Genomic DNA, 143,878 nt, shown 5'->3' with positions numbered 1-143,878 from the left:
CTTTGTTCTGTTGAGACAACTTTTGTTTTTTTCATGATATTTGCCACTTCATAGACCTCTGCTCAAAGAATGACTCATTTTTTCACTTGTATTTGGGTACCCCTCACTCTGTAGATCATCCCAGCCTCTCATTTTGTGAATCAAGAGAGGAATCAACATCAGCTATGATTGTCCAAAACAAAAACAAAAAAAAACCTTTTGCGACTTACAGAAGTTGCACAGAGTTCTGGATTTGGTCAGTCTTTGCCCCATCTCAAAAAAAACTACTGTTCCACCTCTCTCCCTTGCCCCTGTATTTCAGTGCCTCATTCTTCTCTTGCTGATACACGAAAGTGTTTTTAATGAGGCAGCAGTTCTCACTTTACAAACCTGAATGATTATTAGAGAGATCATTTGATGTACAGAATGAAACAGGATTCCTGTGGAAAAAGTACACACGCTACTGCCATCATGGAGGCTGTCAAGTGCACAACTCTTTCTCAGATTTACATGTCCTTAATATTTGACTTTGCAGCTTTTAGAGGAGGGGAAAAAAGTGTTAATATTTTCCATATGCAGTTCTTTAGTGTACTAGGCCAGAAAAAATCATGTAGCAACGCTTAGTCCTGTTGCATGATCTTCTGCCTCTTAAAATAGGGAGGGAACTTGCAACAGTTGTATTCTATGGTAGAGAAAAAGGGGTTCACGTGTTGGACAGTAAAGGTTGAGACTTGGACTCAAATTTGAGTTCTAGAGGAAAGTTTGTTCAGGGTGTCATAGAACCTTTGGCCTTATTTTCTCTGCAGCCTACCTCCTAGTAAAATTCTTTTTTGCAACTTGGAATAAAAAATATTTCTTGAAAATGAAAATAAATTGCATGATGATTTGAAGTCATTGAGAAATTACATAGCTGTAAAATTATTCATGGGGCATTTTTCTTGAATGTAATCTAGGATCATATTCTGCTTTAAATAGTGTATATCTTAGTTAAATATTGTTAGTTAAATATTGGCAGTTACTTGCCAAAAAAAAAAAAAAAGTAGCTAAGTATCTGGAGATTTTTTCCACTTATGCAGTTTTACTAGTGTTTGCTAAAGAAAACATATGCCAGGTTTTTTTCTTTCTTCAAGGAAATCTTCTATCTGGAAAACCAGAAGGAGTATGAAAACAAAAAGGCTGCTAAGAAGAGGAGAATACAAGTTCTAGGAAAGAAAATGAAAAAAGCCATTAAAGGGCTCAACCTGCAAGAATACGATGATGCGTCTCGAGAGACTTTTGCTAGTGACACAAATGAGGCTCTGGCTTCTCTGGATGATTTACAGGAAGGACATCATGAAGCAAAGATGGAACCAGAAGATGTTATTGAGATTGATAATGCTCATGATTTAGAGATCTTTTAGCTCTCAATGTACTTGATAACAAAGTCTTTGTAAAATATATTAAATCAACCTTTTATTATAATTCCATGACTACTTGTTTTCATAAGTTGCAGAAATAGGGGAAATACTTGATGCTAAAGAAGATGACATAATTCTTCACTAAATTTAACAGTGTGAAGGATGTTGTTTGTCCTGTTTTGTTTGCTGTGTCCTCTAAAATTGTTAAAGTTTTCTAGAAAACAGCTCTGTTTCACTGTGTTTGTTCCTTAGGAACTTTTTTTAGCCACATTAAGTTTAGGAATTAAGGCATATTAAGGCTGTGTTCTAACCAAATACATCATATTTAATCTGTTGAAGCTAGCAAAGTCATAAAAAGTAATAATCAAGTGGGGACTGTTCATAATTGCAGTTGAGCAGAAACTTAACTGTATTAAGTCTTGACATAAAAGATCCTGTGTTCTTGATATGGCAGTGTATTGACAGGAATAGCAGTGTTTGTAGGAGTAAGACCTGTACAAGCAGGTTGGTTTCTGGAACAGTCTAAGTTTTAATAGTGAATGACCTTTGCATAACAGCCCTACAAATAAGCATTATTGAGCCATGTATGTTGTAAATTTCTACAGCAGGTTTTACTCCTTCATTTTATAACAGTGGTTTGAGCTTCCTACCTGTTTTTGTGTAAGCTTTTTCCATAATTAACACACGCAACTTGAACAGATCTTTTTGTTCTGAAACAATCATAATGCAACTCTTTCTGCGTAATTAGACTGTACTAATTTGCATTCCCCCTCAGGGGTATATTGCTCAAGACCTTATATGGAGGTATAAACACTTTACCTTGCAATTCTTGTTTCCGTGCTTCTTCCTCTCATGTATGCGGTAGAAGTAGCGTAAAAACTCATGGACATACTGAAGTTTTTAACTTTGACTGTTATGAAAACAACAGGGAGATAATGCAAGAGGGAGATAATTTTTACTTGATGCGGAAGACTGTTGCGTAGTTTGTAAGTTTTGAAGATATCTGTTTTATGTTGAACATTATGTTGAACTTTGTTTTGGGAGTATAACAGAAGAATATATATGATGCCTAAAATACTATATCCCTAATAAGTTGTGTTTTCTGTGAATTATATGTGCTTTATTTTCCAGTATAAAATATTTCTGAAATACTAATGAATGAATTCACTTTCTAACCTGACAACACACTTCTGCACATAAAAGTTTTGCTCACCTGGGAGTTATTGGATTTCAGAAGAGAAGCATTTCCCTAGAAACACTTAATGCAATTACAATACTGAACAGTTTCAGTGCTCTCAACAGCTTGTATTTACTAAGACATCTGGAGAAAGAGTTCTTAAACGTATAGCGTATTCCATTATATGCTTTACTAAATTCAGTTTACTTAAGAGTTTTGACCTTTCTGCATCTTTTTATTGATGTGTCTGAATTCCCTGTTATTAAGAAGTTTGACAGCTGTGAAGCGTCCATTTGCTGGTAGTATTTCCTGCCACTGAAGGCTTTGATCTGATTGTTAGCTTTGCTAGGAAAGGTATGGTGATCAGCATACTGAGCTGATTCTCCTATAAAAAGGAGGCAACGTTTTTTGCACCATTTGGTTTGGGACTGTAGCATTTGATACGGGTTTTAGGAACTCCTTGGAAATCTCTTAAAACTTTTCTAGATATTGTCAGCAAATGTTAATGGTGGTTTAATTATTTTTTTGGTCACATAATTTGCTAGTAATTAGGACTATATTTATTGTAATTATTTTTAGTGTTGATTTCCCAGGTAAGGGTTACTGGAACAGTGTGTAAAGTCTTCCTCTAACAAAAGGAGGATGATAGTGCTAATTCTTTCCTGTCAGTGTCTGACTGACTAATCTTTGACTGAGTATTTTCTCTCAATTCTTTTGGCTTTCAACATAGTCCTTGCAAAAGGAAGCATTTTCAAAATAGTAATTGAATGAGCAGAATTCATTGCACTTGCACAAGGTTTTGCTGCTGTTATTGAAGAGACTGCATTAAGCAGCAACCCTTTCTATGTAGTGCTATGGCCAAGCTTTGGTTTGCTCGTGGAGTTGCAGGGCTGAGTCTCCCTTCTGCGCAGCCTAGCGCAGGCATCAGTACCAGTCTTTGGGCCGGGTGTTGCCGCGCTGGAATGCGTCGGTGTTGGCCTGGCAGCGCTTGTGTCACAAAGCCGCGTATAGGGTAGTCCTGGAGCTGAAGAGCCCAAGGCCTTGGAGCCTAGTGCTGCAGCCACCATGGCTTCCAAAGGGACGGATGCAGAGGCACAAGGGTGAGCAAGAAAACTTGGTTTCTTGTATTCCTGTATTGCCATAGACCTGACTGTAACTGACTGAGCTTGCTGGAAGGTGTTAATAGGGACACACTGGTGGTGATAATCTCCATGGATCAACTTTGATTTCTTCCCTCTGTTTTCTTTCCCCCAGACCACCCCAGGAATAAGAAGCAGGGGGAGCAGCAGAGATTTTGCTCTCTCAGCTCCTGCATGTGTTGGACCTGCTAAGTCTCTCCTGAGCTGGTACTGACAAGAGATAGCAGCCCTGTGGTGTTGCCATCTCTGGCTTTTGACCAGAGATTGTATGGGATTGTGTGGGCTGTGCTCTGCCTGGGAACTGGTATTCCTGGCTGTTGGATTTTAGTAGTTGATGTTTTACACACTAAAGTGTAAACAAGGTATTCTTTTTGTTCCTAAGAACCTCTGGTGAGCAGACATGGCCGAAGCATCAAAATTACTACAACTACAGGCTCTATACTGCCAGGACAAATACCACTTTCGATCTCTTAAGCTACAAGTGTGCAAAGCCAGCTGTATCGAGCCTGAAGCAGATAGTCCAAATAACAGAAGTATGCTTTAATTTGAAAACACAAAGCTTGTTTGTGAGCAGTATCGTTTTTCTTCCTTATATCCTAAATTCTGAAAAGAAAATGATGCTTTTTGGTATCATGGGGAGATTGAGGGTATTTTATTTATACGATTCAGTTTTGCAATGGATCACGAAAGGATTGTTGCTTTAAGTATAATCACAATATTAAAGATTCTTCTTCCCCTTCCAAGAACACTTGAGTCTTATATGGCAACTAGTTTTCTTCTCAAACTTTATCGGATGATGTCACTAAAACGTTGTTATATCCTCCAGGCTTGTTAACTGCCACGTGCCAAAATTCTCACGCAAGCACGGAATGATCCCAGAGCTTTATGTGATGCCGTGGAAAGAAGATATGAAGAACAGGAAGTTAATTTTAAAGGTAGTGAAACCAGAAAGTGTTTTCCTGCTGTATGCAGCTTAATGGTTGTCTCGTTCTTCAAGGAGTTGAGTATCCGCAGTAACTCCTACGGAGTTCAGTTCTTGAAATTATGCCAGACAGTGATGTTTTGCTATTCTCTGTAGCATCTTGATGCTATTGGCAGGACATTCTATTCTGAAGCTCACAGTGTCTAAAACATGTCTAAATCTTTTATTCTGTTTCTCTTAGTTTTGACTGTATAATAGTGTAAAAAAAAAAAAAATCCAAACTAAGGCAGTTACCAGCATCTCTTAAATAACTTTTTCCTTTGTATTGTATCACTTTGCAAAGCATTAGTGTTTACTTAATCCTGTCTTTCTGGGGGAGGAGGGGGGGTTGTATTTTGTTGTCGTTGCTGACTTATTCAGGAAAGCATTAACAAACAAGTTGATTAGAGAGCAAGGGGGTAGGGTACAATTTGAACTGGTTTCTGGAATGAAGGGAGAGAGTGGAACAGTTAGAAATGATGCAACTTTTGTTTCTGCTTTTGAGAAAAGTAGTCAGCATAAGACCAATGTTTTAGAAATACTGAACTATTCAGAAAGTTTTAGGGAATATCTTGCAGTAAAGGTGAAGGGAGGTAAAGAAGAACTGAGCAGAAGCGTTAGGTATTCAAGCAATATTGGGAAGGTCTGAATCTCAGTTTTGGATAAAGGAGTCTCGAAAGAAATGGTAATGCCGGAGTTGTGGATCGTCGGGGTAAATGTGAAATCTGACATGGGAGAATAGGTGGAGGAGATGAAGATGTTTTCAGTGTGTTTCTGTTCAAGCTGTTCTTCTCGATTTCTTATCGAGAAAGCCAAGCAGCTGCAAGGTTAGCGTGGACCAACTTCTGTGATAGGCTTGAGAGAGTGTGCACCTATTAATACTTGTTAGTTTCTTACTGAGAAGGAAATAGCCTGAGTGGGAGAAGAGGGTCAAAATTAAGCTAGTAGAAGGTTCTTTGTAGCCCATAATTAGAGGTAGAAAGAGAAAAATAATGGAGAAAAAAGAATTGGGAATTTCTATCAAGACACTCCAGGAACGTGGGAATCAATACAATATCAAGTCTGATACTGAGATCAAGGAGAGTGGACAAGATAGAATCCAAAATTAGCAGAACGATTTTGAGTTTTGTTAAATGAAAAGGTTTCTGTAACATTGGCAAAGAAACAACAGGAAAATATTCTTATTTAAGAAATCAGAAAAAAAAAATTGAGAAAAAAGCTCTTTCAAACGTTTTCAATAATATGTATGTTTAGCAAATAAACAATCAATGAACTATTATTTACTGAGCTCAAGGACCCTTGAAATCCTCTGAGTAAAAAGTGATAACAATCTTTCATGCTTTCTTTTCCATGCTTCAGATTGCATGTTTTTCAGGACAAAAGGACATCTGCAAAAATCCTTACCCCCAATGTAACTGAAAAAAAATCCTCTAAACATTTTTAATTATTACGGTTTTATTATATATATACGTGTGTGTGTGTATGTATATGTATGTGTGTGTATATATTTTATATATATATATATATATATATATAGGTATATACACTCACACAGAATTGTTTTTCTGTGCAAAATTGCTCCTAGCAGAATTTATTAAACAGTTGTGAAAGCAATAATCTCTGGCAGAGCAGTGAAAGCTGAAGTTGTTAACTTCCTGCACTGTTTCAGTAAATTCCTCTAGGCCTTATTGGACTGTGACTCCTTTGTTATGAGAAACAGCTAGATACAGAAGTGTCCAACCTCCTGAGAGAGAGGGAGGTAGTTGGTCCCACATGCAGAGATATTCATATACAGATTTGTTGAATATGCAGAGGTACTCCTATACAAATTTGTTGAGGACTGGGTAGCATCAAGATCTGGGAGCTGAAGAGGGGGAGAGGAAGGGGAAAAGGGCGATGGTGAGATATAAAGATGATGGAGATGGTGAAGGAAAAGAAGACTGCGTTAATTATGGCACTCACTGTTATGGAGGAGTTGAATTCCTTTTACTTTGTCAGAGTAAAACAAGAGGCATGGAGGAGTCAGTTGGGCAACTGAGAAAATAACACTCTTCAGAAAATAGTTTGTTACAATCTATCATGATACTTGGCTATGACATCTCTTATTACTTATCCCCTTAACTTCTGATGTCCTTTATGCTGCTCTTGCTCTGACGCGTAAAAAAAATTTGCTTTTCCTTTCACTCTTGGTTTTTCCGTGTCTGGAAGAGTTTACCAGAGACACTTCTTTAAAGCTCAAAATCTCTTAGTGCAAGGAGGAGAAGCGTATTCATGGCTCCAGCAAATATGGACGTATTGGGTACCCTTCTCTTATTCCTAATTCCTATTTGTCAGCAACAGTTCAAAGATATAGGCCTATACCTGAACTACTGTGGTACTTCAGCGATTCTGAAAATACCCGGTCTTAGAACTTTTGCATCGTTGTTCAGTTAAGGGATTCGGCAAACTGGCAGGGAGAGGCAACGCTTGCCTTTTTCTAGGACCATCTCCTTGATTCGGTAGGCAGCTGGTAAGCATTTTGCATATGGTGAGAACCGTTGCAGGAACTATGGCCTCGTGATAATTTGGGTTTATTGCATTCTACCTCATCTGTGACCTGCCAGCCCTGGGACATATTTGCAAAACAATGCTTCCCAGTTTGCAGAAAGGACATATTTGAAGCTTTCCCACTATCTGCAATGCTGGTAGATGACGCTTTTTCAAAAATGTGGAAGGAAGAGGGAAGACACAGCTACGATGGGTTTAATATGGCCTAGCCAAAAACACTTCCAGAAAAAGAAATATCTAGGTCTAAATACTGATGACCAATGCAAATGAAAAAAACATACCTGAAGTCATATAAAGGGACCTTAAACGAGTAGTTATTCAAGACACTTCCTTTGAGATCAAAGTTGGTCATTATCAGTTTCAGCCTAGAGATTAATTTTTCACATTAAAAAAAAAAAAAAAAAAGGCAGACCAACAACTTTCTGTCATTAAATAGACAGGGGAAAAAATGTTTCTGACCTTGAAGACTTCAGAGTGCTTATTTGTGTTTGGCTATATCAGCATTCTTGTCTAAAACATACCTATGTTAGCTCTTATTCAGGAGAGAATTCTTTGCATATAAATAAATTAAACACTATCCAAATTCATACTTTGATTAGTCTTCTGTAACTGAGGCCAAAATTCTGTCAGTATTTTATAAGTATGTGATTTCAGTTGCTGCTCCCACCAATAAAGTGGTCCCAACGTTGTGTAGTTTTACCTAGGGACCTAATAACTACTACAATTAAGCTAGATATGCAAAGCACACGGAAGTAAAATCTGTTTACTTAATTAGATTATCTGACTCCGTACATATTTATGAACGTTAGATTTGCATACTTCAAAAGGTATACAGTTCAGCTGATGCTAAATTCCCATTTCTCTAAAGGAAATAACAGGTTGTGTCTGCAGTTGCAGGGTGTATGCTCTTTAAGTGCTGAATATACATTTGCTAGCATATCTGTTAATGGAGGATCCTTTGAAAGACGATATCAAAATTTTTTTCCAGAAGTTGCTCTTTTTTTTTGGTAATTAGTGTCTTAAATTTGCATGTATTCTTTTTTTTTCCCCAAGCAATAGTACAGTTTTTATAATTATTATTTTACCTTTATTGTTTAGTTAGGCTAGATGAGTTTTTCACTGACAGCCTTTAACCACTGGAATTTCTTTATTCAGAATGCAGAACTTGCAGGAATATATGCTGGAGCTCCAGAAGATAGTCTGTTTCTGGAGCACCGTGAAAGACTTTGCCATGGAGAAGAAAGAAAAAGCCTTCAAGAAAAAATGCCTCTGAAGATGTTAGTTGCTGATATCCCTATACATTCTCATTTATCCAGATACCAGAAATCTGTGATTGCTCTTGCCTGCAGGAGAAAACTCTGACCTGCTTTTTCCTCTTAGGCTTATAGTCAGGTTTGAACTGTATACACTGTAAGTTTTAAATTGCATACAAAACTGAATCAAATCACTGTGTGGATTCTTCTGTTTTTTTCTTTTTAGAGAGTAGTCCAAAAAATCGCCTTAAAATTTGGCCTGCTGTAATTGGTAAAGGATACGAGAACCTGAAATATTTTGGACCCGAGGTTATGGTTGGAAAGCAGAAAGTAGATGTAGATAGGTATGTTTCTGAAGTAGGTCCAAAGCTTGGGATCTTTTTCAGCTCCTTTTCAGTTTACCAGAAATCAGTAGCAGCACAATCACTTATGGTCTCCTATCTCCTTTGAAAGTGCTTTCCCCCACCCTGCCCTCCTTGTCCTTCTGGAGATGTTTTTCTGACCCACCTTACCTCATTCACTTTTTAAAGCAGTACATCTCTTCTCTAAGTCAAACATAAATAACACATTTTTGAAACATAGGCAGGAAATGTACAATTCTGCAGCACCAGTTTCTGGAAATTGTCCAACTCCTATTGTTTAGCTCTTTATTTGTCTCTAACGCCTCTGTAGTTGGACTAAATTGCTCCCAAGTGTACTATAGTGAAGTAAGATTTCTTGATTGTTGGTGGAAGGAAGAATTTCTGCTCTGCAGTCACTGACATCCTGTAAAAAGAAAGGAAAGGAGACAAATGTGGAAAGATTCTCAAGGGCTATCAGGAAAAATATGAAGAAATGAAGAATCAGCTGAAGTAATCTGGGTATAAAATAATATAAACTCCACAAATGACAGCAGCTGGTTGCAGCCATGCAAGTACCTTCACTGTGGAGCGATTCAGTCCAACACAGGCACATTTAAGAGGAGATGTAATTTAATTTTGCATTGCAGATCTCTTCCCCAATTCCTCGCTTGTGGAAATGCCTCAATTTCAGACTGGAGAGTGGAAAGTGGCACATTTAAAGAAAGCAAAAATCTTTAGTGTTGGTTTGTAAGGTGTTGACTTTTTTTTAATAAATGTTGTGGGATATTTAAAAAAAAAAAAAAAAAAACTCAGAAAACACTTTCTGGATGCCGGGTTTTATTTCTTTCACATCTACCTTATGTGAGATAATAAAGTTTGTCTACTGTAAACATATTCTCTAGATACTTTATTATTGTTATCTTTTAAAATATAATATGCTAAAGTTTTAGGTTATTCTCCTCCAAAAGTTATTTTATATCAAGTTATTCTGTCTGCATATTCTGGTTTGTAGCAGACTTTCTCCATTAAATCGAACAGATAAAGCTGGCTTCAAAGTTGTAAGTACTTATTAATAGAAAAACAAAATTACCATGGAAACAAATGAGCAGAAGGGCTCTGAAGACATTCTCTTCATAATTGCTATCCGTTTAGTGTTGTGTGCCTAGAAATATTAACACCCCAAGCAGTGGTTTTTTTCCTTAAAAGGTCTCAAATCTAAAATAGTTGCATTTATATTTCTTTAGAAAAGTAGGTAGTATATATTTTGCATCTTAATATCTTTTCCCTGCAGAACTCCTGTCATGGGTGCATAAAAATCTGTGATTGTGATTGATACAATTTTCTTTTATACAAAAGGCAATACAAATGAGCTAATGTATCACTGCTGTTACTGCTAGGTAAGTTGTTCTCCCTGCTCTGAAAACATGTCAGTCATATATCATGTCCTATTTTTATTTGATCTGGAGTGTCATGCTATTCCTCTGAGCTTATTTTCTGCTAACTGCTTAATTTCTTACCTTATTTAGATTTTCCCCAGTGAAAGGCATTCAAGAGTAGTTTCTCTGTGAGAGCATCTGCAGTACTTCTCACACGGCTCTCTGATGCTTCAGTGAAGTCATTCGTTATTTTTGACAAAACCTTCAGAGGTAAATTGAACCTTTTGTGTGATCAAGTTGTCATTTTCCAGTGCTTTATTGGTTGTAGTGTTTTCAGTTTGTATGCTTACTTCTAGAGAAATCAAAATATGTTCAGATGGAAGAGGAATAGCAGTGTCACACTTTTTAAAGGATTAATTATAGCTATTCTTATTGGCAAGACATTTGTTGCTGAGAGAAACAGAACTTTACAGAGTACATTTGGGAAATTTCCCACAACGGGCCTTGCGTCCAACAGTGTGCAATACTCTGCTTAATTTAACATCTCAGTCTCTTTCCTCTGTGGGTTACAGATTGAACATGTTCTTGGCTTCCCTAGACTTAGGATGCAGTTGCCCGCTTGTATTCTCTCAATTTAGCCAAGAGAGCATAGAGCAAATGAATACGTGAGCGCTACAGCTGTAAAGCTGTAATCTTCTTTGCGCTTGAAGGAATGAATGAAAACAAGTAGATGCCGAGCAAGAAAAGCGGGGGCTTTAGGATTCCCTACGCTTGATAGCCAGGTGACTGAATAGAGTGATTTTTTTTTTTTTTCCTCCTTGCATTGCTCTTTACACCCTGGCAGCCTGCCTCAGCTGTCGAGTATTTTCTGTGCTCAGCAGCTCTCTCTGGCAGTGTGAACACCCCAGTGAGTTTCCTGCAGATAGACATAAAAGCATATATTGGGTAGGCAGTAGGCCAGTTTGCCTGGTCCCTCTGCGGACCATTTCCCTTCCTCCCTTCCTTCCTCCCTGTTCCACCTTTGTTTACTTTTTCCACCAGCTCACAGGCGTGTGAATCCTTAGCAGAGAAATGATTTCAGAGGTAGTAGGGAGCCACAAGCCCGTTGCAGTCTCCTCTGTAAAGCAACCCGCCTAGGGAACAGAGGAGCGTGTATGTGAGACGAGCTTGAGAGTAACACCCAAGTGCGAGTTAACCTTAACAACTGTGTGGGGAGTTACGCAGATGAGATCACAGCAGATATGAAGGAGTTCGTTCATGTAGTTCATATAGCCCTCTGCTGATGTCTGAGAAATCATAGCCTCTGCCCGACAAATTTCTGAGAGTGAAGTTGATAGGCTATTCCAGCGAGCCTCTTGAAAAGAAGGCCTTTCTGGAGCTGTCAATTTAGTCCGGGAATCTACGGCTCCCAGTTGTGAACTAGAGCTAATAGTACTGCTTAACCATCTCAGTAAAATGACTTGAGATGCAAGCCTAAAAAGATTTTAAGTATCTTATTTTTCTGAGAAAATGAGTTTATAAGGGCAATAGCAGAAGATTTCTCCTGAAAGGCGTAATTACATGCAATTTCAAAACTGCCAAATTCTCAGGAGTGGTAACAGCTACTTCAGAAACACTTAAAAATAACTAGATCAGTGTGTCTCGACCTTTTGGATCAAGAGAACGTAACTAAACATTTGACAGTTCACCACACAATGTTATTAGCCTTTTAATTAAACGCGCTGTGCAGTGTGGTTCAGCAAACCTCTTTCAAGAGCCAGTAGAGCATCTACAGTGTGCCAACCACAGTTTGCAAGGGAATAGGTACGGGGGCCTGAGGGAAAATGCCCATTGCTGTGTATGTACCTCATTATAGGAGACAGACTGCACGACTGCTTTCGTGTGCTTATCAGCCTTTGACCTTGCACCAGGAGGAGGAGAGAGAAATATTTGCAGTGAAGGAAAATTAGACGATGCATTCAAAACAGTGAGCTTTAAAGAGTTGGAGTTAAAGCAGTGGATTGATGTAGAAAGAGGAGGAGGGATCATAATGCTTTTCTCCAAATATTTCCTGTTGGCTTCCTCAGTAATAGTAATAGCAAGAGCAGTGACATAAGCTAATGGCCAGTGGTTTACGTGCTGTGTTTTCTCTTCTTATTCAGACAACTTCTGGCGTTAAAAACATTGCTCTAACACACGTTTGTGCAGTTGTAGTGAGGCTGCTCAAGAAAGCTACTTTCAGGAAAAAAAAAAAAACAGGTTTTTTTCATTCTATAAAGTAATCAACCTTCCTTATCTATAAAGTTGTGTTGGGAAAAGTGATTTCACCAGTATTTTGAGGGATTTTTTTTTTTTTTTAAGAGCGATATGTGAGAAAACGTCACCCATATGTTCCTGTTGCATTTGTATGGCTGTTCCCGCGTTCCTCCATATTCACGTCTGTCTCCAGAATCTCGCTATTCACGCGGCGGTGCAGCCGTCTGTTATCCTCATTTCCAACACGGGGACAACTAAATGCTTGACCTAACCCTCTCTAAAGGTGGTCAGGCTTCAGCTGGAGAACGCAGACCCCTCGGACGTTTTGTTTCTACTCAGTCAAAGGCAGTAATTTCTGTCCTGTTTATTGTAGAGCGTTTTGAAGGGAGAGTTTGAGCTTCAGGTGGCTGCAGCCGGGCCTCACTTGGAGGGGTAGGCTTACTCCATGTTGCTTTAAAAAAAAAAAAAAAAAAAAAGGAAAAACATTAAGGGGCACAAGGCTAGGAGCTAGGCTGTGGTGTTTGAAAGCTGTCCGAGGTCTTTTGCGAGACCTGAGAGAAAATGTCTGTGTTTTTTTTAAAAGAGTGGGAGGACACTTAGGAAAGATTTAAGTTCAGTGACTCTCCAGAGCTTCCAGGTTGAAGAGCTGAGAAAGAGGCCAAACTGAGCAGTTTCATCCCGGAAGGAAATTCTCTTCAGATGCCAGATAACGTCTCCTGATCAAGAGTGCGAGGCAGCTAGAAAGCCTGCTGAGAAATCTGGATCTGGCCTGTGGTGGGAGGCTAAATTTCCCCAGAGGAAGAGTTATTGGGAAAACAGCTGGTGTCACAAATCTGGTTTCCTGTGCAAGAAGGAAGTGTCAGCAGCAGGAGCTGGCGCCAGACTCGGTAAGCCCTATTTAAAAGTGACGTGGGGGGGGGGGGGTCATTCGAGTGGAGGCACCCACCATACCCTTGGCTTGTCATCAGCAGGAAAATGGAGGAAAAAAAAGACAAGCCTGATAAGGAAATGCTTAGCAGCAAGTGTTTCATCTCTTCCCTCCTCTAAGTGTCGCTCTTGCCCGAAGCGTTTCTTAGGGAAGCAAAGGCATGGAAACAGCTTTTTGCAAAAGGAGCTACCTGTGGGATTAAGTTCATGTAGGCTGGGTGTGCTTATTGGAGAGGAAGAGTGATCCTATTTATAAATAAATGTTCACAAAAGTGGCACATGTTAGTGTAACTCTGTGATTTGGAAGAAGCTTTATGGTTTTTGCTGTGGGGCTGTATTTTGAAAATGTGGGTTATGTGGAAGTCTTTAAAAAAAAAAATCGTGTGGCATTTGGCTGTTGTGGCTATTCACAGAAGTATTTTTGTTACTTGCTTTTTAATTTTTTTTTACTACAAAATGATAATACTCATTAAAGTCCTATTCTCTTACTTTCTCGTTTTACCCACTGTCCTGTTAGCTTTCACAATGACGATTTTTGTGCTCTTTATTACTGCTAATCAAACTAACAAACTGCATATGACAGTAAGAAGACGGAGGATCAACTCTAGCAGGATCTAAGAGAAAGTGAAGGGAGATGGTCTGGGACTAGTCGGGACATCACAGCGCCCATCACAGATGGGAAAGGCGCTTCTCTGCTAGACCGCCTTTTCCATCTCTCTACAAATCGCTCTCTTTCCACATCCTTGAATTGCCTCAGTACTGTAATTACAAGTAATTACTCGAACACTTCTGGAAACACTGGGACTGCTCTTCGTTCTCCTGAATTAGTCTGTGATTTACTAGTATTCAGCCTATGCTGGAGGTTACCCTTAGTTTCAGCAGTTAATAGCTGCAACACTTAAAGCATCTAATGTAGGCGAGGGAGGCACGCTCTGAATTAACGTGGCCTAACGCTTACCCCCCGCCCCCCCCCAGTTTGCAGCGGTGGATAACAACGTTATACTTAAATTACCGGCACTAGTTCTTAAAGCGTGCAGTAAATTACGGTGGCTTGAAAGGTCAGGGAGACTTGAAGGCAGAAGTATAGCGCAAAACATCGCCAAGCTGGCTGGAGACCTTCTGACTAAAATTTAAAATGCCTTTTTGCAGTGCCAAAAATGTTTCGCTCAAAACGCTTTTAAGGCTGAGGACCTGTAAAGATGGTTTGCTTGAAATGTAGTGGAAGTCCAAATTCCCAGCCTGGCTATTCACACTGCTGGTCTGTGTCTCTGGGAAAACTGACTGGTAGATCTGTCCCAGAGCCAGCTTGAGGGAGATATATATGGTAAATCTATCCAACGGCAACAGTTGCTGGAAACTGCAGAAGGGCAGCTGTATGTAACAGCAGCTCTGTGTTTTTGAAGTTCATTATGCTTCTTTACCTTTCACAGTTAACCTGTGGAGTCCCCAGATAGAGCCCTTTCTACGTAAGGGAGAAACTGGCTCAGGGAGGTAACTATTTCTGTGGTGAGATATTACAAATATACCAAAACAAACTAATAAAGAAAAAAGCCCAGTGACCCCACATGGAAACAACCCCTACTTTTAAAAATATATTTCCCTACAGGCAAGAGGAGGAATCAAATCATAAAACAGTTTCTTTACTTACGCTTCTAAATGATTTTTTTTTGAGTCCCTAGATCTAATACTTTATTCAAAAAGTGCTTTTGCTAGACTTTATCCCAGGCTCGACTCCCTTGTGCTTTCCTGCTCTCTTGGCTTCCTGCTTCTTTTCTGTACTTATTTCTGTACTCTTGCTGCTTCCTTTCCACACATGGATGCCATGCTCCCTCCAGTCCTTGAATTTGTCTGAATACAGTGAAATGCCGTTGAATCACATAACTAACTTCTCCTATGCCAGCTTCGTTTAATGTCCAGCAATCAATAGTTTCAGCTATTTATTCAGTGAAGGAGTTGAAGAAATTTCAGTATCTAGAGTAAAGGATATTTGTCGTTCCTACTAAACTCAGTGAGATTTAATCCAACATATATCATCAATTCTATTTTTTTCTTAAAAAAAAGAAGCTTGTGCTGCATAGAAGCCTATAAAGCCGAAAAGTGATTTATAAAACAGAAGGATTGAAGGTACTTTGTAAACTGTGACCCTTCTAGGTAAAGGGCTTAATGGTGTCACAGATTTAAAAAATGTGGAGGAAAAAAAAGTGATACCATTAATAAAGATTCTAAATGTGGTTCATGTTTTACTGATGTGAATCATGAAGTCAAAGCAGATGAGGTGCAACTATAGGAAGGGTTTTTTTTTAAGCTGGTTTCTTCACAGAAGCACATCAAACTTGTTTCAAAAATATTGTGTTGTAGAACTCTAAATGTACATTAATCTATAATAATAGGTAATAGGACTGAATTTGATAGACGTCCATTTATGACAAAGTGTTCTCCAGACAAACATCCCACTTTTCTTACACTGCACATTCAAAAGTTTGAGAGTGCACTTTTAGGCACAAAAATTACCCCAGTCACTTTTGGAGAGGACTATCTGAGTGCAAAGACAGAGGTGAATACAACTTGCAATTATTTGAACAGCATGGGCACAAACAAGAATCTGGTCTAATTGGAACAGTGTCGGTGGGTAGCTATAGTTTGGTGGTGTTTTGGTCGGTCTCTATATCCGAAACTACTGGAGAGCCCGACTTTCTAAAACATCTGCCTCCTTATACTCAAAGAGCTTGATGTAACAGTAGATGAAAAAGAGCACATGATAATACATCTAGCTTCCATCCTGAGCTCCCATTTTTTTCATTTGGATACACAGCCATAGCAGTTTGTGTTTATTGCTCGGACAGTCTTCCCAAGTAAATTTTGATTAAATGTCCCTTTCCTACCAAACTAATACTCAGGATGTTTTCTTTTTTCCCCCTTTGTAAAGGACTCGAGCTTATGTACCATTCTTTTGAGCACTTCCCTTACGTGGACGGCACTCACGTTTTTTTCCTCTAAGTCTGTGATATTTAGCAGATTACTTTTTCAAACGTTGCTCTTAGGTAATTGTGAGAATTGCCATGGGAGGTGGGCAGATACTGAGTTTTCTCTTCTAATGAATGCAGATGATGCTTTAAAGTGTAAAGATTCAAAGACAAACAAAAAAAGCTAATATATATAATTTGTGAGGTTTATGATGCAGAGGGTTTTTATAGGGGCTTTCTATTCTGAGGCTAGGCGGTTCATGGAAAGTGAAGCCTAGTTTTTATACTGGCATCCTGAACCCAAAAAAAAAAAAAAAAGACGACTTCCTCAGTCACTGTTAGTTGCTCCTATACAGCATATTTCTCTCCTGTGATGTTGTTAGATAGTAGCATACAGAGGAGGAAAAGGTGTTTTGCCACAGCATATTTAATGAGATTCGTGGACAAGAAAAAAAAGAAATATGGAATTTTGTTCCATTAGGTCATTAGCCCAGAAAAGCTTTGGAAAGGATATCTTTCAGGTTATCTATTGTCTGGCTGTATGCATGTTTTCAGAATTAAGTCATCTCTGTAAGATGTTACGCAATTTTTGGCGCAAAGCCCAAAAGAGTTATTCAGATGTTCTTGAATTTTTTTTGAACCAGTTGAGCAACTATTTGAGCCTTCAAGGAAGTTGGAAGATGAACAGATTCTTAGAGTTTGCAAATGTAGTTCTGGATAAGCAGAGGAGGGTTTTTTTGCAGCCAGCATATCATTATCTTAGCAATTACCTTATTTGCACTACACTGCTTTCTTTATAACAACCTGGTAGAAGTAGGTTATTTAAAAGAATGCATTGTTACCAGAAACTGTTTCTTTTCCCATTTGCAGGCTATAACAAAGCGGAGTACCCATAGTACCTTTTATTCCTGAGATAAGGTTTCTGTCGACTAACTCTAAAGCGTGCTTTATCAGTAAGAGAGTTTTAACCCGAGTCCTTATTTGGTACTCTTGTCCTCTTTGCAGTGTTTAACATTGTTTGCTGTTTGAATAATGCTTCAAGAGGAGTATACAGTATTTGCTTTTGCCAATCAATGCAAAATCAAATAAGAGCCTTTTATCAAATCCTGCCCTCTGCTGAGCAAAGCAGATCCTATTAAAGTCAGTATGGATGAGCAGTCATTTATCCCTGGATAGAATTTGGCCCTTTGTGAAATGCCATTTGGAATTAATACCCAAATCTCTTAAACCGTGAGGAACTAAGCTTTAGGATTCCAAAAATTCTTCATGTGCCTGGCAACCGATGATGAATGTAAAATAATTTTACAAGGATCCAAGTGAAACTATTGCCCAAGAGAAGATTAACCGAGTGCCTGAGATGTGACTAAAAATGCTGATTCCTTGCCCATCCTGCTGAGGGAAATTTCTAAATGCCAAGCAATTCGAAATGTAATTTGGAGTGGGTAAGCACAACGCACTGCAGGATATAGCCCCCGAGAGGGATGCACGTGGGCACAGAAAGATCGAATTTGTATTGTTGATTCTTGGCTTATGTGGTCTTAATTGCTCGTTCACGCTGCGCTGCGGTAATGAGCTGACTTTTGAGAGAACTTGCTTGCTGGATCCTGGAGGCAAGAGCAAAACATGGTTTCAGTCCCTGAAGCCAAAAGGGAGTAAACCATCTTTCGTTTTCTGTAGGTAACTTTTGACGTTCTTGCATCGTTTAGCGTGCGTGTGAAGGGAAAACAGCTAGCAGGCTTTTTAAAATTTGCCTTGCTTTACGAGCATCATTATGATGATCTGTTGTTCCGCGAAAGGCCATGGTAGCGTCAAGTCACTTTTACCGGAGTGCAGAGGATCTGTACAATAAAATCCTATATGCTAGCATAGTCGACATCCTTGTTACTGAATGTTTTGCCCTGTACCTATCAACACCAAGAAAAGTGCCTGTTGTTGTAGGGAGGTTCATCAGGAAGTCAGGGCTGGTAAGAGACTCCTCATGGCCTCCTACTTTGTGCTGCTACATAAAAGAATGATGCTTATGATAATGTTACTGGTAATTTAAAAGGTGAGAACCTGCTTGTAATTTCTGTACCTAATTCAAATTCTATTTTTATGTCTTCTCAGTGTGTGAAATAACTCTTACTGCATAGTGAATTGTTGACCAGAAAGATGCATCATCTGTGTACTCCTCAGTATTGATTTGGTCAGCCAGAAAAAATGATATACCCTCATATATAATAGTGATTACGTATTGCAAAACGCTTTCTGCAGTGTGAATCTTTGCCTGCGTGTGGTGGTAAATGTACACAGGCGGTCGGTGGCTGCTGAAATTTCTACTCTGTTGACTCACAATTATGATTTCAGAACGGCAGGACCTAAGTGGGCTCTGCTCCTGAGCTGCGAGGAAGGTTGCCTCTTACCTCTGTTTAAATACAGCGAATAAAAAGCAGTCTGAATGGCTCAGTACCCCAGTAAGGCACAGTGCTGCTATGGCATTTATAACGCCCAACGCTGGGTGAATTGAAGGGTGTTCTGAATTGCCAAGTTTGGCTTTGGTTTTTCGGGAATAGAAATCCTGCTTTCCAAGTAATCTGCTTGTGTGTGTGCATGTTATTTTCACCGTTCAGATTTCTACATGCAGATTAGCTGAGTGATGCAAGATAAACAACCATCTACATCGCTCCTCTGCTACCCTTTATCCTTTCTCTGCATGCGGTTTGAGGTTTTTATTACTGCATAGCTCTGCCTATTAATTATGACGATGAGGAGGGTGAAATGAAATACTGCAAGTACTGGCAGAGCCGGTTTAGTAGATACAAGATTTTACTTTTAAAGAGTAATAAGTAATGAAGTAGTAAAATAGTAAAATCTATGAACATTTGCATCTGAATTGCTTTCAGGAAGCAGGAGGAAGCACACCACAATGAAATACAGCTACAGTATAAAAACAATAAGATGTGGTAGAGACTGTACAACAATGTGCCGTAAATATCTTTTCTATTTTACCTGTGGAGCTGAAAATCTTTTATGTTCACTTCTAGTTACTGTGGTATTCATAGAGTCCAAGAACTGAAATCTTAGCAAAGAAAAAAAAAGTTCTTGCAACTACCTACTGAAGTTTTGGTGAATTTTCTCAAAATATTTTAAAAAAAAAAGGACAGCTGCATGAGTGGTCATATGGCTTTCTTGCTGTTCGTAATCCCTCTACCTCACAGTTCAGGGCTACAAGTAGCTGAGCTGGGAAGAGACTGCTATGACAATTTTGAAGACTGCAACTTTTTGCTCTGTGGAGCAAGTGGAATTGATTTCACAGATTAGGCTAAAGCAACGCTTAATATTGGAACAAGTTATTACTATTAACTTATGACTTTGAAGCAAGCCTGCCTGTTTCTTGAATTCTATTTTCAGTGGAAAAAAAGCAGCAGAAAAGACATTGAATTTCTGTTAGAAAGAGCATTCTGTTAGAAATAGTCTCTGGACTATTACACAGCTGAGAAATGATGTTTATTCTGAATTGTCAGCTACAGTTATGCCAGTGCAAGAAGTCATAACTAACAGGTCCTGTTGCTGTTGCTGGATATTTGTTTACGCATGAATCTCAAAGCGGTATATTTATCTATCAATATCAGATAAGAAATTCGTAGTACTTCTTTGCACTTCCATACCTCCTAAAAATATAGGACTTAAGATCATTTTTGATATTGCATCTTTTATGCTATATTTTAAATAAATGATTTTGTGAGTATAAGACGACAGTTTTAATACTGTGACTTGCTGTCCTATTAGTTGCAATATTTTTATTATACTTTTGTCTGCTACGAAGTTTTAATGGTCTGCCAAACTAACCGACGAATCACACCTACCTTCTTCTGGCCTTATGAGAAAAATAAACATAGATAATGATCTTTGTTCCTATTTTAATTATAACACTATTGCAATCCACCTATTAACTTCTGTTAATACCAGTTAAATTGAGATTATATTAACAAGTTAGTCACTCAAAGACTAATAAAGCAAATACTAAAACGTTTCTGTGACAAGACTGTGATGTACCAATGCACTCTTTTTGTTATCCTGCTGGTAGGCTGGATCCTCCTGCAATTGAATATAGCGCCTTCGGGTGAAGCAGAATTAGGCCCTGGGAAAGAAGGAACTTATCTGATTTTATTTTCAGTGAGGATCAAGGATTTTTTTTTGCCTTACGGAAAAATGCTTAGGAAGAAGGCTAGTCTTAAACTGCTTTGTAATAGTGCTGCAGTTTACAGTATCTTGTGCGTAAATACTAATATCTGACTATCGTTGCTTACGCCAGTACTCCATATTGGAAATCCCTTGAAGCGTTGAGGTAATCATAGCTCCTAACTCTGAAATATAGTACAGTTTTTGTAAGACTGCTTTAAGAATAACACTGTGAAAGAACCTTACAGTCAAGATGCTAAGCTTTAAAATCATAACGACTGTCTTGCTAATTTATTTTAAAAAACATAAGGTATTCACATGCCTCTAACTCCTTGAACATATGAAGTGAAAACTGGCATTTCCAACCCCTGCATGGAAGCTGCAACACCCTTAGAACAAACGCTGACACTCCTTATCTTCCCAGCCACATAAAAGAGGCTATTGGTATAAAACAAAATGTAAGGGCATGTCTACACCTGAAACTTGCTACAGGTTTCTTGTATTTGCCTTGTCACTCACAGCAGCATCAGCAGGAGCAGACAGACTCTGCCCGTATTCCAGGATGTCTATATTTTCATCGCAGGTCTCAAAAAGCATGCTTTTTTCTTTTTCTTTTTTTTTTTTGAGAGAAAGCTCCGATTTGGTACGCTATGATGCATTACATGGCTGTTACCCTGTATGCTTACTGAACTTTTAAAGCCTCCTGGAGCTAGGTTTTTGCTGGAAGCAAAGAAATGCTAATACTGTGCATCAACCTGAGTTACTTACTCTTTGCTGCATCCCATCATCAGTGTGCATGGCTTGTAATGTTTGGTTTTGTTTTTTTTTTGTTGTTGTTGTGAGCTAGTGCTATTTTTCTTATGCTCTGCCAGCATGGAGAAGCCAGTCTGGTGAGCGCTGTGATTCATGGTGTTAAATATAGTTGGATCTTTCTCCCATGGTTTTTCCACGTGTTTATTCCCATGTGTAAAATCACTGGTGAGAGAGCAGCATACGTGAGTGACCAACAGGGTATCAAAATCCAGCTTCTTGAAACTCTGTGCTAAACTTGCTCAGAGATGTGGAGCAGATCAGCTATATGAGAGCTCGTCTTAGTGTAGAGAAATCTGGAAACTTGCTATGCCTGGTATTACCTGTCAGATACTGGGTTTGAGTTAGAACAAGTTTTTAACTGTTTAATGAAAGATGTTTGCTTTTGTAGTGAATCAGACTTTCGATTTTTTTTTCCCTAGTGCTAAAAGGACAAGACTCCGCTCACTAAAACTTTGAGTTGTGATTAATCAGAGAAATTTAGGTAATTAGTCTTTGAAAAATACCCAGTTGTAAAACTCCTTAAAAATCATAAGAATTGGCAACAACTGATGTGATGTCTAAATCGTTGTCCGTACAAAGTGAATCGGAGTTACTCTGTCGCCAGCTACAGCAAAGCAATCTCCTGTAGTAGTGTGGTTAATACCTCTGTAATTTGTCTGCAAAAAGTCCTTTTTCCAAAAACTCCAACTTTTTTATACCCATGAGGCGTCTGTGCTAACGTATTATAAGCAAGGAGGTTCTCTATTTGGAATTTGCTTTATAGCTGATTGCCTATTCTGCAGAAGCGTAACATCTTTCTAGTTCTGCATAATGTTTTGTTGTTGTTGTTTTGTTTTTTAGCGTGCTCAGCAGATCTTCATGTGGAGCTACACGTATAATTATCAGTTCCTGTTTCTCCTTTACCATCTGTAGTTTCTTTTTCTCCCGTTTGGGGTTTTGCAGTCACTGTGGGAAGTGACTTAACTCACCTCGGCAGGACAGGTAGACTATTCCCTGGACATTATCTCAGCCAAAATCAACGAGCGCTCTGTGTGTATTCCTTTAAACGTGCATCCCGAAATGGCTTTCTCTGCCTTATAACAACTGGAAACTCTGGGACTTGCTTGAATAAGGCAATTTGAACAGTGATAGTTTCAGTAATGAATGCTGAGGAGCACTACAGTTCTTGTGGTGGTGACTGTGGTGAGAATATATATATATTTTTTTATTGTTATTATTTATTTATTTATTTTTGGCTTCTCCTTTCTTAGCTGAACTGCTACTACAGGCTACGTTTGCTTCCCCTCTCCCGGCTCTCTTAGCCCTTCAAGAGTATAATAGGCATACAGTAATGAGACATTGGCAAGGGTGTATCCCAGTTCCTTTTATTTATCCAATCTTGACTCCTCCTGGAGGAGGAGATCCCCCAAAACATTAAAGAAAACTTTTTAATGTGAGAGACTCTACAGAAATTAAAAACTGATCTTTCCATTGTATCTTAAACAGCAATGGAAGAACTGCAGAATCTATTTTTGTTTCATTTACATGGAGGAAATACTGACAACTTTGTTTGAACTTTGGTCAGCTACAGTGTAAAATTAATATTTTAAGGAATATTTCATAGGCAAGTCTTAAAGTTGCCCATGAGGGGACCTATTAAAAGTAATGCAGTCATACATGAGCAATAGGGAGCAGCAATTAGAAACACAAGGACCGTGCAGCACTTAGTTGTCTGACTGGCATAATTTTTGCGCTATTGGAGCCAAAAAAAGAGGGAGGAGTATTACCATTATCCCATCTGTTGATGTGAGGAGTCTCCAGATTTTGCTGCCTTTGTGAACAGCTGCAAACACCGCTGTCCCCCCACTCTGCGCTCTGCAACATGCCAAGGGGAAAATACGAGGTTCTGCTTCATAGCTGCTGTGCCCCCAAAAGTGCTCTCCAGTCCTCACTAGATAAGTAAGAAAGTTAACCTGTTGGTTAACTCGCCAGAATTAGGTACTGTAGGACTATCAGATCAGATGAGGGGGGAAATCGACTGAAAGGGACCTTTCTCAGCGCTGGGCTGTGAACTTAATTGGACTTTGGAACCTGCCTAGATGTGGTGTCATGTGTGTACAAGTCGATTTTGTGCTCTGATGTTATAAAAATACTAGATCAGTGACGTTACGCTTAACATGGAACATAGCGGAGAGGAACGTCAGTCCTGCTACGTATTTTGTTAACTATTTCTATTACAGTGATACTTCTTTTTGTCGTTTTGTTCTGCTTCTTTAAAGCTCAGACTGCAGCATTTACTCTGTTGGACTCTTCTTTAGCGGACATTCCCTAAGTGGAAACAAACAGACAGTGTTTCACTGATAAATACTGATATTAGATTAGGTAACATGCAATTTAAAATATTTGTCCGTGTCTTCTTTAGAAGAATCATATATGAATCCCTGCAGTAACGTTTACCTTCAGAGTACTGACACATTTGCACATTGTATTTACCATGACTTTTGGCTACTCTAATGGTAAAGTCTAGCTAAAAATGATGATTATATATAAAAATTTCTATTTTAATAATAAAAACTTGGCAACAGTAAAAATGACTCATGTACTAGGAATCATGGAATCTACATTAATCTTCGGCAAACTTGTTCGGATTGTAGAAGTCTGTTTATTTAAATCGGCATGCACACCAAACCTTTGCCGTTAAACGGTGCGTGCTGCAACGCCTAGGCTCCTCTTTAAAAATGAGAAGAATGAATGCGGTATTGTCCTGGTGAAAAATCGTAGAAGTGTAGTGGAGTCCGAACGTAGTAGAGCCTGCTGGGTCTGCAACATGTATGCATGCCTGAAACGGACAATTTATGTTAAGTGTATTAAACTGTAGATGAGGTGGCACTTAGAAATTGTATTAAAGTCCCTGTGAGGTATTTTAGCTATCGGTTCGAAGAGGTATAAAACATATCGAAGCCTCACTTTTAATAAGTTGAAAATGTTTGAGTCGAGCTGTAAGCCGTGAGGGTAAACATCACATTCCTTGGCTTTTCTTTGAGGTAGGGAAAACATTTCTGATCCCCTTGGGCAGCAGTCTGGAGGAGTCATGGGAGTGTCAACGCTCAGCCCCTTATGGTTGCCTTGTGCTGCTGAGCAGTGACCCCTCTGGCTGATTTAATAATGGCACTTTCAGGCTTGCTTATGCAAAGGAAGTATATCATATACGTGGTGTGCATCAGGCCTAAGCTGCCAAGAGCAAAGAGGAACAGTGTTGATACTCAGTTTCACAAGTGTCTGACTCGTTTAAAGGCTGAAAACACAGTTTAAAGGCTGAACTTTTCAGTTTTTCTTCAGCCTCCTTGAACAAGATGAAATCAGTCACGCTAACATCAGAAAGAAATCTCAGAGGTAAGCAAATGGCAAGGAAATCGGAAGGTGTGATTATTGATGGTTAACTTGCTTCAGTATAGAAGCTAATGCAGTAATTGAAGCCATAAAAAAAGATGACATTTGAAAAGAATAAGATTTCAATAGACTCTACTATTAGCTTTTTAAAGTGTATATAGGAAATGCTACAGTGCTTTTTTTTTTTTTTTTTTTTTTTTTTTTTTAGATTGAGCCAAAAACCTAAAATACAGTCAGGTAGAAAGTAAACATGGGCTTGGCAAGAAAAATCTTTTGTTCTTTTACTGTGTCATTATAATAAGGAAACTGATGACTAGCCACTACTACTACATTTGTTTCCATCTAATTTGTCCAGAACTAGACAATCTGGTCTGCTGAGTAAGCCCCATCTAATTTCATCTCCGGTGCTAGGCTGCTGAGTTAAACGCAATAGCTTCAGCAGCAAAAAGTTAAAGCTTGAGACTCCTGAGGAGAAAAGGAAGGCCTCCTTAAGAAGTACAGTTTGGATTTTAAATATATCCTTTTAAAAGGGAGGTGAAATGAAAAGAATCCCACTCATAACTCTTTGGGGAAAAACAATATGTTTCTTTTCAGGCATACTAACTGCAAAACAAATAATGGGGAGGGGAGCATGGAAATAATACGCCTTTTTGTCATTAAATGAAAGTTTGATGATTTAAAACCCAGTGCTAAATTAAATCTCAGAAGCAGAGAGAATCAGAGTCAGCATTAAAAACCTGCAGAGGGCTCAGCTTGTACTACAATAAAATATCTTAAATTTTATTTGGCTCTTGTGCTGCCTGTGAATACTGATCCTTTCACTCTAGTGCCAGCTGCAGTGTAAAACTACCTTGGGCTATAATCCTACTTTGTTGACAATTTTATGTTGCAGCAGGTGCTACAGAGATGAAATGCCTTTTTTTCCAGCTGCTATTGCTCTTTTTAGCCAGCTTTGCTATTTTCCGGAGGGCTGGATAAGATAGAGCTGGAATGGCAGAGAAGGAGAAAGGGATAGACGATGTTTTGTGTCAACAGAGGCGGTATGGGGTGGGGGGGGGAGTGGGAACTCCCCACTACAGCTAAATTACCTTTAGTTATAGGTGCCTTTGCGATTAGAAAGCATTAAAAAAAAAATGTTTTTGAGAGGATGTCACTTAACAATGGAAATTTGCAAAGACGACAAAAAAGAACAACAAACGTGCTGGAACTAACAGTGGTACCGAGCTTCCATACAGGCAATCTCATGTCCCGGGCAAAACTGCCAGGTTTCTAGGATATAGTCATGGATTAGCGTAGAGGAAAACCTTATTAAATGATTTTGAGGAAGCGGCAGTAGGAGAAAATCATAGCGTTTTCCTCCCGACAAGCCGTTCCTATGGGGATTTCTGTGAAGAGGACAATGGGGTTTAGGATCCGAGCCTTTGACTTGTTTGCTGTTCTCCTCTTTCCAGTTGTTACTTTCTAGTATCCAGCTACTGGGGGAGTTATCTGTCAAAATTGTCAATTGCTGTTTTTGCTACAGGACCCGCAGCCTGCTGAGGGCGGTTCACAGCGTTTGGCTGCGGTGGAATGCTGTGCTCAGGGCGCCGAAGGGCTCCTGCTTTTCCTTTGGACTGAGGCCGTGGCAACTCACTCGCGATAAACCTTCAGGAGCCAGACTAGCACCAGCTAGGGACTATTCAAAGGCTAGCGCTGAAACCTGGGGCGAGCCAGGCGAGCAGAATAATGACACTTTGAATACTGAAGTGGGAGTACTCGGCTGAGGGAACTTAACGCCTGGTCCTGCAAACACCTAATTTTAAGTGTTGTTTGCCGCTTGCAGGGAAAGGTTGGGAACAGGGAACGCCGGACGCGGCACCGTCCTTTCTTTCCCCGTCTCTTTAACAGCGTTTTCTGCAGGCGAGTGCGCGGCCCCCGGGGCTGCTGGCAGCCGGGGACGCCGGCCTCGCCCCGGACGGGAGGTGCAGGGACATCCGCGACAGACAGCGCGGCAGGTTGTTTTCACCCGCGTTCAAGCAGCTCGTCTCCCCCAAGCCTCGGCCAGGCCGGGGTGCGGAGCCTAACCAGCGCCATTTGCGGGCCCCCCCCCTCCCCCGAGCTTGGCTGCTCAAGCGACGGGCGGAGAGCCGCGGTTCACGGCAGCGACGCCGCCATTCCCCAGGCATCCGGTGGGGCCCGGGGCCGGGCCCCGGGAGGGGGGGGCTCGGTCTCCGTGGGGCCGCTTCCCTTTGTGCGGCGGCTCCGGCGGGGGCGGGGGGGAAGGCGGCAACAAAGGAGGCCCCGGGCCGGGGGCGGTTGGGGAGGGCGGGGCGGCCGCGCGGCCGGCCGGGGCCGCGCCCGCCGCCTCACGCGCCCGCTGACAGTTGCAGGCGGCGGCGGGTTTTGAATTTAGTCTCCCGTCCGCAGGGAAGAGCGGCGCCCGGCCCGCCTCGGCGCGCGATTGGCCGCGCGCCGGCCACGTGGGCGGCGGCTCGCGGAGGGTCGGGGGCGCGGGCCGGCGGCGCTGGGCGGGTGCCGGCCATATTGGATCGCGGCGCGGAGCCCGCCGGTGCCGCGCTGGTGGCTGCGCGGGCGGCGGCGCGGAGCCGGCTCCTTTCTCCTCCTGCTCCTGCCGCTTCGGCCCCCGCCATCCCGGCTTGCTTTTTCGGGGCAGCGGCTCTCCCGAGCTGCCTTTATCCCTGCTCGGCGCCCGCCGAGCCAATCGGCAGCGGCCGCGGCCGAAGCGCCTCCTAATTGGTTTCCCTCCTTTTTTTCCTCGCTCCGGCTCGCCGCTTCTTTCGGCTCGCTCCTGGCCCTGCAGCCGCCGCCGCCCGCCCGGGGGTTTTAGCTATTTATTCCGCTTTTTTTTTTTGTTTGTTTTCGTTTTAGGCTTTTTGCCGCTGCTGCGCTGGCCGCGGGGCCCCGGATTGAAGGAGGCGCGGACGGCGACGACGGCCCCCCGCGCGCTCTCCCCAGCCCCCCCGCAGCCGCCCGGGGGCACCGGGGCTTTTAGCTCTTTTTAGCTTCCCTTCCCCCCCTCCCCCCGCCGCCGCCTCCCGCCATGGCGGCCGCCACGCCGCTGGGGCCGCGGGGCCGGGGCAGCGCGCCCGCCACGCCGCTGAGCCCCACGCGCATCTCGCGGCTGCAGGAGAAGGAGGAGCTGCGGCAGCTCAACGACCGCCTGGCCGTCTACATCGACAAGGTGCGGAGCCTGGAGACGGAGAACAGCGCCCTGCAGCTGCAGGTCACCGAGCGCGAGGAGGTGCGCGGCCGCGAGGTCACCGGCCTTAAGGCGCTCTACGAGGCCGAGCTGGCCGACGCCCGCCGGGCGCTGGACGACACGGCGCGGGAGCGGGCCAAGCTGCAGATCGAGCTGGGCAAGATCCGCGCCGAGCACGAGCAGCTGCTGGGCAGGTCAGCGGGGGCCGAGGGACTGCGTGTGTCTGTGTGTGTGTGGGGGGGGGGGGCGCCGTCTGACAGGCCGGGCCCGCCTTTTACATCTGCCTCCTCCCGCGACCTGCTTATCTCTCGCCTGGAGGCGGGGAGCGGGGGGGGGGGTGCGCTGGCGCTTGCTGGCTGGGCTCCCCGCAGGTTCCCCCGCCGTGGCGGCGTTGGCCCGCCCGCGGAGAGAGGTGGGCGCCCGGGAGCGCGCGTCTCCATCTCCCTGTTCCCCCCGCTTCCTCCTCTTCGCCCGCCGCTGCCATGTGCCGCCGCCGGGCTAAGCGTTTGAATGAATGAGTGAGCGAGTCAGCCCCGCTCCGCCCCGCCTCGGCCGGCCCCCGCGGCGGGAGGCGGCGGGCAGGGCCCCGCGGCGGGTCCGCCCCGTCCCGCCGCGCCGCGCTGCCCCAGCGCCGCCGCTGGCAGGTGCCCCATGGGGCGCCCCAGCACCCCTCCCTCCCCCCGGGGCCCTGCAGACACGGCGTCTTTCCCCCGTGTTCGTATCGCAGCGTGAAACGCTTCGGCTACAGCGGCAATGGAAGCTGCCTTGAAACTTCGCCTGAATACGTCTTGAAATAATTAGTGCTTGAGGGCTCCAGGTTTTGAGTGAGGAAGACCTTCTTCTCCCCTTCCCCGATCCAGCGTACGCTTAATAAATGGTATTGTGAGTGAGTGCCTGGCGTTCTTCCTTGCTATTTTCGCTGTAAGGTTTAAGGTGCTTCAGGATGAAAAATGCCAAGTGTTGATGGTTTGTTTGCATAGTGGCTTTGAGGAAAGAAAACTGCAAGTGGACTAGGGTTTTGGTCGTGCTGCAATGTAGGTTTTCTGCTCTTTTTTAAAAGACTTCTTTTTTTTTTTTTTCCCAAAAGATGCACTCTCATAATATAAAAATGCTTGAATGTATTATAAGTAGAGTTCCCAAAAAAACAAAAAAAAAAATCTGTTGTTTTTTCTGGATACTCAAAGGTTATTAAAGGCAGATTTGTGGTCAGATAGCTTCAAAATTGCAAGCAAAGGCACAACCCCAAGGTTTACACTCTTGACAAAGAGCTAATTTGTGCCACTAGCTTTTGTGGCTTGCACAACTGGCTTGATTTAGTTTTAGGTTTTTTTTACTTGTTTTTTAATTTAGTTCTTAATTCTGTAACTACTGTAGTTTTCTATTGCCAGAAGAGATTCTACCTTTTTTAGCTTTCAGAAAGTCCGGTTAGAACAGCAAAGTTGGCCTAATTTCATTCTTAGTATGACAAAGTTGTCTGTGGACTGATGCTGAAGGTAGAGAACAATGAACAACGTTTTTAGTCTCACTTTACTCTTGCACAATCTGTTAATTTTGACCTTCAGTTAAATATAGTCTTAGTCCTGATTTTGATAATGAAAAAGATACTTCATAGGTAAACTAGTACATTGATGTTCTTCTATGTCTACAGATAGCTCTGATATCTTTTTGGGTTCTTAGCTTTGTTTAAAAAACAAAAATGAAAGCTGTGAGCTTCTAATTAGTGAGTATAGTTCTTGTGGTTACTCTTTTGTGCCCCCTATGAAGCTCTAAAATCAAAGAGGTCCGTGATAGTGACAGGGAAAGCAAGGTGTAACTGCAGATGGGTGTCAAAATGACTTGACTTGACAGTCAAGCCAAGAGTTTCCGTCTCTTTCCTGATGACTTCAAGGGGAAGGTTGACACTTCTCAGAAGCTGACTGAAGAATACGGGGGATGTGTGGGCTTGGGAAGAAGAGACAATCTGCAGTAGAAGCTGCCTCTTCTGCAACTGTAATTGGGGCTTTAATAATGTGGACATGGAAGTTCTTCATGTTCTCGTTTATAGTTTCCTGTACTGTCACACTTAGCAAAAACTTGATGAGTGTAAAATTGCTTTTGTGCTGCAACTGTGGCCTTTTATGATGACTGAAGTGCTGTTACTCAATATTCTCAGTTATCCATACCTGTGTCAGAGATCGTCTTTGTACGCTACAAAGCAGCGATGAGTTTCTAGTTCAGAACTAGAACTCCTTAATACTGTTTGAGACTGCTAGATTCTACTTAAATCTGTCTGTGGTTATTTGTTGTTGTTTGGTGGCAGACCTTTTTGTGGTATGCGGTTTCTTAAGTCATCCCTGTGTATTTTTAAGATATAGGTATTTTCTGGATATTTGAGCTGATCCGTAATTACGTTTCCAAAGTCTTAAAAACAAAGCTTTCAGATTGATTTGGAGAACACTCTCTGATGGCTGTCTCAACAGCTGTTAAGTCATATTAAAAACTAACAAAAAGACTCTAAAACACTTTGCACAAGCGTGCATGAGTGTACTGGTAGTTCCAGAGATCTCATTTTGCAATGTGAGGTGAAAGTTTGCATCTTCATGACAGGAGTGCCTGTGCCCTTTCAGAAAACTGAAGTGTGGTGTACACGCTCCATCTAGTTTAAAAACTGAGCAGAGTAACTGTAGTAGTAGAGGTTTGGCTCAGTTCTCCTCCACAAGACATTGGGAATAATCTGGCTTGCTTACTGCTCTAGTTAGATCCTTCTAGAGTATACTTAATCTTGCACTTCTCTGCAAGATACCCATCCTGGACTTTGGTGTGAGGTTCATCTCATCTCTCCTTAGTTGCGTAAGGTTGCGTTTGGACAAGGTAGCTGAGCCAGTCTAGCAGTGTGTTACCACTGCAGAAGACGGGGCCATACATGCACGCTACCGGCCTAGTTTTGATTCTGGCTTTTGTCTTGGTTATTCAGTAAACTGACTTGAATCGTTTTGTTGGCAGAAAGCTGCTCACTCTTTCCCGCTGATCTAGTTTTCTTTTGGTTGAGCAGAGAAGTATGAGAACTGGCATATGGGGTGTGGCTCTCAGCAGAAGAGAGAAGTGGACTGAGTAGGACTGTGTCTTTCGTCAAGCTGCAAGCTGTTCACTTGACTTGATGTCTTGGTAGCCTTACCCTAAGAGTCAGATGACTAGTTGTCATTAGGGATACTTGGATTCCTTTTGGAATAAATGGAGAGAAACGGTAGGATAACTTGCTCTCTGGAGACGTCCCCTAACTGTGGAAGGAGCCGTACGTGTTTAGCTGTTTAGTTGGCTGAAGTTGGCCAAAATGAATCCTGGTCTAGCTGCCCTTCCAGTGCTATTTGAATATTTTTGCAGGTGGTTATTCTTGTTTCCCTGGATGCACGTACAGCTCTGTGTCCTCTAGTTAGTACAAAATTGTTCTGGAGTGCTTTATGTACTTGTTTTATTCCAACCCATTTCTTAGTTCTTTGATTTTCCATCTAATTAGTGGATCAAACTTAAGCTTCTTGTCACCTTCAAAATTCTGTGGGGCTATTCTTACTCTTCTAATCAAATTAAGTTTGTTTGTTATATTTTCTGTTATCTGGCTTCTGTCTCATGTATGGGGTTTTTTTTGTTTTTTTTTGAACATAAGTATCAGAGCCTTGTTCTGTTCACATTTATAATATCTCACAAAGACCTGTGGCTTGTTTTTATACTTGATGTTCCTATATATAGTGAACTCCTTAGATACTATGGTTTTAGGGAGTGCCTGTCATGCAGTAGGTGCTGGTGTAGTAGTCTTCTCTTTAGTAGAAATCTTGAAGAGCAAGAAAAAAAAAGTGAGGTTAAAGAAAAACCTCTCTGCTTCTATTCTGAGGAATGGGTGGGAGATGATATGCATGATTATGAAAGAAAAAAGGAGGCTTGTGACAGGACAGCGGGAGATAAGCCAAAATAAATCTCATCTCAAGATTGTTACGGGAAAAAAATCCAGGTACCCTTGAGTTAAGGCATATGTCATTCCTGGTCACCTCTTGGGCAGTGGAGAAGAGGGAAATCCTATTTCTTTCCCTCATTTGTGAAAGAATTGGGAGAACTTGTCAGTTTAACAATATTTCCAGTTTATTTTTTCCTTTTTCCTGATTAGGCAAGACTTTACTGTATACTTTCCTGTCAGTGACAGAATTCCTGCATTTCCTTCCTTTGAACGGTATGTGCAATTGTAGTAAACTTGAGTTGTAGTTCTGAATGACCTTAGATGGTCCTGCTAACTAGAAACAGTCTTGAGAGCTCCGGGATCTGTGTTCTTGCTTCCATACCACAGTGAGCAGGATGGGGAAACAGATCTGACTGGAAAACGAGCTGTGATCCTGTTTGCCAGGCCATCATGCAGGCACTGTTGGCCTGAGAGAGGGGTGCAGAGGAATGGTGGAGAGCCCTAAGAGGAGGGACAGCTTTGTAAGTGTTTATGGCAGGGGAGCCGTGGTTGGTAGCTAGGCCACTGTGGGAGATGGTCTCTTTGAGAACAATATTGGATTCAAATTGATGATGGCAAAGTGAAGAATTGTGGCCTGGATGCAAACCTAACTGTGAGTGCAGGACTAAAGGCATTCTGGACATCTAAGCTTCATTGATACATGGAAAAAATGTCTATGCAATGAATTTCCAGCTGCTTGACTTGCCTAGGAATAATGAAGGTGAAATTAAATAGTTTCCCTATTACCCTGGAAATAGTTGACTCTTCAGCTAGAATCTCAAAGCTTTTCATGAGCTCCATTCAGCACCAAACTCCTAGCTGCTGATTTTAGGTAGAATGTCCCTCCTGTGTCAGAACTGTGCAACCTTGGTCAGGACTTGAAAATACTGCAAGTTTCGAGCTCTTTGAGAAAAGAGCTGAGCAGACAACACTGAAAAAGCAGTGAAGGAAATGATGACATTATGAAACACACAAAGATAAATGTAAGTGGCAAATGCAAGAGCAGAATTTTGAATTGCTCCATCGCTCTGGCATCCTACAGGCAGGATTAAGTTCCCTCTTACGGGAGGGAGTGTGTCATGCTTCCTTTGTTTGCGGTATCTGCTAACCAGGGAGAGTTGTCGAGGCAAAAGAAAAATTCTGCTCTGTAACTTGAGCACTTAACCTAATGACAGTTTACATTGTGCAGTTTGACACAATTTTGTCACCTAGTAATGCCATGTTAAAATGATTGAGGACCGTTCAGTAAGTCAGACTTACTGTTATGTTACTGTGTCTGCTCGTAGATCAAGTAAGTTTCAGGATGAATTTCGTCGGATGAATGCTGTGATGGGGATATATTTAGATGGACAACAGGTTAAGGCTTCTAGTTGGACATGTCTGTCTGTTCTGATTTCTGTGTCACGTGAGATGATTGTGCCCTTTAGGGAGTGTCAACTGGTGTTACGCTAGTTCATTTAGGAAACTCCTTGTTTACATTTGTCTTTGTGGCAGGCTGAGATTTCACTGTGGCAGTTGTCCAAGGCTGAAGCGCATCAGCTGTCCTCTTAGGGGGGAGAGTTTTCTTCAGAGTTACTTGTAGCGCATTATGTAGCTCATTGAAGATATTGGTAAAGGATATAACTGTCATTGCACTATAAATTTTGCATTGCAACACATTTTTGGTTATAGTCAATTAATTGTGGCAAGGTACTATATGTAGTTCAATGCATTTAATCTTTTAAGAAATGATTTCTTTAGCTTTTTTGCCTTGTATCTTAAATCTGTCTTCCTTCTCCATCTTTATGCTGAAGTGAATTCCCGAGGTAGGATCGAGTAGTAAAATAAACATCAGTATAGGCTTGATGTCAGCCTATAGCTTCAATTGCTGGGCACGTGTTTGGCCCAGTGCAGCTGGTACACTGAGCAACTGCTCAGAAGAACCATGTTGTCTTAATGCAGGCAAAGTTTTAACAGCTGTTACAGGTTTTCCTGTGGTGCACATGTGGTTCGTTGTAATATGTTAGAGGTACTGTTTGGGGAAGCTGATTTAATATGCATTTTGAAGTGTATTTCACTCTTGGAGTGAAGTCAAGGTTGGTGGCTGGGGAGCTGCTGAGCTTTAATCTGAACTCTGATGTATGCCTTTGAGACAGCATCCCAGAGAAGGAAGAGGGTTAATTAAATTTTTTGCACAATAACTTAATCAAATGAAATGTAAGAATATTACTTGAACAATCTAAGAATGTGTCTTCCATGCAGTAGGGACTTTCCTGTTGCATGCAACAATGCAAGGAACGATGTGCTGGAGGGTAGGATGGTGAGAGTTAAAGGTTTGTTTTCAGATATGCGGACATATAATGATAACTTGAAACAGTAGGCTTGGAGAAGGCTATAGGATAAATTTCAACTAGTTAGGTTGGGAGTTTGAGACCACCTGCTATTGAATATAGTGAAATTATAAGTGTATTACTTGATGAGATCCCTGCTGGATGTTCACACCTTGATTCAGATTTATTTAGGCATCTGTACACAACTTATTCTTCTGTTCTTGTGAAAGGCTTTAGTACCTGGCTTCTACCTTCCATAGAATTTTATTTAACTTAAAATCTTAATTAAATATGTTCTGCAGAAATTTTGGTTACCTCTTGATATTTAACAGGGGATCTGTTTCTAGCATGGATTTGTTACAGAAAATTCAAGCTGTGGCTGTATTTGGGACCTGTAATAGGACCGGCACTTTCAAGTACTTTCAATTCTTTGTTCGTTTTTGCAGGTACATGTTTTAAGGTACCCTTGACGGGGATATTGATATATTGTATAAATATATCTTCTGGTAAAGGAATCTGTGTGACCACAATTTGATTTTTGCTGCAGCTAGTGAGTTCCTTGTTTTGAATCTGCAGAGACTGTTTTCCTTTATTTTTATCTTTAATCAGTTTTCAAAAGTTACCACATCTGTTAAGATTTGCGAGCTCTTATGGCAGACCTACTGTTGATCTTTTTTCCCCCCCCATCCCCCATTTATTTCCCCCAAAAGTCATCCTAATTTCATATTAATGAGCTAGATATTTTTAAGTAACATGAAATGCTGGAAAGGAGACCAGATACTTTATTCATTAAAGATAGGTTAATGGTCAGCAAAATGACTCTACGCCACTCCCTTGGATTCAGATGGGTTGCTGCATCCTGAATTATCTGTTATTCTGCAAATACAGAAGCACATCACGCTTTATTCAGATGAACTGTATGTTCTTGTACTTGTAACCTTCTCCTCTTTTTCAAATCCCCTAAGTGTGGTGAGTTTTGGTCAATGACTTGATGTGTGCGCTTCTTGCATAAAAGTTCTGCTAAGACTGCTGGGTAGAGAAGGTGGAGAAGGATTCAAGCGGTCAACTGTTTGAACTCTTCGAGAAGAGTTACTGCTGAGTAGTAAATGTGCCCTTCAAACACTTTGGTCACTGTCTTCGGTTGACTAAAACAGATAAGATGAAAGAAGCTAGAACCAAGTTATAACCTGAAACACTATATTATTTGGAGGGAAGGCAGTCTTTCTTGTCCAGTTGCTTTTATAAGTGTATACAGAAACATGAACACTTTCAAACAATGTCACTTACCAGCTGCTTCCTTGCAAAACATAGCTTTATTGTTGCCTCTACCTTAAGAGGGGGGGAACAGGAATACTAATGCTTCATATTTTGTTTAGCCCACAAAATCCATGACCAGGGTCCATTTTTTGTTTTTGATATTTCTCTACAATTAGAGTGGAAGAACAGCTCAGTAAGGTGCAGTACCATGTAATTTTGTATGGATGTAAATGTGGTCTGCATCATAATTAGCTCTGCTGCTGGCAAGAGCATTTCTGTAGCTATGCCATGTAGCGGTTGAGACCCACTGTTTTTTGAGGAGGATTCAGTTAGTGTTGGTAACACTTAGCTCTGTGATCCGACTTACTCTAAGTGCTGGCACAAATGAGGGGTTAGGTGTGGGAGAATAGGAAAGGACCTCCCTTAGGGAGGCATCCTGCTCTTGTCAGGTGCATGGGAGTATGAAACCACATCCGAGTGCGGCTTGAGATCTAGCTATCCACTGAAAGGAGCAGTCTTGCTGCTTTTCTTGTATTGGGTGTGGGGTTTATCTGGCTCCAGGGGACCGATTCATTTTATTAAGTAGATAGAAAATTGTTATGTTTTTCCCGGGTGACTTTTTTTTGCTAGTTTAGAAAGAAATTCGGTCTAGGAGATCAAGTGAACCTCAGAGTTGACACAAGAGGAGGGGTGATTGCAAGTACATGAAAAGGGAACCTTCCTCTTTCTGTGAGTTATTTAGTGGCTTGGCCATTTTTGCTGATCTACAAGCCCAGTGGGCCACATAGTCTCACCAAAACAGCAATTGTCCTAAGCTATCTGTAATTCTGAGAACTTTGAATTAGCTTTAAATAAGGTAATGCAGGCAACTGGACACAACCACAGTAGCTTGTGGTGCGTGGGCTGATTTTTTTTCTACTTTACAGCGTATATCTGGGGAATGGTGAGCAGCCTAATCTGTTTGGAGCCTCGTGTCTCAGCTGGACTGAATCTGGTATGAGAAATTAGCTTGTATAAAGGTAAACTGGTGAGGTGTATGAACTGCAGTCATGGGGCTTAGGTGTACACCTCTGAGAGTAGCAGTGCCAAATGCTTGCTTTTGTCAAGCTGCTTGGGAGGCTGGAGTATATTGGGCAAAGGGAATTGATTTTATTATTTTATTGCAATCTGTGGGTGCAGCTCCATTAGTGAAAGAAATGCTGATAATATCAGTTAAGGCAGAGTCTGAGTGTTTATCCTTTACGTGTCTGTAGAATCTATATGAGTTAAACGATGTAGGTTAAATTTCTGAAGTGCAATTTCTCCCTGAAGTGGGGAGAAAATTAAGGGGAAATGGCTGTTTTGTTTAGTCAGGTCCTAGTTCTGCATTACTTAAAAATAAATTACAGTTTCATGGATAAGAAGATCCATATACTTTCTATAGATTAAAGTCAAAAGAGAAGGAAAAAAAAGAGTTTATTCTTTGAGGAAGATGAAAGTCAACTATTATTTCTTTGCTTTTATTTCTTTCTCTCATGAGCCAAACTATTCGAAGGAGTTCTAGCTGAATTTCTGAACACTGCAGAAAGAAGAATTTTTTGAAATATAGTTTTGACTTTCTGTGGAGAAAAAAGCTAGCTATTGTTGAGAGACCAAAGTTCTTCCTGGTAGAAATTACTAGGTATGAGGATGTAGTATACATTGGGTACTTGTTTTCATAATTGAAAGTTTTTTGTGATCTCGTTGCGCTTTCCCATATTCCTTTAGGGCTGGGATGACACACTGAGTTGCTGAGATTTCATCTGGCTTTCAGTGTGTGAGGTGTTGAGCTGTAGTTTTTGTTTCTTTCTGAGAGTATGTTCAGATGAGTTTTAATTAGACAACTCATAACACTAATAACACTTAATTTTAATACTCCCCCCTTCTGTGACTTGAGTCAAATTAAATTATAGGATGACTTCATAGTCAGTCTTCTTAAAAACATAAATGAGGAGAATACCTTGATGTAACTGGTAATACCTAATTTAGAGCTATGGGTAGTGTATTGGGTTTTAATCAGACTATTTTTAAGTATATATTATACATCTTGCCAGTGTTGTTCCAGTTGCGAGAGCTCTGTTTTTAGCTACCTGCCTGTTCGTAATTGGTATGGGTATTTTCATTACAGAGTAATAAAAAACAAAATAACTTTAGGTAAGGAGTATGGGGAATGTTTCCCTCTTCAACTACAGGGTACTTTCCTGGGGGCCGTGCAGCTGAAGCAAGCTATGTACATGTGACTGTAGTTTCAGGATTCAGCTTGACTGGCTGACCTCAGCATGAAGCCTAGTGAAACAGCATGCATGAGGTACTCTCTGCGTGTTTTGGATAAGCGTTCTTCAACGCTGGTCAAGCCAAGGAAAGCCTGATTTGGGCTCTCATCCTTCCCAATAACATGAGCAGACAGGTTTTTGTTGCAGACGTTCCGTAGCGAGACACTTTTCTCCTTTTTTCTCCTCTGCCGGATGGCCTCCTTGCGTGCTGGAGTTCTTGGCAGGCCTGCCCGAAAGGGGAGGGGCAGGCTAGTAGGCCTGCAGTGAGTAGTGGAGAGAGCTGGAAGTAGGAGCACACAATAACAGAAAGCCTGTGCTCTTGTCTGATCTATGGACCCAACTGTTCTGAACTGTCGGGTCTAAGAAATGCGAGTAAAATGCTGTTGATGGACTACATTTTCTTCTAGATATGCCTGAACAGTAGAAACGATTCTCAGTTGTCTCAAAAACTGTTAGTGCATACAAGAGCCTGTGTATCCCATGCTCTTGCAGCGTGCCACCTTGGTGGATGTGGGATTACTCGAGAGAGTTTGGACATCAGCCAGTGCTACGTCTCTTACATAAAGCCCGCCATCTTGTGGCTGCAATGCGAAATCGTCTAAAAATTTACTTACTTGGACAGATGATTTTTGGAAGCCTTTGTGCACACACTTCTCTCGAGTTTAATGTTACTCGCATATTGTTATACGTGATCTTGAAAAAGCATCTACTAAATTTGAAAGTCTCCTTTGAAAATTGTACGTTGATTTGATCTTGGTCCTATTTTGCTGAGAAGCTCTGCTATTGTTTCTTGTTAGTGCGATATCTTGATTTAAAAAGTAGTGGATGTTTTCATGCTTTAAAACACTTTGAATCTCGTTTTTAAGAATCTTTCACTCGCTTCTTAGTCTCCCGAGTTTAGTGTTGTGAATTCTGGTTTTATTCGTTTCTGCAAAGAGAAATGTGAAAGCTGAGCAGAAACCTGATAGCTGCTGTTCTGTTGAGCGTGAACCTATCCCTTTATGTAAAATGTTCATAATTTGATTATAAAGATTAAGACTTTTATATGCTGCTCTCCTAACGAGATATGGATGTGTGGAAATCCCAGAGAGAAAAGAACGGGCTAAAAGACAAAAGAGTTTTTCTTACACATACTTAAACACAGCTGCATGTGACATCTAAAGATTAACAGTCATTTTGATTTCTGAGTATGCTTTTCCTGAGACGTTTCCCCTATTTTTGGTAGTAACCTATTGTAGCACTGTTTGTGAATGATTCAATTTAAGCTGAAGAGTGTAGGTTTGTGTGGAGGTATTTTACTTTTCTTTTTTGTTTTCTTTGTTTGCATAAGCATTTTTAAGTAATAATCCCACTGGAAACTGTTTAACCACTTGTATAGACGTGAAAACTAGTTTGAGGAGTAATGCGAAAAGCTTGACTGTCTGCCTTCTTGAGGAAAATGACACCGGAATCTCTTTTCCAGTGCAGTTTCATTGATGGCCCAGACTACTATGTAGACAGGAGTTGGATATCTTTGCTGTGATGTGTAGAACTTTGCTATTATGTGTGATCAGAAGGGTGTTGCAAAGCAGTTCAGTAGGCTACAGCTTCTATTAATGGAGAACTGGCTTAAAAATACTGAGCATAGTTTTCATTAAGATGTTATTCTGTTAACTGGAAAGGGATTACTTGGAGCCCCGATGGTGAATCCACACAAGTTCCCACATGGATAAAGGAAGTGAGGAAACCTTGCTTATTTCTGCCCTACGAAAATGGCCTTCTGATGGGGGAACTTCCTGTCTCCTGTTAAGTTTCTGGGGAAGATGTGACCTTTTACAGTGGCTATCTAAAGAGATGACAAAAGGTGTCTTTAATTGCAAACAAACACGCTGTTCCCTTTTCCACGTGTGCTTTAATTCTAAAATCCTTTGACTGTGTTCCCTTTAGATTAGGGTTGCTACAGCCCAGGCCCAGTATTACGCTGTGGCTATATAGGATGAGAAACTCCTTAGTTCTGTTTTATTTGAAACAGAGCAAATTAAGCCAAGACAAAATGTTTTTGTTAGGTGACTCAAGTTTTTAAGATTCCGAATGTACCGTGTTTTCCTAGTCGTCAGCCTGTTTTGGAGCATTTCTAGACTTCCCTAACCACTTTCTCTGGTTTATTACAGTTATGCAAAAAAGGAATCTGATCTTAATGGAGCCCAAGTCAAACTTCGAGAGTTTGAAGCAGCCCTCAATTCTAAAGAAGCTGCACTGGCCACAGCTCTTGGTGATAAGAAAAGCCTGGAGGGAGAACTTGAGGATTTAAGAGATCAAATTGCACAGGTGAGAGGAAATGGTACACTATCAAGCTTTTGCCATCAAATTATGTGTTTTATAGATGTATGGTACATCCATAGTGAAAGACCTACACTTCATTCTGATAAAATGCAACTTTATAGCCGAAAAATGGAAGCAAAGCAGTCATCTAGCGAATACTAGAAATAAGTTATGGTTCACTGTCGGAGCTGGAGGCAGTACTCAGTAGGTGTCTGCCTGTGTTCAGTATTGTTCAGTTACCTTACTCATGATGTGAGTGGTGAAATAGAGCACCTTTTAAAAATTGCAGACTATGACATTTCAAGGGATGGCGCTGTCAATAGCAGAATTCAAAATTCCAAAGTGCCTCCCAGCTTTAAGTTTGTGATTCGCTGTGCCCTCCTTTGCTTCTGCCTGTACTTCTCTATCTTCTGGACTTGTAATAGAACAGGGAGAAAAAGAAAATCTCGTGCTAGTTAATCCTTTGAAATATTTGATTTGTGATCTTTAGCAGCATTAGGCAATAGGAGAAGACTAGGAGATATTTGAATTCCTAGAGATGGTGTTTGCTAAGTAGAAAAACTGAAGATTTGTAAGGAGAAGTCATAACTGATACTAAAATGGTAGTTATCAATGTGCAGTGTTTAGAATTCACTTGTGTAAGTAACTTTAAAAGAAAGATACTGTTTTGTTTTTTTGTTTGGTTGATTTTTTTGTTAACTTTTAATCGTTAAAGTTAAGGCTTAACTCACAGTTAGCTGTTTCTTCTCAGTAACTGAGATCCTTGTGTCGCATGAGTTCTGCTCTATAACCTTTGCTGTGCTGAATCCTTTTTTCTTCTTTTTTTTTTTTTTTTAAAGCTTGAGGTTTCTTTAGCTGCTGCCAAGAAACAGCTTGCAGATGAAACTTTAATGAAGGTGGATCTTGAAAATCGCTGTCAGAGCCTCATTGAGGACTTGGAATTCCGTAAAAATATGTATGAGGAGGTAAAGTGATTCAGTGTCAAGAATTCACATTTTTAAAGAGAAGAAAAAAAACTGGTGCTCATTCTAGAATAACTTAGATTGGAAGGGACTGTGGGAAGTCATCTGGTCCAAACTCCTACTCAAAGCAGGATTTACTTCAACTTTAGCTGGAAAGCTTCCATCTTTCTATTGTAGAAAAATGATGTGGACTTAGAAGTTTTCATAGCTTTATGTTCCATATTCCTTTATATTAAATTCTCTCTATGGTGCCATGTATGTTTCTCTTCATAGTTATGAAAAAGTAAATTTAAAAAAAAATTTTTTTTTCCACAAGTGTCTTCATGAGAAATAAAATGGAGAATGGCACCAAAACAGATGCTATGAACCTGGAACTTTTTTTTTTTTAAGTTTCATAGCTTTCTGAAAGAGCCAGAATTTGTTGAATTCTTGTCTTTTATAGCTTTTTCTTGTCACCCTCTTTTATCCCTGTAGTACTTAACAGTACTACAGGGGGAGCCTTAGAGCAATAACAAATATACCTAAAAGTACTGTCTCTGGTTCTATATGTGCATTTCCTCTCCAGTTTTATTTTCAGCTTTGATCATATTGTTGGAATCACTTTTTTCCAGCAACTAAGGGCAAGCATACAAGTAAGTGGGGGCAGAACACTGGCTAGTGAAAATGACCGTTTGATTTTACAGTACTTTCATTTTGTGCAAGCATGAAAGATACCTAAGATGCCCCCCCTCTCTCGCTTCCTTAGGGGTGGTATTTTTAAGATCTGCTAATGATGAGTTATATTTTCTTGAAAGTGTAGACAACTGTCAGAAGGCAGTATGACTTTACATGCTGATGACATCCTAGCTCTTATTTCAATGACTCGCTGTTAAAGAATAAGGTCCTGTGCGGATCAGACTAGGGAAATGGTCTTGTGAAACTTCCAGTCTTTCACTACTGTTAATTCATTTCAGTAGAAACAGTGCCAAATAGAAACTACTCCAATGCTTATCTGCAAAGCTAGCCAGAAGCTGTATTACTTGCTGAAGAAAACAAATTGCTCTTGGCTGATAGTGTTCTAAAACTTGTTTTGCCTAATATGCATTGAAGGTTATTTTTCTGTTTTTCTCAGGAAATTAATGAGACGAGAAGAAAACATGAAACTCGCCTAGTTGAGGTTGATTCTGGGCGTCAAATTGAGTATGAACACAAACTGGCCCAAGCCCTTCATGAAATAAGGGAGCAGCATGACGCACAAGTGAAACTGTACAAAGAAGAGCTGGAACAGACTTACCATGCCAAAGTGAGAACATCTTTTCATTCAGCTGTCTGAGAAACTTTACCTTTGCTTTATTTAAGGGAAGGATAACCTGTGTAATTATTTGCCTTCCAGAGGATTTCATTCTGAAGCTTGGTTTAAAATTATCGTGCTTCTGAATATGAACTTGTATTTTCAGGTTTCATTTGAGGAGCAGGGTTAAACCTCAGGAAGCACAATAACGTAGCTACTGAATGAGGGTGGTGACTGTAAAAGTGAATTGACTGTGTGGAAAATGTCACTAGTACTGGGCTCACTGTGAATGCGAGGAGAATTAATTTTTTTATTATAAATCTGTTGTAGAAACACAATCTTGATGATAATGAGGTATGCCATATTTTGTATAAGGCTTGTTTCATGAAAGTGCTTTCTGAGAAGATGGCATCCTGAGTACTCTGACCCTGCATGCAACATTGTTATGTAGAAGCCTTACCACACCCAGTGATTTCTGCTCTTCACTCTCCTAGAGTGAAAACACGTTTGAACTGAAATCAGTTATGCTTTGTAATTTCCTTCCTCTACTATGATTCATCACTTCTGTATAGAGGAATCCTGATGTCTCAACTGAACCTGGTTTCTGTGGCTATACTTCTCACAGTTGGTATCTTTAGAGACAAGGTGGGGTGTTACAACAGAGATAAATTCAGTTTGTATTAACTTCTTAGTATAGTTTTCAGTGAAAAGTTATAGTCTTAATGGTGTGCAGTTGCCTATCTTCAGGGCTTCAATGTGAGTTGGAAAAACTAGGGGAAAGAAAACGATTGCAAGTAAAGTCTGGTCAAAAATATTTGGTTTAGACTTTTTACTAACCTAAAAAGCCTTTTCATAATTAAGGCTTTTTCGTCCCCTTTCTTAGGGGTACTTCTTTATTTACATTTTCGAATTTCATTTCATCTGAAGCTATAAATTCAGTAATTAGTCTGTAGTGCTGTCTAAGTAGATGTGGTGTTATTCAACAGGAGTGTTGTAGCTGGTTTAAAAACTGAATGTCCGCATTTTGTTTGCATTAACAGATAAAATTGAGTCTGAAGTAGTGATAAAATGAAGAAGTGGTGACTCAGGGCACTGGTACTGTAATCTTAAGTCATATTGCCAATGTGTTTACACGAGGCTGAAAACTAACATTGGTTTGTTTGGTTTTTGTTGAGAATTTGTAATTTCAGTTCTATCATTCAAGCATAATCAAAAAAAAAAAAACAGTGCTATAGTATTTGACAGTATAAAGCTAAATATTGGCCAGCGTGAAAATGGAACTTAGCAGTCCAACTTGAGTAATGCTTACAAGGGAAACCTTAACAAATTTTTAATCCTACAATAAATACTCAAGAGGACTGTGATTTCAGGTAGCTCAATCCAGCATGGTAATTGAGCTAGCCTATTTAACCCTTAAAAAGAGATGTTTCACTGCGTTACAGCTGCAGAGAGGAACTTTGTGGCTTGCTGCTATGTGTGGTTTTGTTTGGTGACTCATTTTTCTTTTAATAAAAATTGCTTTGAAACTAATGTCTTAATGTGACTTACTGCAGCTTGAGAATGCTAGACTGTCCTCTGAGATGAGCACTTCGACAGCCAACTCGGTAAGAGAAGAACTGACAGAAAGTCGCATGCGGATTGAAAATCTGTCTTCCCAGCTTGCCAGTCTTCAGAAAGAGGTAATGAGCTATTTGTGACTCTTCTGCTTTGTTAATTAGAATTACTGATTTTTAATATAAAAGACTTCTTCTTTCCCTTAACTTCTAAGTGTATTCATTTTTGTGACTTGCGTTAGTCTTCTGTTTACTGTTCTCTACACTTCCAAATTCCTTAATACTTCTTTTTGATAAAGTTGAACTGTTTATCTTTTGTGCAATGTCCTGCTACTGGGAGTATCTGAAAGGCAGTACTGTTAATTAGTGTCTGTCTTAAAAAACATCTACTATGTTTGCTTTAAAAGTAACAGAGATCGGTTACTGGACAAGGTTTGGAATGAAACTGTTTCTGCTGCTGCTTTTCATTCCAGTGTTATTCTGCATATATGAGGGAAATCTGTCCTCCTCTGCCTTATAGCTGATCTTTTACATGTGCTAGTCTTGAGCCAGCCTCGAGTGCTTTGTAGAGCCTAGCCTAAACATCAGGCTTTTTCCCCTCAAGTTCGCTTGCTGGAAGTGCGTGCCGATGTGACGTCTTAGTAAGTTCTTAATCATATTAAGAAATGGTGAAATTCTGTGTCATTTGAAAATCTTAAACTGCAGGAAAAATTAAAGTAACATATCCTAGAGCTACGTAAGGATCTGATCCCACTGCATTAGATTCTGTGCAAACCAAACAGAAGTCTTACTTTATTTTCTAGATAGATGAGGCAACGTTAGGTGCAGGCTCTCTGATAAGAGTCTGTGACACTTTTAAACAATGTAGTTCTGTTCTATAGAAAATTGAACATCCGATATAGGAATTCCATTGAGCAAGCAAGATTCAAAGCCAGAGCTCGAGTACACAGTTCCTTTGTCTATTTGGTATCTTTCCTTCTTACTCCATCTTTCACCCTAGAGCCAGTAAGAGAACTTTAAAAAAAAAAATATGCTGATCTTGCCAGGATTAGGGTGAAATGTGAGACTGAGAAATATATCAAATAACTCTTCTCGAGTGTCTGTAGAGCAGGGTCTTAAGCTAGATGTGCTTAAAATCAGATCACAGAGCACGTATGTCACACATATGAAAGTATGACACAGCCCATGATACACCACACATTCAGAAGTAACTTATTTACTGGGAGTAGCTTTATGCACATTGCACTGGAAAATTTGGAATGAAAATGAGATGTTGAGGTCTGCTTCTGAAAGCAGCTTTTTTATAACTTATTAATCAAGTGAAAATAGAACAAAGCTGCTTTTTTTTCTCTCCTTGGAAAGTATAAATTATTAATAGTACTTAACTTCAGTCATTTTTGTAATTAGTGATGTTTTTTGAATTCCTACCGTATTCCTCCTACTGTACAGTAGACTTCTATAGGATTTCCAAATTCTGTGTATTTCAAGTGAAGAGTACATGCAAGGGGCCTTATTTACTAATTCCCTCCCAAACTTTGCAAATACTAATGGGTCTTTCCAGTTTTCCTGATGCATACATGGTTTAATCTCTGGAGGAGATCAGATGACGTAATGAACGTGCATGAAGTTGCACAAGAGCTGGATTGAGGCTCTTGTCTGCTTAGCTCTACTGTCTTTAGATTATCACTATCTTTCTTTGGTATTTCAGTTAACATGGATTTTTTAGCTTTTTTCTTGTGTTAGTTGGATACCTGTGTTCTGTTGCTTTCTTGGCAGCGAAAGCAGGGTTCAGAGAACTTGTTTCTAAATCTGCGGAGGTATGAGTCATGTAATTCAGGGCTATCACAATCAACCTCTGCCATTTTGACACCAGTTGTCTACCAAAAAAGTCAATTTTGCTGCCACGCTCTTTCGTAGCATGAGTGACGTCACTTACTAAAATACCAAGAAATCAGACTGTTCTCTATTTGCTAGCCCTAATTTTAAACTAGCTTTGTCTGCTTGGAAGAAGACAACTCCCTTCTCTCTGATGCGTGTCTCTGATTTGAGTTACCAGCACTAAAACTCTGTAGTAGCTTCCAGTGTAATCTTCCATGTGACGCTTCAAACTCCTTTTCTTAAACTTCTCACCTGACTTGAAGACTAACAACTGCTTACGCTGGTATTCCTCCTCAGTCTTTAAAGCTGCCTATTTTCGTTATGTCTAGACTGTGGTGGCTTCCTGAATGGGGTACCTGCCTAGCAAACTTGGTGGCTTAACCAGGCAAGGTGATTCTGGGTGGGGCATTTGTTCCTATGTCTATCCTTTAATTAAAATACCGCAAGAACCTGCTAAGGAGAAGAAAAAATGCTCAGGGAACGTAAACCTTAAAAGTCAGATCACTTGGGTAATCTTTAATAAGCGTTCCATTCTCTGTGTACAATGCATACATACTGGCTGATACGGTTTTGAAGTATGTGAGAAAGTAGCTTTCGTCATGGACCGGTTACCATTGTACTTCTAGCAAGCCTTGAAGACTTTAATAATAGGTAGACAGATATTCACTGAGAGTAACTCCTATTCCTTTAGAGTATCTTCCAACAGAATTTGGAATCTGCAGCAGTAGACTGAAGCAAGCGACAGACATCTGAAAGCTAAAGAGAAATTACTTATTGCAGGATCTGAAGTTTTGAGCTGAGTCTTTCATTCTACATCCTGCCTAGCGTGTCTTAAACACAGCCTGACTATTAAGCTCTGTTTTTCTTGACTGAGTAACTTCGATTGAGGTAATATTTTTTTCAGATCTTGGGAAAAAGGAGCAGATGGCTTGTCTGTTAAAGCATTGCATGGACAATTGCTTGAGTATGTGACAGGTGCAAGTTTCATTGAGACTAAAGACATTACGTTTGTAGGAAATAAGGTGGAAAACAGGCAATTGAAGATGGAGGGGACTGAATTCAGAAAGTGGAGGGGGTGCTTAATCTAATCTTACTTTTGAAATCTAGGATGCCTGAATAGCAGAATGCTTGGAGGTGTGAGTGAACTTTCCTGTTTGCACCACTGATGTGTCTTTCAATGCTTTCTAGTCTAGAGCATGGCAAGATAGAATGCAAGAGCTTGAGGACACCTTGGCTAAGGAAAGGGAAAACTGTCGCAAAATGCTGTCTGACAAGGAGAGGGAAATGGCAGAGATAAGAGATCAGATGCAGCAGCAGTTGAGTGACTATGAACAACTTCTGGATGTTAAACTGGCCCTGGATATGGAAATCAATGCATACCGGAAATTGCTGGAGGGTGAAGAAGAGAGGTATGAAAGAACGTAGCAATGAATGTTAGTGTTGTTGTGTGCTTGACTCGCTTGTCTAATTCTCTGTTAAAGGCAGTTCTTGCTGAAAAGCACGTTCATTAGGTGCTTTACCATTGTGTCTGAGGTGCTGTTCTTTTCTCCCCCTCATATACGGCGCACACTTTCAAGTCTCTGTGAAAGCATCCTGCTTGAGTGTCAGGCCACTAGCTCTCTGGAGGAACAAACATCATTCCTCTGATAAGATTTTCTGACATCGTTTCCTCTGATATGTCCTGGGGACATAATGAATTGTCATTTGTGCATCTGTTTGGTACTGCTTTTAATGTTCTTTTTCAGAAGTAATTACAGGGTTATTTAGTTGTCAGCCAGTTTTCTTTAAGGATAGAATAGAAATAATAAAGTAGTCGCTTTTATGATTACCCCGCTTAGGAGGTAGCTACGTTTTCCACACATGACTCCAGGGTTCAGCAATATTAAGGATTTTTTGCTTTATGGGTCACAGCTGTCATTTGAAGTAGTTTGATATTTCAGTGTTTCTGAACTAGGTCCTACTAGACTGTGCTGATTTTTCTTAAGCGTGAGGTGAAACTGCCAAAGTTGCTGTGCGACTTGTTTTTTGCGCAAGTTTCCGACAATGACTTCAGTTCTTCGGTTCCGTTCTTTACTTGCTCCATTAGACTAGGAATGCGAGCCTTAATGAGTGTATGTGGATATTTTTATGATCTTAATATAGTAGTCCATCACTATTGGGTACAATATTTATTTACAATATTCTTATATCTTTAGCTAAAAGAGCCTGGTTGTATCTGGCTTCCCTCATGGGAAGAAGGAGAGAAAGAAGAAAAGGTTTTATAAATGAAGGAATAATAATGTAAAATCAAGTATAACTTATGCACTTTGTTTCTTTTCTTCAATTTAGACTGAAACTTTCTCCAAGTCCATCTTCTCGAGTGACAGTTTCACGGGCTTCATCGAGCCGTAGTGTACGTACAACCAGGGGAAAGAGAAAGAGGATCGATGTAGAAGAATCTGAAGCCAGCAGTAGTGTCAGCATCTCCCACTCGGCTTCTGCCACAGGAAACGTCTCTATTGAAGAGATAGATGTCGATGGGAAATTCATCCGTTTGAAGAACACCTCTGAACAGGTTTGAAAATGAACGTGTGATGCAACTCTGCAATGGGCTTATTGGAAATATAAGGCATCCTCAGCCCCGTTTGAGGCTTTATGTTGACCTGTAGCTAAAGCATGCAGTATAAAAGGGGTGGCCCTAAGGTGTTGAGTTGGTGCATCCCAAAATGCTCTTTCAAACAGCGTTTTGGGTTGATGCTGACTTTTTTGGATGATTTTTAATGCTCTTCATGGCAAAAGTTTAATGTTTTGGTTTTGCACCCACCGGAGTACTAAATGACTCTTCATAGTTGTCTCTTGCAAGTAATCTGACTATTCAGTTAACGTTGTCAGTGACGGGAAGCAATGAAAGCAGATGTAAACTACTGTGGGAGTCTTTTCAGAAGTTTGTCACTGCCAGAAACAAATGCATACTTGATTGCAAAGTAAAGGTGAAAATTTAATTGCCAGGTTCCTTCTACTTGCGTATAGCTTCTCTAAATCACAGTTCCTCTTCCTTGGTTGCATCCGTAGTCTTTAAAAGAAGCAGCCTTCAGAGCCCGAGCAAAGCCTCCTCTCTACTGGCTGTTTAGATTATTTCTTTCTAGGTAGCGTCTAGGTCCTTTGCTAGGTAAATCCTTGAACAGGCTGCTTCCGAATAGCGTGGAGTTTGTTTTAAGCAGGGGAAGGGGGGGTTGTATCCTCATTGGTCAGAGGGTACTACTTCTTCCTGTTTTCCCCCAAAAGGTTATTAACTGTTGCAGTCAATGTTTTTTTCCCCCTCAAGATGTTACTTGTAATTTCTATATGACGTTTCTGTGCTGCATACAGGCAGTTATACAAATCATCACAGGGTGAGGCTGGAGACTGAGGACTGAAATTTCTTAAATATCTTTCCTCTAGGAGAAGAGGAGATTAAGCATTGTCTCAGGAGGGCATCAGAATTACAAGACCTAACTTCTTACTGGCTCAGTTACAGAAAAGGGCTGAATAACTCTTGTCCTGACCTGTGCTGACTGCAGCAAAGCTGTATTTAGAAATGCATAAGCTGCATTCTTTGTTTTCAGTGACACGCAAACTTTGTGTAACGTAGACAGATCCGTTAGCTTTGCTCGAAGGGAGCTTCTCTTGACGTTTTAAACGACAAAAAATAGACTAGCTCTAAATGTTTCTGTTCCCTTTCATCAAAGGAGAGACAAACTCCTGCAAACTCCTAGATGGCAGTACGTCATTATAGGCATCTTAATCACCTAATCCAGGGTGAAACTTGTCCTCTAAAAGGAGTCAAAGACTCAAAGGAGTCATTGTTTAATGAATAGAAGAAGCCTTGACAAACTGTCCTGGTCTAGACAGCTAATTTTTAGGTAGCTGAAGTCTGACAAATGAAAGCCTACTTCTAGTGAGTTAGGACCTGTCAATGTTATCCCCTTTGAGTTTTTCAGTGCTTTTCCCTCTTTTGTGTACCATGTGAGGTTCATTCCCTTTGTCAGTCTCTGAGCTCTGGTGAGTATACCAGCAGTTTTGTTACTGTCAGTAGCCCTGGGTGGTTTTTGGTTACAGGGCTTGGGAAGGTGTGCAGAGTTGAGCAACTGTCTGTAGTGCAGTGTAGTAAGCTGTGCATTGGAATGTTTAGAAGTGTTTAATAGAGCAATATATATAGATACAAAAGATGTAAAATTGTCTTTTAATGCAAGTATGGTATATTTTGTTACAGTGACCAACTGAATGTCCATATTCATTAAGATAAATAACAGTTTGTTTACAATGTTTTTAACTCTGTTTTCAGGTTCCAGAGACAACTATCTGATGTTTGGAAAATGTTGGGGGGAGGGGCGGGAGGGAGTATCGGAAAAAGATCTGCATTTATTTTGAGGTACTCATTCTATAATGACGACTTGTATACGGGCTTATATGTAGATTTGCCACTGCTTATCAAAGTAAGTTGATAGGCAAAAAGTAGTTGAAAGGAAAAATAGTTGTAGTTCTTGCAAAAGGAGTATGTAGCGAGGGAATGTGCATGTTTAGAAGTGCATAGTTTAGAAAGACTGGCAAGAATGTTTTGTTTTCTCAGAAGCTTAGGTGTCCATCCTGTAGGTCCAGAAGAAGTTACTTGCTTTTGAAGAAGTGTTATGTAATTACAGAGAGTCTTTATATTTTGTATAGAGAGATATATCTCGATATGGATAGCTGTATGTCTATATCTATATATGAAAAAATATATAAAGACTCTTTGCAATACTACATATATAAAAATATATATGCATAATGACTTTGCAGTACATATCTGCATATCTGATGGACTAAGCTATAACAAAATTCTAATTTAAATGTTTATCACTAGTTAAAACCAATTTAACAAATTAACCAATTAAAAATATGTATTCAGCTTTAATTTGAAATGAAAAGTAAGACTAATCTAACTAAAGCAATAGATATTTGCATACTGAAGATAAAGTGGTAGTAAACGTTGTTACTAAAAGCTTTGTACATCTCATATGGTTTTATGTGAAAGATACCCCATAAATGTAACAGAAAACAACTGCTGGTGGAAATTGACTCTTTTTTTTCCTCCTTTTTATTAGGATCAACCTATGGGAGGTTGGGAGATGATCAGAAAAATAGGAGACACTTCTGCTACTTACAAATATACCTCAAGATATGTACTGAAAGCAGGCCAGACTGTTACAGTAAGTTATTAAGTTTCAGTTGTTCCTGTGAAGCAGGCTTTAGGACAATTTATGTATCTTAATAGGACTCACAGTTTTTAGTTTTGTCCTTTTCATGTAAGTATTCTGAAAGTAAGCTCCTCAATTTGTATTGAAGTTAATCTTATCAGTTGCTGGGAAGACTAATTTCTTGGTAGATGGAGCCACATTTTTCAGAAACTTTCTTTCTGCATGGAGCAATAGTTTGGATTGCAGATAGATGCGTAGCTGTTCAAACGCTCTTCTGCTTGCCCTAAAAAATGTGGGGCTGCTCTAATACTTTAAAAAAAAAAAAAAAAATATTGGAAGTGGCTAGGCAGACGCTTGCTTTTTTTAACTGGAGAAAATTCACCTGTGTCACTTAAATGGAATGTGTTAACTCAACAGATAACACGAAAATATATTGTATAAGACTAGTAAGTAATGTTTACATATAACTTCTCTTACCAGATTTGGGCTGCAAATGCTGGAGTAACTGCTAGCCCTCCCACTGACCTCATCTGGAAGAACCAGAATTCTTGGGGCACTGGTGAAGATGTGAAAGTTGTACTGAAAAATTCTCAGGGAGAGGTAAAAAATACCTTGGATATATTTAAACTTGTTTTCGTTGACTGTGTTGCCATTCCAGTGTCTCCTCCAGTAAAGGTGAAGGCAGAACCATTGTCAGGGCTTTGAACGTGATTTTAAGATGGCTTCCCAGGAACAGTAGCCTTACATTGAGTAGGGCTTTCTCTTCTTGCTTTCCAACTAAGCATACTCTGTCTTCTCTTCAGAAACTTAACAGTAAATTAGGACTGCAATATTTTGAAGCTTGTGAATTTGTTCTCCCTCCTCCTATATTGAGCACAAGTAGTAAAAGAGTTATTTGTTCCGATATTCCCTTAATGCCATGAATTGGGCTGTGTCTTAAAGTATACTCTGAGGGTTAAAGGTGTTTATATGCTTTTCAGTGATTCTTCTGTCCCTTAAATTAGTTTTCATTTACACTTTTTGTGTATTTGTGGGGAGTGGGGAAAATTAGAGTGGAATTTGGTTTTAACAAAGAGCCATTAATTCTGGGAAGGTGGAGGTTCCAACTTTGGCCAGGTAGATCAGTTGCTGTGACATTCAGCAATTGAAATAAAACATTTAAATAAATTTTGAGTAAGTTTGAGAAGTCCTTGTTAGAAAAACTCCTTTTAATCACTGAAAGAGATTTAAAACTAAAGCATTATGAATCCTAGTTGTATACTTTCCGTGTACAGCTGTACACAGTCACAGTGTGCTTGGGTAGCTTTCCCAACAGCTGGAACTCCCTTCTCTCAAAATGTAAGGAGATCAGTACCAGATCACTAGAGCAGTCAAGTCTTAATTAACTCTGTTGTAGGAGGTTGCTCAGAGAAGCACCGTCTTTAAAACAACTTTACGCGAAGGTGAAGAAGAGGAGGTCGAGGAAGAAGAAGCAGTTGAAGCTGTGGAGGAGGAAGACCTTTTTCACCAGCAGGTGTCATGTTAAATGCTCTTTTAATTTTTTTTTTTTTTTCTAGGATGAAAACCCAAATATACAAGTAAGAAATTTTGGGAAAGAACTGTCCTTGTAACCTCAACAAGTTGGGCAGTTTACGGGGTTTAGCATTGCTATTTGCTTGTTCGTCTTCCCCCCCCCCCCCCCCCCCCCATACAGTAATTTAATAAAAGCATGAAGCTTTGTTATTGAAGTTAGTAGGAAAAAAAAATTGCTTCACATGCTCCCTTGAGGCTGGGAATTGGACTGTCTTAAAACAAGGTTTTGAAGCTGAAGGGTTGTGGGATTTTTCCTTATATGATTTTTCAGGTAAGATTTTTCCCTGGGCCCATTGCTTATGGTGAAATTTGGCTTAAACCAGTTCACATAAATCTATAGTCATTTGCTTTGAGAACTTAAACCTCATATCTCCTATGTTGTTAATACACTATCAGGAAAAAATGCCTTGGGCATGCTGAAGAAATGCAGCTCTAAAGACAGTGGAAATGTCTGAACTTGAAATAACAACATAAAATGTTTTGAAATGTAAGAGAATACTGAAACATAACATATTATTTGGTGGTGTGCATTTTGAGCCTTACCCATTGTGTTCTGATTTTGACCATGAAGTTAGCCTTTCTAAAAAGATAATAAAGGTAACAAACATTAAGAAGTTCTTGTAATGCAAAGTTTGCGTTTCTTACCTTGGCTAAAACTCTGCTGCGTTTCAGTTAGTATATATCTTAACGAGTCAGTTATGCAAAGTAATCTAGACCACTAATTCAGCGTGCATATATAAACAAGCAAAAAATGGAGAGAGTTGGGGCTGCTTTGGAAATGGCTGTTTTTGCTAGCCAAATTTTTTGAGGCTTTGACTGAATCATAACTTTGTGGAATTTAATATAGACAGATTTTTATTGCAGTTACGCAAAAGTACTAAAGTGCTTCAAGCTACTCTTCTGATTTCTGGGACTGTGTAGTTCAGCTAACATGCATGTCTTGCTATTTTCTCAAGTAAAAATATTATAGCAAGAGTGAGTTAGTTTTGATGAAAAAGCCTAGAAATATTTGCATATGCTTCTCACAGTACTTACCAATTATCTGAACTAAATAATATTTTTAGCTTGAGATTCCAATAAGAATTATTTAACTTGTGTATATCTGGTACCCATCTTCCATTACCTCTCGCAGAAGAGGATGTCTAGCTTGCTGGGGATTGCAGGCTGTATTACAGCTTTGGTGCAGACTGACTCTTGCTAAGACTATGCCAGGCACATAACTGCCTATATTAAAAATGTGCAGTATGTTATTTGGAGCTGCTAACCTCCCCGCCCCCCCCCCCCTTTCTGTTCATAACAGGGAGACCCAAGGGCATCTAACAGAAGCTGTGCGATCATGTAAACTCCTCCCGTCAGCCATCTTCCTCAAATTATGGTAATCCTTGCCTACAGAACGGAGCCTTCTCAGAAGCACAACATATTTTTATATTTTCTTTATGTGAATTTTTAAGCTGCGAGTCTGATGGCCTTAATTTCCTTTGTCACTGAAAAGGAAGTTTTGTAAAAGAAACCATTATCTGTAACTTTCTTGCAAGATGTGAATTATTGACACTGAACTATGTACTGTTTGAAAAATGACATCCCCACCCACCCAGTTTTTATGCCAGTCTTTTTTTAAACCTTGTTAAAATGGGAATATGCCACTGTGTTTTGGGGTTTGGTTTTTTAGATTACACCATGTAGACTAGCCATCTGCTGTTGACCTCTTTATATTTAGGTGCTGTTGGGGAAGGGGAAGGCATTTTCGATACTATGAACTTTTTTGTACTGAAGACTTTTTTTTTTCTACAATGCTATCAAGGTTGCAAAATTTTTTATAGAAAAGAACAGCTTTGTTCAAAAAAAAGTACAGAACGTAGCCCAGTTGATCATGTAAGCGCTCAGAGGATGAAGGATGCAGCAAAACTTGTTTTTTATTGGTACTTTCTTCTTTACTTAGATTTCTTATTCAGGAAGGGGACTCATGTTAAACGCGTTAGTTGTGTTTTTAAGATAGTGTAACCGGCTTAAATTTTCTTATGTGATATTAACAAATAAAAGGCTGTTTTAATATGGATTGTCTTGTTTGTTTACAATTTGTAAGAGCTCCAAAAATACGTCTTTTAGGAACCTAGTCTAGATTTGTATGGCATATAATTGTAACTTCAAGCAGTGTGGAAAATTTTTCTGTCTTTTTTGCATTCATCTAATCTCTGAAAAAGCTTTTGAATAAAAAATTAAGTGTCTCTATAGAGACAGTTCAGATATGAAATTTTTGGAATTTGTTTTTCAATAGAACTGAGCTAAAAATTGAATGAGTGTACTGGATATTTAGAATTGATAGGCTTTGAAGCTGGAGAAGCATCTGTGTAAGTGAAACGGTGACACTTGACGTGTAAAGATTTCTCTTTAAAATCACGGGTGACCTACCTTGACATTTGGGAAATGAGTTCTTTTAGAGCATTTTTCGAATTCTCTCTGTTGTGTAACTGTTTCTGCCTTGCCTTTGCTTGTATGTTCTTACTGGATGGGCTCCTTTTCTCCAATGCAAGTACCAGGCTGAGCTGTTTAAGCACTGTCTGGTGGAATTCTGGAAATACTGTAGTTATCTTCGTCTTAATTTGGAAGTATTTCTTATGTAACAAAGCTAGACTGTTCTGCGTTTGTCTTTCACCTTAGTTGGCCATCAGGGTTACCTACATGGTAGCATTAAGACCTCGTGCCAGCACAAGGTGAGGGGATTGGCTTAGGGGCAAGGATTAGTGGGATTGCTTCTCCCGGCAGTAATGCTGGCTTAAATAACTGCGTTAAACCACAGTGTAAACCTTAATGCAATTTCTTATAATATTTTCTGTGTAAACATTTCCCTTTAAGTATCGCTTCTGTATGCTATTATGCTCTGCATCCTTCTAAATTTGATCTCTTAACAGCTGTCAGTTCGTTATGGTCTCGGTTATCTATAGTATTCCCATCTAAATGGAACACTTCTCCTTTTATGTTATTGTAGGAAACTGTTAATTCCATTCATTGTTTATTGTTTTTAAAACTAATGGCGGAAGCTAGCAACATATTCCAGTAGCGGCTTGATGTAGCCCCTCCAATCAGCGATGAAGAACAACAGTCTTAATGGGCTCTTTTGCACGTAGCCATTAGTTGCCATCTTAATTCATAATAGGAAGACTCCAGTGTAATCAATGTTCTTGGTTCTAGATTTTGTAAAGGCTGTGCTTTGTCACCACAGGATTATGAAAAGTCCTGTAACTGTGTCTCAGCTGAATGCATAGCTAGGAGCTGCTACTTGAGAGCTTTTAGATGAGTCTTGCAAATATTCTGGTAAATCAGCACTCTTGTGATGGATGCTGATGGGGAAAAATGCTTATTTTGGAAGGATGATTCTGCTGTTACAAGTATTTCTGTAAACTAGCATAAAGTGTTAGGAAATTGACCCTTCTGTTTTGTATGCTGCTCATCTTTAGAGTGAAGCATCCTACCACAAGATGGAGATCTTGCTATTAAAGTGTTTCTTTAAAGTGTGTCCTGCGGTCTTTCCCACAAGTTCCATAATAGCGTTTGAAAGTTTCTGCCTCATTGGATGGAACAATGAATTTCTGTTCTTCTCCACCTTCTCCCCTTCCTGGCCCAAAGTCCAGAAGTGCATTTTGATTGCTGAAAGGTAGTCTGAGCCTTTAATTACTTTATTGGAAAACAATTTTGACACCAGCTGAAAGTTTTGAGGGATATGCGTGGCCACTGTATGCAGCAAATGAAAATTTGATTTTTGTGGGAATACTAATTCCCTTCCCCCCGCCTCAGTCACACAGAGCATGGATAAGAACTCTTGTTCCTGCTAGTTGGGAGTTGCATTCAGAACACATCACCCTGGGTGTTGTGGTTACTGCCTTCATGCGCATACCTGTGTGGGTGAGAGAGAGAGAGAGAGAGAGAATGCAGGCTGATGGATTTGGTAAAGGGATCTGACTGCTGAAAAATGAGCTAATTAGCTATACTCAATGTTACGTGAAATGTGTTTCTTCGCTGTTTTCTGGAGGTCGTTATTCAGGTAATGAGCCGGGGAAGAAGCAAATAGTACCCTAGTTAGCTCTGTAGACACAATCAACTTGTGATGAAAGTTTTGGTAGGGCTTCTTATTACTTATTTTTATTGTAATATATGAAGCGTATTTTTAGGTAAATTCGGACCTTTCCAGAGTTGACAATTCTCTGCAGATAAAAATTATTCTGGCAGATGAAAACTGTTTAGTGACGTACTGCATACAGCAAGTAAAACCCTTTGCTAGATACTTCTCTGCTGAAATACCTTGATTCCTGTGAAAATCAGACGAAGAACTGTCTTGAGTAGTAGCTGGTTTGATTTTTACAGCCCTGGCATCGTGTTGTGAACATTCTTGAGGCAAGTTATGTGTTTCTGTCAGCTGATCTCAATTCTGTGAAAGTTTGAGTCTGGATCCGTTTGTAGCAAAAGGTGCAAACCTTGAAAGTGCATCCTGGGATTACGGTGGGCAAGTTTATTAGTAAACTGCAGTGTAATCATTTGCAGCTCGATGCTGCTAATTCCCTTCTGTCTCTGACCTTTTTCCTTCTGCTGCATTTACCTGCATCCTATTTGCCCAAGCAGACAGCAAAAGATGGAAAGGGAAAGAGATATTAATAGCTAACTGTATGCAAATACCCTTCCCGTTTAATAGATGTTAATGATTTGCTTGTCTAATCCTGTAAAAGGAACACTCTTTAATACCAGTCTTAAAATCTCGTGAAGAATTTTAAATGTTTTATCAGCATATCATTTCGATAACTAATTTGAGTGTTTCTGGAGTGCAGAAGGTGCTTTTATGAGGAAACTCCAAATCTGGGTAGCAGTGCCTTTTATATTCATACTGCACTGTAAGCAGGGATAGGTACGTCCAGTGGAAAGACATGAGTGCTTCTTTTGAAGAAGCAGTTGCCTGCTAATTGACTATGAAGTACTTTTCCCCAGGCGAAGAAAACAAGTAGTTGATGGGAATAAAAACTGTTGAAGCTCTTGTACCAAATAGGACACTAACTGATGGCTTTGTAGAGGGAAGGAGGCTATGTATGATGGATGGGAATGCTTAGTAGGCTTCCCTGACCTAGGGCAGTGAAAATTAAGGGTCCCGCTCTTCCCTTGAGGTGATGATACTCTGCTGGATCCATCACTGGCTTAAGGAAGAAGTTAGCTTTTTTAAAAGTCTGATTTTGTTGGTGTACATTGAGACTACAAGAGCAGTCTCTTGCAAGTCCTGTGCTGCGTTCTTCCAGTTTCCTTCACAGATTTGCATAAATGCAAGGGGTTTTTTGGCCTCTTTGTGACCAGCTCTGAAGAGAGGAAGGTTACATTTGGGAGTATCACTAAAGGAGCATTTCAGCTTAAACTGGTTGTGTGATGAGTTTCCTGATTTTCCTCTAGTTATCTGTTAACTTCTGGCTCTGAGTTTTCATAGTTAGTAACTTGACTGAGTTTTATGAACAGAAGAGATTATTGGGAATTGACTCAACTTTGTCCCTAATACAGATCGTGGAATAACCCTGCAACATCGGTTTTCTATGCAACGCAGTGTTTTTCTGAAGATAGTGTGTTTTGGTAGTCTTTGTAATGGGAAGTTGTGGATAGAATACCAACATTGATTAACTTTTTTAACAAGTTTTATTATGAAAATATTTTGTACAGTTATGATAAAGAGTTGGGAAAAAGTGTAATTGGTTCTGTAACATTTAAACATCAAAGGGAGGAAAAAATGTTTTGCAGCATAGCCACAATGAGGCCTAAGAGGCTGTCAGTAAGAAATTGGTAAGAATTGGAAACAATCACAAATACTAAACTTGGCAGCTGTTTGCTGAGAGATGTAGCTTTTTGGTTTTGAAAACGTTTTCTTATTGCTCTGTTTGAAAGCAAGAGAAATTAGAAATATGGAGGGACAACAGTGAGACAGCGTGTAGGGTGGTGTCATTGTGAGTTAAGTCACATAGCACAAATGTTACTGTAGGCTGGCTTGTTCTAAGGGCCTGCTAGGTATTTACAAAGCTAGGGGGCCTCAGCTGTACATTTTGCATATGCTAATACCTTTTAAAGGTATTTACAATACCTTTGAATGCCCTGAACCGGTATTTGTCAGTAAAATCAGCAATATTCCATTCTGTCTGTAAGGAAAATGCTTGTTTAATTAAGCAGCTGGGTGTTAAATAGAGCTTGGTCTCATAAGCAGTAGCAGATGAAGAGTTTAATTATTAACAGTAATTTTTTTTTAAACTTACCTTAATTTGAAAGGGAATTTTAGCTCTTTTTCTATGCCTAAGTGGTCTTCCCAGTAGCTTTTCATATCTTACTCTGATTGCAGCTCTGGTTATCTTTGTGGCATCAAGGCCTGTTACGTATATGGGCTCTGATTCCCTTCTTACCGTGCTAAGCTGTCAAATCACCCTGTGTTATTTCCTACTATGTGACTGGTGCAAAGCTCTTTTTAATAAATAAAATTAAATGACAGTTTGAAGTCTTAATCTGACAGACTTACATAGTGGAGTGCAAAAACCTGAAGGCTCTTAATCCTGCTTGTGCAGTGACTTCCTTCTAGTTGAACACAGAGGTCTGCTCTGTCTCTGAAAACTCGCTTCCGTTCTTCCAAATCAATTTCTTTCATCTATTGCAGTGTGCTGCTTTTTCCCCCTCTTCTTGAGGAGGAAACTGTTACACTCTTGCTTCCTCTATTTTACTCTTCTCACTGCAGTAGAAATTTAAGGAATCGAACAGCTTCCTGATATCTTGTCTGTTCACTACCATTCTTTTATCAGATACCACTGCTTTACCCTCGCTTGAATTTTGTCGGGTTTGTTGTTTGGCGTGATGTGATAGACGAAGCTTTCAGGGAAAAGGTTAGGTAGAAGTGAAATTTGTTGTCTTCATTTTGCGTTGCACTCATGTCATTAACACTGAATTGTAGTAGACTCTGGGTGGCCAACTCTGAACACTTAGGATGGCAATCTTTATCATCAGAAAGGAGGATGTGAAAGAAGGGAACAGAACTGTATTATGTCTGTTGCTTCTCAGACTGTAGTTTTTTGATGGCTTAAATTGCTGCTGCTGCTTTATCATTTTCAGCTCAAAGTATTGAATGCTACCCCCTCTCTAGCATTTCTCATATGGAAAAAGAATGCAAATGGCAAGGCCAGCTGCAAAAGAAAGGATAGGGAAAGATCGAGCCTTTTTTATTCATTTATTTTTTAACTTTAATGAAAGGATGGGAGAGTTGACTTCTACTTTTGCTTAACTGGAAAGCCTTTAAGGACAGCATAACAAAGATGTCATTGTACTGCCAGGAGCTTTGCTAGCTCTAGCTAGTGCTGCAGTTAATTTTGTTTCTTACCTCTATTAGGAAGCAAAAAATATTGCATGCCATTGCTGTTGGAGGAATTCTGCTGTAGCGTTTCAGCTGTGAAATTTGTTAATCCACATTTGGACGCAGTATAGCAAGAAAAGCCTCAACTAATGGAAGGAAAAGCAACGCTAGCCAGGAGGAGCCGCCTTTCTGCTAGGTCTTTAGTTCAGCGTAGAAGTAGGAATAAGACATCAGCATCACCCACCTTCCTGTTCTTGCCTCTTATTAAAAAGAGCATACTTCACACGCTTGCTTTTCTCGTGGGTATACTGCAGAAAGGTAAGTGTGTGATTTGGGGGCAGGGGGATGTCCAGGAAAAGCATGGGAAACTATTGCTAGTGGCTTCACCGGTCAGTTCTGCTGCACTTGCATGCCAAGTGGAGAAACCAGAGTAGTAACATACTTGCTTCGCTGGACCGTATTTTCTGTCTGGCTGCTTCAGTATGCTTTCTTCTGCACTTAAATGATAAGTAGTCTTCAAAGCAAAAAAGAAATTTGAACCAACAGACCAGTTGGGCTGAGTGGCTGCTAATCTGTGAGCAGATAACTCGTAGCTTGACTGGAAAATTGGTTCCTTGTTATTTCTTGAATTCCATTATCATCTCAATTTTTCATAAAAGAAAAACAAGAACGCCTCTGACTTAACTATAAAATTTATTCCGTGGCCCAGCTTTCTGGGATATATCCCAAGGAAGCAGAAATAGCAACAGAAAGAAAGATTCCCTAAAGCAAATGTGTAAAATTTGAAGGGTTGGATCCTCCTCTGACAGTGTTCTGACCCAGCTAGACATACTTTATCTCTGTGCCCCTGGCTAGCGGATTTTCTTTTAACCTGGAAATCTCTGCTGATGTGCCTTTTTTTGGTCCTCTATCCAGAGAGTTGCTTTTCTTTGGAACGAGGATAAAAAAGCACTACAGGTTTCAGGCCATCACAGAGTTTGTGATGTCTTCAGATATCTGTGTCTGCAGAATTCTGTATAATTTTCCTACTGTTTTATTCTAGAAGAGAAGCAGGTGCCCACTGTCACACACATGACCTGACCTTACAGACTAATGAGCGCAGGCTTGCAGGTTCGTGACTTTCCTATGTGAATTGATTGTGGCTTGCTGTGAAGATGCAGTTTCATGTCTCAACAAAGCTGGTGTCGCTTCATATCAGCGGTTCATTCCCGCAGCCCCACGGAACTGACGGCTACAGAGAATATTGTTACGTTACATAGGTGGCTATAGCTAGACTGAGCCAAAGGCAGCATTAGGGAGTCCAATGGGTTTGTTTATGGGTACTAAGCTTTTTTCTTCCTCAGAGCTCAACGTTAAGCTCTTGCTCGATGGCAAACACCCATATTACCTTGATCTATCCAAATCGTAAATCATGACCCTTGTTGCTCTGGGCTCCTTTTATTTTCAGAGCCTGCACCGTTTGGGCAACACAGGACATGGTGGCATTACCATCTACTCCTGGTTGCTTTAATTAAAATAAACTGAAGAGGCTACATGTCTCTTGCTGATTTTTAGCAGCATTTGTTAATAGGATTTTGTAAGATTCTGTAAAACGAGTCTCTCCACGAAAGCATATGTCTCTTCTGAGAGCTTAAAAACCAGTGAATGAATTGGCCACAAAAACAAAGGTGGAATAGATAATGCCACCCAGGAATAAAATTTAGTCTTTAGACTCCAAATTGGTCACAATAGTAGGCTGTGTTGTACATTTTCAAAAAGAGTCTTAGTCTCAGTGCTACAATGAAAGGTCAGGGTTTACGTACGCTCTGCTAAATCTACCTGTCAAGCTGAAAATTTCTGCAGCTTTAAAGTAATGCTAATTGTTATGCAAGACAAGTTCCTGCTTCCTAAGACGTGTCTAATCTCATTCATTATGTATGCAGAGTTTTCCTTACCAAATTTAATTTATACAATTAAGGTTGAATTCTGCTTGGTGTAAAAACAGTAAATTGGCTAACTACACGTTCACACCAGCGGAGCTTCAGTGCAGCATGTGATGCCTAATTTGTTACTTCTGACTGATTTTTTTTTTTTTCCCCCTCCCTCCCCTCCACCCTCCAAGTTACTTAAGAAATACTTTTTAGCAGGAAGATTATTGTAATCTGTCACTTGTTGCTCTCACACATTCTAAATATATTACGGGAGAATTTTTCTATCAGAACTTCTCTACCAAACAAGAAACAGGAGACCCATTTTCTAACCATTTTATAGTGTTTAAATAATATGCCAATTTGTAGAACTCATCACATAAAAAAAAAAAAAGTATTTTAATAATCCAGGATAATAGTATAAAATGTTCTTAAAATAAAATTGTATATATATATTTAAAAAAAAAGAGCAATGTCATTCATCCCTGTGATTCAGGAAAAAACAAGAAAAATACAGCGCTGGCTGCTTTCCAAAGAAAATAATACTGTAGTAGCAGTAAATGATAAACAAAAAGCACTTTTTACATCTGTTTTGCATTGTTAATTACCATAGTTTTAATATTTTTAAACAATAATAAAAAAGTCTGCATCGCTCGGTGATGCAAGTATTGACATGAGTTTGTAGAATTCCATACAGTATCTGCTAAATAAACATGTTTGGCAGCTTAGCAAATATCATATGATTGCAGCATCCATGATTTGAATTAGAACAGTGATTTTTTTTTTTTTTTTTAATTATTTCCCCCCCCCCACACACCTCTGCAAAGAGTCTGTAAATCGGAACAGCACGCTCCTGGGTGCTGTCAGACCCCCATGGGCTCGAGGAAACCTATTTAGTGCGCGGCCCCGCTGCAGGACGGCCCCGATCAGACGATTGTCTCCTTGGAGTTCCTCTTGACGGGCTGCAGGCCCAGCAGCGACTGCTGAGCGGAGGCGACGGCGGCCGGCTTGGGGATCAGCAGGATCACCCGCTGGTTGGTGCGGCGCCATTCGTTGTAGAGCCTGCAGTGATACCGAAACGACACCTGCGGGGAGAGGAGACGCGCGGCTCTCAGCGTCGCCGCCTTCCTCCACGGGGGCGGCCGGGGTCTTGGGGGAAGCACCTTCGCGCGGGACGAAAACACGAGCAAAAAGGTGGCTGGCCGAGATGAGACGCACCACGCGGCTGGATGGTTCCCCCAGTTTCAGCAGCGGAGAAGAAAAGTGGCTTGTGCACCGCTTTGTGGTGTTGCCCACCTCTCCTTCCCTTTTTATAACATGAAAAATCAGCTGTCCTGCCTGTCTTTCCCAGGACTCGCAGTATTGGCAGCGATTTACAGCCAGGTGAACTTGAAGTGCTGTCGTGCTGCGAGTTGTTAAACTGACAAATAATGTAACTGGGTGAGTTTGCGGGCAGCTTAAAGGTGCTGCTGTGTATTTAAAAAAAAAAAAAAAATAGTGACGGGCTCAATGCTTTACTGCTCAGCGCATCCATCTCAAGACTGCACAGACTCAACAAGGTGAGTGTGAGCCATCTGCTAATGTTCACTGTGTTAGCAGGACTATCTCAGTTTAGGTTGTCATATATATATTTTTTTAATCTTTTTTTTTTTTTTTTTTTTACAGCTCTGTGCTGTCAAAGAGGGAAACCTAGAACTTTTGTTTGCAGAGCTGTTGCCCAAAGACAGCCCTTCGGAGAGATGAAGCGGTTCCCCCACCTTTCAACCTGCTCTGCGCCCCCTGAAGCAGCAGCAGTCTGCGCCTCCCTTTCCGTGGAACATCTTAAATGTAAGAAGGTGGGAAATCCCTTTGAAAAAGGCGCTGCAGTATCCGCAGAAATCAGGTGGCGGAGGGAGCAGGGTGGGGAAGAACCCTTCTGTGGGGACCAATGCGGTGCAAAATGCGGGGCCTGCTGCGGAGGAGCCTGGACGCGGGTTTAGTTTTCAAGGAGCATCAGATGAGATGCTTTCAGAAATGGCAACGTCGTTGAGCCAGGCTTGAACTGTTTGTTTGCTTAAGATGTTTTTGCAGGGTACCCTAGTTAAGTTTGACAGCTTGTTTACAATGGGCTCTTGCCTGGAGGCAGTTTCCGAGTGATGTCAGCTCCTGAACTGCAGCGAGAGCCCAGAGCCCGGTTACTCACCGTAAGCTGGCACTCGCTCGGGACTTGAAACCCTCGCTGCTGAGCAAGAGCCTGTTTTTCACCTCGCTCCTTGGCGCGCTCGGCTTCCTCGTTCACCTTTTCAGTAGCGTAGCAAGGGTGGGTAGCAGCTGTCCTCCTAAGCTATTTGCATGTTCTGTGAATTCACTGGGGCAACGCTTTGTTTTTAACTAGCACTTATTTTCTGTGGGAAGCCCGTTGTGCTCCAGTCCCCCTGCGCAGTCCTGCAGAAGTCAGGATTACACAGGCTGCGAGTTTCAAATAGTTAAAACTGAAGTTTTAGTTTAAATAGGAGTCTGCATTTTGGGTCTGGATCTTTCTTCTTGGGAATAGCAACACTTTTTGTGTATAGATCAGTTATAATGAATAAATACAGAGGAAAAAGCAACAGTATGTTAGAGAGAACTTGGCTGTTTTATGGGAAGAGATAAAATAGCTTTTTTTGCTAAAAATAGCATCTCTCCCATTTTCTGCTCACTGGGGTTCTGTGGTGTGTAAACAACCCATATGCCAGCTTTTACCTTCAGAGAATATTCGCTGATTTATTGGAAGTAAAATGAAATCTTAGTTTTCTTAATTTTCCCAGGACCTAAAAGAGCATTATATCACCTTAGGTGTAATGGCTCCCCCAGCACTCAATATATGCCTCTACCAAGCTGTGCAGGTTTTCCCTGTTTCCTTGAAATAAGGGAATATTTCAGCCCTGAAAGCTGAATTCAGGGAAGGCGCTGCTGAAGCCCCAGTGGGGTGAGCGCTTCTGCTCTCTGCCCCCTTCTCTGTTCTACCTCTGAATTAACTCCCTGCTGAACGGGGAGCGGGGGGGGGTTACTTGCCCCCCAGGCTTCCAGCCTTGCCCTTCCCTGAGCAACACAGTGCTTCATTAGCCCGTCTACCTCCTGGCAGCCTGAATAATGGATTAGAGTGGAATTACATCACCCGCAACTCAATGGGCATGAGAGATACTGTATTTCAATTAAATCAGCCGAGGTGCGCTTTTACACCAAGCTCACTATCAGCATGTTGTCCAAGTGCCAAGTAACTTCTGAAGGGCGTATACGTTTCTATACTTCTAAAGGGGGGGGGGGGGGGAAGCTATAAAGTGAATAGAAGTGATTTTCACCATTACCAGTGCGAGTGCAATAGCTGTTGCTATTGACTGCCGTGTTGCTGGAAAAGTTGTAATGAGCAAGGTCAGATATGTCTGCGTGCCATAAATAATTAAACCCAACTACTCAGCCAAGCTACCATTTCCAACTTCCTATTGTAGTGATGTCTGTGAATTAAATATAATAAATTGGGTGCCATCTGGCTTTAAGACAGTCCTCTACTAAGAAGATTTGAACAACCTTTGCTTGAGACCCTGAAGGATATGTCTACATGCACAGTGCCTCAGGAAATCCAAGTGCCATTTCACTGCTGAAGTAAATGGCCATCGTGTGAAAAGGGAAGTGGTGCTGCTTTATACAAAAAAGAATGCAGAAGCCAAAAAAAAAAAAAAAGAAAGCCCTACAGGAGGCTGAGGCAAGATTTCTGAGCCTGAACTCCTCATAGGTGAGACAGGGTTTCACTGTTGCAAAAGAAGTGAATAAGATGGTACCTTCCATAGCTTTCTTGGTGCATTCCCTCCCTCCCCCCAGCTTACTGTGGGCTGAGTGCAGGGGTTTCTTGCTCTGGGGCAGCTATGCCAGCGCTGTGTTACTGCGAGCGCTCCTAGTCTGCATGCGCCCTTTCTTTCTTCACTCACCAGTGCTAGTGGTGTTGAGCGTTCAACTTGAGGGAACTTGGGGTTTTCGACGAACGGCTAGACTGTGGCTTGATAAACCCTTTTTACTTTCAAGCTGGATCAGCGCTCAGCACACGCATGCCAGCACGCCTGGGTGCATGGTGGGAATAAAGCAGTTATTTAATCTGGACGGCTGCTGACAGAAAGGGGAGTTATGTTTCTGCAGACCTGGATAAAAAGCGTCTTCTGCCGTGGCTTTCCCACAGAATCATAAGCACCAGGATTATGGAAAACATCCCCTGAGGAAAAGATCTACACCTAAATTCAGCATTTTTGAAACTGTTAGACTTAAATTAGCCAGATGTTGGATTAGAATAAAACACAAATCCTCTGGGAGAGCCAGCTTATTCATATGAGGCTCTTTCCCACACTGTACCCTCACGTTTTGCACAGTATCTTTGGTGACAACTCCTGAAGCATGTCTTGAACTCATCTTCTCCAGGTTACTTCCTGGCTCCCTTCTGCAATCCCTGTGGGTGTTTGGGATTTGGGAATCATGGACCCCAAAGGCAAGCTGTCTTTCTGGATTTCCTGAGAGCTTAACTGGTGTGGAACCAAGAGGTTTCTTGCAGCTGTAACTTAAAAATTAGGCTGGGCCGTAAATATAAGTGACAAGCGCTATATGGTGGTCCACCCCCTCTACAGCACTCTGCGGCAGAGATGTAATTCATTTTCTGATTTATTCCCTCCCTTATTCCTGAGAGTTAAATAGAAAACCAATACTTACTAGGGTCCAAAAGAGGTAAATAGTGAAGAGTGCGACAGTGAGTGCAATGAGGCCAACGGCTTCTAGCCTACTACTAAAGTGCAGGTGGTCCACTGCTCCCCGCAGACACAGCCAGCCGGAGATGGTCGCCAGCGGCGTGATGAACAAGAAGCACACCATGTCTCCAAAGAGAGTCCGTTTCTCGTGCTGGGGGCCTGGGTTCCTCAGCCACTGCAGGCGAAACGGAGACAGAGCAAGTGTCAGCAAGGGGACCGCCTCCCCACAGGACCGAGCTGCACCACACAGACTTGCTGCGGACCGTGCGCCGGCCACGGCTCCAGCTGCCCAAAGGGAGTCCTGCCGGCAACGCTCCTTCCTGCCGCTGCTACACGTGCCCACAGCCGTACGTAGCTCCGGCAGGGTTTATCCAGCGCCAGTAAAAGCTGACTGGAGAAGGGGAAGAAAAGGCTGGCGTGGCGCGAGCCCTCCAGCTGCTGCAGCATTTCAGACGCTCCCTTCATAGGGACAGAAGCACGCGCTCTCCTGCCAACTCCAGAATGCAGAAAATATCTTTGTTAATGTTTTATACCCTATTTTAAGGTTTTCTTTTTCACATGTCACTTACAATACTGGCAAAAACCCCTTTAAACTTGCTATCCTCATGCAAGCGTTTTGAATGCATATATGGTTACTTTTATTATGAGGATATTAATCTCGCAAAACAGAGTGCCCGAAAGTCAACTGCTGGAGTGAAGGTTGATTGAACAGCTATCAGGCCAGCATGCCCATGTTTCTATAAGCAGGAATTTAGATAGCAGGGGTGAAACAAGTTCAGCCTACAACAGTACACTGAGACCTTTTAATTTAAAAAAAAAAAAAAAAAACCCTCATCACTCAAGTCAATGTTTGAACAGGAAAACTATCAAGCTTGGCAACTTTTGCCAATGTAAGCTGTAGGAGTCGGTTAAAACCGCTCTTTGTGACTGCGGCAGCATCGTTTTATTTTTTTAAACTCTCTGTGAGTACAGCCATGTGCACAATATTGCCTAGGACAGCAAATATTTCTGTTATTGTGGCATCTGGAAGCCCTAGCCAGACTGGGAGCCATCCCTATTACTCCAGCGACTGAGGACAAACACACCATATACAGCACAGGACTGTGCCTAGCCCAAAGGGTTCACGATCGAGGCAGAGGAGAGGCAAAGTTGGGCATGGGAAATAGGGGCTGAGTGCTTTGCCAGCCCTTGGGCTGCCCGAGCGCTGGGAGCCAGGAGCAGGAGGGGCTACTGCTTCCAAGGCCGGCGCTTCCCTCCCAAGTCCATGGCTCCGAGTGCTGCAGCAATGCTGAAAGCAAGAAAAGTCACGCTCCTACTGCACGCTACGCTTGTTATCTTGTCATCAGGGCAACAAAAAATAAAGCCATGGCAGCTCTGTGCCAAGAAGATATTGATAAGACTGGTGCATCCTTAATCTGCGATAGCAGTTTTTCGACTACAGGAGACTCACTTCACAAGGGAGCTGGCAGTCACTCTGCGCGTGGTTTCAGCGCCACATCTCCCTTGGCCAGCGATGAATGGGTTGTTTCAACGCTCTCTTTTTTCCTAATATATTATATGTGGCAATAGGAGAAGTCTTTTTTTCTGGCTCCACAAAATATGGTTAGGGAGGCAGCTCTTCATCCCTTCATTCCCAGCCACTTCAGGTTTTTTTCCTTCTTCCCAACAGTATTACAGCAATGACTAGAAGACCAGCAGGACTCAGCCGCTCTGGAAAGATAAGGCAAGGCTAAGAGCCTTGTGCAAGGTGAAGAACATTTCTCATCTAGCTCTCCCAGCCCTCTGTTATTTTCAAAACGTGCTTCATCTTTTTTTCCACTTTTCCTGCTCCACTGAAACAAATACAGTATTTATCTATCCATCTTAATCTGGGGTGAAACAGTCAAGAAACTGAGTGCAACCATGAACAAGCAGTCACTTGTTCTCATCTGGTGCTGGCAGAAGGATGCAAATCAGCAGGCAAGTTTGCTTCAGCCTTGCCATCTCTCAGATGGAAATAAAGAATTGCCTACCTCACGGGGTTTTTGCAAGGTTTAATTGCAACAGGGTAATTTGGCAGCCTAAGATCACTTTTCAGGTATGAATCAGGAATTTAGGAGAACAGAAAAATAGATTTATAAATGATTTTTTATAGGAAGTAAGCTTCGAAGTTGCTTCAGTAATTTTAAAATCTTATGGCAGTGCTTCGTAACTACTATGTGCTACTACAAGGTACTTCAGCAAGAAGTTGTAAGGCAAGACGCTAGTTAAAGAGGGAGATGCGATGTTGGTTTGCCTTCCTCTTTCCAAGCAGTGTTTTAACCTCAAGGTTATTTAAAATGCCAGAATATTGGGGTGGAGCTTATACAAAATAAGGAGGCCTAAGTTACATTTGAACAGGTTTTTAATTTATTGTGTAACTTTATAGAGATTATTATAAAGTTACATACGCAAGGCTCACACCACTTTCTTTTGGAGGCTTTATTCCATTTACTTAAAAACACCCCCATGGGTGCATGCATAATAGTTCCAGCTTGCATTTGGTTGCTTGTAGACATGACTGATTGCAACCTTCACCTCGTTCAATTTCCATGAATCCCTGTAATGAGAAACCTCTGGGAAAATGAGAGAAACGGAAAGTGTCTGGTAGCCGGGATTCTGCTTTTAAAGGTGACTGTCAAAAGGTTTTGCGAGAAGTATTTGTTTAAAAGGAGACCTGCGAGAGAAGTGCTGAGCACCTGCACTTCTCCCTGATCTCAATGGGAATCGCAGGTGTTCACCACTTTCCCAGGGCAGACCCTAAGATGCTAAATATCTCCTTATCTCAGCACCAACGGGGACTGTCTCCCCTTTAACTAGGCAGTGAGGGACGCGCTGCCTCGTCTCCAGCGCTGGAGATACCAATTCAGGTATTAGATGAGGCCTGGATGTATAAGAGCAGTATTAAATAATAGATTTAAAAAAAATCTCATTCCACAATCTAACCTTAAAAGCTGGGGAAATTTCATTAGCTAGTTCTGAAATTGAAGTCAAAAGCAATGAATAAGTAATTTCAATGGCTATATGGATTTCTGTCACAGCGTGTATTTTTCTCCTGAAGTAGCACGCGCGTGCTTTGAAATGTGCACCGTCAACTTACTTTATAGCTAAAAAGCCAAGTCAGCACATCCTTGTGTGAAACCGAAACCCACACAGTGGTTCCCCAAAAGTGCTGAGCGCGTTAATTAACGGTAGGGACTACAGTCCTGGGAGAGGCTGAGGTGTAAGGCCGTGGAGGAGCTATGGGAGAGCAGGTCTGAGCCCAGAGACACCAGCAAAACCTCTCCTGAGACCCTCTGGTGACGATCTCCTGCGCCCCAGCCAGGATCGCTTCAGCTGGAACAGAGAAGGGCACCAGGAAAACTGAGAGCCCCCATCACAAGGGGAGACTAACAGAATTTGACACGTTTATCCCAGCAAAACCATCCTCTATAAATATATCTTGGGGCTGGCCAAGAGAGGGGAGACCTGGAGGTGGGCGTCAGTGAAGGAAAAGTGCTACTTAAGCTAATGGATAATGTTGGCTCAAGAACAAATGGATTATAATTGGCTGTACATAAATTTAGCGTAAGAAGCAGCAAAAAAATTCTCAGCCATCAGAGAGGATCGAGTTCTGGCGCAGCCTCCCAAGAGGAGTAATATAGGCTGATATAATTTTAAGCTGATACAGTTTTACGAAGGAACTCGCTGAAGTTTTGAAAGGGATTTTGACATCCTGCATTTGACACAAGCAAACAGTGTTATCGCATCTGAGGCTCCTATGTCTCACTTGGTGACACATACAACGCACACAGAAGGATTTGCTGCAGTTACTTCACAAAGCAGAGCTGAATTTAAATGATTATCTACCCGGAAAGATTAAACTGAACTTTTGATCTTCATCGGAGGGTCTCCACGCATATTTCAACTGAATGCAGACTCTGGCGCTCAGTGGATGTGCAACAGTCCCTGCAGGACTTTTGGTCTATTAGCCAATTAACGGAGTACAAGGATACATATCTGAATCTAATATAATTCCATTCCAAAGTTTAACCTGATGTTTAAAAACTGCACACACCACCAGCTCTACGAAACTGCCCCAAATCCCCTTTCACTGTGAATATACTGAGGCGTTTATTTGACGTCGTCAAATAATTGGAAGACCTCAAACCCCGGGGATGAACGAATGGGCTCAGTTTGCTTTTAACTGCTTCATTTCATCGTGTCTCAGTGACCATAGCAGCTTGGAGAGCTGCTCCTCTGAGAAGCGAGACAGGCTGAGCCGTTCTGTGCGATGCGTCAGAAACGCAAAGTCTTACGCTCGGAGAAGGGAATAATCCCAGCAAGCGACACCTGGGTGCCGGCACGCCTCAGAGTTGCTTTCACTGGGAATTTCTCAAACTAAATGAAAAAGAGCTGCCAGCAGAAAGCCACCGTAAAACATCTCCAAAATTACAAGCTCAAACATACCCATTTCAGTCTTGCCAAAAGCCAAATCCTGGAAGCACTTAACCTCATAGGTCTAACTTCCATTAGATGACTCACAAAAACTAAGTAACGTGTGTGCATAGCGTTTTCCGGGTCAGATCCTAAGGCTGCTACCAGTTTCTACTGGAAAGCCCTTTTTTAATTCTATACGTTTGGCTTGGAAAATTGATTTCCCATAACTATTGCTTGAGTTACACCAGCAGCAACAAGCACTCTGCAGCCTATGAGGAACATCCATCACGCTGCTTTTTAGTTAAGGTATTTAAATAGTTACCCCATATGAAATGGGGGAGGCGGATGGTGTAGACAGGCAGGAATTGTCTTCCCTACATTTATTTCCCTTTGAACTAAAAATAGCTTATTGCACATCAAACTTTTATCAGTTCATTTCATTCTTTTCATGCCGATAGCTCTGCAGTGATGCTTGATGAAAACACTCTGTAAACAAGCAAAACTGCTAGCAAATATTATTGTTTCTGGTTTATTCCTGCAGTGACCAATGGGTGCTTTTTGTCTTCAGCCTTTAGGGGAGGAAAGACTGGTACTGGCTAGTATTTCTCTTGGATGAATAACATCTCTTTAAGACAAACCATTTCTATTCACCAAAGGAGAAAAAGAAGTCTGAACTACCTGAAGATAGTTTTGATCAAATACTTTCTTACTTGAAACATTTATTTTAACCTTTTTTTCAGTGAAATGTTTTGCGACTAAGTTTACCTATACAGAACTCAAAATTGAAGCCTCCCAGACCAGAATAGTGGGTATGTTTGTTTTCAGGGCAATGACACATTTTGGTTGACTCAAAGCTTTTCTAGGTTAATGTTTTTCCAGGGAAAACAAACATTGGACAGTTACTTTTCAGCTGACTTGGAAAAATACTCAGTTTGGGGGTTTCCCACCTAGATCAAAAATTTAATTACTGGCACAGTGTAATTGTCTTCCAGGGGCTGCTTTCAGAAAGGGCCGAGTGAGGCTAACCAAGGTGTTCCCTTCCTTTAGCCCCAGTGATAGAGGTCCGTCTGTTTGACACCTAGAAGATAAAGATTTGAGCTCTGTAATCTTATCACACTGGAGCGACAGCCTTTTCATAACCAGGTCTGCACGTCATCCTTATTTTAAGTAAGGTTGCAGGGAATGTTTTAATTGTTGACGCCTGCACGAGCCAAAGCTACTTTTTAAAATAGCAAAAGAATTTCATTCGCGTGTCTTTGAAAGCAGAGAGAACAGGTTTGTTTATTATGAGGGCAGTGTAGGATACCGTTTTTTTGGTTTTTGTTGTTGTTTTGTAAGACAAATAAACTGCAGCGCAGGCAGCAACCAACCTTCAGTTGTAACTGAGTAAGCAAGCAGGGTATTGCAGGCGCTGCTGCTATCAGGCTATAGCTGGTTCTGCAGCCCAGACCTTGGGCACCTCAGCAGACCGGAGAAAGAGGGTCTGATATACAGCACTCTGCCGAGCCGCAACAACAGTGGCTGCTAGATGTGGTCCTCAGTTTCCGGATTATAAAGCTCTGATGTTTAAAAACAGGATTGATAATTATCTGATAGTGAGAACACGCAACAAATGGTGCTAAGTTGCTCTATAAAATCTATGAAATTTCTTGCAGCCCCAAATAAATAATATTGTGCCCTCTAACATTATTCTGGCTTATTACTGTTCAATTTTCCTATTATCCACTTTTAATTTATATCTCAGGTGATACTTGTAATAAGTAAAAGATTTCAAGATGCATTAAGAAAAAAGACTTTTTGGTACTTTGGGAGAAACAATATTTCCTTTTATCTGTATGTTTGGCATAGCCACTGTTCTATTTTGGACACTGTTATTCCCACTTAGACAGACAAAAGTATGCATTCAGGAAAATCCCTCAAAAAGAGTCATGTTTTGCCTTTTAAATCAAAAGCAAGGCAGACTTGCTATTTGCAACACCTATTTCCTAACATCGCAAAAGTCCTGATCTAAAAGCTCAAATGTGTGGAAACTAAAGGGATAGTTGATAAAAGCTTGGTAACCCTCCCAAAAGACAAAAATACAATACAACTTTTCACCTTAGCACCTATTTTCCTGGAAAAAGAAGCCTTTGACGCCAGGTGACAGGAAACGCTACCGGCAGGACAGAGCTGATAACTGAGCAGTTGAGAACTGTGTTACAGAATCGTGATATCCAAAGGAAAGGCATCGATACTGTAATTTAACCCATAAATAACGGTACCTTTGAAAACCTAAAGTATCTTCCTTCTAGCTTACTAGTCCTTTAAGGATAGCTTTTCCATAGCAGCTAGTTACTCTCTGATTGTTCAATCACTTTCTTCTGGGAACATGCCTCAAGATTTTTTTTCTCCTTGATTATTGGCCCTTTAAATTCAGGAAGGATGGGTAGAGCTGAAATGGTCTGATCCCACAGTCTGCTCTCTGGTAAGTAGTTTTTGCCTTTCTTCCTCAAGCTGTTATTTTTTGGGGTTGATTTGTTTGCATTCTCATTCCCAGCACTATGAGAAAGACTTGTGCTTGCTGGGAAAACAAGGACTGGAGCAAAACTTTTCTGTAAGCATAAAAGAACCATGTTTCTTCTCTTTAAAGGCGTGCAAACAGCTTGTTTGGGTCTCTGGGTTGGTCTCCATTAGCAATGAATAGGGTCTGGGATTCGGAGTGTAAAATAGCAGAGTCCTGAACAGGTTATGTTTTCAAAACTGCATGTGCAGTGGGGTTGATTATTGTTTCTTTTCATCATACTTTCTTTAACTCAAACATACTTCTCCTGGAAAGCTACCAGGCTGCTTTAAACTCTCCCTGGGTGATTTGGGTCTCCAGGGGGCACCTCCCACCTGCAGCCCCTCTGCTGGTGATGGGTGTCACCTGGGCTGCCTTCCCCATGTACTGGAATTAATGCTAGTTGGTGTGGTTCACTTTATTTCCAGGCCAGCCTTCCTTTTACCCATTTTATGGGTGCTTTCTCTGTTGCTAGCTCTTTTCCCACCTTTTGACACAAGTGCCAATACCCTCGTGGGGGTGGCGGGTCACCAAGTCACCTGCTCCCTGCCCTGGCAAGCTGCATTGCTGCAGCGCCTCCAGGCTCCTAGAGTCAAGCACGTTTTTTTTGTGCTGGTGACTGTGCAAAGTCACCGTTTTTCCTCTGGCCTTGAGAGTGATCCTTCCACAAACCCTGTGCGGCAGATCTGGTGTCTTGTTGTTAACAATAATTTAATGCTAGCAATTTACTTCACTGGGTAGCGGAAAAGTAAGAGAGAGGGAAAAGTAAAAACAAAAAATCCTAGCAGATAAAAAGAACATGCCTCAAAGTCCTCCACAGAAAGTAAACTCATGTTTCAGTGTTAGACTTCTGGAAGTTTTAAATTATATTGCAAGCCCTTCTTAATCATGGCATGCCCAGTTAGTTTTTCCTTTTCTAGCACGAACTCTACAGACAGCAATAGATTGGAAAAGATTGAAGTTCACTTCTAACCAAAAGAAGGGTCATGTTTACCCTGACTTTTTTTTTCATCTTAGTTATGCTGTTTTGCTTGTTGTTTTTATATTGTTAATGAAGTGTGGGGGGGTTGTTTTGTTTTGTTTTTAAGCAAAAAACCAAAATCAATAGACAGCAAAACCAGGTTGGTCTGAAACGTGTAAATAACAAGCAACATTAGTCTGATTTTATGTGGTCGCCTAATGCTGCTGTGCCATCTTTATGTTGTATCTGGTTGTTTTCCAGCAACACTTTATTGCGCCTTTGCAGTGCCATGTTTTGTGTCTGTTTCTATACTAAGCCAAATGGAAGCAAGGTAGACGAAATAAAGAAATTAAAATAGAGAAGATGACGTAGGGAGGTTGTCTAATCTCTGTGCTGAAACACAGTAGAAGCATCTACGCTAATAATGTCACACATCTCTAGGGTCACAGAAGCTGTGAATAGGCCGTGTTAAAATGAAGCTTACATATAAGAGAGATCTATGAAGTCACTGACTACGCCAGTTTAGTTTCACTGTGTCTGTTTTGAGATCCTTCCAGGTTTATTGCAAAGAACATCAGGTCTACACGTATCAATGACTGTATTAGAGGGGTTTGTTTGTTTGTTTGTTTTCCCTCCAGTGTCCAGAGTTTCTGCTACATCCGCTTGGTTGTTCTGTGTCAAATGTAGCTAGGATCTCGCTGGCAGTGGGCCCATTAGGACACTTAGGAATTAGGGCTGCTTATCGGTAGCTGCTCTTCTCTGGGTTATGTTATTGCTAGGTACACTCACAATAAGAGAGAACTGTGTTCCCAAGCAGTTGTGCTCTAGCCCTCTTATTTCCAGCAGTTAAGCACAGGGATGCTGTGCATCTAGCATGTGGTGGAAGAGGTGGGATCAGATCTGGCATGTATAAAGGTGTACTTTGTAAATTGAACTTTGCAGTATCATGAGCCCTGTGGCTGATGGGAATGTGCGCGGACTGGGAATGTGCATGTGCAAGACGTGCTTTGGATTATGGGCAAATAACCCTTCTTAAGCGATTGTAACACTGTGGGTGACTCCAAGCAATCCCCTTTCCTGAAGGAGGAGCCTCTGAAATCAGCAGAAAAGGGGCTATAATCGCTTTGCTGATACCGGCTAAGTGCCTCAGCAGCATCACGGTATCTATCAAAAATATGACTCCAAATGGCCACTCCAAAAGTGCCACGGAAAGCTTATGCTCTAGGAGATTATCTTTGATGTTGGTGGTTTCATTTTTCTCAGTGGAGCAGAGAGAAAATTTATAGTCCCCCCCAAATGCTTTTTCTAGCGCATCCCATCTCTTAATCCTTTACAACAGTTGATCAAGTTCTCGCCAGGGCTACTGCTGTGAGCAAGTTCATGAGTGGTTGAGAAATGAGGCAGTCTCAGGTCCTGTGGAGAGCATCCGTCCAGCCACTGAGCAGAAGTCCCACTGAAAGTAGAGTCATCTGGTGGGAGCGTGGCAGTTCCCAGTTAGCTTGGTCCATAGGCAAGGCAATCCAAATCGGGGCAGGTAAACGCTGCACGTCAGGTGGGGTACAAGGGGCTCCTGTACTCTCTCCACATTTATCTGTAGTGCATTAGCCGTTCATCAAACTAATCTGTGAAGGCTCTGAAGACAAGCAATTCTTACATATCACTAAAATCACACATGGCACTCCTGACAAATGGATTTAGGCCAACAGTGTGGAAATACAGACAACTTATTTTGGACGACCCACCTCTGGCAAACACCTGTGGAGGGGAAGACATCCAGGCACTTCCCTGGGGTGTGCTGCTTTGGCTTGAAGATGGAGCCCCTCCGTCCCATGTAGCTGGAGGGAGGGAGGGAGGGAGGGAGGCACAGAGGTGTCAGTCTGTCTTTCTTCCTCCTCCTTTCTTGGACAGTCCATCTGTCCCACTGTCAGAGAGCCACAGAACCAGAGCTCGCACATGCTGCTACGAAGAACCATGCCTTGGGCCACAAGAGGTGGATGGCAACGAACAAATCATTTCCCTGAATACTGAAGATGGGGCCCCTCTCCTGCTCTAATGCCAGATTCATAGTTTGGAAATGCATTTCTTCTGGGGAAAAGAATCTGGGTCAAAAAAGTAGAAGTGGACCAAGAATGTCTGAAGCTTCCCAAATTCAGCTTTGAGAGGATGGATCTGCCTGACAGACTGTACTACAGCATTTCCTGTCACTCTGCTTGAGTTGTCAGCCTAAAACAGCAGACTGTATGTTTCCTGGGATATGTTTCTTCCCCTAAACAACAGAAATGTGCCATATGTCACAGACTAAGGGATGTCTCCCTTGACAAGCACGTAGCTTGAAACTCAGCTGACCAGAGAAGCTTGTCATGGAAGAGCAAGATACAAAGCATAAACGGGGAAGTGGAGGTCAAAATAGACTGCTATCCTTGGGGGTTCCCCCCCCCCCCCCCCCCCCCCCCTGAAAAAAAAAGTCAGGAAAAGTTAGGCTGCTGCTCATAACATAAGCTGGTAGGGGAGAGGGAGGAAAAAAGCTTTAATTTACCTGGACACTTTAAAGAAAGCAAAGGTGCAAGATCACTGCATTTTTACACCCTTTGCATGACGTATGCAGGAGGCAGGATATAGCTGTAGTCCCTTCCACCTGAGCTTGAGATCTCCTGTTTGAGTACAGAGGCCCACATCCTTAGCGTGAACCTGGGCAACTGCTTAAAAGAAGGCAAAAAGCCATCTCTCAACGAATTCTTATGGAGCACTTTCATTTTTGTAATGAACTAATGGCAAACTAACAACATGGAGGGGAAGAAATGGAGCGGGTTCACTAACCTGTTCTGATCAAATCATTAAGCGCAGCAAGAAATCCTCTGCTGCTTCCATAATAATGTACACAAGGGAGGAAGGAATATGGCTGAACAAGCAGCCGTGCCACTTACTGCTCATTTCATTTCAAGCCCACTACTGCTGCGGCATCTCCTGGGTGCAAACAGCATGAATGCTTGTCAGACATGACGTTTCTAGATGGAGCAAGTGAAGTATCTCAATTTGTTTCTGTTGAGATTTCCCCCACGCTCATGGCTAAGCCCCATAAAAGCAGTGATCTATGCAGTAAAGGCGTAGGGAGAAAACAGAATACTTTTTTTTTTTTTCTTGGAGAAAGTGAATAGTAATTCTTAATACTTCTTTAAATAGACAGAAGCATCAGGTTTTTTTTTTTTTTCATGATGGAAAATCTCTAGGAGAAAAGGAATATAATGACTGATGGCTTAAGGCATTTTTATAGTATTTATCACTGACCAACAGATGGGATATCTTCTCTACATGAAATATGGCCTGCTGAGGAACTATGGGATAAAGTTGCTATAAGCTATGCTCTACAAATGACTTTATGAGTATAATAGTCCCTCTTGACTTCCTAAAATGCATAGGTAAACTCATCATTCACCTCCACTGAAAGGATGTTTTACCATCTCCGTTATCTAGTTCAGAGGAACTAATTATCTTGCTAAATGAAAAGAACTTTGGTATGGCCTCACGTTTTGAGCTGTGCCAGCACGTAGTGGGGAGCGATGGCGGCAGAGAATTGGTTTTACTTCCCCGACTTCCTCCCCGCAGCTGTCAACATGGGATGGAGTCAAAAGCAGGCACTCGCTCTGGTTTGGCACTAGTGCAAGTGTTACAGCAGGTTTTTGTGACAGCTGGTCCTACCGTTATCTCTGGCCTGATGCACCTCTCTCCCTTCCCTGGCTTGGCAGGCAGTACAGGGAGATGGACAGCACAGTGCTTTTAGGGCACGAAGTGACAGAATCTGGTCCTGTATTTGCTTTAGTTATGCTTTGGGAACTTTCAGATTTGCTGTGATTATTTTCATGGGGAGGTCTTTGGATTTAATAGCATAATGTGTTTAAAAAAAAGTACAACTTTAAGTACAAACTTAAATTACACTAATAGAAATGAACCTTTCTGCTTAGACTTGTGCTTTTGCTTACAATTCGTGTTAGTTACTCTTTGTTTCTGCTTCTCAACTTTAAAAGTACAGCTCAAATTCCCTTCTAAATGAAAAACATTCTCCTTGCATAAGATCACAAAGAACTTAAAGAACAACTGATTTTTTTTTTTAATTATGACCTTTCCTGCAACTGCACATAGTTGTTGATCACGGTATTTTAAAAACAAAAAAAAACCAACTGTGGCTATGGTAGCTGAGAAGCAAGAAAAGACTAGGTAGTAAAGAGTAAAAACAACAATGTGTACTGTGTTTCAAAATGTTCTTGCACCTGGTTCTCATTTGTTCTCAGCTGAGAAACCAAGACAGTTTTTTTTTTTTGTCAAAAAGAAAGCTCATTTCATCAAGGAATGATCAAACGGCTGGACTCCCCCAGCTTGGGCAGGGGTAGCTCTCGCTTTCAACTTCTTCAATCATCATTAGCTCTGAAAAGTGTCACATTCCATTTGTGCAAAGAAAACTTAATGAGTGGCCGCTGTAAGGGAATAGCCTGAAGAGGCTGGACTCTAAAAATCAAGCTGTTTACTTTGCACTGTCTCAACATTGCTTGTCTTTCTCCTTAGAAGGCAAAGCGAGTGGTAGTGTCCTTGCACCAAAACCCCACCTACATGCAAAGAAATGGCTTGATGCAGGCTCAGAGTAGGTAGCTAAAAGAAAATGTTACCTTTTACAGGAGGCTGGCAGTCACTGGCAGCCTGAGAACGTTCACCACCAGCATTTCTCCAAGTGAGATCAGCTTCCCAGGAGGGGTTGGAGTCACACTGGGAGCGCCAACAAGCAACTAGCAGTCGGGGCAGAGCTGGCCCAGGCTTTCCTTGGTTAGGATTTGACAAGGCTACAGATCTTGCACTAAATACAGTATTATGCATCTCTGTCTTGGTGATTCCAAAGAAGAATAAAGATATCCTTAGGTTAGACACAAATGTGTGTCCTACTAAATCCAGCAAAAATCACTTTTGGTAGTCTTCAATAAGGACTTCTCACCCACTCTCCACACAAACCTCTTGCCCACTTTCTAGCAGTCATTTTCATCCTGTATCCTCTTGTGTCTGAGTAAGAGGAAAACAAGATTTCCTCCTCACCCTCATTCTTAATACTGTCTCCTTCAACCAGTTCTGCTACAGTTTACAGTGACAATTAAGATATATAGTAATATATGTTGTATTGAACCCAAGCTTAGCACTTAAGTATTTGTGTCACCAACTGATACAATAAGACGCTTCTCATTATTTTTATAAAATGTCACTATTTGCTATTCACTTGATTCTAAAAGAAACTACACATTTTATTTTTTTCCTCAAATGAAAGTAAAGGAAAGAAAACCTCACTAACAGAGAAAAGATAATGATCTTGGCTTTTTTTTTTTCCCCCTGAGGATAAAAAAATCTGGAAAGTGTCATGCAGCCACTAAAACATCTAAAGCTGGCAATAACTGAATTTAAATTGATAAGGGAGAAACAATTGTCCAATTCACTGTCTAGTCTGGTGCACAGGCAAGAGGAGGCCAAAAGGTCATTCAAGAATTGCTAAAAACGCCAGACGCTGAGCAAGAACAATTCCTTCTTGTAGGCTGGATGCAGAAGCTAGGTTTCTAGGGCTTCTTGGTTTTCCCTCTCTCTCAAAAGAAAGGAAGAAGATAATTCCTGACCTATATTAAATATTCTGAATACCGATGTTTGTCTAGCATTCCACAGATGAACTATTAATTTGTTCTGACGCATCTCTCTACCACCTTCTGTCAGGTTGCGTGGTATACTCACTGCACATTGTTCCCAAAACTTTCGCTTATGTTTACAGTGGAGTGAAAACATCAATTCCATTCTTCTCACTTGTATTGATTTGCTTCAAAATAAAAGCTTTGTTATTCTTCCCCTTTCCTTGAGCTCCTGCCCTCATCTCCCAAAGCCCAAAACTTGCAGCTTTCTTCTGCTTCAGTGAAGCTGCAAAGCCTTTGTGATTCCCCGTATGAAAACGGACATTATTTGCTCATTAAAGCTAAGCTTTTGAGGACATGCCCCATTTACTGACCTCCACCAAGGGCCTGGGTTTGCGCTCTACTGCAAACCTGAAGTGGCAGAGTTCACAGTAGCTGGTGTTCGAAGAGGACAGCCAGTGCTCCAGGCAGCTGCGGTGAATCGTCCCCAGGGTCCCCGTACATTCGCATGGAGAAAGCAGGTCCTCCTGGCTGCTGCCCTCGTGGCAGATCCTGCACATCGGCCTGTCGTTGAAGGGGCTGCTGCAAGAGGAAAGAGAAGTTGCCAGTCAGCGTACGGGCTTAGGATCTGGAGCTTATCGCTCCTTCGCTCTTTGTATCTGCTTTGACTCTGCCTGTGGTGCCTCAGTGGATCTCATTCAAGTGCAGCTGCAGCGAAGTGGAAGGAAACTGTCCGGTTCTCTACAACCCGTCTGCTTTCAAAGCAGTCTGAGAACACGGAAATGGTATAAAGTTGTGCTGTGATGCTCTGCGTGCACATGTAACCTAGCACATCCTGCCTGGACATGGATAAAATGCATGGCTTTAAAAAAACAATTACAAGTAATGGAGGGAAAAGCTCTTTCAGGTTGTCACATCACACATGCAGAAGCAGTTAATAACTTCACTGTTCACAAGAGTGCAGTAGACCAAGTTTTCTTTGCTGTTTTGCTAAAATCCTGGGCTTCTTCAAGATCAGGGCAGATACGTTTTTCTAGGTTTGCACTGGTGAAATGGAACCAGATTTTGACCAAAATATCCAGTCTGAATATTGCTAAACCCTCAAGAATTGTCTATCTTGCTTTTATTAAAAACAACCCAAAGCAGCCTGGTGTTTCAAAGACTATAGTTCTGGTGTTTGTTTCACCCTGTGATCCCTCCTCGTACGCGAACAGGAGGAAGAGCTGCTCTCCGTCACTTGGGCGATGGCACAGGCAGTAGAGCTTGGCCGAGCGCCTCTGCTAGGAATGGACTTTGCCTGCCCAGGGAGGTGGCCTGGGAATGGGAGTTGGAATAAAACGTGCCACGGTGCAAATATAAGCACCAGCACGAGAGAGAAAGGGAGGCAGGGAAACGCGGCACTATGATGTACTCAGCGGGCACCAGTGCCTTTGGGATGAAACGTGTGCGAAGCATGGCTGGGGTGAGAGCTCACCAGTAGGGAGCGGGTTGCCCAGGCAGGACTCCTGAAGTTTCCTCCTCCCAACCAGGATAAATCATTGCAGCTGACTCACCTGACCAGGTTAATCCCTGCATAGCTTGCTTTACCTTATTCCTTAATTTAAGTGTAATCATGAGAACTTAATTGTATACCAACCGCGATCATTACGAAGTTAGAATGAGACTTTAATTACCATCTCACAGCAGTGCATCTTAAGCAAAAAGCTGTGCATCTTGCCTTTGATCACCTGTGCGATTTCAAAGCGTAATCTAACCCTGTGCCCTCCTCGTGCCCAGCCCGGCCCCGCGTGTGGCGGTACCTGTGCGTGGCCAGTGTCCGCACCACGGTGGAGAGCAGCTGCCCGTCCTTGGCCGACACTTGCATGACATAGTGTGGGCGCCCACCGGCTGGGCCGGGACCGGGACCACCGCCGCCGCCGGTGCTCTTCCCCGTGGGGGCTGCCGAGCCCGGGCCGTCGGGCAGGACCTCGGGCAGGTGACTGCAACGGCTCGTCGTCATGGCAACGCACAGCAATTTCGCCGCTAATGGCTCCCACGCGGGTGCAGGGTCCCCATCTAGGGAGCGAGAGAAGGTGGGTTATGAGCGTGGGCTGCTGCGCCGCGATTTAGCAGCGAGGGGGGCTGGTGAACGCCGCTTGGCACAAATTTTCGGGAGGAGAAAAAAAAAAAACAGTGGCGGTAATAACAAAGGAGCAGGCACGTCTTGGTGTGCAACTCTGTCGTACTGCTCAGTACGAGGCAGGAAAAGAAGAAGCCAGGCCCCAAGTTCTCCAAAACCGTCTCAAAAGGGAAAGGAGGCTTACGATGATGTGTGTATCGCTGGAAAATAGCAGCCTCTACAGCGTACGCATCTCGGAAACGGCAAGGGGAGGGCTCTGCTGTGTTTTCTCTCGGTGGCCTCCTAAAGTCATGAGTGATGAATGGGAAGACCAACACCTTCTGCCTCCTTTCGCCCGCGTGCTGCAGGGGAGTATATGGTCTTTATCTGGCGCGCGTTTAAACTTGAAGCCTGCCTCTGTCCGCGAACATACAGAGTTACGTAGCGAAAGAGAAAGCAGCCGAAATCCCTCCGTGAAAACGTTCCGTTCCCGCTACGCGCCTTACGTCGCCCACCCGCGGCAGGGCACGGGCCCGGCACGTGACCCTGCGCCGCGCATCTGCGTGACACAACCCTCCTCAAGAACAGCCCGCGCGCAGTAATAATTTATGCCGCGAGGTGAGAGAGAAATCGGAGCTTGCCTATGGCTCCCTTATTCGCTTTGCTTTTTCCCCCATCGCTTAAGGCAACTATATTTTATACGACGTCTTGGATTGCGGTAGCTGCAAAGCACGGATTATGCTGGTAACAAAGAGCCTGTGAACATAAGTTGCTGATACCTTTGCGTGATGCTGCTCGCTCGGTGTGTTTCTAAGTTGGACGGGGCTGCGTGATTTAGTAGGCACAACGCAGGGCTACGCGCCTGCAGACCTGCTCTCCAGGTCTGTCACCAAAAACACATCGGGCGGGCTGATTGATCCCTCTGTAGAAGGGGGAGGAGGTTTGCTAGCACACCTTGAGATGCTTGGGCGTAAAGCTACCTGTAAGTGCTGCAGCTTATTTTTAAGATATTGACATCTTGAAACCAGACTCGTTTCTGTCTGCCTTGCATTTAATCCTCAGAAAGACTGTTCTGCCTCAGACACCGCTCTTATTTGCGTAGCACTACTGCAATAGGAAACAAACCCTGTGTTTAAAAATTAATCGTTAACCCATTCTTTACACGGAGACGTTTCTCCAGGGCTTTTGGACGAAATCATGTAATTCGATCTCGCTGGGTTTGAGCAAATGGCAGCACGTCCTTTCTGAAGGCACCCGCACGGGTGGCTGTCTGTGGCAATAAGACTCTAGTAGGTGCAGATGTGATGGGGAGGCTGGACCACTTGTCCACTGCAAGCTTTCTCATGGGGGCTTATATTCTTAGAAAGGCGTCTGAAATAGGGAAACGCTTGGGAACGTGTTCTTTTTATGGGATTGCCTCAGCTACTTCTCAGACAGTGCATACCCCAGAGAGCAAACGGGAGGCTGCTGAACCAGCTTACAGTGGATATAATGTTCAGAGAACAGGGAAGGAAGGAGATCAGACCCTGGCCCTCGTCTACAATGAAAATGAAGCAAATGGCTGATTTCAAAACCATTAACACATAAAAGATGTAGACTTTGTAAAAGAGTAATAGCCACGGACTCTCCAAGGAGAGCACACAGGGACGTGAATATCAGCAGCACTTTAGTTTTAAAATCCATGCTGAGACTGTTCGACAAGAATATTCAGCTGCTGAGTAGCTGCTTCATTAAACTTAAAAAGCCTAGGCAGTACTGTGCTTACAGACCCATGATACAGAATTATATATTTCCCTTCTGGTTGCTTCACTGACCTCATTAAGTACAACAGCGGGTTTATCGTGGCGTATAAAGTGACCAGCCGAGCCTTTACAGACACATCCATCAGCCACTTGATGAGTTCAAGAGCATGTGCTGAAACGCTGGATGATGCAAATAAGCGCAGAACTTGAAAGCCCACAGACCTCTTATCATGTAGCTATATCCCAGCAATGATGTTAATTCAAAGTCCTGGGTATGGTGCTGCACTGATATCCCAGCTCAGCGTAGCAAGTATACATCACTCTTTTCTGTCCAACTTCTTCGTGAGAAAGTTGGAAGTTATAACCGCATTTTTTCCCGATTTCAGAAGAATCATTTTCACACAAAATCAGCGTATGCCCTTGCAAGTAATACAGCTACGGAATTACATGATGTGTGATTTAATACCAAACCTTGTGGTAAATAATGAAGAGGAATTGTCCTGAGAAGCACACAGCTCCTAAGCAAATCTGAAGTCAAGCTGACTATTAGGAATTGTAAATCTTTATGGCCACAAAATCCCAAAGGCAGTATTCACCTATACGTATGCACTGCATTCTGTCTGAATGTTTTTCACCCCAAAGAGGTGGAAATCTGTCACAAATCTCTTAATAGAAGAGCAAGAACGAAGAACAAGCAGGAGGCTGCGTTCAAATGGTATTTAGGGAGAGCTGCAAAACCAAATGGGATAAACCAGAATATCAAGGGTTATTTCAGATGGCAGGAAATTCAGAGAGGGGTGCCTGAATTTGGCATGATGGATGTGTGTTCAAAGAAATGTAGTAATTAGCTTTTTTTTTTCTTTTCTCTGCTGCTACGCCCACTCACCTTGCACAGCTCTTGTCTATCCAAAGTCTTAAAATAGACTACCTTACTACTGCAATATTTAACCCAGATCTTTTCCCTATTCTAGTCTTTCTGCTTTGCCATTGGTACCAGCCTCTGTCTCCCTCTTCTCACTTTCAGGATATGAAATCTTCTGATGGGAGGTGGCTACTGTATTTGAGAGTCACCCTCCAGTTTCAGCATGATGTTTTTCAACCATCACTGATAAGTGTATAGTGTGCTTGGTATATGCAACTGGCATATTTCTTCTCTTCACCTTTTTGTGCAATTTACCTTTGTTAGCTGTATGATAATCCTGTTTTCAGGGCTGTTTTATGACCACAAACTGAAAAATTCTCGGATAAGAAGAATTCTTTTTCAGTGTATTATACTTCACAGGTATCAGAGTAAAACAGGAGCTATCGTACGTATTTTGTTTGTACTATAAGTGTGAAATTTCAAAAGAAAAAAAAAGCCTTCAAATTAGTTGTCACATTCTTGGAGCCATTCTGTGTCTTCAGAAATTTCACATTTCTGGCCTGAACGACATCAGCACAGGTTTTTCTTACGGAAGGAGAAAATGGAACAGCATTCACTGATTAAATTCTCCTAGTTATGACTTACTCCATGCACTTCACTCCCTGGCTTATGGGCTAAATACCCCTCAGAGAGCACCGCAAGTCTCACATATGTTCTTGAGCATTACTTTTGCATTTAGTGCTCTGGTTTACCTGACAGATGTGAAAAGCACAAGTTTTGTAATAACGCGTGTACTCTCATGGTTAATTTGCACAGTTAAGAGATGCAGATGATCGCAGTAGCTTGCACTTATGTATGTGATTTCCTCCAAAGAACTGCAGGAACTATGCGTACAGTTAATAAATTAAACCTCATCGTTGTCACTGTGAAGCAAGAAACTACAGAAGGGAACTGAGGTGTAATGTACCTAAGTAAATTGTCCAAGGTCACACTGGGGCTACAATAGAAAACTCAAGTGCAAGCTGTATCCTTCTGCCCCGAGTAATTTACAGGATGCTATTCCAGCAAATGTTACCAATAGCTTTTGCTCTCTTTTTTTCTCCTGATCTGCTAGCTACCACCCCCAGTGTTTAAAATAAAAGGTCAACATCATCTTATTATCTTGCTCCTGTCTGCTCTCCTTTTTTATATATAGTTCCAAAATCCAAACTGCTTTGGCAGATAACAAAAGAAATCTGGAAGTCTCTTTCTTCTTGACATTATATCAATGAATGCAAATATTTTGGAAGAGTGGCTCTTAGCCCCACAAACAGATGCTACCAAACGCTTGCAATCTTTATTTCGTAGACAAACTACTTCTGGACCTAGTCAGCTCCTGATTATTGCTAACAATACTCACCCACTGAGCTCAGCAACCATTTCTTTATGTGCTATCAAGTATTTATTTTTCCTTCTGAGAGATTTATAACTTCTATATCAAGAGAAACCGTAAGACCCTACGAATGCCAGTGAGCAAGGCACGGTTATTCCTACTGAATTAGACTCAAACTTAAGGAGATGTCAAAAACTAGCATTGCTAGCCTGGAAAGGAATTTCAGGGAGAACTCATCTGCATTTACAATAAGCACCTACAACTGCAATCCTTGTTACATTTTTGCCCATTGTGCATGAACTGACCTCATTTCTAAAAATCCATAAAGCATTATCATGCTGATGAATTTAATTACCATAGTGGATTTTTTTTTCTTTAACCAGAGGAGATTTCTTCTGAGGTTTTGTTGAAACCCTAAGTGGTTTTGATTCGCGTGAGACAAACAGATCTTACACGTCAAGCAGTGCGATGCAAAAGTTACACAAATATTGACACAGAGCTCTTGTGTGAATTGCCTGCTTGTCCTTCTTTTTCAGCACCTTTATTAAAAATAGCACATAATGCATCTGTCATAGTCATACAGTTTCAAACTTGGCAATCAATTCACCTTTCTTATTCCATACTCCCATGAGTCGCCCTATTAGTTTCAAGAAATGCAACTCAAGCATGCATCAGTCAGCTTCAAGACTTGAAAGCATGCAAAAAACCACTACGCTGTTTTATGGGGAAAGTTCTCCTAGAAGTATGGCAGCCACTATTAGAAAATAGTCTTTGAAAATTTATTTTTGCTTCCTGATCGTGTATTTTCACACGCCAGAAGGATTATTTCCTTCTCCACTCTATCTGTAGCCAAGTGTTCAATATAAAATTACAACCTGGTATGGAGTAGTAACGGTAAACTAGTTGTGCTAAGGCTAAGAGTGGAACCACGTCACATACTGACTTTGTGTGACTTGACAGGATACATAGCCTACAGAGCTCCATGACAGTCCCTTATTTTGCGTGACAGATCGTGAAGGTACAAACCAATCCATTTTGCACAGATGACTCGGTAAAAATTTGGCACTCAAAGAACAGTGATTTGTGTTCATGGTCTTTTACCATTATAAAAATCACAGATTTGTATTTCAGGACAGTTTAATAGATTTGGAGCACAGATAAAATTCTATATCAGGGACTAAGCGCATTTCATCACATCAGTGTAAAGCTGAAAGCCTAATTTAGATGTGGCTAGACAGTGGGCTAGGTCTTTAAAGACTCAGTACTTTTTGTGTCTAGTTTACTGCCTTCCCAGGGGATGGCTAGTTGTGGTCAACGACCACAGCAGGAAAATATGATGCCTTTTTCTGGAAGGCTAAAGGAGTTAATCACATCTCCGGGTGACTGACAAGGCAGTTAACCACATCTTGTTACACATGGTGATAGGGACAGCCATAGTTTCATGTGTCCAGTTGGAAAGTGTCCTCCTGCAATCTGGAAGAAAGGTCCAGTTCTGGGGGAAGGGCCTTCTGCTTTTATTTCTTCTAACAATCCTAGTCAATTGCTTAGATTGATTACTTAATTCTAGTTAATTTCTTAGAATGCAAATTATTGTATTCTAATGCAAATTACTAGAGCTGATAGTTCTCTGATGTAGTTATCGCATGCCATGTGAAACACGTTTTCTTCACTAGCTTTTAAACTTATCAACTAAGTTCTACGTTTTACTTTGTTTTTGGTAATGGAGAATAACAATTCATCTTTCCTTCGTGTAGTTTTAGACAATATTATTGTGTCATCTAGCTTCTTAAGACAGAGTCCCAGCTTCTTCAGTTTCTTACTGTAGAAAACGTCCCTCTTTGAGTTATGCTGATTTTGCATGATCCTTAGAGAGATAAACCAGTACTGCACAAAAGATCTCTGCTTTAATGAAACAACCGCTTTAGCTATCGTGTGACAGAAGTTAGCACAGGCTGGCAACCTCCATGAGGAGCTAAATACCCAGATGGTTATGCCAGTTGTGACTAAGCTACATGCCAGTACGGCTATGCCAGTATGGTCCAGGGACTCAAACAGGCTTTGTAGTGATGGGATGACTTGCTCTATGGCCCCAGACATATTGGTTTGTCCCTCAGATTCACCTTCCCATTGAGAGCACAAAAGAAGAACCAGAATTCCCAACTGCAGTGTACTGTGAAACTTCCTCATGTTTTACCTGTTAAGAAATGATCCTGGAGCACTGTGAAGGTGGCATGGTCACAGAGGTTCTGAAACAGCATGAGGAAAGTAATTTGTAATTCTGGAGATCTGTAACTTCTCAAGTTTGTAACTTTGACATTCTTCCTAAGGAGTTTTCTGTATGCCGTTTCCAAGGCGCTCATAGCTGGAATTGCTGTTTTAAGCATACCTGGCCTCTTCCCTCCAAGCTGCGCTATAGAGAGCTGCATGGATCCCCTGCTGATCCCAAACCCACTGAGGATTACTCTGGGAAGAAACTAACGGAGTAACGGGCAGTTACAGCTATCGCCCTAGGTGTGCTGAGCTGATGTGGGGGACAGAACCATACTTCTTTCAGCACATCCCTTAGAAATCAGCCAGCAGCAGTTGGCAAGGAAGGCTCAGGAGCCTCGTGCCAACAGGATGCCTGTCGGGCATGCAAGGCCTCGGCTCCCCACCTGCCTCCGCCTGCCCTTTTTGGCCTGCATTTGGCCTTGCCTTGTCTCTTCTGCGCTCGTCCCCCCTCGATCCCAGCTCATCGCCCACTCGTGCTATTTCCTTCTCGACTCTGATCCGATCTTGTTGCATGACCTTATTCCTGTGCGTACCAGGGTTGTTCTTTTAAGTAACTAAGCCTATAAAAGCAACTAAGACCAGCATTTATAATGGGAAATGCTCTCCTACAGCCTCAGTAGACATAAGTGTCAGTACAATTGGTATGCTCAGCTCTGCAGAAGTACAGAAACTTTCCCCAGAAACATCTGGAGGAGTGAGGCTCACATAAGTGTCTTCAGACCTTCAGAGTTAAAAATGAGCTTCTGCATCTTGAGAAGATGAAAAAACTCCTACGTTTGATAGTCACGTGTTGACTAGTGTAGAGGAGGCTATATAGCACACTGTCTAAACTGTTAACTGTAGAGGTGCAAAACACTAGAATTAAGATATCACTGAGAAAGGCAGAGGGGAACCAACACCGGGGCACAGTGTTTCTGTAACACTGTGACACACACCAACAGGATATTCAAGAAAATTTATGTTAAAAATTCATACAACCTATTAAATAGCATTTGGTTTTTAACCAAAAAAATATAACGCCAAGGAACTATGAAAGACAGTTGAGAATGCTGCAAGAGAAAAATGCAATACTTGTTTACCAGTTGAAGAGAGCAGTAAACTTTAGGCTCCTTGCAAGATTTCACTGTAAAGCATGTCAACATAGAGTAAGCGGCGCAATACCGAACTTCATTGATATTGGGCAATTTCAGGTTGGCTGTTTCAACCCACGCTTTACTAATTCTTCATGCTCAGCTGGTCTGACTGTAGAGGCCTCTTAAAAACTACCATGCAGTAGGCTGCATTTAAAGTGTAATTTTATAAACATGTACATCAAAGAGCTGAGTGCTAGTCTGAGGCAGCAGCACAAAGCAATTTAGCATGAATAGTCCTTAACAGTCTTTCCCTCCATTTAAAAAAAATCACTGCCCACCCATAAATCAATGATTTCTTTTTCATATGTCCTGAACCTTGAACCCCTTTTCATGAGGGGAACGAACCACCTTTCTTGGCACTGTGGACCTTAATAAATTGCTTTACATGTTTATATAGCTGCTAATTTAAGTAAGTCTTTTGCTAAGATTTTTTTTTCGTTGTCAAAAATGGAAGATTTCACCAGAGGAAAAGGGGATCTCAGAAAATTTGCCAGCTGAAGCATTTCAAAAAACATGATAATGTATGCTGTAAATACTTAATTTGGTGACATTTTAGTCTCGCATTAATAATAAAAAAGAATAGATGCAAATATAGTTCACAACTGATGTATAAATAGTAATGATGCCCTCTTAAAAGTATAAAGACATAACTTTTCTGTTCTAACATTAGTCTTTTCTAGTGGAAACGTCTTGCCTAATACGAATAGGAATGCAAGACATGTCTGTCTCATTTTTCCTAGAAGATGTTTTGGATTACTGGACAAACAGGAGGAAGTTGTGATTCAGCATAACTGCTGGGTGCCCCGAGCACGTTTCCCAGCCCCGCTACGTGCTGCCTGAGCTGGACCAGCTGCTTCCAGGCTCTCTGGGGCAGCACAGGTTGATGGCAAGACAACTTGTGTTTCTACAACTGCCCTTCGCCTGAATGGGCGTTCTGGTGCCAGCAGAAGCTGGTAGCACCGAGGCATGAGTAAAACACCATGTGCCTAGTAGCGTTCTTACTAAGCGTAATCCAGGAAAATAAGCTAGCGTTTCAGGATGTGCTGCCAATTTTGCATTTGTAAATTCCTGGCAAGAGCCTGACATTGCAAGCCAGCCTCCCAAAGGAGCCACTTAACTTGCACTTTCCTGGGGCGGGCTCCAGATGCAGGAGCAAGCTCTGCTGAGGTCCAGCTCTCTGTTTGCTGCCAGGTCCCCTGTAACGCTGTCCCAGTTACCCCGATCCGCGTGCCCACGTGTTGGGTGTTCAAGTCAAGTCACCATTTGCTCACGTGGCTCCTTTGGGCTATGATCTTCCAGAGCGCTCAGCCCCCTGGTGCGGGAGCAGTATCACTTGGTCCGTGCTTTCCACCTGATTGATTAGGGAAGGAGGACAGGAGTGTGAATGGTAAAGATTACTCTGGACGGGGGTTGTAAAGAATTGCTGTTCTAAAATAAGCATCCTCAGCGAGGAAGGATGTCATTGTTTAGCTGGCAGTCTCGAATGGAGGAGTCGGAATGATTAAATAGTTCCCAGTTTCTCTCCCCAACCTCCTTTATGTTGCTTGCCACTAGAAAAAATCTTCTTACTAGACTTCCTTAACTGGCAAAGCTAAGCATATTTGGAACGGGAGGCCGAGGCTTGCCTGCCCCTATTGCTGGGTGACTGCGCTCAGGCGGTATCCCTGCAGATGGAGGAAAGGGCTTGCCCTTACGCTTCCCAAGTTCCCTTTTTTCACTGCCGCATCCTTTTTGTATCCCCCCTCCCTTCTCTCCAAACCCCTGCCCAGAAACTTCTGCTTATTCTGGCCCTGCAAAACGCCTCGTTTAGGAGGATGAGGCAGAGCGTGCCCTGAGCTGGCTCCTTCCTCTTCTGGCAGCCCTACAGGTTGCCGTATCTGCCCCGGCGGCGGCGGCCGAGCAGGGCTGACCCATGGAGCGGTGCCCAGCGGCCACAGCCACAACTGCATTAGCTACTGCTCTGATAGACACTGTCAGCAACTTTTATTAAAAGACTAACTTTAAGACTGCAAAATGATGGTATGTCCAGAAGTGCCATAAGCGCTGGAGTAGTGCTCCTTTAATTTCTTTTGATTAGGTTCGTACGGACTGGAAAGTTTTCCTTCCCACAGGAACAATATAGCTTAATGAATAAATATAAGTTTGACTAAAAATAAATCTCAGGGGAGGCCTCCCGCCACCGGCTGGGGGGCCGCCATTGCGCAGAATCACTATTTCCAAGTGATTTGTTTAGATATTGTGTCATTCCAGGCTGAAGTTTAAACAGCAAGTGTTTTCAACCTTAGCACTGAAATTCAGTGACAGAATCAATAACTAGTTATGTGCTGAAAGCTCACAAGTTTAGAGGCCTGGAAGCTCGTTTTTCCACTAAAAAATAAGTACTAGTCTCTCCTTCATTTTCCTAAATTAGGTCACTTTATACAGATGCAAAAAGTGGATTTTGTAACCAAATGCCAAACACAGACGTTTACCTCCTGGCCTAACACCTGTAAGAAGCAGCTTGCAGCATGAGATTTCCTTCCTCTTCAACAAGGGCCGAAAGACAAGGCTTTCTATGTCACTGCTGTAAGGCCGAAGGACAAGGCTTTCCAAGTCACTCCTGCAAAGTAAGGACTGACCTCTGAAAAATCAGGGGGCAAGTACTTCGTTCTAAAGAGAGCAATCTTTTTTTGCGCAATACATATATTACGGATATTGCATTTCCTTTAAGACAGGAACTGCAGAAGTTTCAATAATCCCTTTTCTCTGCAAGCAGCTAGGATTTCATCAGAAAAATCTATCTTTTGCAACTCCCAATAACAGCAGTTTTAATAGGATAAGTCAGGGTTCACGCAAGGCTATGACCCCATGCCAGGAGGCAGGTAGAAAAATAGGATTACAGGAAGGCAGAAAGGGTTCTCCCAATCACCCTCTCTAACAGCAGCGTAATAGCAAAATACACCTCCTCTGGACTCTGCTTCAACTCTCTTCTATTTGCATCCTTCAGTTTTGGTGCTGATCTTGTCATAAAAAGCATAATGCAGCCACGTGGGGTGCTCTGTCTGTGCAGCACATCTCCCTGCGCTCTCTGGGACCGACCTCCCATTAACTTCCATGTTTTCAGGCTAAACGGAAAGACGACACCTGCGCTCTCTGGCACAGCTCGCGACCCAAAGAAACGCATAGAAATTAGGCTTATTACACCCTGTTGATTTATAGCTAGCTATTTTTCAGCCTTGCAGCAAGACGGTGTGAGGACCAATGTCTCTTGGTTAAACAGAAAGTCGTAAAGAGAACAAGTCAAGTCAGATCTGATCCAAATGTTGAACTCGGTGGAAAAGTTACTGTTGACTTCCCTGAGCTTTACATTGGACTCTTAGTTACTGCTCATCAACTGCAGGACGGTCAAAGGGAGAATGGTCAAAGTTAAATTTTCATGTACAGCCAAGGCCATGTTTTCCCCAGGGAATGTTCAAAATTAGTTCTCACCGTTTCCACTGCAAGGCTGAAAGAAGGGTTGCCCACATCGTGTGAATTACAGCCCTCTCCCACATACTAAATCCCTAACTGTGCTTCATTTTCTATTCACGCAGGTAAACATAACTGAATTCAACTGATTCTTCCGGACTAGGTAAGGTCATGCTAAAAATGACTTGCTCCCACCGCAGTGTTGTAAATATTGCTTCACTTCATGCACTGGGCACAGAAATGAATTCCTGCTTGTGCAAAGCTGGGGGAAATGGAATTCTCTGAAAAACTGGAGTGATCCAAAAACCTGTGGTTTTACACAGTTCAGTGGCTCACAGCGGTCCAACCAGCATAAATCTTGAACAAGATATGACTGAACAACCTCTCTATACAACTGCTTGCAAGGCAGAGGAAACAGGCAACACTGATTCGCAATGGAGACAAGTTTTTGAAAAACTGTGGGGCAAACAGAGCCGGAGATGAAAAGGAAAATGTTTTTGATTAATAAAAGCGGGATACTTGGAGAAATATGGCTACAGATTTTCTACAGATAGTTTTGAAATAACAAAACAAAGATTATTTTTATCTTACCCTGAATACCTCTGTTTTAATGCACTGTAATTTAACCTGAAATCTTCCAGGTATTTTTATATTCATTCCTCTGCTTCTTTCCTAGTCTTCATCTGCATAAATATTTAATATCAACATTTACTTCCTGCACTGAGCACCTCTCTCCTTCCTATCCTATGCACCCCAACCATCTTACCCTGTTCAGGCTTTCAGTCATGCTCTGTGTAAGGTATCTGCACTAGTAAAACAAATCATCACCTAGGAATCTGTATTGAAGTTTATGTGCATTATATACGATGGAAACTTAAGTGGAAGGAAGGGACAACTTCCACCTCTTCTGCCCCATCGATTGTGTTTGTCAGTATTACGACACGTCTGCAAACTCCTTGGGATAGACTCAAGTCTGCTAATGTTTTATTCAGGGTTGAGTCAGCTGCTGACACTTTGTAAATACATGAAACTTAGCTTGTATGGGCTGCTTTGCAAAGCGTGCTCCAAACAAACATATTTATATGTAAAATATATGCTTTCTCTTATTCTCAGGCTGTGTGATCACTTTATGTGTTTCTGAAGGTGCCATCTAACAAGCCCTTCTCTTTCACGAAAGAGAATTTAGTTTGTATTATTTTATCTTGCAGTGTTTTAGTTGGCAGTGGCTGAGCTTCTGATGTTTACTGCCAAGGGAATTAGTCTTCCAAAAATATTATTAAGAAAAAGAAAGTCTTTAAAGAAAAATGACTTAAAAATTCAGCTCTTTTCCTTTTCCCTTTCCTCTCTTACCCTCCAGACAAAAGCAGCTAAAAATACTCCCACTGCATTTTCTTCCACACAGGAAGATGCTCTAATATGAGAACAAAAAGAGTTTATTTTTCTCAGCAAGAGCAAAATGCAGACTCATTGGTCTTCGAGAATGTTTACATAAAGATTTTCCTCTGAACTTGAATTCTGGGGTCTTTCGCCAAACTATGGGACTTGCACTCTAGAAACCACTCCAGATGCTAAGAGTAAATAGGACTACTGCAAGTGAATTTTAAAAAGTGATCATTCCCTAGACTAACTAGTATTGCACGTGTAGATGCGTTTTGCTGTGTAACACTATATGGTGAGGTGACTGTTCCTGTGAGAACAGGTGAGAGTCACTGTTCCTCTTCCTGCAACAAGCACACCGAGAATGCTTTTAGTCATTGTCAAATAAACTTGACTGGTCAAATAAATCAGACATGACATTCAGACCTGGGGATGAAAAATAATTGCTGCAAACAAAGCAGATAAAATCCAATTTTTACTCAATAATTTTCAAGCAAATTACTGAAATGCTGCACTAGGGCATGAAAACCACAAGACAGAATTTAATTGAAACTGCATAGATAAAATTAAACTGGACAACTTTATTTTCCTTACCCAAAGCCAAGAGAAATACCAGAACGCAAAAATAATAAGAATTAGAAGCAAACTAGACGTTAGTCTTAATATCATGAGAAATAAAAGCAGTAGAAATGTGGAGCACGTGCTGCTCTCGGTTGAGATTTTAATCTCTCAGTGTTATTTTGACTTCTGCACTGAAATCGGTCCTCAGGTGCAGATTTTACTGTGTGCCTACGATGCCTTGTGTGCCTGCCTTGGTACAGGACTGTGATAGTGAAACTGCTTGATGGAGGCATCTCAGGTTGTGTCAGTCCCGCTTGAACTTCTCGGCAGTCTAGTATACTACTGTCTAAGCTTTACCACGGCTATCTATTTTTTTAGGGGACGAGATTAAGACTTCCACAGCTTAGTTTCCTCATTTATACTGCTGCACAACTCTCTCCACCGGTGAAATTGCTGGCTAGCCACCTGTAGTCAGATTCTGGCTCCATATCACCTCATAAGATAGATAACATCAACTGTGGTCTTCACCTAACGTCCACTGCTGCAGTGGCGGCTGTGGTCTCACTAGTCTAGAAAACTACATCCAGCAGTGGCGAGTACCAGACCCTTGCGAAAAACATCATATTCACTTGAGTCAGGAACAATTTTAAAGAACAAAATAAGAAAAGTTTAGTTGCCCATTCTGAATGGCCTTGAAACAACTCTTTCAGGTCCTTTTACGTGAGACTTCACGCTCATATTTCACAGGAATACACCCTGATTTACAATCATGAAACATTTGCTTATGTCCCTTTGGTCCGAGTAAGTTTATGAAAACCACACATTACTGTATCCACAGGGGCAACATTCACCAACTCACAGCAAATATCCAGGCACATTTATCGGGCATTTCTTCATCTCTCTCAGTAATGAAAGTATACTGAATATAAATTCTTTTAAAGTATATTTATCATTTAAGCAATAACTTTTCCCTTCTCTAAGATGAAGTACTCCTGTCAAGCCTAATATGTGCGGGGACAGAGAAGAGTATTAGAGAGAAGTGGGCCATTACCTCACCAACGCGCTCTAGTCTGTGTGGGTACGATGAAGGGACTCTGGCCAAATTGCTTAAAAGGGCCAAGTCCCATTAGGTCTGGGGATGCGATCTTTATACAATTCCTTCAGCTATCCTTTTAAATGAATATCTTATTATAGATTCACTTATATCTCATCAAAATGTGCGTGCATGCACCATTTTGCATATCATACAGCATCACTAATGGCACGGAGAGCAGCCAAGAGCATGGAAATCCTACGACTTGGCAGAGCGTGTTGGCTCTGTTGCAGGCCAACCTACGTGAAGAAAAGATAATCTGCTGCCAAAGGGCAAAATCACTAAGGAGTTCAAAGTTTAGGCCCAGGGGCTGCAAAATTCTGGAGTTTCTGGCGATGCTGTGAAGAGCGAGGAACCAGAGCTAAGATTCACCCCTCACAACATTATCCATTCTTAGAAAACAAGTAATTAAATTTTCATCTGCGTGGTTCCCAAGCAGGACAAGCCTGCCCTCCTTTTGCTGCTTGCCGCTGAGGTAGGTAAGGAGGAATACTTTGCCCCAGGTTTTGGATCTAGGACATCCATAAGCTGGTTTATGGTTGTACATAAACTGGTTTGTGGATTATGTTTCTTCTTCCACAAAGCAGGCTTGTGTGGATCTATGTCCCTTCTACTTCTCCTAGGACTCTGCCCAGTCCCACCCACATTAAGACCATGGAAATTTCTAAAGAGAGAAGAGACTGCTGCGTTGCCAGTGCCTAGTTACATTTCCCATCTCATCTGGGCATTGTTCTTAGTCATACTTGTTCTTAAATTTGTTCAATTTTCCATCAAAAGCATCCCTGGTGTTTTTGTTAGGAAGCTTACATCCTCCAACAACTCTCCTTCCTTCCTACCTCCTAGTTTATCTCTTTCCACAGCTGTGGATGCAGAATGAATTGCTGATATCACACCATTCTATAAAATCCATCTTAATGATCTGGCATACTTGTTGACATTAGTTGTCTATCTAATATCCTCCAGGCATACAATTTATTTGTAACCCTAATGAAAAACATTGATTCACAACCGGGACAAAAATTAGTTAAAAATAAGCTGATGTATTGTTCAATCCCCTTCTCAGTGCAGCTCTTCTCCAATGCTGAGCAGCCCAGTCCTTACATTAATTAAAACACATATGTGCAGCCAATATTTGGGAGACTGTCCTTTGTGACAGCCAGTTCTTGCTTCGCGCACATCACATTCTTGGGTACTGCTGTGGCTAGACTAATTGTGGGTAGGTATTTGTGACTAAGTGTTCCCAGAAACTAAATTAAGATTATCTGTTTCATTTCATATAGCCATCACCTTGTAACTGCCAAGCAGAGCTGAACATGCAAAATCGAGGTGAGAAGTTCCCCGTCTCAGCCCCCAAATCCTGAACAACCCAGGCCCCCACCAGAGCTCGGTGTGTTGTCTAAAGGAAATTGTTAGGAGTCTAATGTTCAAAGAAAGCAAGTAAATTGCAACAGGCCAAGGTAGGAAGAAGTGAGGGAATCCAGGCAGTAGCCAGATCTGTTAAATTTTTTCTGTAACTACAAGGCATTAACTGAATCATTGTCATTTGGGGAGAAAAAAAGATGTACCTGCTTATGTTCCTGAACATGTTGTGCTCCTAACCAGCTGTGAACAAACAAATGGTGTCGGGCTCTCAGCCGCTACTTATGTGAGATCTTTCTGGCTTGGATGAAGATGTCCTTGTATAGTCCGGCTTTAGAACGCAGACATACACAACACATCAAATACTGTGACGAAACATAGTCACTCGAATTTGTAATTGCTCATTATTTCACTTTGATTTAGTTGAGCAAAGCATGCAAATCAAACTACCTGGATCAAACCCTATCTGAAACCTGTAGAAATGAGAGACAGCAAGAGCAAGGTGGGGGGAGAGCAAACAGGCATGTGTGCGTATAAAATCTCTTGGAGGACTGTGAGAGTTTCCTATTATTTTCTAAAACCTAACTGGTATCAGAGTATGATTACAATAGTAATGTCAAGTGAAATACCTCCAGTTCTTCTCCCTGCCACACTTTCTGTGGCTCTTGTAAAATGCTGCCTGTTCGTCTGGGCAACACTTGAATGTCAGGCAGTCCAAGAGCAGTTATGAATTAACTCTAAACTGCAGGTCACAGTTGAAAGCCCGCTCTAGCTTTGCAGCCAACAATTTCTCCCAGCGCAAGATATGTCCTTAAAAGTCAGATTACTGTGCCTCTGGGAGACAGCCCTGTGGTCACAGCAAGTGGCTGTCCCCATGCAATGAAGCCAGCTTATAGCTACGAAGTCAGCTTTAAGAGCTTTATTATGGAGGAGTTCCTCCTGTGCTACTGAAAATACTTTGATCTTTCAGGCTTTAGTGCAGCCTAAATTTAAAATAAGCTTTTATATGGGAAACTATCCCTTTATGTTGCAATTGAGCTGCATGGACTGAGAGGTTACAGGCACTGGTAGGGGAAACTTGGAATGGGAAGATTTGCAACTGCATTCATCTCCCTCTTTGCCTTGACAGAGATGCAGGCAATGAGCCAGAGAAGCTACAGTTTCTGCAGTTAGGAAAAAGTGGCTTACCATTTTGCTGGAAGGGGAAAATGTAGAGATAAGATTAAATTTCCAGCTTCTTAAAATTATGATCTGATCATCTTTGGTAGCTCGTCTATTCTTTGTGTTATTAATACCTTGGTGTCTTAATTCGCACCAAGTAGTTCTCCTCCCCCTGCAGCTCTAAACTCCCTCAGATGTAATTTAAGCTCTCGTATTAGAAACTGTTACTACTTGTGCATCCTTCTGAAAGGGGATATCACAAAGAGCATGCTAGCTGATGGCCACAAGACTGTCCCACAGCAGAGCTCTCTGACTCTGCCAGGCTCCTTAGCGTAGGGCAGCAGCCTGTGCAGAGGTCTGGAGTCGTATCACTACCCAGCATGGCTCCTACCGATACCAAGGAGACCCAGGGAGATATTCCCTCTGCAGGCTTCAGGGCCCAGCTGGCCAATCTAGCCTTGGCCAAAGTCATTTGCAGCTGCCCACTGGGTTTTTCTGATTTCCACTGCCTAGGTGAGCGCCTCACGCAGGACAGCCTCCCCCAGAGAGGATGTGCACTAGCAGCCTCATCAGCCCCTGCCTGGCCCTTGCGCCGCTCAATTTAGGAAGAGGCAGGCTGAGAATTTCTGTAGTAGTTCATAAAGTCTCCAACGGAGTGTCCACAGGGCTGGCTTATTTTATTCTGTTCCACAGAGATTTGAGCTCAAAGTGAATCAAATGTAAAAGAGTAATTTAATGGTCCAAACAGCCCAAAGGACAAGGCTGTAATGCTGTCCTTGTGTGAAGATAATATGATGACTTTGTCAATACTGAGAAGCTTAAACACACCCTGTATCTTTACTAATTCTGGCTACAAACGTGAACCGCTACAGCTTTTTATTTCCAAACATTTTATAGATAAATGCATTTGATCCTTTTCATGATCAGCCTAAAGCGGATAAGCAAACAACTAACACTGACCTTGTGTCACAGTTATGATTTCTTTCTTTTTAAACCCTTCAGAAAACCAATTATCTCAACCCTAAGCTACTTAGGACAAGAGTAATCTTCCAGTCTTCAGCCCACTGGGGCTTGTAAAGCATCTGGCTATGGGGGAAACAAGATTGCCCTTGACTCTTTCTAATGCGGCAACTGCAAAACAAACTGTTTCCGTTTTTTTCACTCCACCCTTGGCAAAAATCAACTGCCACAGTCCACCAACAAAATCTCCATCAGTCAACTGGAGCTACTCCTACAGCATTATAGAAGAGCAGGAATATGCAGGAGTTACACTGCAGTTTGCATTTTCAAAGAATCGTACAAATATGAATAAAGGATGGATCAGATCCTCGACTTAATGTGATCAATATGATTTAACTTCAGCTGAGGGCCACTTTCTCTGCCTAAGAAAAAGGGGGAAAAAAAGCTTTAAAAAGGCCTCAGAATGGAGCTAATGCATGAAACCTTTTCCAGGGGCTCACACACTAATAGGAAAAGCCATACAGATAAGAAAACATTACAGACTACTGCAGCTGTGACCTCGCTTCACGCTGTTCTCTTTCCTGAGATAAGGCACCGGTCAACTAGATTTAGCAGGGGCGTACTGGAGCTCAGTTTTGTGGCATAAGAAAAGGAAGATCTCTTACATTTCAATTGAAATCTAAACATCTTGGATTATTTCTTCTTCCTTCACTTCACTGATAGCAGTTTAATGGAAGATGTGCAGCATGTTTGCCTCCTCATGAGCAAAGAAAACCAAGCTACGGTAGGCATCAGACACTGACCGTCCCAGAGCGACAGTCATTGTGTTTGAGTGTGCCATTTCAAAGCATTTGTCAGGTGGAAAATCTCTGAATCACACATTGGTCTGTAAGAATCCTATTGCAAGGAGCTGGTTGGATGTCCACAAGAAAATCACAGGAAGGCTACGCAGCTGCACCTGCCACTGCTGCTGCACCATGCTCTTGACCGTCCTCAGACTTATCCCCAGCAGCTGCTCTCCGTAGAAGTTGGATGGGCCATGGGGATGTTTGGCTCCACAGCACCAGGAGCATTAGCTCTTAATTTTGCCTCTCCAGAGGGACAAGTTAGAAGTAACAGGAATGAGGAAGACAGCCCCAATGAAGAGTGACAGTTACTGCATGGTACTACATGCTGATCATTGGATAAAGATTAAAATGTAGGCTATAATCCCACTACAGGGGATATGGTACTTTGGTTCTATATTAGCGTTTTATAAAGTACCAAAACTAAAATACTTCCTACTGCCTGATCTGTACTAATTTCATAACAGCAGTTATTCATTTGTGTTTACTGTCACATCCTAATAAATATCACCGTCAATAAAAGTCTTACGCCAATTGTCTGTATCCTTTGGCTCACCTTGTGTGAGGCTTGCCTATTCATCATGACTGTCATTGCTAAGCCAGGAAGCGGTCTCTCTCTCTTGCTTGCTTTTTTCATCGTAGGCACTTCTATGCAGAAACCACATTTACAATTTTTGTGTGTTAAGTTTTTAATATGTGCCCAGTCTCACCACAGTTGTGGGGCAGACTATTAAAAGTGTAAGACTATTGACAAAAGCAATGGTCAGCTACATCTCAAGGAGCTCTTCTCCCTACTCCCAAAGAGGAATTTGCGCCTGCTCATTTCTAAGTGCATTTCATGCACTTGAAAGCTGGGCCAAGTGACACCAGTTGCCATCTCTGTCGACGGGAAGGAAAGAGCTGCTTCTCCTTCCTTAAACTGCTCCTCATAAAAGACATGCGACACTCGAGCAGAAGCTTATTACGGTCCTCCAGCAAATACCATGATCCGTGCAGATTTATTTCATGGCTTTGTCTATTTTCCTACATTCTGGCAACCCCCAGTCTTGCAGGGATTGCCTCAGGGCATGACTTGTGTCCACTTCTCCCACAGAAGAATCAATGTGAAAACAGTAAGTAAAATCAAATTAAAGACCCCATGAGAGTCAGTGTGTCCCATCCAAGCCATTATGCTGCTTCTGCATGTAGCCCTGGTAGTTAGACAAGGCTATTTGGTTCTCAAAATTCAGAAGTTTTGTGTAACAACTCAACCTAGAATCATGCCATTGGGAAAAAAAAAAAAGGAAAAAAGGATGCCGAGCACACAAACACAGGAAAAAATATTGATGAAAGCAGCAGCCAGAAATATGTGTTATCCTACGAAAGCGTTCACCTGATTACCGTGAAAGGGCTTTGTGGGTTTGGGAGTCATTCAGTTTAGAGCAGAAATAGCGCAATGTTATGCAGCGGGTAATTTCACAGGACGAGGAGTGAGAAACTCCTTGCAGGAGCTGTGGGAATGGGCATGGAAACATGCCATAGCCTGAAATTTCATTATATAAATCAATCAATGCATTCTTTTGGAAAACAAACATGATAGCAGAAAGTTAAGCGTGAAGATAATATGAAACACCAGGGTAGTATCGCGCTGATGCCTACTGTGTGCATGAACGGTGAGAGTTTCTAATTTTGCTAGCAATGTTGGTACGTAAGATAAAACTCAGTAAAGATCTGCAAGTATCAAATTAGATCCTTTTTCGGATCTAAGAAGAAGTGACCTAAGCATTTTCAGATTTTTTTAGAAAGTGTTAGACTAAATATTTTGTCTTGCTTCTCATTTGGTAACGTCAGCAATGATTAATCACCGCTACATACCATTCAATAATTAAAGCCAGATGATATTTCAATTTTCTTTTAATAATATTGTGTTCTCTTGCTAGTTTCTTCCTTTAAAATAAATGTCCTCCAGCCAGTTAATTAACATTCATTTTTCTAGGATCTGTTCGGAATAGGACTACACTAACTCTTCAGGTGAAAGTAATTTATAGACTACATTATCCTAAGTTATTTTCTATTATTTTGCCCTTGGCGGAGCAGTGTTGCAATGACAACCAACAAATTAGAACAGGTCATGTTAACAAGATTGTTCATTTACTGCCTTCTGCTACCAAAAAACTTCACAACTCTATTAAATAAAACTGAATAGCAACGACTACCAATTCTGTTTTTCATCCACAAAGAACAGACACTGCTGATAATAAAATCCTCACTTCAGTGAGCTGCTGATTATTTATTATTACTATTTTTATTAAAGAATCAAACCTCAGATCCATGCAACTCATAATTTTTCCATATAGCTTTTCTTCTAATGATGTTGCCATGAAAGAGCTTGATTCTGAGTTAGCCTGAGTGGGTATTTTGGACACTTGCAAAGTAGTTTTTCTGCCACGTCACCATGGAGCAGCATTTACAGAGAAAAAGGTCCCATAAAACCTCAGGTTTAATCTAAACTGATTATAGTCTTTTACACGTGTAATAGGTGACTTTTAGGATCAGTATACTTTGTCCAAGTAGCACGTGTACACTATCCCACTGTTGCTAGTGCTGTGGTGTGCAAAGACCTTGAGATAGGACTTCTGCTACAGTCAATGGGATTTTCACACAGACCCTCTGAACCTGTTTTTACAATACAAGAGCTTTTGTTTCTGTTACACCCTAGCTGGTGGAAGTTAACTTTTGTGTTTAAATTAGAAGGATAATAGAGCAAGAAAAAGCTTTCTCAAGAAATTGCGCGTGTTTATGCTTCATTTTCACCACTTTTTAGAAGCACTTATAGTTAAACTGCAAGAAAAACACGAGGCAAAACTAAGACTTTTGGTAACGTGATGCCTACTTTCAGGCAATTTTTTGAGAAGACAGGCTATCCTGGAAAACTCAGGAGAGTCTAGAGAGCTAGAGATGGGACGTGTTACATCACGTTACCAATTCATTCATTTTGGTTCCAGTTTTGGAATACTTTCCTGGAATCTCAGTATGCCAAGTTTTAGGAAAGAATAAAGCATTTCACACGTGGATACTTTTGTGCACACTTGAAAAGCAGATAAAATAGTTAACTGAACTTGGATTCTTGGTCATCATGCACCGCTTTTCCTTTAATATCTGATAAAGTAGTGTTAGCTTTCCTCCTTCACTGACAAGCACTGTAACTTACTGCTTAATTGATTAATAGGGACTATTTATTTTCAGAGCGAAATCTACTTTCTCGGGGCATTTCAGTATCTTGTATGAAAAGTTTTGTGTTTGTCAGAGAGTGGTGGAAGTAGTCTGAGCTTGGTGTGTGGGCAGAGGCGGGGGCGGTCTATATTTCTCGATCTTTGGTCTCTTTCCCCCTGAATGCTTGCTATGGTGCTGTGGGGGACTAGTTGCAATACTGTCTCCGCCAGTATTACATTCCTCAGTTGATATCTGCTGTGATCCATTGTTTCAGTCCTTTTGCCAAGCACACAATTTAATTTTATTTTCCTTTATTTTATCCTCGTCTTTAAAAGAACAGACGTATGTATTTCTCAGCAGCCGTCTTTGACCTGATTGCATATGTAAGTATTTATTTACTTTCCACAAGGGCTGAAGTTAACAAAAAAGAATGCTATTTTTAATTTCAGACTTTAAATTTTTAAATAATTGCATCCCAAGGCACTATACAATAAGCTATAATGCAGAACAACAGCCTGGCTTGTTTCCAAAGCTCATTGTAACGGAGAGGAGCCTGGCAGCTTGGCCCTGTGACATGCTATTGGCCTGGCCCAAGAACCGCAGGAGGCAAACAACACCTGAAAACAATGACAGCATTTTTAAAGCTCCAGACTGGGAAAAACCCAGATTTTTTGTGAACTGCGTGACAGGAACAAAGCACAGCAGCAGACACTGAGGTGTACTCAGCAGGAGAGGGTTTAGTTAGGCACAAATCCAATAAGGTAGCATAAAGAGAAGAGAGGAACAAATAAAACCTTCCTTTTCTAGTGACCAACCCGACGAAGTCTAGATATTTCCCCAGGAACCTCCTATCTCCCTCCAGGAGCCCTCGGCATTTTTGTCCCTCTAGGGATGTGCTGGGCACCAGGGCAGGAGGCTGCCAGTCACTTCCTTGCCTAATTTAAGAAGCACTGACATCAAAGTCTGGTGTTACTCCTCTGCACATCTGCTGTCCCGAACGTTTGAAACATTACCTTTGGCTCTTGCTTGCTCCTAGCAAACCCATTCGCTCTCACTTGGCTCTGTCATTAAGGTGACGGACCCTTAAACGTTCTCCATTAGCCCCCGCCACTGAGACGCTACCTAAGTCACGCTGGTCCTTCCTGTGCTACATCTCTTTTTCCTAAAATTCTCATTACATTTTCCCTTCTATTTGAATAGCTAGAAAACATCCACTCTGATCAGGCATCTATAACTACACTCTGGCCCTACTGACTTTAAAGAGATATTTGGTACAACCTTCAGTTTGGCCAACATTTCCTGCTGAGAAGCAGGCCTCATTACATCCGTCACCATCACCTTACTGCTTCTAACGGGGTCGTGTCTGTGCGTCCGTAGCCTCTTGACAAGATCAGAGACCCTGGATACCTGCAGAATAGGCTTGGAAACCCAGTCTACTAACCTAATGAGAAATGCTTATAATCCTAAAAAATAGAATTTACACCAGATAAACTTAGTTCCTTTGTGCCAGTTGACTAAGTTACTAGCATGCTGTTTCTGCCTGTAGCTTCCCTTGATATTCAGCTCTTTTGTGTGTTTTGGTAGGTACTTTTACTTTCACTACCTGAAAGTTTAGGAATATTTAGAAATTCCAAGTCGGTCACAAACTGCACATACCAGGCTTGAGGCAGACAAGAGCATTTTGTTTAGCAGTTTCTGCTGGGTTAGAGAATGTCAAAATTAAAGTTATGCTGCAGCCAAACTACAGATTAGCTGCCACAGCTCCGGAGCGCGACAGTGCAACACAATTTAGCTAACCATCCAGCCGATCTTACAAAAGGTGAATCAAATTTCGCTTTGTGCTCTTCTGGCTCTGCAGCTGTGTCGGTGGCATTTGCGTAGCAGAGGGACAGGTGCTTCAGGGACTGCTGAAGTGCAGAGCACAAATGCATTTGATCAGTGAAGTAACCAAGAAGCACCTGGAAAGCTGGGAATGCAAATGGAGGGCTTGGACTTCTGCCAGTGAAAAGTACCTAAAGGACATGCTTGGTGCCCTGACTTCCTTTCTGCAGGATAGGCCTTTCCCTGCTGGGCTCTCCAGCGGACGTTTGGTATCCCAGCAAGCTGGGAGTGCTCCCCTCTTCTTGCTGGGGGATGGAGGCTGGGTTGAGCAAGAAGCACCTTTTTACATGGAGGCATCAGGAAGTGCTGTAAATGGTAAGTGCTGTAATAACCTTAAAGCTTCTGGAATCTTCAGTAAAAGAAACATTAAGTTTTAGTAGCCACTTTGCTCAAAAGTGGTGAAAGATAACTTCGTGGTATAAGTGGCTAGCACCAGGTGAAGTCTCAGGCAGGCACAGTTATTTTGGCCTTTGCTTTCCTGATGGGCACTGAAGTTGCAGTGGAGAGTGCTGCTCAGGATGGTTCAAAGGGACCTAGGGTCTCAAGTGCCAGAGAGTGAGTGAGTTTCCTCCTCCCAGGCTGTGCTGGCAATGACCGCGCTGGTGGCTGGCGCGCGGGCAGGAAGGCAGCGCTCGCTATGCCAGCGTAGGCGCGTTTGGTAATAAAAAAGAACTTGTTGCTTCAGCTGCACGTCTGCGCAAACGAAGAACCTTGCGTGTTCTGCCAGTGCGGGCAGCAACTAATCGTAGGGCTTGTAAGAAGGCTGACACCGCTGAAAAAGACTAAGTGCAAGTCTGTGACATTGTCCTAGCTGTTCTCTTGCTAAGTGTGCAGTCCACCTCAAATTTAGGCGCTCACATCCATAGACTGTGATCAATGCAAGTGGGCAATTGTCAGAAATGGGGAGCAACAGCAGTCCTCTGCTCTTGGGGAGGCCGGTCCCATTGCTTTGTGAAAAGCTCTTAAAAAAACCCAACCCCCTTGCATCTCCATGAGCTTAAAACAGAAGCAGCTGCTCTGTGTGCCTGGTGGCCCTGTATCCCCTTGGCATCGGAGACTCGTTTACTCTTTGAGGAACTTCTGAGTTGGTTTGGTTATGGCAGGAAAAAACTGCCGAGCACAAGGTAGGTTGCATTATTAGAGTAGTAGTTGAAGAACTTCCCCATAGTGAGACTTGCTTCTGCCTCTGGGTCTTGTTTGGGGCGGGCCAAGTCTTTCCAGGGAAGAGAAAACTGCAGAAAGGGTGAAGAAGTAGAGGCAAAAACTGTTTCCTGCCCCCTGCAGAGGGAACCACTTTAGCAGTTCAAGAGGGGGATATTGCAAGATGTTTTAGCTGCAAATTAAAGGTAGAAAATGCTCGAACTGAAAATGAGAGTCCTTTTAAGGAGCAAGGACTACCATTGGATTACTATCAAGGGGTTTTATGCATCTCCGTCACCTCAAACTTTTAAATGAGGACTGGATCTCTTAGATCCAAAAGAGAAATCTGATTTTGTTTAACATGCTGGCATTTGCGCTTATGTAGCTGGGGAAAAAAATTTCTTCCATTGGCTTTATGGTGCGATCTTCTGCAGGTACTCAAATGGAAATCAAACTCTGCTTTGAAAGGACTAATTCCCTGCCCTTTGCCCCAGAACATTCCCACAAGGGAAGACCTGACACATCAGTGTGGCACTCATTTTACAAAGCTACAGACTGATAAGGGAGCTCTGATAAATGAATTAAGGAAAGAAATGGATCATAATGTCAGTAAAACAGATGCAAGATTTCAAGGCCTTGGGAATGAATGTCTTGTTACAGTTTAACCTATCTTTAGAGCAGCAGGTGGAAGAACAGGTTTGTGGTGTGTTAACCCAACCCTTTTAAAGTGACTAAATATTTAAACGAGTAACTGTGGAGATTTTTTTTTTTGATCAGTTACCTACTCTCTCTCTGTATTAGTTTAGAATTAAAATCTGAACACAAGAAAGGCTGATAGATCTGATACCCATGTTTTGCTTAGAAATTGTAACATAAGGCCAGAAAAGCATGTGGAAACAATGAACAGTACTGTTTCTTGACCACAGTTTGTCCCAAAGGACAGAGATGATTTAATCCTAATGAGTATATCTCTTTATGAATGTCTCCTGCTTTACTAGAACATGCTGAGCCAATGCTGCAGAAGTGTGTGCCCAACTGAGTAATGCAAAAAGAAAGCGCCAAATACTTGTAACCCATTTGCTTATTTGAACTCTTCCCATCCTTGCTATATGGCTTCTCTGAACTCGCAGTAGTAAAATCCAAAGAAGATTTGCTTTGCATTTCCCATAGAATTACAGAGCTGTTTTGTTTGCCAACTGCAATTAAGTTACTTGAGACTCGCGCGTGGATGAGGACTGCGTTTTGGGGGCTCTTCCTGTCACTAGCTGAATACCAAATGCTCACACAAGGCTTTGTGTATATAAATAATCCTCATGTAGTTAACAAAACACAATACAATGTGGATACAATAGACTTCTTGGATGAGTCTAAATGGCCGTGGCAGCACTGAGTGTGTGCCTGTACTGGTGCTGCACAAAACTATTTCCTTCATTTAGTTTTGTATAACCTGGCATTCCCAAAGTGCTGTTTTCTCCAGATTATTATAGGGCTAAATAAATACAGAGTTCCTGTTTATGCTATGAATACGCGGGTGAGTGCTTAGCATACCGAATTCAAATGCAGGGATACACAATCATCCTCTCCTATCTAGATGCACCTTCCTACTGGGAGAAGATCTAATACTCTTGTCTGTCTGAGACTTTGGGCATGTGTCTTCTCCAGTCCTTTTGCATAAGTTTATGCACTGAAGTGGGAGCTCCTTATACTTCTGAGCAGATGAGGTGGCTGCTAAATATCATATGACAAAGGACATCTGTAAACTGGAAAATGCATCTTGAAGTTTAGTAATAAATTTGCCAGTAACACCTATGGGAGAATTTCTTGCCCTTATTAAATAGAATTAAGAGGAGAGCCTATATAACTCTGGAGACTCTGAACTAAAAATTTAGCATGATGAGGTGGTTACCCTATCCCCCTTCCTGAATTTTGATCACTTAAGAAGTCTTACCTTTGCAGTTATACAGACTGCATGAGCTGATGTGCTTTAATAGAAACTCTACTCTAGCAAAACACAGACAATTACTAGATGATATATAGTCAAACTTTTAACAGGTTTATACATCACTGTCACTTCTCTGTCTGGTCTCAACTTTGAAATTTCAAATGCTACAGCTATCAGAAATCATTATTCCTGTCCTACAAAGCTACTATGCTTACTTCCACAAAATCTTGACAGTACTGGCATGAAAACTTTGCATGGAGATTTCAAAGCTTAGTATGCCTTTTAAAAAAAAAAAAAAAGCAATTTCAGAAACAGCTTCCCTTCCCTTCCTAGCTGTCTTGAAAGATCTCATATAATCAATTTTCTTTCATAAGTTTTTTTCAAAAGAACAAATACTGTAGATTGAAATCCTTTGCTCTCCAAATCACAGTCATGTACTTTATATCTGAAAAGTAATGTATGCAAAGTAAAACCAGGAAGCAAGCATCACCCTGGCTTATTCTTTTTCTTTTCCTCTAAATCCCAGCTGGACCAAAGGAAGAAGGACAATTCTTAGGCTATAGTGCCCTGAGCACCTCTGGATGCTAGCAGTTCAAAAACAAACATATGCTTTCCGGATAGGTTTTCATATTTTTTGGAACTTTTTCCATGCTGTTTCATAAATTAAATACCTTAAAAACTTGGGAAAACGTACCTGTGAGACCTCTGCAATGACTAATTGTGCATACAAACTGTACAGCCTGTAAACTTGTTCCCGCAAAGGTTTTTCAAATGGAGAAAAATTAATTCTTCATGAGTTGCATCACCCTTCCAAATAACTTGGGATTTTGAAAAAGCATATTACTACAGAAACTTTTGTACCAGCTCTAGCTCACAGATGTCTCAACTAATGGCTCAATGAGTTCAGTTACAAGAAAATCCAGAAAGGACAGAATTGATGAAACAATCAAGTATGTTCCTCCAGCTGGGAGCAGTCTTAGGCTCTTTATGGATATCCAGCTTTTGTTAGTATTAAAGCATTTGATTAAACTGAAGATGTCTGTGCTGCACCCAGTGCTGCTGGTAGAGTAAGCAGAAGTTAACTGCAATCTTGTGCTATTTTATTAAACACTTAAAATTGTTATTCTTTCATCTCTACAGATTTCTCGCCCTTTTAGCAGAGCCACAATCATCTGAGCATTTACATCTGCCTACTGCTATATTCTTAAGGCCCCTGCTTGTGCACGCAAAGCTGCAGCTCTTTGCTGGTCATTAAGGCTGCAATTTTTCTTTGAGCTAGAAGGGTTAGATGTGTGACATCCATTAAGAAAACTGCATGGCCAGAAAGAGGGTCATAAAAAGGCAAAAGGCAATTGCAGCATTCTGCATCCCAGAGAGTAAGTGCATCTCTTATGGAGCAATCTGTAATATTTGGTTATCTTTCTTTCTATGAAGGGAGGAGAAAAAAGTGGGGGGGGGGGGGGGGGGAGAGGGAAGGTGTCCCATTCACAGCCAGGTATCTTCTACTGCCATTAAACATCAAACCATAGCCAAAGCATTACACCACAGCTGCTCATGGCACTTTATCGTGATAAAACGAATCACAGTATCCAGTGAACAACAGATTAAAGCAAGTCCTCTCTGCTTTCTCAGCCTCTTTATGATTCCTCCTCCCCTTCCCCCCCCAGTTCACCCCCAAAGCCTCACAGCATATTTTGGTGCCTATTATTACCACTTAAAGTGTGTCTAGCCATGAGTGAGGTGGTCTGTCATGCTAAGGGCTGTATATTGCACAGGTGACTGCATGACAGCTACAAATTACTGAGTTTTGAAGGAAGTTTAATATCCAAAGTTGTACTTCATCTTTTTTTGGAACCCCCAAAACCTTTAATTTTTTTTAACTGAGGCCCTAGAAAACATGTTCCAAAAAAGAGGGACTCCTCTGCTGGAGAGAGAGACCATCTACTAGACATGTTTGTCAGCATAAGCTTCACTAGCAGATAAATTAGAATTCAAAGTTATTTTATGCTTTGGGCCTGTTGGCTTCATCTACTCTCTCATCTCCCATTTTCCTTATAATCTAGCCAGTGAGCCAGCACACATGGTGGTAACTCACATAAAGTACAGACAGCTGCATGATTGAGATGCCAAGCTCAGAAGTGTATTTTCCTGCAACTGAACGATTGTTCGCTGAGTCGGTGTTTTATCTTGTGCATTGTGACTGTACCCTGGAAGCACTAGGAAATGCATATATCTGTTAAAATCCTGACAGCTCACTGAGAATCCTCTCTCCTGTCCGTCCTCACCTTACTGAAGCAATAATAATGGGAATTCAACCAAAAGGACTCTTTCTGCCAGGTCACTTTGCAACAAATGCATTTTACAAGGCAGTGAGTCTTACCTAGTGATGGCCAAAGAGACCTATTTTTCAAAAATATTATTTTTTGAATATATTTTTCAAAGTAAGTTGTTAACCTTTGTGTTTTTAATTTAGACACTAACTTGCACTTGCTATAATTTACCCTGAGGACTACTGCAGGTACAGCACTCTTAATGTTGCAGGGTGGGAAATGCTGTTCAGTAGCTTTTGCATTACTTAATCAAGCAGTAATGAATTTTGAGGGGGCTATTTTCTAAAAAAAAAAAAAAAAGTTCAGATAAAAAGCTGATACATGCTTGTAAAAAATTACACCATTGGACAAACTGGAATTCTTATTGGCTATTTTTTGCCTTTCATTTCTTTGAGAAATGAGAAATCCCAGATACAAGGTAAAATGTTTGTTCTTTTCAAGCATACTAAGCATGTGCAATGCTTTCTCCCCTGATTTAGATAGACCAGCGCTTGGTAAATGCCAACACCTAATTCAAAGGAACAGTGAAAAGTAGCTGTCCTGTGCAACACCCTTACCCAGCAGGTGAGCAAAATGAAGTGATGCTGAGCACTGTCATATTTGTGCATCCCTCTAAAGCACACAGAAGGGGCAAGTCCTTAAAAATGACCCAGCGTAGCAGTAATAATACAATACTTGGGACTAGTGAATGATGAGGGACTTGTGACTCTAGTTCCTACAAGCCAGGGAAGTGTGTGAAACAGCAAGAATCATCTCTGCTGCCATTCCTATTAAAATCTTCCCTGCTCTTAGTTTAAAGGACAAAAATCCTTTAAAGAATTCAGTTTAAAGGCTTATTTGTGGTGTGCTGAACAACACTGTGTAAACTGACTTCCTGTTTAATTCAGAAGGATGTGTTAACTTTATCCCCTTGGCATTCCTTGCTCCTATTCCCCCCACCGCCCTTTTTTTGAGTTACTTTCTTCCCCAGTTGAGTTCAGTGAACTTCATGTTTTCCCTTTTCTCTGCTTTGTTTGTGTCGTCTTTCCTTTCCCAGTTCCTTCCCCTCTTGAGCGTAAACTTTGCCTCTGTGTGCTATAATTCTGTTTTGTAAGGGGTCGTCTTCCCCGTTACTGCCAACCAACCATTCCCTTCTCCCATTTTCTATATGTGGCACACAGAGCTCCAGCATCTTGGAGTCAGAGTTCAATCAATTCAGCTATGAAAAAACAGATTTAAGCAAACATATGTAAAGCTAAGCTGCTTTCCCACCATCTAGTTCAGGGAAAGGAGTAAGATACTAGGTTTTGAACCTAAGCTGTATCCATGGATTTTTGCTTTTCAAGTCTCTTTCCCAGAAGCCTCCAGCTAGGAAGTTTCTAGGAAAAATTAAAACTCCCACATCATAATCTGATTATTGCAACACAGACCAGTTCAATTTCTTTCTCTTCCCTGACCATCCCTTTTCCATCACATAATCTTCCGGTCGCTGCAGGAGGGGGAGGACAAGTCTCCGCTGCGCTGCCTTTCCCTAGGCTGCTTTTAATCATTTTCTCTGGTGAATGATTAAAAGCAACCAGCAGCCTGCAGCTTCTGCTGAGCTTAGTTCGGCTTAATGGGAGCTTCACACTGGTTGTGTTAGAGCAGGACATGATTTAGCTGGAGGGACAGGCAGGAGAATGACTTGTTAGTTGCGCTGCTGCCATCGTGTTTTTAACACATCACTCCTGGAAATCCTTACGCTTGCTTAATATCTGACAGAAGTTTAGGGATGGTGTTGGCTGGAGCTGTCCAAGGCACGGGGAGACGGAGCTGCCTGACCTCGTCCTGCCTGAAGACTGGTCCTTGCAACCAGAGAAAGTATTCTGATAAATCTTTCTATATTTGTACGGTTGTCTTTTTCTTCTTCCTAAAGTCTACATGTAAATGCTAGAAAAGTTCTAACAAACAACTGCAAATATTTGCTCCTCGTTACAACAATGAAAAATGTCAGTGTTTCCAGGGAGAACAGAGTTAAGGCAAGACTGAAATTACCCATGACTTAAGGCTGACATGGAAGGCTGCCAGTATGGATCTCAGCCCATAAAAAAGATGCATAAATGAGAAGAGAATGTGTTGATGCACTCAGTCTCTCTTTTCACATAGAAAGACCTAGCAGTATCACTGTGAAAGTACATCTCTGCTTTTAGGGGGGGGAAAAAAAAAAACTAGACACTTGACTTCTCCATTTCGGAATTGGGAATCCTCAGAGAACTAAAAAATTACTTTGATTATAACATTTTGCAAGGGAAATCCAAGTAAATAGAAGGGAAAAAATTTCAAACATGAGGTTTGGAGGTTTTTAAATCTAACTAGTCTTTAATAAAAAAATAATGTGCACAGAGAGCTTTATGAAAGACCGTTCCCTGCTCTTCCAAGCAGAGGCTGACTGAACTCTTATTCCAACTTATGATTATTTCAATGAATCCTCCACTGAGAACAACAGGAAATTGAAACAAATACCACGTTCCCACCCCAGACATTTAATAAAAACCCTTTCAGATTCTTTTTAAGCTTGAGAAGATGAGGAGACACAAAATACTTCCTTGCTTCTCCTTTAATACTATCTCTCTGTGTAGGAAGAACTTTCTTTGTTAGCATGCATTGAAACTCTGCAGCTATCTCCTGCCAAGTTAGAGTTCTGAATCCCCCTCCTTTTTAAAAAAAAAAAAAAAAGACCAGGATGTCACGGGAATTCAAATATATTCTCATTCCTGTTGCACAAATCTGTTTTTTTGATATCCTGAGTCATCCTGTAAATCCAACCTAAAGTATTTTTGCACCAGGTTTAGAGATATATTTAGATATATTTTCATAGCAGAATAAATGTCCAGCCAAAACAGTCAACATCATCTTGGGCAGCAGGATGAAATTTGGTCATAACCCTTGCACACATCTGCAGTTTGGTATAAAACAAAAGACTTGCTTTACTTGAACTTCATTGTTATCCTTTCTACCTTTTTCTGTTTCACTGTGTTCTTGCTGTGCTCCCGAGTGCCTCTGATGGCCTCTGCTGCTAGCCCTAAAGCCAGGCCATGCAAATTCTGCTGTGGTTTTTGCCAGTCACTGTTGTGCAGCTCAATGAACTAGGTTAGGCAGGATGGCCAGCGTGCAGAAGGAGTCAGAGACGTGCATTGCTACTGCAAGTCAGCTTCTAGAAAACTGCGTTCTGTTGCAATGCTAGGAGCTGCTTTTCCATGCTTTACCTTGGAGAAATCGGCCCCATCACCCAGTGATGTGTTGGTTGGATGTGTGAGGTTGTTTGTTTGTTTTAATCTTCTGTTACTAGGGTACAGAGGGGCAGTGCATCAACCTTGCTTTTTGTGAGTTTTCTGCACTTAATCACCAAAAAAGGCATTGGCAACTTGAAACAAAGCCAGTAAGGAATACGGGCACTCAGCAACTCTGAATCAGCTAGTCTCAACTACCCCTTCTGCAAATGTTAGTCTTCAGTTCACCTATAATCCTGTTCTAGCATGCAGCAATATCACAGTATCACCAGATTTAAGACAAACTATTTCACAAGCAGTATAAAAAGATGAGGCACTGGGGTTCTCTTAACAGAGTATGGGAAACCAAACAGTGAATAGTTTAGGCCTTGATCAGTTATTTCATACTTTAAAATTACACACTTCTTAAAAAAAGCCAGTGGGGGGAAAAATAAGCAATGAACCAGATATAGAGACCTTTAATTTGAAAATATGAAAGAAAACTAGCATCAGTTTAAAATTTTAACCTTGCAGAGTTTAAAGAGGAAACACTGGAGGTAGAGGTAGTCTTTTAAATTATTCATGTACCTATTGCTACTTTTTTCATAAACAAACACTGGGTTAGAGACACCATTGACGTTTCTCTGCATAATCTGGTATGTGAAAAGTAGGTATAACATACTGCCATTTGCACTTGTCAGAATGATTACCAAGATGCATGCAGACTGTGAATTAAGTCTCATACCTTTATTTGGGGGTGATTTTTTTCCACTTCCATGCATCCGTTTTTAGCATGTTTCTCTCCTTCCTTAAATTAGATCAGACAACTTTGTATAGAATAATCTATAGATGTAAAATGCTCAAATGCGAATATACAAATACTGTAACTAGTTTCTCAGACTCTGACAAAAGCTGTCAGTGTTTCTTCAAGTAATATTTTTATCATTAAAAATATCTAAGACATATACAATATGCTACCTTTGATCCACATTCCTATCTCACTGATTTTTCGACAGCAGCTGTAGCATGGAGACAGGGAGGGGTAAGATATGGCTCAAGGGAGTGATTTCCACCCCATCCCACAGGTTACAAGTGACACCATCTTAAACACAAAAAATGAGCATTTAAAACAAGTCGGGTCAAGCAGAAATTCCAAAACAAAAGCAGAATAGACCCCAAATGCACGGAATAGATTCAGGTTCAGATCACACCAAAGACAGGTAGTGTTAAGGTCTGAGGCTTTGCCTTAGGCCCTTCCTGATTTTTTTTTTTTTTTTTGGTTCTTTTTTCAACATATATCCTGAGAAACTCAACCACTGCTGTGAATGTCAGTAAATGACTGCTTGCTAAATACTGTAAATCCTACCTGTTAAAAAAAAAAAAACAAAAACAAAAAACTGAACTAACCAACAATGCATTAGTTGTGGTTTGGCACAGCTTCACTTTGGCTGCCTCTTTTGGATGGAGTGCAGGATTTGGAGAGCTGCCAGTAGCACTGATAAAGTGAACCAAACCATAAAATGTAACACACAGGGGAAGAAAAAAATACTGTTGGCATGAAAATGCTGTCGGCAATAGCACAGCATCCTCGCATACAGTTTTAAACACCCCTATATTATAGTGTAACACTTTAAAAATCTTTAGTATAGTATAAACTTGTCTTTCTTAAATAACAAAAATTAACAGCTGACAACCACTTCCATTATTGCTTCTTTCCCTCATATTCATTAGCACTGTCTTATGTTCCTTGTTAAATACGTTCCCCAGAGTGACAAATGTGTCTAGCACAGTGCATGCTTAATATACCAAGCTAACATAACTCCCCTAAGATTTTTTTCAGTGTACTAACTACCATTCAGAATTGATTTACAGCTTGCGCCCATGGCGTTTTGTTCATGCCATGTGAAATCCAGAGAAGCCATATACTCTACTTACTGTGAAAATGCTAACAGTTCTAGGAAAACTGTTTGCCAAGCATGAAAGAAGAGTACTGGTCTCTCAGCCAACACCTGCAATGCAATAAAATGGCTCCATTCCTATTACTGAGCCAGAATAATCAATAGGAGCACACAATAGTTTTTACTTCTGTGTGTGGTGCAAGGATAATTACTCCAGCTTTGGCTCTTTATAGATCTACTACAAACTTTCAGTCAGAGATCCATAATCAGAGGTAACCAAACACCACCACGTGCATGCTACTGCTAATTTGTCTTTAAACTGCAACTCTAACACCTAGGATTTCTAAGTGTTATTCTTGTTTCCAGAAACAATTCGGAACCCCTTACAAATGGTATTCTCATCTCCTTTCTAGATGTCAGCCATATACCTTAACAATGTATGCTGAACGACCATTAGCCAGGCTGGATCAGAGTGCAGTGATATCCAAGATACTTTTGCACATGTCTCCTAAAGCAGGACCTTCTGTTCTGTGTCCTTGTCTGCCATACTGGAGTATGCATCATGATGGTGGTGCAAAATAAAAGAGGAGAGACATAAAGATGCGATTCAAGGATGAGTTCATTTTTGAGCACAAAAGCGTGATACACAGAAAGTAAGTCATCTTGTATCAATTTGTATTCAAAATGCAGCAAAAAAAAATTAGTCTTGAAAACATGCCAAATATTGCTTTTACTTGCCAATCTTTTGATGTACTTGCTCCAGTGGGATAACAAATTTAACAGCATATCCATCTGCAGCTTGCTTTTCTCATGTGCTGAGAGGAAATAATAAAACCTACAGATTAGCACCAAAATCCTAACCCTCTCAAATGAGGATTCAATGTACGTTAGTAACAGCCTTAGACAAGAAAAAATTCTTATTTGGTTACCTATGTCATTCCTTCCTTCGAGTAAAAAGGCCCAAAAATCTAACTGTAGTTTTGGAGTCCACCAGCAGCTCTGGGGCAGGCTCAGTGTGCCAAGCAGGGATATGGCCCCCTTGCCAGAAAGCAAGTCAGCTGAGACAACCTCTGTGGATCTAAGGGCATCATCTCTAACTGGCCAAATCCTGGCTCTGAGGTGAATCTTATCTGCTTTCACCTACTGCAGATGGCAGGAGTTCACGTATAAAATAGCGAATCCTCTATAAAGGATAGCCTGGATCCATGATTACAGTCACTAAGAAATACATTTTGCTCATATTCCTACGCCTCACTTTCTGAAAGGCCCATAGATCCATAACAGGATTTTTATCAGAAGCAGACAGCTATAGAGGACTTGTAGTAGATAATGCAATAAATGCTTCTTACTGCACTGTCTCTAACAGGGTGAGGCACTAGCATATACTGATAAACAGTTTACTCATCAGCTCTGAAATGCAGACTAGGTTGCCATCTTGCCAGTTTGTTCTCCAAGACTGTGTCTCATTTGACCCAAAAGACATATTAACACCTCTTGCAAACATCTAGCATCCCTAAAGACACAGCCTCTTAATCTTACCTACCTGGCATATTCACTGTCAGATTTGCCTCAGCCTTCTAAGACTTCTGACTCTTTTCAGCTAAACGATAGAGATCAAATGATGAGCTCTTACAACTTAAATGTCCTTACTTCTCTGGGTATAACTTTAGCAGTATGCAAAGTTGTTCCAGAGCTCTACCCATGAGAGTCTAAGACATGAAGACCACAGTGCTACCTCCTGTTGTTTATAATATATGCAGTTGACTTCACAGATGAATGCCTTGTTCATCTGCAGAACTTCTTTGTCAGCATGAAAAATGCTGTGGTACAGTTCTACAGACAGCATCTAATTCTAGTGCTTATCTACCTGACGGGAATTACTGGAGAGAGTGAAAACTGGTAGTGTCTGGTGCTAGAAGCCTTGATGGGGACCACCAAGGATAGGAGAAAAGTAAGATAAAAGAAAGCAGGAGAGAAAGTAGATGAAGTAAGGCAGATACAGAGAGGAAAAGGAAGACAATAGAAGCATGATCAACTAGCAACAATATCCCATCAATTGCAAAAGCTAAATCAGACCAGCAAAAAGTAAAAATATGCTTTTTTGGGGGAGGGGAATAAATTTATAAAGTTAAGAAAATCAACTCAGGCTGGAAAAGTTTAGAAATCAAGAAAGTGTATTCTATCCTTGTAAACGGCCCTTTCAAACTTATTTCTGAAATAAAGTTTTTTGATCACAATCATTTTGCGTACAAGCACTGAAGTAACCTTGAAAAGGAAAGAACTGTGCAACTGAAGCAGCTAGGGAAGTAAAACGCAACGCTAGTGAAAAGAAAAATCGCCGTTCCCTTTGGTTTTCCCATTAAGGAAAACCTAGCGATTGGTGATCATTGCCAAGGGGGATTATAGCCTGCGTGACACATTTGCTGGTAGATTTTCTGGAGGAAATCTGCCTAGCTAGTATGACCTTAGAAGATATCTGGAAGGAATCTGGTCCTTCAACCATTACAGAAAAAGACCGCTGCTATTCTCACAGTATTTAAAATTACATATAGTATGAAAAGCTACAATTCCTTTTTAGCAAAGGATCTGCATTCTAAAATATTACTCAAATCATCATTTTAAGGCAATCATTTCTACTTTACAAATAATAAAGATGAGGTGGAAAGAAACTGCCTGTCTTTCTCCAGACTGTATAGAGAACGAGCAGCAGTGGCAGGAATAAGCCCTGCCTGCCAAGGCTCCTGTTTTAACTGCTTAGACTGAACTTCATCTTCCAAGAGGCTGTGCTACCACAGCAGCAATATTCGATATAACCAAAGTTTAAAAGTGAGATTGAATAATGGCAGGGCTCTGCCAACTTGTAAGGATCATTTGGCATCGCTTTCACTGATTGCACCTCAGAGAGCACCATACCTGCCTGCCTCTCTCTGTCTCTCTTTCTCTCCAAATCTTGCAGGATCAGACGCTCCTCAGAGGAAAGGTATATTTTAATCTCAGCTGTTCTCCTTAGCAAAATAGTAGAGAGATTTACCACTGCTGATTAAACATCTATACCTGCATGGTGAAGATGTCACCTACCCAGACCTTTTCCCTTTACGTGAAAACCAAACGAAGAAAAAGCACTGCCGAGAGAATGGACTGTACAACGCTTACCAATGCTACAGTGAAAGGCACTGGCAGCTGCATGTGAAAGGTTCATGTTGTGAGAAAGGATAGAAAACAGCATGAAGTGCCTAAGAACAGCACAGCAAAAACTCAAAAAAACCCTACGATTTTGCTATCAAGCCCCAGAAGTCTCAAATATTTCCAGTGTACTTCAGGCAGCAATGTTTTCTCCAAGTCTACACTGATACAAGAAGCAAGTGGTACAGAAAAAACTTTGAGCCAGTCAGTATTTGCAAAAATACTGAATGCTGAAGAAAGAAGAAAGGAATTGGGAGCAGGAGAGTCAAAACAAAGTATCTGGTGTCTTTATATCAGCATTAAAACATATGAAGGCAGACAAATTAGCAGACTTCAAATGTCTCTTTGCTGGAAAGAATCAAAGCAACTAGCAGATTTAAACTTCTATCCGCATCTTTTCCATCTTGCCAAATAAGATTAAGCACAAAGTACTTTGTGAAGAGCTGATCCAACACCCACTGAGATCAATGATAAGATAAATGTTACAGGATCAAATCCAAAGCATCTCTAGACGGTGTCTTGCTATCTGCATGAAGTTTTACTGAGCACAGTTAATGTTCACTGCTGTTAAGACTGAATTCCAGTTTGCAGGCTAGCCTGTCCTTACACGCTTCCTCAGATTCCTTCTGGGATCAAACTGTACGTGTCTGATCTAAAGCTCTTTTTCACATGAGAGCTTCAGGTTCAGAATTGAAAGAGTATAGGGAAGGAAAAATATCTGGTATTTTGCTTTGTGTGTTGAAAAGAAATGTGCAAATGCTCAGATTCAGTCCTGGCAATTTCCTTTGTCATATTAAGAGGAAGGGAGAGAGAGTGCTGAAAATATTTATACACAAAAGTTTAGAGGAGGAAAAACCTACCTTCTGCTGTTTCCCACTATTTGTCTATAAAGCCACAGTAAACTGATGGGAAGATCAGAGACAGAGTCAGAATTTAATCTTTCCTAAATGACTAGGGTGTTTTTGTTGACAGGATCTCTTCTTGTACTAATTGACAGTTTTCTGCAAGTCTGTTCTACTCGAGATTTCCTATCCCACTTTAAAAGTCCACGTTGTCTCTAGTGCGAGATTCTGTGGTGACTGCTCTAATACGAAGCAAAAAAATGAACAGACACGAAAGGGGAGGAGTTAGAGTTTTTGTTTAATAGACCATCTGGATCACATAACAAACAAAACTGCCCATTTAATGAGGCGGGACATACTGCTTTATTTGTATTGTATCTTGCAGCTGCTGTGACAGTAAATTCTACATAATTGCAAATTTGTCCACAAATGTGTCTTTACGCAGGTGCGAGAACGCTGCGGAAAAGGTTTATTGTTGCAATTCTTACAGAGTTTTCACATATGGCTATGTTCTCAACTACTTAAGGAAAATAAAAGAACACTCTCCCCTGTCATATTTACAAATGCCCCAAACCCCTTGATCTCTGCTTGAAGATCCTTTGATGCAATAAAGGCCCAGGTCAGAAAGCTGCCCATGAATCACAGTTGAAGCTAAAGTCAAGAGAAATAGCAAGTATTCTTCAGCATTGTGCCTGCTGCTGAGAAATACACTAAATCCTAAGACCAGTATTAGCAATTTGTTCATAAGGACTCCCCTTTGGTAGTTATCTTCATAACAAATGCCACTAGGTCAAAATTGTTTTTAGCATTACCAATACGTAGAGAAATAAAGCAAAACAGATAATGATTTTATTTTTTATAGTAAACAAGCAAAAGAAAAGCTATGTTTAGTTGTTTACCAATCTCTTTATATATTTTTCCCTGTAATATATTGGAGTTAATCACCAACAGACACCAGTGAGCTACAAACTCCCTCAGTGAACAAACTTAAACTGTTCTCAGCCCTTTGCGGTACAGTTACTGAACACAAGCCTCTTGGCAGCCAAGCCAACAGCCCTGAAGCTATATTTTTTTAAGAACTATTGTTGTGTTTCTGTTGTTTGTTGCTACTTAGCTTTCTCAGATATTAAACAAAATATTCAGCAATTCAGAGACAATGCAATCATTCTTTTTGCAGGCTAAATGAGACCACAGTCTTTTTTACTATCAAAAACATTAGGCATCTAGAATGGGACACGTACATTAATATGAACTCCCTCTTCCCAAGCTATTTCTTCCTTTTTTTTTTTCCTTTGCCTCAATGACTTCTCAAACTTCTAGACAGTAAGAGGAAACTTTACCATTTGCAGAGCTGTGTATCGGCCCTTGTTAGCTTTGGTGTTCCTCTTGGTAACATATGAAGTCAGAGTCTCAAAATACCCAGTTGGTTTGCAGCAGTTTGTTATCTGACAGTGTAATGAGTAACAGTGCATGTGCAGACCTTTAGCCTTGATTAGCTCTGAAGCTGCAGTTTTGTTCTGGCTTTCCAGAATCTGGCAGCATGTGATAACAAGTACATCACATGCCAAATTACAACAGAACGCCTATGGAATGCCGTGTCTACTTATTCTATATTAATAGTGGCGTTATAATCAAAGATGATTTGCTTCTGGTTTGCATTTGGCTATGCTAATATGCGAGGTACTTTCCAAACAGGAAAAAAAAAAGGTAGACTCCCTCTCCTAAAGCATTCATCGTTCAAATCCAAAAAAAGCAACGGAGGTTAAACAAGATGAGATTAAGATATAAGAAAAGTTACTTCAGTACAGGGTGGTCACGTCTAGGCAATTCACCTTTTGTGTTGCTACAGTGATTATTTATGAGATGAGGCTTTTGTTTAACTACAATGGACTGTCAGCTCTAATTATATATAGCTAATGTTGAGAACTACTGCACAAGTGGTCGAGGATAATTTTTCCAAGTAGAATATATGAACTGTTAGCAATTACCCTTCATGTGTCATTATCAGTCAGCAAGTTTCCTTGTAGGCATTGTGGCAGACATTTATCTTCACGAAGGGTTTGGAAGAGGAGAGGAAAGAACGTTTGAGGCCAGGGTCAAGAACAGCTTCCCACAAGTGGAAGCATAAAAGAAAATACAGAAATGGTTACAAGAGACTCAGTCAAATGATGTAATGAGGCAAGCCAGAATGGAATGGTCAAGCAGACGACAGAAGTGGGTATAACGTATTACAAAAGACAGACAGCAGGGATGTGAAGTAACATGGGACTTTAAAGAGGATTTGAATTTAGTTCAGTGGAGGCATCCAAAGAGGAGGTGACAAATCTGTGTCAAGGAGTCATGTGGCCATCAGACAGAACAAGTAAGAGCAATCGGAAGTTAAGGGCCTGCTGAAGCACAAGATTAGAGAGAAAATGGACAGCCACAGAGATATCGTGGAAGAATAACTAACAGCACTGTGCTTGGTATGCAGTACGAACAAGCAGGAGATTATAGGTCTTGGTTAGGGGTCTGACAATCTAGACTGAGAACAAGAAAAAGGAAAAACAACAGCCAAGTTCACACAGGAGGGAAAAGAACAGTCCAGTGTTAATTTATGCTTAAGTTTATAGAGAGACCCCCATCCAGATAGCCTCAGAGAGATGGGCTAATGAAGGCTAGATAGAAGGCTAAATACTAAGAAAGGAGACGGAAAGAGGTTTAATTGTTATTCATTAGTGAAGACAGTAGGGGTCATCTTAAATAACCCTGAGGAGGGAAAAGAACAAGGCCATAAAGGACTCAAAATAGACTGCGTCTGCAGAGCAGGGCAGAAGTGCTGTGCGCTATAGCCCTAGGCTCTTTAAGCATGCCCTGATGCAGCCTGATGGTGAAACAGGGACTCCCCATAGTCCTGCCTCACTGGCCCTCACCCCCTGCCTGCAGCCAAAGTTTCCTTTCAAAGGGAACCAGGGCCATCTTCCAGTGCGGACAGAGCCAAGGGAAAAAGAAAGACGATCTGTTAAAAGAGAAGACAGTGGGATTGTCCAGAGGAGTCCCAGGAGATTCATATCAATATGTTGTCAAAGAGGAATATGAGATCAATATAATCAAGAGAAGCAGAGAGGACAGGAGGGTAGGAGTCGCCTACAAGACGCATCTGAGAACTTGGTTGAAAATGGAGTGATTATCATGAGGCTTTGAAATCAATGTCAGAAAGTCAAGTTTGGGGACTCCTTCCAAGTAGTTAACCAATTTGGTATCTCTTGTTTTAGTACATTCATAAAGGAATAAATTGCACAAGGCTTCAGATTTCTAAGCCTTTCCTTCCTGGAGGGAGCAGGGCCTATTCAGTCATTTTTAACCGATTTTCCTACTTTGTCATCTTCATCTATTATGGCACATATTTTTCAGCATAAAATGCTTCTAGCCAACTATAGCAGCTCTTATTTTAGGACTGGGGAAAATGTCAAAGGCTTCAGGAGGTCAAAAAAACCAAACTAGCTAAGCAGAAATTTCCCAGTGAAAAAGTGGGGGGAAATGAAGGCACTGCTGTAGCTTAAAGAGATCATTAGCACAGCAAAAGCCATAGATCACATTAATCACTCTTTTATAGCAACTGCATATTAGGTACACGTATTAAGGCTCTGTTCTTTGTCTTCTGTGCAAATTCACAATAAAGAAACCAAAAAATTAGTTGATTAAATAGGCATAGTTACTCCAAAATGTTGCATCATTTGTAAATAGTTAAGTATGACTGCTATATACACCAAAGGGAGAATTTCGTAATTCCTCATTAGGAAATACATACTAACACTATGTAGGACAGCATTCAAATTAACTCATCTGTTTAGATACTTGTCATCCATTTACTTCACTTCCGCAAAACAGAACAGAAGCAGGTTTTAGCTTGTGTTTATAAAACCCAGGCTTTGTTTCATCTCTGTATTCCCAGGGTGACTCCTAGGCATTGCCGAGGCCAGCAGGATCTTCAGCTGCACTGGATCCCAGGACAGGGCTTGAATCCCAGTGTATGACGTCCTGTCACCCAGTTAATGACTATAATGTCTAGACTCAAGGAGAAATCCTGTGCCCAAATTAAACCATCATCCACACCACTTTCTGTTCTGTTAGGGAAGACTATCACCAGATAGAGGTACTGGCATCTTCCCAGGAGACCAATCCCATTACCTCCACAATGGGCCTGTCCTCCAATTACTTTGTGCAGCACAAAAATTGATGTGATGAGGTAGCATACAATGGCAGTTGAGCAGCCAACCACAGACTCAGAGGAGTCCCATCCCAATTAGGATCACTTTGTCCAGAGAGCATTTTTATGTCACATATTGTAGCCCCAACACACAGGGCGAGATGCAATGTCGTGACAGGCTATAAATGAGTTTCACGGGCACAGCACTACCAACCTGTCCCCTATTTTCTCTGAGAGAAGCCCGATTAAGACAAAGAGGCAGTAAAATCCCGCTGTTGCTCAATGACCCGGACCAGCATGTCGCACAAGGTTGGTTTCTGCGAGACCGCTGTACCCCTCTCAGTTCTAAAAAGCAGCTGTTGCTGCGGGAGGGAATTCTAGGTCCTGTGTATAGCCTTGACAAAGATTTTGGATCTGGAATTTAACTGAAGGGTCACGTGCCCCTTGAGGCTTCCCTACAAGTAAAATGTCCTCTAAAAGCTTCTTTAAAAAGGCTGTGATAGGGTAATTTGAATCCTGCTGCCTAAAGGTAAAGGGTTTAATTCACAGAACTGCCCTGAAAATGCGAGCCTAGACGTTTCTGTAAATTACTAGCAGCAGCCATCTGCGCTGTGTACCCTATAAGCTTAGTTTTTTTCTGTTCAGGACTTCTAGTGAGTGAACGAATACTTGCTCTCATAACAGATTCAAATTCAATCATCGCTGCATGCCTCTATCTACTCATCCAAATAACCCCAGGCTTTTTGGGCATGCGTTCAAATGCTTTATCTAGCATGAGGGGATGGTTTCTATCAGTACCCAAAGCTAAGTCTCGGTCTAGCACCAGCAAATTTACTGTTATAAGTAGATCGCATGCAGAAAAGCTTTGTTCTGCTCCAATATTTAGCTTTAATATACATATATGTATACATATATATATATATATATATATGAATTACAATTTTTGAAGATGAGGTCTTTGGGATTTTTTTTGTCTTCCTATAAAACCTTGAAGATTCACATGAATCTGTGAAAGTATGTGCCTTTTGCCTTTTTCCTTTTCTGTGACTCTCAGTTCAGCTTGTAATCCATTATATATAAATTATATATAAAATGTTTTTATCAAGTTTTTTATTTGGGATTCATACATCTTCAAGAAAAAAGCATCTGAATAGTCATGGGATTCTCTGATTACACAGTGAACAAACGAAACTGACAAATTATATATAGTCAGCATGTTGGAATTAAACTCTATTACATACGAGCTAAATACTTGAGGTGGGCAACAGAAGACTAACGGTAGACCATTTAAGTAAAACAGTATGCTGAGCAACCCGGGAATTTAAGTAAAGGTAGCTAGCTAGGTAGGTTAAGTTTTATCCCATTAGATGCAAGCAGTTTTTCCCTTGATAGAATATGCCACTCTTTTCGTAATCAATAGATTAAAAACTATTCTTTACAAGGGCATAGAATTATTTTAGATCATAATGCTGGGCCTTTCAATAGTGTCTTGATTCGCATGCGTCACCTAATCCTTCCTAAATGTATTCTCAGATAGGAATAACAAGGCTCAGCTATTTCACAGGTAAACAGAGGCAGAGATGAGACTTGCACAAAATGAGAGCAGACATTTGAATTTTGAGTTAAGTCCTCCGCTTTGTCTGAGGATTGCCCTTTCTTCATTCATAGAATATTTTTTAATAATGTGTGTATGTATATACGCACACACAACTTGCAGTTTTTGTTTTCATACCAAGGCTTAGTACATACATTCAATGAAGATATTGCTGTAGAGAGTTTGTTGGCAGTGGACAAGCCTAAACAACTCTCACCTTTTCTCACTGAGGAACTGAGTTGTCTGGAGACAACTGGGAATGACAAACAAAGTTCTTCCTAAAGCTGTTAAACTGAGACATTCAGCCCCATGGAGTCGTTCAGATATGCACAATGGACAATAGCATAGAGTGGCAAGATGCATCGGTTTGGTTTCTAATCTTAACTGAGGTATTTCCTGTCTCATGTTACACCACTGAGTAACCTCCTTGTTCAGTTTAATATAGGATTTTCAAAGCTTAAAGCTCAGATCTGAAATTTTAAAAGTGCATTTTACATCTGTTTACTTCTTGGCCAGAAGCCCACTATGACAGTGCTAGCAAAATCTTCATCTAAGAAACCTGAAGTGCTCTTGTAATACGCTTTTGAATTAGTGAAACTTTGAGGATACAAATGATTCTCAATAACCACATCACTTCTTATTTCGTTTTTCAAAGTTTTTTTTCTAAATGCATAACGCATGATCTCTTCCCTTACGAAAAGTCTTACAGAACGTAAAGCAACTCTTCTGTTTTCAACAGCGGAAAAAAAAAACTCACAGAAAAGACAATTTCTTCAACTTGTTATTCAGATTTTTCACAGTAACTTATAGAGAAATCAATTAGTTTTCATCTCTATTTGGTTTTATAGGATATTTCCACAAGAGCTCTTAACACAAAGCTAAAACCCCAAGTAAGCACAGAGATAGTAAAAATTGTCATGTGTTTTAGTTAAAAAGTATTATGGTCACAGTGTTCAAAACTGTCCTAAAGTTGCCACATGGGTGGTTTACATTAGCCACGGCTGCACAAAAGCAAACCTCCAAACCTCCTCGTACAGCCACAGACAGCAGAATGTAATCCAAAGGGACAGAAGTATAAAGAAAAGGAAATGTTAAAATCATGGAAAACAAAATGAAGGGATTAAAAACTAATTTTAATTAACCACTGAGACTGAAAGACAGCATTAAGTGTTAATAACTATTATCAGAAATATCTGAAGAACTGTAATTTAGAAATCTCCCTCCCCGTTTGTTAAATACCCGGTTAATTGTAAATTACCTTTCTGAAGACTTTGCAGAAAGCAGATTGATTACTTATCTAGCAAAGCCTACTCAAAATTTGATTTTCTTTGCTGGCTTTGATCTGCAGACCTTAAGTGAGTTGAGAAAGGACTACTTAGAATGACTAACAGCGCTGTACTTCCCATGTCATTGCTGCTGCTGAACAAATGCATTCCCAAAACTCGGCTCTCCCAAATCTTCAAAACAGATGGGAGCAGCTTGCAATATACCTATTTAAATGTATTTCAAAAACTCTACGGCCACTTCAGTTCTAAAGCAGCTGCTTTTGTGAATCATAAAGGCGCTTTCAAAGCACGGTATTCACACGTGGAAAAGCACATGCCCGGCTCTGGCTTTGCTCGAGAAGACCCACTCACATTACTTCAGAAGTATTTCAGCTATGTGTGTAACCATTATGGATTCTTTCTAATTGCAACTGCTTCTGCTATACATTTTCTATAAGTTCATGCTGTTTCCCACCCACACTGCCTGTGCAGTAAAAATGCTTTCCTGTCACAACTTTGCAGAGCTATCTTACCAGACGTGAGTACGCAGGCATGCATGTAGAGGCTGAAGTCATCTTTAGCAAAATCATTTTGTTATTAGTGGTGCTCTGATATCTGCCTTTTCTAAAGACATTCAGCAGGAAACCACATTTTACAATTATTTACATAACATGTTTAATGATAGTAAATTCTCACCAGGAAACCTATACAAATTAAACCATGTTCTGATGGCCTTTGGTTAAATTGCCCCGATGGGGTATTTGGCAATAAAATAAATCATGAAAAGCATGAAATTTTCTCATACTTAACACAAAATACATGTGTTGAGACAATCAGCTTTAACTCTTCCTCTCCTGTTTGGGACTCCATTCTACTTTCCCAGGACTATGACTTTAACGAAGAAGAGGATGTTAAACTGCTCTGACAGACACGGTAAGAGACATATATAACCATTTTTGGCAACACACTCAGGAATCTGGGGAGAAGTGAAAATACTCCACTTGTCAAGGTCTGGAAAAATGCATTTGCTATTCTCAGTCAGAAAAAAATGGTTTTAGTCTGCTAGATATTGTGGAACAAAAGGGTAAAAATCTAGTTTGTGCTTCTAGAAGAACAGTGTTTCCAGAAGAATAATTTCCATTCTCAGAAACTAATCATAGTTTGTTAAGATGAATGGAGGTACTCTTATAATTGATACAGTTCTCTTACGCTGACGATAGTTTCAATGTTCAGGGCCTAAATAAGATTTTACTAAAAAAAATGGACAAACATTACAAATGAGCCAAGAGACGTACAGGTTTCATGCGTAGTACCACATGGCAGTTATCCAGAATAGACTTGTTCATAACCTCTATTTATGAAAATACTGAATGCAAGGATTGATATCCTGTAGACGCTTTAGCTGCCACTTCATTCAAGTATGCCTTGTTTTCTTTGTCAGTCCATACTGATTACAAAACTTTTGGCTGTAATGTATTTTATAAACAGCCCTCTGTTTATTTGTCTGTCAGACCTCCTGTCTGTTTACTCTGAGATGTCACAACGTAGTGTCAAGCTCTGTATTTCACCAGTAGGAATGAGTCTGATATTGTTAATGCTGATTTGCAGTATAAGGAAATCAAACTGAGTGACAACTAGAAAAGAAAGCTGATTGTTCAGGAAACAAGCATGCTAGTAATCAGCACTTATCAGGAATGAAATATAACAAATGCATTGTTGTTAGATGGGAATTTGTTACAACACACATATCAAATAACTGTTCTGCAGTTGTGCCTGTTTTTAAAATTCAGCTTATAAGAATCTGTCTGCCAACAGCAAACCAACAATTCCACAGCGAAACCACCAGAGGAAAATACAGCAGCAACAACAACAACAAAAAACTTATTTGCATCGGGGCAGGGCCCAGGAAAATGCGCGAGTCCAGGTTATGGTTTTGTCCAGTGTTGGTACCACAGGTGCTGAGATGTACCGACAGCAACTTCTGTGTCCATGTAGGGGACCTGCTCCAAATAATTTGATGGCTGCCGCAACAACTGTAAAGCTCTGTCTACAAATTTCAATGTTGTGTCCGTACGCATGCACTGTAAGGCATGCCATGGATCTTGTTTAATAGATTTGGGATATGAAGTGTACATCTTGGTTACAGGTAACACGGTCACTGCTGTCTGTGATCAGGGCTGCCTTTGCCCTGTCCCTTTCCTGTATGTTTCATTAGTCCAGCCACATGTGACAACAGATTAGCAGGCTTTTACACTCCCCAAAGGGTGAAAGCATTACAGCTTGCAGTGGTAGGCTAGCTTCACGAGCAGACGCAGACGTGCTGGTGGTGGTGGTGCTTCGAGCTGCAGGAGCTGGAAAAGCTTGAGTGCAGGGTCACCACCAGCAGTGATGGCTCCAAAGGAGGGTGTGTTTACACAAGCTTTTGCAGGCAAAGAGGAACGTCAATCCTCTTATGCTCCCAGCCAAGCAACTGTATGACTGGCTTTTGGCATGTGGGAGAATATAAGCTAATAGCTCTAATTCAGCCTGGAGTAAAGGCAGAACAATTTTGCCCCTACCTGCAAAAAACTCTCTGAGCATACCCTAAGGGACAGAACTCATTAGCCAGGTCAGGGCTGCAAGCTAACAGAGCTTCTGAAAGTAGTGCTAGCCTCTCCCTGCCAGCTCTGGGCACTGGCACAGCGAGTCTGTCCGTACTGAGGGTGTACCCATGCCCACAGGTCCTACACACCAGCTCTACTGGCAGCACTCCTTAAGTGAGCTGTGGTATCCACTAGCAAATAAAGGCTCTTTCCTCTCCTGTTTAGCCAAAACCTGGAAGAGCGATTCAGAAGTACATCACAGTTGCTCCCAGCCTAACTCCTACCCAGAGCCTGAGCTTGCTCAGCTCTGTTAAAGAGCTGCCATTCTTAGAGCTGAGGGACTTCTACATCTGAGCCACCAGGCTGTCACCTTAGTCTCGTTTTCTGTGGCTAACTGGAAACAGCAAGGCTCATCAAGCTTTACTAGCCAGGTTTCTCATTGCCTTATCCATGACTAGCTTTTGGATGACATTATTAGCCACTACTTTGCACTGAGCAGTATAAATTTGAGAACAGCCTTTCCATTTGTCAGCATGCTCCAACTCAGTTGTAAATAATATCACTAAGAGGAAAAAGTAAGAACAGGACAGGGTAGCTAGAGATTAGAGCACTAAGCTCCCAGGAGACAGAGATTTCCTAAGTGACACTCAGCAAATCACATGGGCTGTAGTTCCACAATTTAAGCCACCTTAAGACAGCGTTATGACTACTTGCCCTCCCATTTTCCCTTTAATCCTGCTAGTGATTCTTGTTCTCTCCCTTTCATTGGCACTTACAATAACCCAGTTTTGGGTGCTAAACTAGCCCCGAAATAGTCCTATATCCCATGTACATTCATCCCTTTTTCTACATCTTTGGAAGAAGACATTTCTTCCTCATGTAAACAGTTCTGAAAGTCCATTTTCCACCCTCAAAAGCCCTCTTTGCTGTGATGTATTAAAAGACACCAGTCAGTTCATGATGCCAAGCCTAATTGTCCCATTCCTGTTCCATATCTTATAAGTAGAAGTTTCTTGGGCATTGTACAGACGTTTATATCATTCAACAGTTCCTAGCACAACAGGTTGCATGTGATGACTCTGCTATTTCCCCTATCTTTTTTTTTTTTTTTTTTTTTTTAAAAAGAAAGCACACTACTGAGAAGGGAAGACAATTGAAAATAAATAGCAGCTGAGGAGAAATAGAGAAAACTTTAACATGGAAGTTTATCCACTTTATTAATCTTGTTGTCATAGTCAAAGATATAGCCTCATTAACCATGATTACTACAGCAGCGTACTCATTTGGTTAAGCACGGGGCCCTACTGCATCAGGCATTGTACAAATACAGAATAGTCATTTAAATCCTTGTCCTGAACCGTTTAGAGTAGTCGGACAGGCACTGAGTGGAGAAAAGGAAAACAGAAAAGCAGAATGGTGATGGCGGCAAATATACTGTCACTACCACCTACGTTTTGGAGGGGGAGGCTGGCAGGGGGAAGAAAAAGCGTAAGGTAAAGCAGCTCTGTGGAGAAACAGGAAAGCGCAAGGACTTAAGGCAGAGAAAAGGCTTAGAAAGGGAAATGTAGGAGGATGCTAAGGTGGCAAGACTGGGGATAGAGACTTATTCCAGGCCAGAAACAGACATACCTGAGACAGATTTAACATCTGGTTTTGTTATAATGAAGTGTTGTGTGGGTGTAACTACTATAGATTTCATCTTAAAATGCTGATCTTGAGATTTTTCAATGAGAATGAACAAGGCCTGGTAAAACTATTTTGAATGAATGATTTTCATGTCAAAAATGGAGGTTTTTCAAAATGAAGTTTTCCTGCAGGACAGCACCCAGTTTTGGTGGATCCTTATATTGGGAATATCTCACAAGGGATTTTGTTTCTAGTCTTAATCTGAATCTCAGCATTTAGTTTCTGGACACCATTAATCTGTGAGTACCCAAGTTCTGCGATGGCAGCACCTCATGGGACAGGAAGTCTTGCTCAGGGAGCGCCACTGCAAGGGGACACTCAAGAGGGCTGGGAGCACCCTGTTTGCTCGAGATGGACATAAGGGTTAGTGCTGACCTCAAACGCAAGGTCTGGAAACCACATATTTCATGTTAGAAATGTCAAAACAAAACGAGGCAAAATTTTTAGAACTTCTTTTCCACTAAAGACTTTGGTTTCAGGACAGAAAGTAGTATGACGATATCAGAATTTTTAATATGACAAACACGTCCCTGCTTTCAGAATTTATGCAGAAGAGCTATGGCAGAGACATGCTAGACTCCAGCAAGAAATAGAGTTAAACAACTCCTCCTTCTCTCCTCCCCCCACAAAACGCCTACAAACCATAACAACTTAGACTGCCATCAGGCCAGCCAGCGTTTTATACTAAATGACTGCCCTTAGCCACCGCGGGGCATTCAGCTGAATTAAGTCAAAGGGACTGCTGGCAGGCTTAAAAATAGGCATGTGTTTAAGAGCTTTGCTGGCTTTGTTGCTGCAGTAAAAAAAGGAAATTGAAGAGACATCAATCTGGAATTGAAAATATCATCAATATCTTCAAGACACAAAATATAATTGGAATTAATAATTAATTCTGGTCTAGAGTGGCTTGCATGAAGCTTATAAGAGAATAAAGTGAGAGTTACTAACTCTTTTCCTTCCTCTTATTTTATATTTACACGAAATCAAGAGTAAGAAAGATATGAGACACTGCTGCGGGAGGGGGGGAGTATCATAATAAAGAAAATGAGGAATAACTACAGTACACAGTGGACTGCCACAGCAAGGATGACATATGGGTATTAGCTAGAATTCCTTGATAAGCGTTCTACTCTGTACTATCACCTTGGTGATTTTCAGTACTTCGATTTTGTGACAAGCCTTCCTGCACGGTCTCATTAATATTTTTCCTCCCTCTAATACTGTGGCTCTAAGCAGCAGCAGTATTTCTTCCTGCCAACTCTCAGAAGGAAAAGAAGACACCCCCTCAGCAGTGGAAATCTGTTGTGTGTACCACTGTAACACTCTCACTTTCTTTTGCTCACTCCATAATCTACGTTCTGTTTTAAATGAAGGATGCCCACAATGGCTCTTCTGGGCTTGTTCTGGTTAGCTGGAGTCATCTTCAGGGTAGTATATCATTCGATCAGTGCCAGTCTGAGGAAGAATCCATTCAAAAGGTTAGCAGAAAAGCCTCTAAGGTTTGTATTGAGGGACATAGGGAAAAACTAATAGCAAAGAACAGCTATACAACTGCCAGCCATCCTTCCAATGTAGATGTAGTTTCTAATGCTATGCATACCTTTGAAAGAGTTTGATTATATCTACTGCAGAGAAGGAAGGAATAATACTCTATATAAATTCTGAAATGCGTTGGCAGAGAGGGAGCAGAACATATATTGATTTTCCTTTTAGATAAGCCACATGTTTCGGTAGCAACATGCCAGATTTCCTCTCTTCCCCACTGTCTTCATTGTTTTCTCTTTCTCTCCTATTTTTCCTTATGATGTTCTTCAATGCAGCTCCGCTCTGCAGCATAGTGTAACCTACACGTTAGGACTGAGTTGAATGAGTCAGGGCACCAGAAGCAGTCTATGCACAGTAGTACAGAAGATAAATTAGTCTGTGTGAAAATCAGTATCACCATGGCAAAAGCACAGCCAGTACCTGAGCTTGCCTGTCTCTACCTAGCACTGCAGCCTGCAGATCAGGCAAGCTGGCCTTTTCCCTCTCTGCTAGGTCCTAATTCCTTTACGTGCCACACTGGCCCTTGGCTGTGGGGAAGAGTGGCTGAGCAAGCTTGAAAACTTTCTCCCTGATTCCCCCTTATTTTCCATGTTTTCTCCTTTTGTCTCTCGTATAGTCAGTGTTGCCCCCTCCCAGCACTGTAATACTAGTCTGTTACATTTGGCCCTTGGGACTCTGCTAGAGGTCCTTGTTGTACAGTCGCTGTTACCTCTTTAACGTTGGTCTTCAGGTGCATATGAAATGCTCTGGCAGTGTCAAAGGAGGATGCGAAATAAACATCTACTCTCCAGCTGCCCCACTGCAGACAGACCGACTCGTCCTGGGCAGGGTCCCGAAGGTCAGTATCTGCACCTAACCAGTGGTGGAAGGGGGAATTTTAGAAAGAAATCTGCTGCTAAAAAGCAGGATGTGCTATCATACCTGCTTTATCTGCCTGCACTAACACAGAAGGGGCTCTCTCGGGCATCAGAGCGCTCACTGCCCTATGCTGTTTCAACATGCTCCAAAACTCTTAATTAGCTGCTCACATGGACAGCGTGTTACATCAGCCCGGTAACTTTAACGTGTATTATACGGAAAGGTCCATCCAAGAGGGAAAAATAACGGCAGTCCTCCGAGAAGCTCGTCTCACAGGAAGCACGATGGACACCAACCCGGGTATCATTTCTGTACCACTGATCAGAGAGAAGACAGACCCTTCCCTACAGCAAAGTCTTAAGTCACTTCAAGGAGCCATGTCTACCTCTGTATCAGATAGTGTTTCAGCCTCATGCTAAGAGGAGAAGGAGGCTCTGCCAGTATGTATGCCACAAGAAGTATGCTGATGTGTTTCAATAGGTATTACGTACAACATTATATTTTGATAGACCAAAATAACTCTCATTCTAATTACAGATATTTGAAGCCGTAGATATTACCCACTCATTTAGGGCTCAGACCTTTGAGCCACGAGGCAGTTTTAGACATGCTTGAACTCCTGCTGCAGAGGGAGCCTGTCTTTAACAGCAAGTGAAGACCACACAGAAGGTACGGGCTCAATACAGAATTTACTTGTGAAATTGTCTGCTGCCTATATTAAGCAAGAGATAAAATAAATGACAGAAAAGTGTTCCTTCCAGGCTTAGAAATCTGGCAAGCAACTAATCCCGATATTGCAAAAGGAGGTTGCTACCTGAGTAAGCCTGTAACTACTGCATTCAACCAGTCCATCATCTGAAAGTTTCCAAACAGACATTGTACACCCAGGGTACTCTCACAATAGCCATTAACTCAGAAAAAACAGTTGTAAGTTGGTTGCTTCACCTACCTACTAGACAGCCGCAGACTAAGTCACTACCAATTAATTAAAGGTCAACAATTTTTAAAACATTAAAAAAATGCACATCTCTGACTATTTTTAATTGTTGAATACATTTAGATAAACCAAGCCATAAGCCCAATAGTTGTTGTCTGCTGCCGCTCCCCACCTCATCTTTCCCTTTAAAAACCATAGATTGCACAAGGATTATCTATAGGAGTATTCTGCGCCAGATCAGCGCCAGACAGTTTCCAATGCCATGCACTGACAGCCTGATCTGAAGCCCCCAGACTTGAGTCATGAGTGGGAGTTTTCTGGTTATTTCAGTGGGCATCGGATGGGCTGTAAACATCCTTGTCAAAAAAGTCACTGTTGAGGGATAAGTATCCCTTGTGTACACTGGTTTTGTCACTTTGAAACAGCTAGAGTATGCAGTCAGAGTCTGCCGGATTACTGTGCATGTGTCCTGCATACACGGTATTACCAGCCCTAGGTCTAAGGATGAGTGAGACATAGGGTTAAAATTAAGTTTAAAAACTTGTTGACATACATTGAAAGTTAAACTCTTTGACATATGCACGCATCATTATGCGGTTTCATAATCCCTTATATCTGCAAAGAGCCATGCAAGCCCTGGCTATTAAACAGAGGGGAAAAAAATAGAAAAGAAAAAGGACATGAAGCTCCAAGGCTGAATCTCAGATGGTCAGGGTTTGCTATAACCTCTGAAGAACTGTGCTTTTTCTTTTTTTAAACAAATCCCGAAGAAACCTTAATTCTAATAGCTTAGGAGTTTAATTCTAGTAAAGAATCTTTAGCTAGAACAGTCACTTTAATTAACCTGTACATTTTATTATTGCTACTGCAATTTTTTTCTGATAATAGACTTAAAATTACATTTCAGTAATATTACCAAAAGGAGTAATAATTCATCCTAGTATAGATAAAGTATTCCCAGAGCTAGCCATTTTATTGGGCTGTGTCTAATTATACCCACTTCATTTATCTGGACTCTCAACTGTCCTTCCAAAACACAAACCAAACAAAAATAAATAAATAAATAAATAGCCGCAACCAGAAACCGCAAAGAAGCGAACATACCACTTTATCCTCTATTCAGGCTGGCTTATATGCAAAGACCTCCGTTCCCATTAAGCTGCGTGAAGACAGCAGCTAATCCGCAACCCTCCCCCTTCCCCCCCCCGCCCCGTTAACGTGAAGCCAGCCCATTCCTTACTGTGGCTGTGCGGCTTTGCCCGGCGGGGCGCGGGGCATGCCCGCCTTGCAGCGCAGCGGCCGGGCTCTCCCCTCCCCGCGGCAAGTGCCAGGCGGGAGCTGCGGGGCGCGTCCCGCCGCCCTCCCCCCCCGCCTTCGTTACCATGCAGCGTAACGGCCCGGGGAAGGCGGCTGGAGGCACCATAAAAATGCAGATGCGGCAGTAACAGGGGGTGCGACTTGCCCCGCCAGCAGAAAGTAACTGTGGGGCATCGCGAAACTGAGCGCGTGGGCACCGACACGCCGCGGGCGCTCACGGGCAGCGCGCACCGACCGCGGCGTGCCCCGCGCTCCGGCCCGGCCCGAGCGGGGCTGGGGCGCCCCTCACCACGGCATTTGGCCAGGTATTCGGCCCAAAACCGCGTTTCCGTCCTCCCTCCACCCCCTCCCCCAAACCGGAGCGGCGGTGACGCCCGCGGAGGCGCAGCCCGCCCGGCCCCGCGGCCCGCCCGCACTCACCCTGAGCTGCCGCTGCCGCCGCCGCCGCCGCCGCCGCGCCGGGCGGGCGGGCGGGAGGCTGCCGCGCGCCGCCGCCACCCCGCGCCGCTCATTGACCCGCGCGGCGGCGGCAGCAGCGGCGGCGGCCGGGGGGGGCGGGTCCGCCCCCCGCGAGGCAGCACCGCCTCCTCCCCCCCCCCGCCCCCGCCGCGGCGGCAGCGGCGAGACAAAGGCGGCGGCGGCGGGCGTGAGAGCGGGAGGTCGGGGCCGGGCGGGCGGTGGTTGCGCGCCGCAGTGCGGGGGGCAGCGGCCCCCTAAACAGGGGCGCCGGGGCTGCCCTTGATTTGCTGGCGCTTCAGGGCGGGGGGGGGGTAGCGCTGGGTGGATTAAGGCAGGCTGTGTGCGCCGCTGTTAATGGGAGCGGCGTTAGACCTGTGTCTGGATTAACAGCAAGCAACCAAAAAAAAAAAAACCCAGAAAAAAACATCCTCCCAACAGTTTCTTCTTGCAAAGGGGTTAAAGCCTCAAAATAGTAGCTTTCAGTAGTCCTAGAGAAAAGTTTCTCTGACGTGTGCTACATCTGGGGGCCTGTGAAGCTTTTATTGCTGTCCATGAAAAAGCCCCAGCAGCTGAAACTAAGTTAGAGCTGTCTCTAAAAATGACAGTTAAGCTAGCAATGACTAATCTAAAGGAGACTTGAAGAAAATTTGTATAATTAAAAGCTAATTTTTTTTTATATACATAGTGCTCAATTTAGTAGTCTTTCCCAAGAAACCTTGCTTTGCTTGTTCAAAAATAAATGAACACTGCAGGGTTGAGATAATATCTATTTTGCTGCGCTTTTGTAACTCTTTTTTTTCCCTCTTAATACCTCTGAACGTAAAAACACCAAGACATACTTGAATTTTTCTACAGGTCAAATTATTTTCGGGTTTTGTCCTCGGTTTGCTTTCTGCTCACCTGGAGGGGAAAAAAATAGCCTTGAACCTGCGTGTGTGTAAGCTTCTGATAATACAGGTGCTCTTCCAGGTGAAAATGAAAGTTGTATACAGGGGCTACTTGTGTATCAAAATAAAAGGAGAAAGCCTAACTCCCACTCAGTTAACCTTGGGAGTATGCAGGTGAATTAAATTAAGCAGAAATGTATGTGTTCACTGGAATGGGAACAGTAATAAAATCATTTAGGATCTGGTCTGGCAATGGGATTTGCAGTGAGAGATGCTTACCACGATGCAGACCCTACTGAAATGGATGCCTCAGCTCCTAGGGCAGAAGCTTAAATATGCATATAGACCTATACACACATCAAATCTCTGTGTATAAACACAGCTTCAGCTTGCCTTTTTTTGTTTGGTTGGTTGTTGTTGGTTCTTTTTTAAGCACTGAACTTTGAAGTGACGCTTCCATTTTCAGGCAACTCCAACTAAAGTGTTTTGTGAGTAACCAAACTCATGAGCCTGGTCATCAGTGGGCTGGGAAGTTTATGGGATAACCATAAACTTCGCTCCGCTGCAGCAACATAGCTCCTTTGCGCATTTCCTGTGATATGCCATCTGGACGAGAGATGTTAAATGTTACAGCCAGGACAGAGCTACGCTTCTGCTGGTTGCTGGGGAGCCACCAGCTGGCCGAAATGTATGGTGGCTTAGCCTGTGTATCTCCCAGTAAGGGAAGCTGATGGAGAGATTTCTGTCACCTTCCTGAAAGCAGATCTTCAGGAAAGTCATAGGAATATAAGAGCTTTATGCTCACTTTATCTCCTTTGTCAAACTGGTCACTGGCTTAAAAGAGAGGAAAGGGAGAAGGAAAGGGAAATAACCAAGCTGATACATGGTTATGTGGTCCAAGTCTCATTTCTTCAGGAGACCGGCTAAAAATATATGCCTTATAATAAATCTCAGAATTAAACTTGACAGTTCTAGTCTATATACACTCATCACCATAGTAGCTAAAGTGTATTCCAGTAATGCATGTCACATATTGTTCTTTCATCGTCTCCTCAGGAGAAGTGGGTGTAATTGTGTCTTGGTTTCAGTAAGATTTGTGTGTGCGTGTGATTGGAGGGGATTTATTTTGTATTTTGTCTATGCAGTTTTGATCAATTGCGTACAGTCCAGAAGGCACTATCAAGGAAAAACATGGAAGGCTGGAGTAGCCTTAGTTCCTGCAGGTCACGTCACAGGCAAAATAGACACCCGAAAACGTTTGTCTCCTGGACAAACTCACTTTACCTTTTTTGGAGAGTTACAAGAGTGTACCTGTTCTCTGCAGTCTTCCACAGCTTTTAGATATCCTGAGCAAATGCCATGTATCACCTGAAGATAAAGACCAAGAACTAGAGTTTGATTTGAAATGCTAAGAGAGGTGAGAGTAGAGGGCAGAGGGTGGTTTTTGCCAGGGAAGCACAAGTCAGTATATTCAGTTGAGTTCCCTTCCTGTTTAGGTGAATGCCACAGCTATTCACAAGGATGGGATGGAGCCTTCTCACCAGTAGGAGCTGGTAGAAAACACATGTGATACAGGTACAGTATAACAAAGCTGACTGGAAGCTGATGCTGGCACTGAGCAAAAACATGAGCTATGATTTTGCAAACGTGTGCATATGTGCCTGTGTGTACTTCCACGTGTTGCTGCACTTGTACCTAATATAGATGGCCATGCATGATAAATGCATGCACAAGACTGAAATAAGTTTCATACCTTTCACAATCAGCTAAGTCTACATGAAGAGTCATTTGTTTGTGTTACTCTGGGAATTAGATGCTAATAGAGAGGTGAAAAATACAGTTTAGAAGCTGGGAACCAAAAGGGTTCTATGCTTTACGGAAAATATTTTTTAAGGTGCCAGGAGTACGTATCATAAGCCCAATCTGGACTGGGAGCGTACTGTGCTAGAAGCGCTATACTAAAGAAAAGAGATAAACCCTACTATGGAGTGTCTGCAATTTAAAGACACAAAGAGTTGGAGAAGTAGAACACACAAGCAAGTAAGCCTGGTGGATGTTTGTTATTTATAGTTACTGGAGGAAGATAGGGCATTGTGTGTATGTTTTTTAATTGGGCAGAAGTAGAAAATAGGTTCCTTCCTTATTTAAGCTCTTTTTACATTATAGAGATAGTACATTATGGGGCTTTGCATCCTGCCAACATTCACTGTCAAAAGAATAAATTGCCAGTTTTCACAAAGTTGCTTATGCCTCCATAAATATATATTCAGCAGGGGCATATGCCTTCTCATTTTAAAGTTACACTTTAACACATGTGATTAGAGAAATGCGTGCGCTAGGAGCTTACTGCATTTATTATATACCAAAAGAAGAAAAAATGCTCAACTTTACGTATGATATTTCCCTTCCTGTTTTTGGAAGATGAGGGTGGCACATCTGCTAGTTACGCTAAGTCACACTGTCACTTGCTCAGTCTCACAAAATATCAGAGGAAATTGGAAGTAGTTAACTATTTGAGGCAAAATTCTGGTCCCACTGAGGTTAACCTAATTTTTGCCTAGGGGACCACAAATTCACATTACAGTTTTTAGGACTGCTAATGGCATGGAAATGGAAGATGACTCTGAGACACTTCCTTGTCAGATCTACTTAGAACATGTGAAATCTTAGTCACTGAATGAATTATTCTTCCAGTGAGCAGAGAGGCTGGCTTCAGAAGAACTGGTAGCCTGCTGGAGTTTTTAGTTTCAGTATTACTCAGGGAGAACTAGTGAATGTAACAGAGAAGGTGAGAACATATTTTGCAACCTTAACGCAACCTAACTCTGCAATGAGAAGTCTGCAGTAGCACCTGTGGGCCAAAGGGAACTGGCTGCACCTTACTCAGTCACTTTGTGCTGCAGTCTTTCCATCTGGAAATGATTATAGCACAGCTCCTTCCCTGAGGTCTGCCACCAATGCTCCACATTCAGATGTCTCCACTTCCTGTTTTTGCATCCAAACCAATGGAACCAATGGAAGAGGAGTTCCCCTCCCTTAAAAGGGAACAATAACATCTTCTCAGATACTGCTGGAAGGTTCTGGCATTATATCCCATATCTATGTTTTATGCCTTTGGAAGGGTGGGGCAGGTTTGAAGAAGTAGGGTTGAAAGCAACCTTTCTATACTGTAGAAATTTCCCCCAAGTGTCTAGGCCTCCTGCGTCCATATTGGTCTACAATGACCTTCTTCACCCACCTAAATCTGCCCCTTATGTTGACAAGGAGAGTGGGCTGGGGCATGCACAATGCAAGATTGTGTTTGATCCTACACAGGAAGAAGAGCTGTAAGAAGAGGCAGTCACCCCTTCTCACTACATTATACAAAAACAGAACTCACAGCCAAAACTAATGGAAAACCTCCATCTCACTGATCAAGGCTAGGCCACAGACAAAAGCTATTATAAAAATCCTGTTTTCAGTCACTTTACAAAATAAAGGAAAAAAATCTGGCACTAGCTATAAAAGAAAGCTGCCCCACTCTGAATGAATAAGGAACAAGGGATTTATCATCTATTTTATGATTAAGAAGTCTGGTTTTGGCTTTCAAATTTTTTTTTCCCCCAAAACAGACCTTATTAAAAATAAAACAAAGGAAAATTGCTCTCTGATGGCTATTCTAGCCTCTGTCAGTGATGCACACTGGGAAATGGGGCAAGTCCACATGACCCATGTCCTCAATATCTTAGTGATAACAATGGTGTGTTTTGAAAGGCACTTGAAGAACTACGGATGACAAGTGCTATAGGTCATAGTTTTCTATTATGAAACCTTCATAAGGAAAAGTCTGCTCACTCTGAAACCATCTCAGATTATAGGAGGGAAGAGAATGGCACTTGCCTGCTGATACAGAAGTAATTCAGACCTACTAGTTAACAGTAATTTTCAGTAAACTTAAAATTTGACTGTAGCATTATAAACTGCATAAAAGATTTTGCCCCAGGCACCCCTTCTTCCCTTTCAAAAGGGATGAAAAGCATTGTAGATAGGGCAAACTATACTGCAGCATATAATGTAGGAAGCATCTTGCTACACAAAGTTTTGCCTTTTTTTTTTTGTTTCCTGTTGGTGAAAGCACTATACTTAATGCTTTGCTGGCATTACCCTGGGTGCAGTCACTTACCCCTGGGAAGTTTCAGCTTGTTTTTTGACAATCTCCTCCACCTACTCTTCCACTAACTGCATATGACCACACCGAGGTAAAACAGAAGGCTCTGGAGGTAAAAGTAAGGTTACAAAATAAACAGATGACTTAAAGTCACAGAGGGTTTTTCTACAGAAAGAACAGCTGGCTACAATTTCTGTTTTGGGTCAAACAGCTAAGCAAATTGCTGATATGAAACCTCAAAATAGGTTTAAGGAGGTGCTTAAACTGCTGGACTGCCCTTGAGTTCTTGCAAATCTAGTGAACCCTTCCCATATGATGCCACTCTCTCTGCAGACCTCTTCAAGAGGTGAAGTGCTATGCAGCGAAAGTTTCTGAAGTCCTACAAACATCTTGGAATAGTTGGAGGATGTGGCTAACTTACCTAAAGCTCTCTGCTATAAAAAGGGTGTACCTCTCCCCTCTGCGAGATGCTTTCAGACCCTTTGCAGAGTGGACACAAATTACTGAACTGTCAACAGGTTTTAATTTCTCACCCCAGAAAGTTTCCATATCTTGCAGAATCCAACAGATTTGGCTTAGCAAACGGTTTGTCAAAGGCTAAAGCCACAGCAGGATGAGACCACAGAGGACAGAGGGAGTGGAACTGCCCACTATCATCACCTGGGCTCTCATCAAACCACACGCCATAAGCTAAAGTCTGTAATGAATCCTGTTTGCTGGCCTAACTGGGTGTCATGGCTGGATTCTTCACAATATGAAGACCATATCAGGCAAGTGTCCTTTTTTACTTTTCTAATAAGTTAAGATTGAATACCACAATGACAGAAAGAACAGAAATGCAAGAGGTATGGATTTAGCTTCTGTTGAGAAGGATCTATTAAGTAGACCAAAAATACAAACACGTTTCTTCAGAGTTTATCACAGACTATTCAGCTTAAAACAACAGTTGACTGTCCCTTAATCTTTCTTCTCCTGAAAACATATTTTAACATAGGCATTCTATCTGCCCACCTTACGTTCTTCCAGTGAAGCACTAACAGAACCGCACTACCCCTTAATAAAAGGGTATTCTTGAAATTGCTAAATGGATTTGCAGTTGTGTTGCCAAGTGAACTGAAATGTGATTCCTGTCTGTCAGCATAAAGACCAGGCTAAGCTACCACAGAACTCTAGCCCATTGGTCCAAGAACCGTTCCTGTAACGTGATTAGAGAAACTCTCTGCTCACTGAGCTTGTAAGGACAGAGAATTATGCCACGTATACCCCTAAATATGGCAACAGACCGCATATTAGCTTAATTTACTTTTAAGAACGTAGCTGAGCTCTAAGGGAGAAGTCACATTATCTTAGGCCAGCAAATTTGTAATGAAACTCCAGGTTTCATGCTTCCATTTTACACTCTGAAATTAGAAAGTCACATCTGTAATTCATAAATCTTATTTCCATTACAGGTTTGGTTCTGTTGGCTCAATTACACTGCACTTTTTTTCTTCTTTTTCTCCTCAGCTGTCGGTGGGGTTAACTCAAGTACTAAAGAACTCCACGCTCACTGTACTAGATGCGACAGGCTTAAGTTCAACATGTTCATCCCATTAAAAGAAAAATAATCCATTCAGTGCTCATGTATGAGTAATAACTATATCAAATTGTGATGACTTTTTTAACTATGACTCTGTTTCAGTTAGTGTTCTGTCTTTAGTCAAGTGTCCTTTTCACTTACAGTAACTGCCCTCCCTCTTCTCCATTTCAAAATGAGCACTTAGGATACATTGTTAAGCCTCTACAAGGAGGCCTCTTACAGACCTACAGCTTACAGGTACTAACATTCTGGAAGCACATTTTGTTTTATCTGCTACTGTAGAGCAGCATTTATTCTGTCAATGAAAAGCCAAACAATCTAGGATAGCAGCAGATGAATGGTACAGGAAAGGTTGTTAACTCAGAGAGCTGGGCGGGACTGCTAATACGAAATCGAACAGAAGTCATCCCATTTTTCAAGAAACACATACCATAAGTTCTAAGAAAAGTAAGGCCTGATAATGAACGCTGCCCTTTCACACCATTGATGTTGCAAAATCCTTTCAGATCCACACCAGAACAGCTATGTTTTCTTCACTGGTTTCCATCGTTTTGCAGCTCCAGCTTTGTTAGCTGGTCCTCAAACTTTTGCATGTCTACTCGATGCTTCATTAGGAACTTCCCATTTAAATGAAAAACAGGTATGTCATATTTGTATTTATCATACCATGTTGAGTTTTCTGGAAGGGTAATATCCACCTCCTGCAAAATAAACTGTGATAGACAAGAAATATAAGTTAGTACATATTGGACACTGAAAAAACAACACCTGCTTGTTTTTTAATTAAGATTTTCTTCAGATGTGCAATACCACTTTCTTTGGGCTTTTGGCTGTATTTTTCCAAGTTGAAGACAATTTCCCATTTTGTGGGCACAAAACTATGTGGGCACAAACTTAGACTGTATGTCTGCAAAGGCCCTCTGTTTAGTCCAGTAAGACACTCTTG

At 41.5% G+C, this 143,878-nt stretch overlaps 4 protein-coding genes across 9 annotated transcripts in view; 2 read left to right on the top strand and 2 right to left on the bottom strand.

The window, feature by feature from the left end:
• The window catches only part of LOC138064838 (phosphorylated adapter RNA export protein-like), a 10,100-nt gene extending 8,660 nt beyond the window's left edge, over positions 1-1,440 (top strand). The window contains exon 5 of the mRNA XM_068928929.1: positions 1,110-1,440. Within this exon, the coding sequence (XP_068785030.1) occupies positions 1,110-1,379 (270 nt within the window). The 3' untranslated portion in view covers positions 1,380-1,440. The remainder of the gene's footprint in view (positions 1-1,109) is intronic.
• A 25,695-nt stretch (positions 1,441-27,135) lies between these two features.
• LOC138064627 (lamin-B1) lies at positions 27,136-54,442 on the top strand. The gene is made up of 11 exons (XM_068928057.1): positions 27,136-28,031; positions 39,809-39,965; positions 40,799-40,924; positions 42,033-42,203; positions 43,745-43,870; positions 46,811-47,031; positions 47,951-48,176; positions 50,722-50,826; positions 51,295-51,414; positions 52,211-52,327; positions 53,687-54,442. The coding sequence occupies exons 1-11, from the start codon at positions 27,679-27,681 to the stop codon at positions 53,726-53,728; spliced, it is 1,764 nt and encodes a 587-aa protein (XP_068784158.1). The 5' UTR covers positions 27,136-27,678; the 3' UTR covers positions 53,729-54,442.
• A 5,966-nt stretch (positions 54,443-60,408) lies between these two features.
• MARCHF3 (E3 ubiquitin-protein ligase MARCHF3) lies at positions 60,409-136,358 on the bottom strand. Of its 6 annotated transcripts, XM_068927960.1 has the most exons (6): positions 136,281-136,319; positions 133,458-133,600; positions 81,771-82,026; positions 80,346-80,553; positions 66,352-66,561; positions 60,409-62,726 (listed from the first exon to the last, which is right to left on the bottom strand). In XM_068927960.1, the coding sequence occupies exons 3-6, from the start codon at positions 81,968-81,970 to the stop codon at positions 62,568-62,570; spliced, it is 777 nt and encodes a 258-aa protein (XP_068784061.1). In that variant the 5' UTR covers positions 81,971-82,026; positions 133,458-133,600; positions 136,281-136,319; the 3' UTR covers positions 60,409-62,567. The 6 variants fall into 6 exon arrangements, with proteins under 6 accessions (XP_068784061.1, XP_068784059.1, XP_068784063.1 ...); XM_068927958.1 differs by lacking the exon at positions 133,458-133,600 and having other exon boundaries at positions 136,281-136,358; XM_068927962.1 differs by lacking the exons at positions 133,458-133,600; positions 136,281-136,319 and adding an exon at positions 135,648-135,736.
• Positions 136,359-142,211: 5,853 nt separating this feature from the next.
• Positions 142,212-143,878, bottom strand: part of LOC104150267 (glutaredoxin-like protein C5orf63 homolog) — a 14,392-nt gene continuing 12,725 nt past the window's right edge. The window contains exon 4 of the mRNA XM_068927963.1: positions 142,212-143,645. Coding sequence (XP_068784064.1) covers positions 143,466-143,645 — 180 coding nt within the window. The 3' untranslated portion in view covers positions 142,212-143,465. The remainder of the gene's footprint in view (positions 143,646-143,878) is intronic.

The sequence above is a fragment of the Struthio camelus genome, chromosome Z (assembly GCF_040807025.1).
Source record: "Struthio camelus isolate bStrCam1 chromosome Z, bStrCam1.hap1, whole genome shotgun sequence".
NCBI lineage: Eukaryota > Metazoa > Chordata > Aves > Struthioniformes > Struthionidae > Struthio > Struthio camelus.
The sequence above is the reverse complement of the archived record's forward strand: the minus strand, read 5'-3'. Positions and strand labels throughout refer to the sequence as shown.

What these genes read in the sequence shown, in the direction of transcription:
- LOC138064627 (XM_068928057.1), top strand. Translation starts at nt 27,679, where the DNA reads ATGGCGGCCGCCACGCCGCTGGGGCCGCGGGGCCGGGGCAGCGCGCCC. An exon ending in CTGGAGGGTGAAGAAGAGAG is followed by an intron (nt 47,032 to 47,950) that starts GTATGAAAGAAC and finishes TCTTCAATTTAG; the next exon opens with ACTGAAACTTTCTCCAAGTC. An exon ending in AAGCAGGCCAGACTGTTACA is followed by an intron (nt 50,827 to 51,294) that starts GTAAGTTATTAA and finishes TTCTCTTACCAG; the next exon opens with ATTTGGGCTGCAAATGCTGG.
- MARCHF3 (XM_068927957.1), bottom strand. Translation starts at nt 88,471, where the DNA reads ATGCAGCTCTCTATAGCGCAGCTTGGAGGGAAGAGGCCAGGTATGCTT. An exon ending in CCAGGATCATTTCTTAACAG is followed by an intron (nt 82,027 to 88,239) that starts GTAAAACATGAG and finishes CTCGCTCCCTAG; the next exon opens with ATGGGGACCCTGCACCCGCG. An exon ending in CGGACACTGGCCACGCACAG is followed by an intron (nt 80,554 to 81,770) that starts GTACCGCCACAC and finishes TTCCTCTTGCAG; the next exon opens with CAGCCCCTTCAACGACAGGC.